The 144,179-nt window shown below is 45.3% G+C and overlaps 1 protein-coding gene and 1 pseudogene across 1 annotated transcript; both read left to right on the forward strand.

Annotated features, from left to right (window-relative positions):
- Positions 1 to 42,379: 42,379 nt before the first annotated feature.
- Positions 42,380 to 119,348, forward strand: ACVR1C (activin A receptor type 1C). Its single transcript, XM_088462002.1, has 8 exons — positions 42,380 to 42,548; positions 89,296 to 89,535; positions 95,714 to 95,944; positions 98,995 to 99,162; positions 101,073 to 101,229; positions 104,470 to 104,594; positions 106,475 to 106,605; positions 119,223 to 119,348. The coding sequence occupies exons 1-8, from the start codon at positions 42,395 to 42,397 to the stop codon at positions 119,346 to 119,348; spliced, it is 1,332 nt and encodes a 443-aa protein (XP_088318128.1). The 5' UTR covers positions 42,380 to 42,394.
- On the forward strand, positions 118,284 to 118,402 carry LOC148453510 (5S ribosomal RNA; annotated as a pseudogene).
- Positions 119,349 to 144,179: the final 24,831 nt, after the last annotated feature.

A 144,179-nucleotide genomic window follows, 5' to 3' on the forward strand; every position in this document is an offset into this window, starting at 1 on the left:
AGTGCCCCTTGTAGTTGTGCCTCTTTTAGTAGTGCCTCTTTTAGTAGTGCCGTCTGTAGTTGTGCCCCTTCTAGTAGTGCCCTCTGTAGTTGTGCCCCTTTTAGTAGTGCCCCCATAGTTGTGCCCGCTGTAGATGTGCCCGCTGTAGTTGTTGTCTCCCCAAACCTCTTTCCCTCCCCCCTCTTCACTTACCTGACTTTGCGTGCAGTCATCCAGGCAGTCTCTCCCGCTGCCACACTGACTGGATCTAAATAGATCCAGCAGATGCCGCCGCGCAGGTTCCCCAGGTTGCAGGTGACGTCATGACGTCACCCTCGCACTGCATTGCTAGGAACGCTGGCCTCTGAAGTGATCGGAGGCTTCCTTAGCCTCCGATCACTTCAGAGGCCAGCGCTCACAGTTGCAGTGGCGTAACCACTGCCCCCGTTGCCCCCAAGCTACCCGGCGCCTCCAAGCCACCGCGGGGGCTGCGGGGGCAGTAGTTACGCCACTGGAAGATGGCGCATATGCACAAGATAGCAAAATCTATAGTACAGAGCCAGTCTTTACTTTCACTGTCCGCTGCCATCTTTCCGAAGCTGTCACTGGGAATTTGGCACCATGTAGGAGGGGAGACTCATTTGTCGGCACCAGGTAAGTGTACTCTGGGTGCAGGCCCCTTAGGCCCATGTGCCAAGTGAAGCTTTTTGAGGTTTGACCCCGGTAGTTTACACCATCTTCAGATGGTGTAAACTGTTTTCATCCTGTGTCAGCTTCCACAGGAGAAGTCTTTAACAAATGTGAAAGACCTCAATAAAAACCCGGGGATATCATTTGCAGGGACAGCGGTTACAACCGCTGTTCCTGTGAGTTCCCCTAAGTACATAGCTGGGATATTTTTATTAAAAATAAAAATATCTACTGTGATATAAAACCTTAATAATCATGGCAGTTCTGGGATTATTAATACAGAGACCCCTTAGTGTAGGTACCAGATCAGGGCAGTGGGTATGATACACCGGCGGCTCAATAGCCACCTGTTCAAATACCAACGTTGGAAGCCCGGACTGTGAAGATCCCAACAGGAGAGGCAAGTACCCTAACCCTCCCCCTCTCCCTACCCTAACCCTCCCTTAGTGGTGCCTAACCATAGCCTTCTTGAGGGGGTGCCTTACCATAACCTCCCCCTTTGGTGGTGCCTAATCCTAACTTCCTCTGCCCGCACCCTAAACCTAAGTCTCCCGGGGCGGTGCCTTACCCTAACCTCCCCCCCAGTGGTGCATAACCTTAACCCCCCCTCGCCGCACCCTAACCCTCCCTGGGGTATGCCTAGCCCTAAATCCCCCAGGGGGTGCCTAATCCTAACCCCCCCATCTCCGGGTGTCTAGCATACTCACCGGCATCCGGACGTTCGGAAATCCGTCATTCGGGATGCCGACGCCGGTACACTGATCCCATTTGGGATAGCGGCGTCGGCATTTTGCCAGCGGTTGGGATTCCAGGGTCCGTATATTGGCGTCCAGAATCCCGTCCGCCGGTATTTTAACTACATGTCAGATCAAGTGTGAGTATGTCCTAAACTGTAGGGACATCGAGAATAGGACCAAATCATACCTACTCACTTCTACCGGATAAAGGGAAAGGACTATGATTGGGGAAGTCATGAAATATGACTTTCAGAATTTTAAATATGGTGCTCAATATAATGTGCATTTCATTTTTAAAGTTGTACTGTATATATTTATCTTAGGTCATTTGTGCACCAGAAGCACATCATTGGTTTTATGAATCAGGCAAAAGGCTAGAATTATAATAAAGACCTTGTTAAAAGTTAAAAATTAACATTTATGTGTAAATGGTCTTTCATGATCGCAATCCTTGACTACAGTTCAGTTACAATGTGCCTGATGATGATAAGGTGAGGTTGTAATAATACTGCTGCAACACTGAGCCTTGCAGATAGTGAGAATCAGGGATGCCTTTTGTGAATGTGCTGTGCCTAAGTAGCTGTGGAATACTATTTGTTGTGGAAGTACTAGTCTGATCAAGCCAGTAAAGACCATGCCTGCATATCTTGCATAAAATCACTCTCTGAAAACATATGCGAGAGTCGGGGGAAGGGAGGGGGTGCTCTTAACAGTACAGTAAGGCCAGATACACACTTGGGCGATATCGGCACAATTTGCCGTATCGGCACAACAAATCGTGCATATCGGTTAGTGAATACACACTATTGCGCCCTCCTGCGAGTTGTATGCAACATCTTCTGGTCAGCCGTGATGCACGGCCAACTGGAAGATAAAGCATGAGATTAGGGCCCTGATTCAGACCTGCTCGCTGCCGCAGGCAACTCGCAGGGTCTGTGAGCGGTTTTTTTTTTTTTTTTTTACTCCTGCTGCTCACAAAGCTGTGGGAGACCTCCCACAGCTTGTGCAATCGGCCTGGAGACCGTCTCGATTATCGCGACCATCGGCCTTGCGACAAGACCCTGTGGTTGGGTCTAGGCTTCCGCAAGGCCGAGTGGACTTCCTGCTCTAATAGAGCAGTAAGTCCACTACTGACATCACTAGTGATGTCAGTAGGTCCTCCCACAAACGCCAGGCGTTCCTAAGGGAATACCTACGTTTGTGCAGCCACCACCCCTTCTCGCCAACAAAACGGGGCGAGCTGTCACTCACCATCGACAGCCGCCCCGTCTTGTAGCGAGCCCAGCAGCGACTGAACTTCAGTCGCTCAACGGGGCTCACGCATGCGCACGCCGGACGCGGCGCATGCGCAGTGGCCAAACATTGAGCCGCTTGTGAGCGGCTCTGAATCAGGCCCTAGGTACCAATCGTGTAGCATGAATTGTCAACTGGACGACCAGACGATATGTCGGTCCGATTTGGCAATTTTGAAGTCATATGTTGCCAGTGATACGAGAGCAGTGATAAATCATATACAATCAAATGATACAATATTTCATTCAGCCGTATGCAATATTGACAGTGTGAATGCTCAATATCATATGTTCTGGCCTCAAGGGAAATTGGATATAAAATCAGTACAGTACAAGTCACTCAGGTGTGTACCTAAGGGTATGTTTGTGAAAACACATGCAGACTGGCAGTCATTCACACATAGGCCTGAGATAGCCATGCTCTTTGCTGGTGGTCACTGGCAGGCAATACACTGACAAGGAACAGCACAAGTGAACTGCTTGTGATAGGCTGATTACGAATGCTCAGCTGAGCTTTGCTACTTTTGCATATATCATTCTGTTGTGTACATGTCCCTGCATATCTTTATTTCTCTACACGAGACAGAGAGTTAATTTTGTTGCATTAGAGAGGTTTTTAGGCTTTATTGATTCCTAATAGTGAATGCATATTTCACAAGCAAAACAAATGGTTAAAGAGATGGGCATAAGTTGGTGATTTCTGGAACCATTCACATTTCTCTCTTCACCAGAAAAAAAAAGTACTTGTGTAAGTTGATCTGTTTGAGATGTGGACAAGAGTGTATTGATGAAAAACTTGCTGACTCCTGGACCTTAAGACATATCGGCATAGTGTAAGTTGGTCTAGGGATGGCCAATGAGGTGTCCCGTATCGGTCTTTCGGATCAATACAGGATCGACATGTGATGTCTATATTTAATACAGAAAGAGATCAGGAAAATTATATCGCTCTTTCCCAAGATAGGATTGTTTTGTTGCATGGACGGGTAGCACGGCTGGTAAAATTGTGCATGTGCAGTTAAAAAAAAAATAAAAAAAAATACAAGCCAATGTATTAGAGCAGGGGATGCCGGGGACAGGTATGTTTATCGCTGCTTCCACATCGGGAAATTTTGGATCATTTCTTCCATTATGTCATGTCTCCAGAATCCATCCAAAATTCACAAAGAATTGGGTATGCATCAGAGATATCAGAGATAGATGTCCATCCCTAGGTTGGTCTGTTAGATTATTGGTACAGGCTAGGGCTGACCCAGCGGTCATGGTGGCATACCTCACATATTTGGAGTGCAGGCAATCAGGACTGGATGGTTGCAACATCGCATTTTGTAAGTGCTAACCTGCACCTTACTCCCTCCCCTTCCCTTCACCCCCCCCCTCCCCCCAATTTGTTACTGGTGTGCTCAGCACCTGTTCATTGCTGCTCTTCATAAATAATTGTACTCGAATGTTGTTATTATTATTACAAATTCTAACTACAGCAAAGAGCATTGCCGTCCTCCTCATGGTTGGTTTTATTTTTCCAGAAATAAGTTAGGACAATGAAATATTGGTTGCAGAATAGGAAACCATTTTTTTTTTTTAAAAAAGATGACTATAATCGGAAATTGCGGAAGTAAAGCTCGGTACACACTTGTACAATCATACTTTCGATGCGATTTTTCTTTCAATTTTACTTACGTTCAGAAGTCCCGGTCACAGTGCCGATACAAGCGTACACACCTATACAATCCAACTTGCAATCTTCAACTACCATCTGTCTAAATATCGGATGAAAAGACACGACAGCAGCAGCATACGCAGAACTGTCAGCAGTGGTTACACACTTCACTTTTGGCTCTAGCGTTCCTAATAGGCTGTTTTAGCGGGGCGCCGTGCCCTGCCTGATTTCAAAAAGGCAGAATTCACCCTGCCCTTTTGACAGTCCCCACCAGTGGGCAGTAGTGTCTGGCGGGTGTGAATAATTGCAGTGCAGCGACCACCACCGGTGAATAGATGGGCATGTGCACGGCACATATTCACAGAGAGTGGAGAGCTTGGGGGCAGCCCAGCATGTCCATAAGTGCTGGGCACACATTCCCAAGAGTGATGAAAAGATAGGCGCAGTTTAAAGATACACCCCCTTTACTCATGGTCATACCCCCTTTTCAGAAGGCGCGCTCTAGAGCGCCGTTTCTGCAGTCTAGCGCCCTGCCCTGCGCCAGATCTACAATGAACACACTCGCTTTGAATCAGGGCCGGTCTTTTTTATTTTTTTTTATAACGGCCTCCTGGCTGCTCGCATAGCTGTGGGTGACCACCCACAGCTATAGCGAGCGGCCAGGAAGATGGTCGCGATGGTCAAGACCATCGCGACCATCGGGCTTGCGACGAGACCCTTGTGGTAGGGTCTCGTAGCTGCAAGCCCCAGAGAGCTTTCGGCTCAAACAGAGCCGAAAACTCTCTCACTGACATCACTTGTGACACCTTGACATCACTTGTGATGTCAGTGGGGCTGGCCCCACACGGTAGGCGTTCTCATGGGAAAGCCTCCGTCTGGGCAGCCAGCCATGGGCCCGCCCACCAATGGGGGCGTGCTGTCACTCAACATCGACTGCACGCCCCCTTTGGTACGAAACCCGGAGCGACGGTTTGCCCGGCTCCGTCGTGCACATGAGCTCTGGGCCACCATCGACCCGGTTGCGAGCACTCAGCGCTTGCGACCAGGTCTGAATCAGGCCCTAGGTCCGATATTGCCCTATCAAATCAGATGAAAATTAAACTGCACATAAAACTTGGGGCCTGATTCAGACCCACTCGCGAGCGGCACGCGCCAGACGCGACGAGCGAAGGAAAGTCCTTCGCTCGTTGTGTCCGATCAAAGGGGGCGTGCTGTCAATGTTGATTGACAGCACGCCCCCTTTGGTGGGCGTGTCGGGGGCGTGCCTCCCTGACGGGGGCGTTCCCACGGGAACGCCTCCCGTCAGAAGCCGGCCCACTGACATCACTAGTGATGTCAGTGGGAGTGATTTTGGCTCTGATAGAGCCAAAATCACTCCGGAGCTTGCGGTTGAAAACCTCAACCGCAGGCTCCGGCTCGCAAATTCGATGGTCGCGATGGTCTCGACCATCGCGACCATCACAATGCACGCTCGTATAGCCTGTGGGTGGTAACCCACAGCTATACGAGCGTCCAGGAGGACGCTCCATGAAAATGGAGCCCGGCCCTCATTCAGAGCGTGCGCTCTGCTCAGAGCGTACGGCTCTGAATGAGGGCCTTGATCTTTTGATGCTACCAGTTTTCTTCTGACAAAACATGATGGAAGGTGAGTATTCACTCTTAAGATATCATATGAACAGGTTGAGAATAAAAAAAAACGGCCCGACCATTGTGTAAATGTGTACTCAGCTTTAGGCTTAGTATTGTGCGTCTGCATGTATGGAATAGTGATAACAACTTAGTGGCTAATTCAGTAGTGCACGCAAGTGCACTGGTGAATGCAGATTCCCGATTATCGGGAATCTGCGCATGCGCAGGACCCATTCTGCAAGTGTGCAGAATGGGTCCTGCTAACACACATGCTAGCCCTTGAATGCCTCTGCCTGATTGACAGGCAGAGGCATTTCAGTGGCGGTGCGGGGGCGGGTTCTCGAAACCGGTAGAGTGGCAAGCCCAGGATCTACATTGATCAACGCAGTATCCTGGGCTCGCAAGCCAGGCTGAGGCCCTGATTCAGCAAGAAAAGCAATTGCAATGCTGCACGCAGGCAGCTTTGCAATTGCGTCCTTGCAATAATGCACATACAGCAGTGCAATCCCAGCACTGTGACGGAGGTCGCAGTGCTGGGATCACTATCACGACCATCGGTGGTCTATAGTCGCGATGGTGGACAGCACCGGGCGGGTGGCTGGCAAGCTGAGTAAGCCTCAGCTTATTCAGGCTTGCCGGCTTGCGAGCCCAGGATTCTGCGTTGATCAACGCAGATCCTAGGCAGGCCACTCCCGGAAAACGGGGCGGATATGCCCCCTTTTCCAGGAACAGCGCCCTCCCCTGCCCCAGCACCGCCCCTTAAATGCCTCTGTCTGTCAATCAGGCAAGGCATTCAAGGGCTAGCGTGTGTGTTAGCAGGACCTATTCTACACACAACCGCAGAATAGGTCCTGTGCATGCGCAGATTCCCGATAATCGGGAATCTGTGTTCAGCAGTGCACTTGCGTGCACTGCTGAATTAGCCCGAGTAAGATGAGGCTTCCTCAGCTGTCCGTCCACCCGGCGCCGTCCACCATTGCGACCATCGACCATCGATGGTGATCCCAGCACTGTGACCTCTATTGCAGTACTGGGATCGCAAATGCAGCAGGGGTTGTCATACATCTCCTGCTGCATTTGCATTATTGCAAGGACGCAATGAAAAGCTGCTGATATGCAGCTTTGTAATTGCTTTTCTTGCTGAATCAGGGCCGTAGGGGCTAAGGGCCTGATTCAGACCCGTTCGCGAGCGCATAGCGCTCGCAAGCGGGTCGATGGTGGGCCATTGCACACGCGCGAGCTCCGGAGCGAGTGAGAACTTCACTCACTCCGAGACGACTGTCCATGTTGATCGACAGCTCGCCCCGTTTTGTTGGTGGGTAGGGGGGGTGGCTGGTCAAACGGAGGCGTTGCCAAAGGAACGCCTGCCGTTTGTGGGCGGCCCTACTGATGTCAGTAGTGGACTTGGCATTGCGAGTGCTGAGACCCTACCACAAGGGTCTCCTCGCAATGCAGAGGGTCGCGATAATCGCGACCATCACCAGGCCGCTTGCACAAGCTGTGGGTGGTCACCCACAACTGTGCGAGTGGCCTGGAGGCCGGAATTTAAAAAAATAGGGGCGCCCTGATTGAGAGCGAGCGGACGCAAATAGCGTGCGTCTCTGATTCAGGCCCTAAGGGGGTCATTCAGACCCGCTCGTGAGCGCAGGACGCTCGCAAGCGGGTCGATGTTCCCCCACTGCGCATGCGCACGACGGAGGGAGCTCCGTCGTGCGCATGCGCGAGACCCGGTGAGTGACGGGCTTTCCATTGCTCCGGGTCTCGCATCAAAGCAGGCGTGCTGTCGATGTTGATTGACAGCACGCCCCCTTTGGTGGGCATGCTGGGGGCGTGCCTGCCAGACGGAGGCGTTCCCATGGGAGCGCCTACCGTCTGAAGCCGGCCCCACTGACATCACTAGTGATGTCAGTGGGAGTGATTTTGGCTCTGATAGAGCCAAAATCACTCCAGGGCTTGCGGCAGCGAGACCCTACCGCAGGGTCTCCATCGCAACCCGATGGTCGCGATGGTCAAGACCATCGTGACCATCATCATGGACGCTCGCATATGTTGTGGGTGGTCACCCACAGCTATGCGAGCGGCCAGGAGGCCACTCCATTTTCATGGAGGACGGCACTGATTCAGAGCGAGCGCTCTGGTCACAGCGTTCGGCTCTGAATCAGGCCCTAAGTCAGTAGTGCACGCAAGTGCACATGCTGAATGCTGAATCCAGATTATTGGGAATCTGCGCATGTGCAGGACCCATTCTGCAAGTGTGCAGAATGGGTCCTGCTAAGACACATGCTAGCCCTTGAATGCCTTGTTGATCAACGCAGTATCCTGGGCTCGCAAGCTGGCCAGGTTGAGTAAGCTGAGGCTTACTCAGCTGTCCGGCTGCCCAGCGCCGTCCACCATCGCGACCATCGACCTCTCCTGCTGCATTTGTATTATTGCAAGGACGCAATTGCAAAGCTGCCTGCATGCAGCTTTGCAATTGCATTACTTGCTGATTCAGGGCTTAGGGCCTGATTCAGAGTCGCTTGCTGTTTGCGAGCGCTCGCTCTGAATCAGGGTGGGGATTTTTTGTTTTTGGCCTCCAGGCCAGCCGATAAGGTGTGGGCGACCATCCACAGCTTTTCAGGCGGCCTGGCGATGGTCGCGATTAACGCGACCATCGGGCTTGCGAGGAGACCCTGTGGTAGGGTACCAGCTCTCGCAACCCCTAGTGGACTTCCTGCTCTAATAGAGCAGGAAGTCCACTACTGACATCATGAGTGATGTCAGTAGGGCCACCCACAAACGCCAAGTGTTCCTAAGGGAACTCCTGCGTTTGTGCAGCCACCTACAAAACGGGGCGAGCTGTCAATCAACATCGACAGCCGCCCCCTCTAGTAGTGAGGTGGCACATGCGCAATCGGGGACCATCGACCCGCTTGCGAGCACTGTGCTCTCGCGAGCAGGTCTGAATCAGGCCCTTAGTACTGTAACATTTGATTTGAGAAGCATTGAAGCCTTTATACAGGGAAAGTGTGCTGTTAAATAAAAGTACTGTGACCAAATGAGAAAAATATAAAAAAATATGTTAAAAATACTGAATTGTTGCAAGTTTATACATTGTAAATAGAAAGGGGGACCCTAGACTGCACACAATGAAAATATATATATAATGGGAGGTGCTACCTGTGGAGACTATTGTTGCAAACACAAGAAAAGAAAGTACAAGTGCACAACTCCAACATTACTAATTATATATATTAAATTATGCAATAGCATTTTGCAATACATAGAGGTTTTAGCATAGTCATGGCCATGGTTATGGGCCTACCCACCGCGCCAAGGTAACCTCTGAGGTAGGTCCCTAACCTACTGAGGTTGAAATCCAGAGCACAGGACACCCCCAAACAGGCCCAGCTGAGCCACCCCAGGGCATCACTATAATGAGAGAAGGTGAAGTGTAAGAAAGTGTAAGATAGATAAGAGCAGCTACTGCTGCATATATAAGAAGGTGAAAAATACATATATATTAAACAAACAATAAAGGTGCTAAAAGTGCAAAAAGGAAAATGTGTTTATAATGCGATGCCCTGAAGCAGCCCAAACAAAGCAATCCAGGGGACCCATGCCCCAAAACTCAACCCATAGCTGCACTGCAGTATAACATTTTTTAGGACTTACCTAGGATTGTGCCTTGTACTAAATATATATATATATATATATATATATATATATTCAGGGTGTGCAGTCTAGGGTCCCCCTTTCTATATACTCTATTGAGTGTGGTCCCATGCACACATGAAGGTTTGAGACACCTTCAGCCTAGATTAGCACCCCTCCACCATTGGTTTTAAGCAGGGATTCAGGCATTTTGACTGCACCTTAGTACTTTTTGCACTTTTAGCACCTTTATTGTTTGTTTAATATATATGTATTTTTCACCTTCTTATATATGCAGCAGTAGCTGCTCTTATCTATCTTACACTTCACCTTCTCTCATTAGAGTGATGCCCTGGGGTGGCTCAGCTGGGCCTGTTTGGGGTTGTCCTGTGCTCTGGATTTCAACCTCAGTAGGTTAGGGGAGCTAAAAACTGTTCTAACTCCCTCCCAGAAGCTAACGTTTTTTTGTGATTCATAGAACATATCCTTTCTTTCTCTCTGGTAGTTCTTCCAGAGAAGTAGTCAAAATTATGTTTCACTGCTGTCGCCCTTAAGGTGTGTGTACACGTAACGATTTTTTTGACCGATTTAACTATAATGACGTCGTTATCGTTAAATCGTTCAAAAAATCGTTCAGTTTCTGAGTTATAACAATGAACGAAAATCGTTCAAGCGCGCTCCTGTTTGTAGTTTGTAGTTCATTTCAGACTGTCCAACAGAACAATTTTCGTTAAGGGAAGGAACATTTTTCGTTCAACGTTGAAAAAATCATTCATTACACTTCAAAAATCGTTCACTTCTTCAAGGGAAAATCTGACAGATAATCATTGGTTACAAAATCGTTACGTGTGTATGCACCTTTACACCTGGAGTTCTTCCTTGTTCCCATACACTGCAGCCAATCACAGAGCCTATATGACAGGCATTTCTGTAAGGTTGGAGAGCATTCACTCAGAGAGGCAGATGGTCCACAGTGGAGCAATAGCTCATATCAGTCTGCTTTAAGTTAAGGCCAGTCATGTTATCCCACAGGGTCTTAGGGCCTCATTGAGACCCACTCGCAAGCGGCTGTCCGCTCGCAAGTGGGTCGATGGTGTGCACTGCGCATGCGCACGACGGAGGGTGCTCCGTCGTGCGCATGCGCCAGACGCGACGAGCGAAGGACTTTCCTTCGCTCGTTGTGTCTGATCAAAGGGGGCGTGCTGTCGATGTTGATTGACAGCACGCCCCCTTTGGTGGGCGTGCCGGGGGCGTGCCTCCCAGACGGAGGCGTTCCCAAGGGAACGCCTACCGTCTGAAGCCGGCCCCACTGACATCACTAGTGATGTCAGTGGGAGTGATTTTGGCTCTGATAGAGCCAAAATCACTCCAGGGCTTGTGGTCGAAAACCCCGACCACAGGCTTCTGGTCGCACTGGCGATGGTCGCGATGGTCAAGACCATCGCGACCATCATCCTGCACACTCGTATGAGCTTTGGTGGTGACCCACAGCTATACGAGCGTCCAGGAGGACGCTCCATTTTTATGGAGGACGGCCCTCATTCAGAACGAGCGCTCTACTCAGAGCGTCCGGCTCTGAATGAGGGCCTTATTTCCTAGTCACCTTCAGGAATTTGCAGTTCATATGTGCCTGGACAATAACTACGGCTTCTTACCTGAACAGGATGAGAGGCTCTGATTCCCTGTTACTGTGCCTGAGAATGGGCTATTGAAAGGAAGCTTGGCCTGTTTCTCTGACAGGCTAATTACAGCTGTCCTCCATTGACTTGCATTAATGTGACAGGAGAGTGGCTGAACAATGCTGGCAGTGATTCTTTAGCATTTAAACTGTTATGCATGACGCTTCTTTGTGTTGACAGCAGTGTTCATTCTGGGAGAACTAAACAAATTGGACAATTCTTCATCACCAACATCTGACTTTGGAAAATGTGACCTTAAATTAATATTTCAAACAATGGTTCAAAACGTCACGGTTTCCTAGGGGTATATTTACTAAAGTGAGAGTTTTTAGAAGTAGAGATGTTGCCCATAGCAACCAACCAGATTCTGCTTAATATTCAACTAGCACCTTCTAGAAGATATTAGCTAGAATCTGATTGGTTGCTATGGGCAACATCTCCACTTCTAAAAACTCTCACTTTAGTAAGTTTACCCCCTAGAATATATATTTTTGCAACTAATTTCTAAAAGCTCAGGTTTCAATCCTTGTGTCCAGATTGTGGAAACAGGGAGCATTCAGGAGGGATGTAATGTCTTTCCCATGGACAAACCTTATCCTCCGTTAATCTGGGACTGTCCCGCTGTGCCATCCGTGGGCAGCAGTGTCCTGCGGTGGGGGGGAAGTTGCGCACGGGATCTGTTCACCAGTGTAGGGAAAGCCTGGGGGCTGCGTGCTGGGCATGCTCCCATAGTGACAATAATGGGAGTTACCACATGGCTCCACCCCTTTTCCATGAGGCCACACCCCTGCATATGCCCTTCTATCATCTGCTCTTCCGCTGAAGATGTTGAATAAAATGAAAGCAGACCAGGTATCCCAGTTAATCCTGATTTATCTTCTCTTGTCATCAAGATCTCTATATAATTATCAAGTTGTGGAAAGAGCCCAAAATTCCTCTGGTACTCTCCAAAGACTGCTTCCAAGGAAATCCAGATCTTCTGGACAAGTTGCATGTGGATAACAACATTGTTAGTCCTTATCATTGAGGCCATGCAAGGACAAGATATTCTGCCATGATTAGAGAATTTCAGGCATGGCATAATAGTGCCAATACAGCTAAATCAGCTACTATCCTCCACCTGGCATTGGGCTTTCTGGCTGGTCCCCCACACCCACACCCACTGGGGTTAATGTGGGCCGGAATGGGAGACGGAACCAGTTCCGCACCCGCTGGCCCACCTTACTCTGGCGAGCAGGGAGGCTCTATTTACCAGCGGGCTCCCGGCTCCCTCCCCACAGTGGCACCGGAGGCTGGAGCTCACTCCTGAGCTCCGGCTTCCGGCTCCCCCAGTGCACTATGGGAGAGACGTCATGACGTGGGCCGGCGGATGCAAAACTGGTTCCCTCTCCCCCCGGTGGGTGTGGGGGCCCTTAATGTGTGAGGGCTCAGGGACGGCCGCCCCTGTGCCCCCCCCCCCGTTTATCCGGCCCCGCCTAACCTAAAACCTGCATCACAGTTCACGCACACGCACTGTGATGCATACGCATGCGCAGAACGCAACAATCGGCCGATTGAGTGTATAAGCAACTGCGTTCCTTGCTGAATCAGGCCCTGAATACCTGCCAGACACGGCACAGCCCACACCACACAGTGCACAACTAGGAAGTCCAAATGTCCAAATATAAGTGCTTGTTGGAACATTAACTTGCATTTATAAACAAGCTGTTGCCTAAAGCCTGATTCCAAGTGATGAGGATGCATTTAGAAAACAGACCATCAGTTCTATTAACTCCCATCAGACAATGAGGTAATGCGTGCTTAGCATGAGAGACTGTCTTCAACAACTATGTAAAGGTACACACCTGTATTGAGAACAGTTAAACCTGTGTTTGGTGTTAAAGATATGATGGGGGAGAGCTATTTATTAGACTTGCTGCATTAGTGGAGTTAGGGATGACATGTTTAAAGACAATAGATTTCCTTAGCTCTTTCATGGAGGGCGTGGGTGAGTATTTAGAAGTACTTCTCCAAGCTGCATCTTGGCTTGATGTGTTATTACTGACTGTCAAAAAGTCTTAATATTGTATTCATTTTATTTTAGACTACTTATATTTTGTTCCAGACACACAATAATAACATCTGCTAATATAAATGTCAAACGTCCACATGTTAACAGCACTCTTCTTCCAGTTTCTGAAGTTGATAGTCTCCAAATGATGACAGTAGTAAATGCAGAGTGAGATTATAATTGCAACAAATTAAACTAGGCACAATCAATTGTAATTATGACTATTTGTTAGAAATGAAGCAGCCAATAGATGTATCTGAAATTACAGTTTTAAATTAATCAAAATTAAATATGTCTAAATGACATCATAGGGGGTGCTTACGAATTATTGCATGAGCACACATATATTCAAAAGGTTTTATTTAAAAATTATAACCATAAAAAACAAACTAGCACTTTATTAATTCATAAAATACACAAGAGCATTACAAGCATGTATACCATTAATCCACTGTAAAGATGTAAAAAATTGGAATCACTTCATAATAACAACAAATGTCAAAATTGGCAGACAATGTCAATCCTATGTAAAGATCAATATGTATTCACCCATGTCCAAGAGGAACACATAGGAGCTTGTGATTAGAGAGGATTACAGTCCCATCAGGTCAGCTAGTCAGCAGCAGTATAGGATTATTAATGTCCCGGTATATATCCCCAGCTTTTCCCAATAAATAACCGATGTATTGCTGGTCCGCTCTTTACCTTGTTCACGCTGCGACTTGTGCTCCAAACAAATTGCCTGATGACAGGTGTACAGTCACGCTCGTTGACTGCCTTGCTCAGGCTGCGGTTGGTAATCTCCGGGCAGCGATAGTTTTAGAAACACTGTCTCCTCCGGTAATTAAGCAGCACAGCTCCTACTCACTTGGAGGGTGTAAAAAGGGTTCAAAGTTGAAAAGATCTCAGTGTTGTAAATCCAGTGGATGGTATTGCAGCAGTGGCATCAATCCTTTATGCGTTTCTCTGTCTAGATAAAGTGACCGTTTCTTCAGAAGGTAACAGCACCCTTCTTCCAGTTTCTGAAGTTGATAGAGTCTCCAAATGATGACAGTAGTAAATGCAGAGTGAGATTATAATAGTACTTTGTGTTATTTATTAAAAAATGGGTCTTTAAATGACATGTGTATGGCCCCCAATTTGATTGACTGGTACAATGCCAATGGCACTGGACGTAAATACTGGGATGAACAGGGGTTTTCTTGTCCTGGTAGTAGTGGGTGGATCCTAATGGCTGTTAGTTGGACATGATAAGTTATCTGGAGTTGCTGAGTAACAGGGAACAGTGTAGTAGTGGATACTGCGAGAGATGTAGTGCAGGCTGAGAAGTAGGAGACATTGGGAGTTGGTCAAAGGCAGCAGTGCAGAAGTTAAACATAAGCTTCAGGTGTAGCGAAGTGTTACAGTGCCTACTGCATAGGTGTAGACCAAGGGGACTGCCTCCATGAATGCTCCTTATATGAAGCATTGTCTGTTACCAAGATGGCCACTGTTTAGTCTTCTGTACAAGCGCGGCATCACTATCACTGTGTATGAGTGCAACAGTGGAACACGGATGCGTTCCACTTAGCTCCAGAGACCCTGCTATGTAATCCTGCATATGGCCTGCAATACCTCGCATATATCTACTAGATACCTGCACCGCCACCTTCATTCATCACCGGCTGGTGCTCTGTATGTTCCGCTCAAACTATGCTCCATCCAGATTACCAAGTGTATAACTGTAAGTACAGCTGTACAATCAATTCTACTACACTTCAATAAATCTCACACCTGTTTAAGTACTTGGGCTGTTTAGTGTATCTGAATTCCGCGGGTGTTGCAATTATACTCTGCATTCTACCATGAACAGCACACACATTTCAGCAGGTTCTGGGCACAGGCACACAAATGCCAGGCATATGCCAGTGTCTGAAATGCAGAGTGTCAGTACATAGTGTTTTTAAAGTTAACCAGAAAAGCCAAATCAGTGAGACTGCATTAGTGTTGGAGTTCAATAAGCTGAAAGGCTCAGATAATTACACCAAATGGAATTTTGCAGTGAAAAACCAATTGAAGCATGAAAGATTGTGGAAAATCAGTTGATCCAGGTGACAATCCAAGCCCAGACAAAATAGAGAGTGCCATGGGAACAATAGGCTTTATTGTTGAACAACACATTCTATTATGCATGGGAAAATGTCAGCTAAAGACATGTGGATACCCCAGAATTAATCTGAGGCATATACATTATAATACCAAGTTGAGTGGCACACAAATGCCAGAAGCACAGAGTTTCAGTAGAAAGTGTTATTAAAGTTAACCAGAGAAGCCAAATCAGTGAGACTGCATAACTGTTTTCAATGCACAGCATGTACACAGGAGTTGCATCCATGGTGGGGTTCAGTAAACTGAATGGTTCAGAGAATTATGCCACATGGAATTTTGAAATGTAGATCCAATTAAAACGTGAAAAATTGTAAAAAGTTACAGTTGATCCAGGTGACAATCCAAATTCAGACAATAGAGAGAGAACCATGGGAACAATAGGCTTAACTTTTGAATAACACAATTATTCTATTCTACATGGGAAAATATCAGCTACAGACATGTTGATGCCACTGCAGGCAGCGTATGAGGGTCTGATCAGAAGAATTAATCTGAGGCATATACTGTATATACCAAATTGAGTGAATGGACAAGTATGAGTGACTACATATGTCCATATCCCAGCAGGTAATGTCTGTAGGAGTCCAAGTTGATGACAAGAAGATTGCAACGGCAGTGCTACAGAGCTACTCTGAATATGATTTCCTGTTAGTAGTGTTAGAGGCCAATACAGCCAAGTTAACTACAGAAATTGTCAGTACAAAACTTCTACAATTCCAAAAATGTGTGCCAGTTGAGAATACTGCATTACATACTGTACTAAAATTGAAAAGCCCAGAAAATTTAAATATAAGTGTTATGTTGTCTTAAAATAGGACTCAAAGCATATGAATGTAAACTGAAAAATGTGAATGCTACACAAAGTTAGGAAGTGCAGAACAGAATGGTGTGAGTGTGCAAATCATACCTTAGCGGCGAGAGCTGGCCTAAACAAGTGTTTTTGGGGCGGAAACAGTATCCATGGCAGTCTATCTGAAAAATTGTTCTCCCACAGTTGCCTTCAAATATAAGACACTAGTAGAGGTGTGGTCTGGAAGAAAAGCAAGTATTAGACATATCAGAGTTTTTGGATATACTGTATATGGACATATCACCAAAGAAAGATGGCATAAGCTGGATCCAAACTCCATGAAATGCATCATGCTTGCATATTGCCTAGAGAGTAACTGCTACAGACTCTGGAATCCAAAGACTAAAAAGCTTGTAAAGTCAAGTGATGTCGTATTCAGACAACAAGAACAAGTATGGGGCTTATTCAATTGGGTGCGAGAATAGCAAAAATCCTGCACATGCGGGGTTTTGCCAGCAGGTGTGGGATTTTTGCTATTCAATCAGGAGTGGTTTATTTTTTACTTTTTGCGCGCCGGGAGGTTTTTGTTTTGCGCACCTCCAGAACACGACCAATTTTTCCTACAATCCCTAATTTTAGGAAAAAAGGTCGGTAACTGCTCTCGGACCCCGGCGGCACCCCTTCTTATGACTAATTAAGCATTTGGAAGTTTCGAATTTGCTTAATTAGTCAGTAATACTCACCTTCCAAAATGCTGTCTTCTGCATCCAGTGTCTCTACCTGGTCTCCTGCAGCAGCAGTGAGTATGTATGAGTGAGTGTGTGTGTGCATGAGTGTGTGTGACCTCCGGGATATGTGTACCCCCCCAAGTTCATTGTGCCCCCCAGAATGGGCACTGGGAGAACTGCATCCCCCCAACAGCCCCTGGAGCCTCCCAGCAGCCACCGGAACTCGCAGCAGCCCCCTATCCATTGATAAGATAGAGGGGAGGCCACCGGCAGCCGCAGAGACCCCCGGGCAGGCAAGTGCAGATTTTCTTTAAAAAAAATTTACGCTGGGTTTTCAGCTCTGAAAACCCCGTGACTAATTTTTTAAAATTGGATACCGTGGGTATCGGGAGCGTGCATACCTGCGGTAATCCAAAATTGGGTGCAAGGTTTTTTCCTCGCTAAACCTCACGCCCAATTGAGTATGTCCCTATCTGTTTTTGGATATGCCAGCAGCTGGAGACATAGCTGAAACAGTGGGGGATTGAGAACTGGGTATACCAGGATGCTATGAATGTTTATTATTTATTTATTACCAGTTATTTATATAGCGCACACATATTCTGCAGTGCTTTACAGAGAATATTTGTCCATTCACATCAGTCCCTGCCAGAGGCATAACTAGGGGGGGTCGAGCAGGGCACATGCCCTGGGCTACATCAGACTGGCGGCTGCCGCCAATGGTCCAAGACAGTGGTTTCAAGTCAATGTAGTACTATACAGTAACAAACACATCGCCACCGGGTAGTACACTAATACTACCTGATGGCGGTGTGTTTGTTTTAGCAGCCAATGAGTGTAAGACAGACTCTCATTGGCTGCTGAGCCCACTGCTGGAGCTCACTCATGAGCCCCACCTTCCTGTTCCCACAGTGGGTGATGGGAGAGATGTCATGACGTCTTTCCCATAGTGCAGAGTGGGAGGACGGAGGAGCGGACGGTGGCGAGCGCAGGAGCGGAGATTCAGGTAAGTGGGTGTCACGGCCAGGGTATTGCAGCATGGCGCTAGGCGAGTGTTACCTGTGAGGTCATTGTGGCGCGGGCTGTCTGGTGGCGGAGCTGGTGTCTGGCGGGGGGCTTTGGCTGCGCGCGTTGTTGTGCGGGCCTGTTGTCACTCTGCGCTGGTAAGGCCTGGCGGCGTCTCCATTCCGTTTGGCATGGGCGCCGCCATCTTGCCTTCTGGCCATGTGACGCGGCTGGCCAATCCTGGTGAGTCACATGTTCCCTCCGGCCAGTAACAGCACGGCATGGGGTATTTAGGAAGGGTCAGTGCCTTCCTTCTTTGCCAGTGCAACGTGTATCTCAGCCTAGCTGAGAGGGAGTTCTCTGTGCTTACCTGTTCCTGTGAATTTGCTGTCTGCCAGTCTGCCTGTCAGCTCCTAGCTCCCACTGGACTACCCCGCTTCCTCCATCACCCTTGCCCATACCTGAGTGCCTGAGCCTGCTGACATCCTGCGCTTCAGTTCACTACTTGTATACCTGGCTTGTTTATTTTCAGCTCACTACAAACCTGGCTTGATTATTTTCAGTTTCACTAACTGCACACCTGGACAGCTTTAATTGTATCTACTTGGACATTAACCCTTTTACTCCCACCACAGAACTCTTGTGCACATTATATATTCCTGGACTTTTATTTATTGCCATTATCTGTCTACTCAAGCACTTATTAAAAATTCTAGTTTTATTTTTAAATCTGCTTCTGTGATCACTCCTGCTACCACCCCGGGTCCACAAACAACCCAGAACATCACAGTTTGCACTGGCCCCATGGAGCCGGCCACGGATCAGGAGTCAGGAGTGGATTTGTTCAGGTGCATTTCTGGTCGTTTAGAAAATCTGGAAAACATGCAGCATCAGATGGCTTAATTTCTGCAAGAGATGTCCAAGCGACAGGATAGTTTGCAAACTTCCTTTTCTACCCCTGGAGTACCAGCATCTACATCCGCTTTAGCGTCTGGGAATACAGGAGGCAGATCATCTCCCCGCTTACATCTTCCTTTACCAAGTAAATTTGATGGCAACCCTAAACTCTGCCGAGGATTCCTAAATCAGTGTGACATACATTTTACTCTGCAGCCTGACAACTTTCTAACTGCAAGAATTAAAGTGGCTTATATAGTCTCTCTGTTATCCGGCCAGGCCTTGGAATGGGCTTCCCCACTCTGGGAGCGATCAGATCCGCTGCTGGATAATTACGCAGGCTTTGTGTCATCCTTCAGGAGGATTTTCGATGAACCTGGGCGTACTGTATCAGCATCATCAAACATCATGACACTGAGACAAGGGGTCCGTCCTGTCAGTCAATATGCCGTGCAATTACAAATTTTAGCATCAGAGCTCAAATGGAATGAGGAAGCCCTCACCTCGACCTTCTGGCATGGGTTGTCAGACCGACTAAAGGATGATCTAGTCACTCGAGAGCTTCCTACTAATCTGAACGACATGATTTCGTTGTGTATCAAAGTTGACCTACGCTTCAGGGAACGACAGGCTGAAAAAAACAGAACTGACCGGCAAAGGTCATTTACCCCCTCCATTTCTACCCATCCCATTCCTTCCCCTACTGAAGAGGAGCCTATGCAGGTGAATCATACACACCTCTCTAAAGAAGAACGTCAGAGAAGAATGCAAAAGAACCTCTGTCTGTACTGCGGAGAGTCCGGTCACCTGCTGATCTCCTGTCCCCGTAAACCGGGAAATGCCAAATCCTAACTGACCCTGGAGACATCAAGTTAGGAGTTATGAAGCCGTCTCCAAAAATTTAAGATTTCACGATTACCCTAGCCTTGGATCTTAAACCCAAACCTGTCTTTGCTACTGCTCTAATCGACTCAGGAGCAGCCGGAAATTTCATAACGTCTAGTTTCATTGATAAATTTCAGATACCTTGTTTGTCTCTCAACCATGCTATCTCTCTGACCTCGATAGACGGACGCCCTCTGACTAACGGGATAGTCACCAAAGAGACTCAACCTGTATTGGTCCGAATTGGGGCACTTCATTCTGAGTCCTTAAAATTCCTGGTGATATCAGAGGCCTCTCAAGAAATTGTTCTTGGTCTACCCTGGTTACGTAAACATAATCCCAGGATTGATTGGAGTTCTATGCAGATTCTGTCATGGGGTATGGACTGTCAGAAATCCTGTCTTCCAAAAATTCGACCTGTGAGAAAGACAGTTTCATTAGTTTCTTCTGCCATTCCCAAGGAATATCAGATGTTTGCCGATGTTTTCTCTGAACAACAAGCAAATATCTTACCCCCTCATAGGGAATGGGACTGTCCAATTGAATTGATACCTGATAAAATGCCACCTCGTGGTCGTACCTATCCGCTGTCCTTGCCTGAGACTCAAGCCATGACCGAGTACATCCGGGACAACCTGGCAAAGGGGTTCATCCGCCCCTCTACTTCACCTGCCGGAGCTGGGTTTTTCTTCGTTGGCAAGAAGGACGGTAGTCTAAGACCATGTATCGATTATCGAGGCCTTAATGACATTACTGTAAAAAATCGATACCCTCTTCCCCTGATTACTGAGTTGTTTGATAGGGTCAAGGGCTCTGTCATTTTTTCTAAGTTAGATCTAAGAGGGGCATACAACCTCATTCGTATCCGAGCTGGCGATGAATGGAAGACCGCTTTTAATACCAGAGATGGACATTTCGAGTATTTAGTAATGCCTTTTGGATTGTGTAACGCCCCTGCTGTCTTTCAAAGTTTCGTTAATGAGATTTTCCGGGATCTGTTATATGTTTTGGTTGTTGTCTATCTGGATGACATACTGATTTTTTCACCCTCTGTGGCTAAACATCAAGAACATGTTAAGGAAGTCCTGACCCGTTTGTGAGAAAACCACCTTTACTGCGAACTGGAGAAGTGCGTCTTTGGAGTGCCCAGTGTCCCTTTTCTCGGCTATGTAATATCTGGCTCCAGTTTAGAAATGGACCCCAAGAAGGTACAAGCAATTCTGGATTGGACCCGACCTCAGACACTGAAGGCCATCCAGGCTTCGCCAATTATTATAGATGCTTCATTAAGGGATTTTCTACACTGCTGGCTCCCATTACAGCCTTGACCCGCAAAGGTGCTAATCCTGCCCAATGGTCACCTGAGGCAGAGTCTGCCTTTCATCTTCTAAAACAGGCCTTCATCTCAGCACTAGTTCTTCGACAACCAGATCTGGACAGGCCTTTTTTGTTGGAAGTAGATGCATCATCTGAAGCTGTGGGGGCAGTCTTGTCTCAACGTTATGAGGACAACCGAGTCCATCCGTGTGGGTTCTTTTCTAAAAAATTCTCACCTGCCGAAAGGAACTACGCCATAGGTGAGCAAGAACTACTAGCTGTAAAGTTGGCGTTGAAAGAATGGAGATATTTGCTAGAAGGCGCCAAGTTTCCATTTACTGTATTTACGGACCATAGAAATCTCCTATTTCTCAAAAATCTCCAATGTGTGAGTCCTCGTTTGGCCCGCTGGGCAATATTCTTTGCCAGGTTTCAGTTCACCCTGACCTTTCGGTCTGGAGCACTTAATCAGAAGGCTGATGCCCTATCGAGATCTCTCCTCTGTGATGATCAATCTGAAAATCAAAGCAATACCCCTGTCTTGGAATCAAGAGTTTTCGCCGCATTACAACTTCAGCCTCCTACGGGAAAATCATTTGTGGCCCCGGAATTAAGGAAGCAGCTTCTCACTTGGGCACACTCCTCTCGCTTCGCAGGGCACTCAGGCACTCGGAAGACCTTGGAGTTCCTGAAGACACTGTTGGTGGCCTTCTATGAAGGCAGACATAATGGAGTTTATCTCTTCCTGCTCCTCCTGTGCCCAGCATAAATCATCACGACAAGCTCCAGCTGGGGAATTGCTTCCATTACCTACTCCATCACGTCCATGGACGCATCTCTCCATGGATTTCGTCACAGACCTGCCAGTCTCTCAAGGTTTCAACACTATCTGGGTTGTAATAGACCGATTTTCTAAGATGGTCCACTATATACCGTTGAAGAAGTTACCTTCTGCCCCTGACCTGGCACAGTTGTTTGTCCAACACATATTTAGTCTACACGGCCTTCCTGCTGAAATTGTCTCTGACCGTGGTGTGCAGTTTACTGCAAAATTCTGGAGGGCTTTGTGTTCTGTTCTTCAAGTGAAGTTTAACTTTTCCACGGCCTACCATCTGCAAAGCAACGGCTCCACCGAGAGAGTTAATCAAGATCTAGAGACTTTCTTAAGAATTTTTATGTCATTTTCCCAGGACAATTGGGCTGCCTTGCTGCCGTGGGCTGAGTTTGCACATAATGCTTCCTACCACTCGTCAACTAACCAAACGCCATTTCAGGTTGTATATGGTCTTCATCCTCGTGTTCCCGAATTCCGAAGCCTGCCTGTTTTCGATGTTCCGGCCGTGGAGGACACGGTGCGGAATTTTGCTGCCATCTGGACTCAAGTACGGTCTGATTTGTTGGAGGCATCCTCTCGCTATAAGACCCAGGCCGATAAGAAGCGTAGAATAGTTCCACGCATGCAAGTTGGAAGCCAGGTCTGGTTATCCACCCGGAATCTTCATCTGAGGGTTCCTTCTATGAAATTTGCACCACGCTTCATCGGTCCCTTCTCCATAACAGAAGTCATTAATCCAGTGGCCTATCGTCTACAGTTACCCCCATACCTGAAAATCCCTAATTCCTTCCATATTTCCTTATTGAAGCCCCTTGTCCTGAATAAATTCCATAGTGCTCTACCTGCTTCTCCTCGAGTCCAGACGGAGAGAGGAGTTGAGTTTGAGGTCGCCCAGATCTTGGACTCTCGTCTACGCAGAGGTCATCTACAGTATTTGCTGGACTGGAAAGGTTACGGCCCAGAGAAACGTTGCTGGACCGATGCTCGTGATGTCCACGCTCCCACGCTCATCAGGAGATTCCATTCTGCCCATCCGGAGAAGCCTGGTGAGTGTCCTGAGGCCACCCCAAAAGGGGGGGTACTGTCACGGCCAGGGTATTTCAGCATGGCGCTAGGCGAGTGTTACCTGTGAGGTCATTGTGGCGCGGGCTGTCTGGTGGCGGAGCTGGTGTCTGGCGGGGGGCTTTGGCTGCGCGCGTTGTTGTGCGGGCCTGTTGTCACTCTGCGCTGGTAAGGCCTGGCGGCGTCTCCATTCCATTTGGCATGGGCGCCGCCATCTTGCCTTCTGGCCATGTGATGCGGCTGGCCAATCCTGGTGAGTCACATGTTCCCTCCGGCCAGTAACAGCACGGCATGGGGTATTTAGGAAGGGTCAGTGCCTTCCTTCTTTGCCAGTGCAACGTGTATCTCAGCCTAGCTGAGAGGGAGTTCTCTGTGCTTACCTGTTCCTGTGAATTTGCTGTCTGCCAGTCTGCCTGTCAGCTCCTAGCTCCCACTGGACTACCCCGCTTCCTCCATCACCCTTGCCCATACCTGAGTGCCTGAGCCTGCTGACATCCTGCGCTTCAGTTCACTACTTGTATACCTGGCTTGTTTATTTTCAGTTCACTACCTGCAAACCTGGCTTGATTATTTTCAGTTTCACTACCAGCACACCTGGACAGCTTTAATTGTATCTACTTGGACATTAACCCTTTTACTCCCACCACAGAACTCTTGTACACATTATATATTCCTGGACTTTTATTTATTGCCATTATCTGTCTACTCAAGCACTTATTAAAAATTCTAGTTTTATTTTTAAATCTGCTTCTGTGATCACTCCTGCTACCACCCCGGGTCCACAAACAACCCAGAACATCACAGTGGTTTTTTTTTGTGTGTCTTTGTATTATATATGTAAGAAGCACTGCATAGAGTGAAACACTACTGGGGGCACTGCAAAGGGGGGACCACTACTGGGGGCAACTGCATAGGGGTGGACCACTGTGGGGGGCACTACATAGGGGGACTACTACTGGGGGCACTGCATAGGGGAACTACTACATGTGGCACTGTATAAGGGGCACTACAGGGAGGGCCACTACTGGGGGCACAGTATAAGAAGCACTGCATAAGGGTGCACTGTATAAGGGTGCACTACTGGGGGCATTGCATAAGGGGCACTGTATAAGAATGCACTACTGGGGGCACTGTATAAAGAGCACTGTATAAGGGGCACTACTGTGGGCACTGTATAAGAGTGCATTACTGAGTGCACTGTATAAGGGGCACTGTGTTAGGGTGCACTACTGGGGGCACTGTATAGGGCACTGGCACTGCATAAGGGGCACTGTATAAGGGTGCACTACTGGGGGCACTGAATAAGGGACACTACTGTGGGCACTGAATAGGGCATTACTACAGGAGGCACTGCATAAAGGGTACTGCTACTTGGGACATGGCATAAGGGGCATTACTACAGTGGGCACTGCAAGAGAGGCACTACTACTGGAGGCATTTAGGTGCATACGGAATGGCAATGAATGTTCCTGGAGTGACGAAAAACGGTGGTGTGTCATGTTGACATGCCTCCATTTTTCAGCGGCATGTACGTGGAATGTGGCATGTACGGCGCGCGCACATACTTGGGGGGGCTCCAGTTTTTAACTTCCCCTGGGCTCCAAATACCCTAGTTACGCCATTGCCCCAGTGAAGCAAACAATCTATATTCCCTACCACATGTACACGCACACACTTACACACTAGGGTTAATTTTTTTTGGGAGCCAATTAACCTACCAGTATATTTTTGTAGTGTGGGAGGAAACCAGAGCACCTGGAGGAAACCCACGCAAGCACAGGGAGAATATACAGGGAGAATCGAACCCACAACCTCAGTGCTTTGAGGCAGTAATGACCTAATGTCTGGATTTAAAAAAAAAAAGACTGTGTGGTAGGCACGCGCCATGCACATCAGGCCCAAAGTACATGCATATGAAACATTGTGATGACAATTTTTATCAGCACTTGATTTTATTATATAGATTGGTATTTTTTTTTATAATGTATTGTTTTACGTACTCTCAGTTTTTATGTCATGGTATTAGACATGTTTAAAAAGCACCACCTATCTGTGGCTGCTACAAGGTAGCATGAATGTACTGCTGGTACATCAAGGCAAACAAATCTAGTGCAAATACATTATATAAGAAGTGTTAAAAGTCAGCACTACCCACCTCAATAAAAGAAGTATTAGTGTGTAGTCTGAATATTAGCCCACAAAATAATGATTTGATAGTTCAATTAAAATCCAGAATCCAGTTGTACCATTCCATGGAAACAGATGCTAATGCCACACCATTGTGTAAGATGCAGAATGAAAGATAATGGATGGGTTCTAGGAGAAAATATCAGTTAAGACCACAATGGATCAAATGCATATAATACAAAATAATAGTAATTAGTTAATAATAATAATTTGGATTCTGTTACCTTAAAAACAATGTGTTTCGATGTAAGACTTCTTCCTCAGGTGACCAATGTTCCTCCAGATAATAAAAACAATGAGGAGGAAGGAATATAAGCTCTCACGAGCAGGGCCCTCTTCCCCGTTCTGCTTTTCCTTCCCTGACTATTACTTACAGCACCTAACCCATGACTTCTGCCACCGTACTACTTATTTCAGTGTTATGACAGCTTTTGCAGCAATGTTTATATACTATGCACTCCTGCATTGTCTTGTAGTATAAGCCACTGTTGTTTATGTACTTTGGGCTTGATTCATTACAGATCACTATTGCGATCGCAGCTGTGATTACGCACGCAGTTCTGCTGCGAAAATATGCTAATGTTTGCAACCGCTCAGCCAGCATAGAGACGCCCAGGCCTCGCAATCCTTCTTATACACCGATAACATCGAGTAACATCGGACCCTCCAGCAGAATTGCAGCAGGTCTGACCTGTCTCAGATATTGAGTACTCAAGCTGCGTATGCTGTAGCAGTGGCTAATTTATGCACGCCAATGTAATGGTGTACAAATGGACAGGCATGCCTGCATTTCTACGACCACTCCCCCGTCACTACCCCCAAACTCTGATGTGCCGTCACTCACTTTGCGATAGCTTTCTGTCTGCGTGTGATCGCAGTGCGATTGCAATCCTAACCTGCGCACGCGCACTGCATACGCATGCGAAGTACGCACCATCGGCCGATCTGCGTACGTTGTTGCAATTGTGATCTGTAATGATCAGGCCCTTTGTTAGACGCTGCAGAACCCTTGTATGGCAGTCTAATATAGGACCAGCCCAGGGAGCATCCTTCATTCTCCTGAGATACAGTATTGTAGTCAATGGTGTAAAATAAGATGGAATTGGTATAAGATGCCGGCGCTCGGGATCTCGGCTGTTTAAATCCTGATGCCGGCATGTCTAAAGGGTTAACAAATCAACACTTTTTTGGTCGGTATGCTAACCCTTTCCTTCTACCTACCCTAACCCCCCCTCTTTGGTGCCTAACCCTAATGTTTCCCCCCTAGTCGGGGCCGTAGAGAGCGCCGCCGGGCCCAGGTAAAGAGGGGGCGTGAACTAATCGCGGGAGGCTTGGCCACACCTCCTTGAAAAAAAACAGTTTTGCGCTGGGGAGGAGGCGCTGTGAGCCCCTCAGCCCAGCGCAAAGCCAGGGGGGGCGCAATCAGTGTGATCGCTCCACCCATCAGGCATAACCTCCCCCTCTCTGTTGCCTAACCCTAACACTCCCCCCTTAGTGCCCCGATACTTACCTTCTGTATCCCGGCAGTCGGGATGATGGCGCCAGGCTTCTGACCGCCGGGATGCCGAACGCATATTAATTCAGATGTAGGGCATGTAACCATTGGACAAACCCAAGAACCCCTGAATGAGTAAATCGTAAGCATAGTCATTTGAAAAAAAGGACAGATAAAAATTACAGATATAAAGTTATCTATTGTGCTTCCACGTTGTTTTTACGTCAAGCATATTGGCAGTGCGGATCCATTAACTTTAAGGGGGTATTCACTAGACGATTAAGTTGAACGATAACGATCGTTCGATCGTTCAGTCGTTTGCAAAAGTGTGCTGGCCACACACACAGCGATATTTTACCCGTTCTGGCCGATTTAGACACATTGGAACGACAGATCGTGTAAACGATCACGATGCGATGCGATGCGTGTCCCCGCTGGTTGCAAATCGCATCTTCAGATCTGCCGTGCAGTAGGGCAGATCTGACAATCTAGGAGGTGATGCACTGTGAAAGTCTGACTACAGGAGAGATCGTATGAAGATTGGATACCAAATCGTGTGCAGATCGTGAGGAGATCGTGTGCAGAGCTGCCAGAGTTTCAAGGGAAATCGTACACATCGGCTGATCGTGTGCACATCGCCATATGTGTGGCCAGCTTAAAACGACCAGCGATCGTTTAGACATCTATCATCTTTCAAACATGCATGTTTCCAGATGATTGATGACCCTGCACTGAACGTCTGCTCATTCAGTGCAGGCTCATAACACGACTGACAAACGACTGAACGATTACAATGTTGTAATCGTGCAGTCGTTTTCAGATCTTGTAGTGGATACCCGACTTTACTGAGTCACTTTGAAAAGCAACTTAAGACCTGAGTGACAATGTCAGGTACTGTTTGTATGTAATTGTAAATTCATCCACTTTGAATGCTATAAACACATTTAGGCAAAGAATTGGCAACTGCTAAATATTTGAATCTGAAAGCTTAACGCAATTATGTTGAATTTCTCAGACTAATAGGTAGCCTTTCACATGGAGAGATCGGCATATATTTTATTTCTGTATAATCTAAACACAAGACTTTACAATATAGCTTGTAAGTGAGAAAGGCAAAGCACATTTTAGTTATAATTATTATAATTTTTTTTTATGCATTATTCAGAATGTTACAATGTTTTCGATCCCCTGAGGCTCAATTTGGGCAAAATTATTCAGGTGGATTCTGATTTCATTTGAATTTTTTCATGATTTTTCTCCAGGGCATATTCTCACATTTATTCCTTGATCATAAACGTCTAAAACTTGCAGATATATTAAGGGAAAAATGTATTACCCTTTATTTAAGTAGCTATTACAGTATTTTGATTAGAATGAAAATAAAATTGTTTTAGCATTACACTTTTTTTCTCTAAATACGTGCCATCAGAGGGCTGGTAACATTATCATCTACTATGGGAAAATTAGGGAGACAGCAGTAAGGGGTAAATTTATTAAGGTGCCGTTTTCTATTCGATGTCATCCGAAATCAATCTCAGATGACATCGTCCGGATTCATGTGTTTCATTTTTCGAACAGGTTACTGAATTTACTAAGCTGCCAAGTTCCTGTCATTCGTGTTGTTCGATGGTGTAATCATTCGTTGTCATTCGTATTATTCTTTTCTATTTAGCGTTTGGTTTTCACGATCTCGAACGACCAGATGCATGCACAGATCAAGGAGTTCCGTGATACAGGCATCTGTGTGTAAATAAACACAGAAGCATGGACGGGATCAGTGAGATCAGTCTGTGCTTCTGTGTTAAAAAAATTAAAACCAGTGTAAAATTAGAAAAAAAAATGGGGTGGCCCCCTCCCTAAAAGAACAACCAGCACGGGGCTTTGGAGACCCAGTACTGGTTGTGCTAAATACAGGGGACAAACGAAGTAGGAGTCCCCTGTATTAAGCACAACTAGCACCAGGCTATTCAGAACCAGCCCTGGTTGCAAAAATACAGGGGACAAAAGATGTGGGGGTCCCCTATATTTAGCGTAACCAGCACTGGGCTCTGAGCCGGTTCTGGTTTTGGAAATACAGTGGTAAAATATGCATAGGGTCCCCCTATAAATTCCAGAACCAGCACCGGACTGTTTTTAGTGGGGGGGGGGGGGGAGTTTGGGGGCAATGCCACAGCCACGGAAACCCTTTCACCGGGTCCCCCAGCCAAAGCGTTACCCCTGACCGGGGATCCTTGGGGAGCTGGGCACCCCCCCAATAAAGGGGTCCACCTCTCCAGGGCACCCCAGGCCTAGGCTGATAGTCCAGGGCTATCCCCGGCACCTCTCGCCGGTGGGTGCCGGGTTGATAGTGCAGTGTGGTGTAAAAAAATAGATGAGATAATATTGTCTTTTTTCTGTGGAACTACAGGTCCCAGCAAGTCTCCCCCCCATGCTGGTACTTGGAGAACCACAAGTACCAACATGCAGGTCATTACGGGCCCGCTGGTACCTGTAGTTCCACAGCAAAAGAAATATTAAAAAAACCACAGAACACACACCCCTTTTTTGGGGGTTCCCCAACTCCTCAGGGATCCCCGGCCTGTGCTGACTAGTGGTCAGGGGTAATGCTCTGACTGGGGGACCCAGTGAAACTGTTTCCCTGGCTGTGGCATTACCCCCCCCAAACCCCCACCCCCGCTAGAGACAGTTCGGTGCTGGTTCAATTTTTTAACCCAGAAGCACAGACTGATCTCACTGATACACACAGATGCATGTTTCATGGATCTTTTTGATCCGTGCATGCATCTGTGTAGGTTCAGATGTGAAACTCGATTAGAAAAAGGTGTTCTATTTTACTTTTCTATTTGGTTCTTGTTTTGTATCTTTTGCGCCCGATTTGCACTATATTTCGGACGTTAAAACAAATACGAATCCTTAGTAAATTTCCAGGTCTTTGCTTTCTATGGAAAAGTGCTGCTGAGTTGTTTTACGATGGTCTATGTGTCCGAAAACATGTTACCGACCGAGTTACAGGTATTGTCGGCAGAGTTTTAGACATTGAATGGAGCATAGTCGCCAGAGTTTAGCCTTTAGTAAATTCCCAATATGCATTTAACGGACGAATTTGCCCTATGCAAATTCATTCGAACTTAGTAAATTTACTCCTTCAATGATGATGGCAGTGCTTACCTGAAACGTCATGTAGGACAGTCAGGATGTGCGATGAACGATACTACCAACTACAAACGGGAGTGCGCATTGGTAGTTATTGTTCATCGTTTTGCCCCTGAAACTGGATGATTTTTTTAAAACGACTTAACTATATCGATGTCGTTAATGACAAATCATTCAAAAAATCGTCATGTGTGTACGCACCTTAAGAGTGTCATAATACAGAATACTACTTTACTGTATATCAAAGATGGTGTATTAAAGTGGCAGCCCTCTTTTTGACAGTCCCCTTAATATTATATCCAACTCCTGCCTCTAGATGTTATTTTATCTAACACCAAAAATGGCAGATAGCACTGCAGCTCACATTGCTGGAGAACTCAATGCAACCCGAAGATTTTTGCTGAGATCGGCACTGGGCTTCTAGTAACATTGAGGAGGGAGGGTAAGGTAATATAAAAGACATGGGCATATTTAATTGCCTGCACATTTTTGGCCCCAAAAAATTATGCGGACACTATGGCAAGCACCTCTCCTCACCGCCACTTGCAGACATGCTGGACCCGTCTTCCAGCAAGGAGGATTGTGGAGGAGGAATGAAGCCGGACCAGCAGGAACAGCAGTGTCCGGTTCTCTAGCTCAAGCCTGTTCGTGGTCAGCGCTCCAGTCTGTCCGTGGTCAGCGCTGTAGCCCGTCTGTGGAAGAAGGAGGAGCTGCAGAAGGAAAAAGGGGAGAAGATGAAGCTGACCTGTCACCCATGTCGCTGTGGAAGACGCTGGAAGAGAAGAGACCTTCGGCGGCAGGGGAGGAAGACAGGGCTTTCAGAAGGTAATTATTGGACTAAGGGCCTGATTCAGAGCCGGACGCAATTAGCGTTCGCTCGTCCAGATAATAGGGGTGGCTATTCAAATGAACTGTTCGCTCTTTGCGGTCTGTTCACGCCTCTAGGTCTGAACGAGCGAACAAAACTTGCGGTCGTTTTTTGGAAAAATACGCCCCTTAGCCGCTCGCATCCTACGTCATGTCCGCTATTTATTAGATTAATCGAGTACATCGACCAGGGTATGAACTGCTCGCTATTCTTGTGGTTGGTTTTTGCTACCACAATCTTGCGAGCAGTTCTGGCTATAAAATAACCCAGTGACGTGGTCAATGACGCTGCTGTTTTAATTATGCACACCCATAAAATGCCCGTTTTGACCTTTAAGCACGCCTGCGTTCGGATCTCCACTCCCCGTTTTCAAGCACTTTTCCCTGTTACCACCCACATACGCCTCTTTCTGTCACTCAAATTTTCAGGCATTCGCTATCTTGCGAGCACTTGAATTTCGACCGCACTGACTGGTTTGCGCATGCGTATAGCGATACGTACGCATGCGCAGTTGGGCAAACATCGCTCGGAGCGAACGAGCGGCCGCTTACGAGCGGCTCTGAATCAGGCCCTAATTAAGCTAATTGAAACTTCCAATTGCCTAATTAGTCATTGGGGAGGAGGGTCGTCTAAGGGTTTCAGAAGCACGTCCTGACAGTTTTAAATGAAAATAACAGTTTTAGGAAAAATTGGGCTTGCTCTGAAGGTGCTCAAAGAAAATGGAACGTTGCGTGAAAAAATAAGAACCTCACACCCAATTTTATACCAAAAATCTTGTGCCTGCAGGAAAACCCTGCAGTACGGGATTTTTGGAAAATTCGCTCCCAGTTGAATATGCCCTGCAGTGTTGATCAAAAGTAGACAATGTAATGTAACTGAAAATTTTAAATATTTATACTTAACTAAATATGTCTGTGATGTTCTATTTAACATAATTAATATTTTTAGCATAGATTGCTGTGTTATGCGGGGGGAGCTTCTCTATCTTATATCATGCTGGATGATATAGCCATCTATGACTGGACCAATATACAATACAGTATGTGATACTTAATCTCATGTATCAAAATTCTATATTTCTATATTTTGTATGCTTGTGAGCAGCACCCTCAAACCTGTTTGTTTGTTTGTTTGTTTATTCGTTAATAACCATTACCATCAGTAAAGCTATAGAAAATTAAAGACAGCCATAGTTGAATGTCTGTGTAACAGTAAATAATGTACGTTACTTTCATGCTTGTTATAAGACATTTCAGTTTTGCAGTGCCAGATTAAGCTTCACAAGGGCCTGGAGCTGAAATTTATGAAAGACCTACTGTGTGTGGTGGCAGAGGATATGAGCAATATCGGAGTGTATGACTGGTAATATGGGGATGTGGTTTTTACAGGGAGTGTGGTGTGTGGCTAACACTGTGAAGAGCACAGCTAGCACTTATATCAATTTTTAAATGTGAGAGTCTATCAATGAACAACGGAAGCACCCCTTGTTGATGTGGCCCTAGTATAACAAATCTTGATTTTGTTGTACTAAGCCTCCTCCCTATATGTTTTGTATTGTGCTACCCCTCATTTGTGTATTCTGTACTTTGCCTTTCACCCCTTTCATCTGTATGTCTGGCATTGTGCCTACCCACCCATCTGTATGTCCTATGACTCCTACATTGTGCTGTCTGTCCCCTACGCTTCTGTATATCCTGAATTGTGCTATCAGCCTCACCCCATCTGTATGTGCTGCATTGTGCTGTCTGTCCCATCCCAATGTCCTGCATTGTGCTGTCTGTCCCATCCCAATGTCCTGCATTGTGTTGTCTGTCTCCCCATATGTGTGTCCTGCATTGTGCTGTCTGTCCCATCCCAATGTCCTGCATTGTGCTGTCTTTCTCCCCATATGTGTGTCCTGCATTGTGCTGTCTGTCCCATCCCAATGTCCTGCATTGTGCTGTCTTTCTCCCCATATGTATGCCCTGCATTGTGTTGTCTGTCTCCCCATATGTGTGTCCTGCATTGTGCTGTCTGTCTCCCCATATGTGTGTCCTGCATTGTGCTGTCTGTCCCATCCCAATGTCCTGCATTGTGCTGTCTGTCTCCCCATATGTGTGTCCTGCAATGTGCTGTCTGTCCCATCCCAATGTCCTGCATTGTGCTGTCTTTCTCCCCATATGTGTGTCCTGCATTGTGCTGTCTGTCTCCCCATATGTGTGTCCTGCATTGTGCTGTCTGTCCGACCAAATGTGTGTCCTGCATTGTGCTGTCTGTCTCCCCATATGTGTGTCCTGCATTGTGCTGTCTGTCTCCCCATATGTGTGTCCTGCATTGTGCTGTCTGTCTCCCCATATGTGTGCCCTGCATTGTGTTGTCTGTCTCCCCATATGTATGTCCTGCATTGTGCTGTCTGTCCCATCCCAATGTCCTGCATTGTGCTGTCTTTCTCCCCATTTGTGTGTCCTGCATTGTGCTATCTGTCTCCCCATATGTGTGTCCAGGGCCGGATTAAGGGCCACATGGGCCTGGAGCTGAAAATGATCAAGGGCCTATTATGAAAATCAGAGGAGGTTTGACCATTGCTGCGTGGGTGTGGCCACTGCCATGTGGGAGTGAACATACCCTACACTTTCATCACCTATGTCTCCCTAAATATGTAAAAGTTAAAAAAAGCTTCATTTTGTGAGGTAACTAGAAATATAATTTTACTACTTATGATTTATGGCTGACCATGTGGACAGCAGATGGCCAGTCAACATCATGCTGTCATGATGATGGGCCTATTTTTATGTGGAGGCCTGGAGCTGTAGCTCCATCCGCCCCATTGTTAATCTGGCCCTGTGTGTGTCCTGCATTGTGCTGTCTGTCTCCCCATATGTATGCCCTGCATTGTGCTGTCTGTCTCCCCATATGTGTGTCCTGCATTGTGCTGTCTGTCTCCCCATATGTATGCCCTGCATTGTGATGTCTGTCTCCCCATATGTGTGTCCTGCATTGTGCTGTCTGTCTCCCCATATGTGTGTCCTGCATTCTGATGTCTGTCTCCCCATATGTGTCCTGCATTGTGCTGTCTGTCTCCCCATATGTGTGTCCTGCATTGTGATGTCTGTCTCCCCATATGTGTGTCCTGCATTGTACTGTCTGCCTCCCCATATGTATGCCCTGCATTGTGATGTCTGTCTCCCCATATGTGTGTCCTGCATTGTGCTGTCTGTCTCCCCATATGTGTGTCCTGCATTGTGATGTCTGTCTCCCCATATGTGTGTCCTGCATTGTGCTGTCTGCCTCCCCATATGTATGCCCTGCATTGTGATGTCTGTCTCCCCATATGTATGCCCTGCATTGTGCTGTCTGTCTCCCCATATGTGTGTCCTGCATTGTGCTGTCTGTCTCCCCATATGTGTGTCCTGCATTGTGATGTCTGTCTCCCCATATGTGTGTCCTGCATTGTGCTGTCTGTCTCCCCATATGTATGCCCTGCATTGTGCTGTCTGTCTCCCCATATGTGTGTCCTGCATTGTGATGTCTGTCTCCCCATATGTATGCCCTGCATTGTGCTGTCTGTCTCCCCATATGTGTGTCCTGCATTGTGCTGTCTGTCTCCCCATATGTGTGTCCTGCATTGTGCTGTCTGTCTCCCCATATGTGTGTCCTGCATTGTGCTGTCTGTCTCCCCATATGTATGCCCTGCATTGTGCTGTCTGTCTCCCCATATGTGTGTCCTGCATTGTGCTGTCTGTCTCCCCATATGTGTGTCCTGCATTGTAATGTCTGTCTCCCCATATGTATGCCCTGCATTGTGCTGTCTGTCTCCCCATATGTGTGTCCTGCATTGTGATGTATGTCTCCCCATATGTATGCCCAGCATTGTGCTGTCTGTCTCCCCATATGTGTGTCCTGCATTGTGCTGTCTGTCTCCCCATATGTGTGTCCTGCATTGTGATGTCTGTCTCCCCATATGTGTGTCCTGCATTGTGCTGTCTGTCTCCCCATATGTGTGTCCTGCATTGTGCTGTCTGTCTCCCCATATGTGTGTCCTGCATTGTGCTGTCTGTCTCCCCATATGTGTGTCCTGCATTGTGCTGTCTGTCTCCCCATATGTATGCCCTGCATTGTGCTGTCTGTCTCCCCATATGTGTGTCCTGCATTGTGATGTCTGTCTCCCCATATGTGTGTCCTGCATTGTGCTGTCTGTCTCCCCATATGTATGCCCTGCATTGTGCTGTCTGTCTCCCCATATGTGTGTCCTGCATTGTGATGTCTGTCTCCCCATATGTATGCCCTGCATTGTGCTGTCTGTCTCCCCATATGTGTGTCCTGCATTGTGCTGTCTGTCTCCCCATATGTGTGTCCTGCATTGTGATATCTGTCTCCCCATATGTATGCCCTGCATTGTGCTGTCTGTCTCCCCATATGTGTGTCCTGCATTGTGCTGTCTGTCTCCCCATATGTGTGTCCTGCATTGTAATGTCTGTCTCCCCATATTAATGCCCTGCATTGTGCTGTCTGTCTCCCCATATGTGTGTCCTGCATTGTGATGTCTGTCTCCCCATATGTGTGTCCTGCATTGTAATGTCTGTCTCCCCATATGTATGCCCTGCATTGTGCTGTCTGTCTCCCCATATGTGTGTCCTGCATTGTGCTGTCTGTCTCACCATATGTGTGTCCTGCATTGTGCTGTCTGTCCGACCAAATTTGTGTCCTGCATTGTGTTGTCTGTCTCCCCATATGTGTGTCCTGCATTGTGATGTCTGTCTCCCCATATGTATGCCCTGCATTGTGCTGTCTCCCCATATGTGTGTCCTGCATTGTGCTGTCTGTCTCCCCATATGTATGTCCTGCATTGTAATGTCTGTCTCCCCATATGTATGCCCTGCATTGTGCTGTCTGTCTCCCCATATGTGTGTCCTGCATTGTGATGTATGTCTCCCCATATGTATGCCCTGCATTGTGCTGTCTGTCTCCCCATATGTGTGTCCTGCATTGTGCTGTCTGTCTCCCCATATGTGTGTCCTGCATTGTGATGTCTGTCTCCCCATATGTGTGTCCTGCATTGTGCTGTCTGTCTCCCCATATGTGTGTCCTGCATTGTGATGTCTGTCTCCCCATATGTGTGTCCTGCATTGTGCTGTCTGTCTCCCCTTATGTATGCCCTGCATTGTGCTGTCTGTCTCCCCATATGTGTGTCCTGCATTGTGATGTCTGTCTCCCCATATGTGTGTCCTGCATTGTGCTGTCTGTCTCCCCATATGTGTGTCCTGCATTGTGATGTCTGTCTCCCCATATGTGTGTCCTGCATTGTGCTGTCTGTCTCCCCATATGTATGCCCTGCATTGTGCTGTCTGTCTCCCCATATGTGTGTCCTGCATTGTGCTGTCTGTCTCCCCATATTTGTGTCCTGCATTGTGCTGTCTGTCTCCCCATATGTATGCCCTGCATTGTGATGTCTGTCTCCCCATATGTGTGTCCTGCATTGTGATGTCTGTCTCCCCATATGTATGCCCTGCATTGTGCTGTCTGTCTCCCCATATGTGTGTCCTGCATTGTGATGTCTGTCTCCCCATATGTGTGTCCTGCATTGTGCTGTCTGTCTCCCCATATGTGTGTCCTGCATTGTGCTGTCTGTCTCACCATATGTGTGTCCTGCATTGTGCTGTCTGTCCGACCAAATTTGTGTCCTGCATTGTGTTGTCTGTCTCCCCATATGTGTGTCCTGCATTGTGATGTCTGTCTCCCCATATGTATGCCCTGCATTGTGCTGTCTCCCCATATGTGTGTCCTGCATTGTGCTGTCTGTCTCCCCATATGTGTGTCCTGCATTGTAATGTCTGTCTCCCCATATGTATGCCCTGCATTGTGCTGTCTGTCTCCCCATATGTGTGTTCTGCATTGTGATGTATGTCTCCCCATATGTATGCCCTGCATTGTGCTGTCTGTCTCCCCATATGTGTGTCCTGCATTGTGCTGTCTGTCTCCCCATATGTGTGTCCTGCATTGTGATGTCTGTCTCCCCATATGTGTGTCCTGCATTGTGCTGTCTGTCTCCCCATATGTGTGTCCTGCATTGTGATGTCTGTCTCCCCATATGTGTGTCCTGCATTGTGCTGTCTGTCTCCCCATATGTATGCCCTGCATTGTGCTGTCTGTCTCCCCATATGTGTGTCCTGCATTGTGATGTTTGTCTCCCCATATGTGTGTCCTGCATTGTGCTGTCTGTCTCCCCATATGTGTGTCCTGCATTGTGATGTCTGTCTCCCCATATGTGTGTCCTGCTTTGTGCTGTCTGTCTCCCCATATGTATGCCCTGCATTGTGCTGTCTGTCTCCCCATATGTGTGTCCTGCATTGTGCTGTCTGTCTCCCCATATTTGTGTCCTGCATTGTGCTGTCTGTCTTCCCATATGTATGCCCTGCATTGTGATGTCTGTCTCCCCATATGTGTGTCCTGCATTGTGATGTCTGTCTCCCCATATGTATGCCCTGCATTGTGCTGTCTGTCTCCCCATATGTGTGTCCTGCATTGTGATGTCTGTCTCCCCATATGTGTGTCCTGCATTGTGCTGTCTGTCTCCCCATATGTATGCCCTGCATTGTGCTGTCTGTCTCCCCATATGTGTGTCCTGCATTGTGCTGTCTGTCTCCCCATATTTGTGTCCTGCATTGTGCTGTCTGTCTCCCCATATGTATGCCCTGCATTGTGATGTCTGTCTCCCCATATGTGTGTCCTGCATTGTGATGTCTGTCTCCCCATATGTATGCCCTGCATTGTGCTGTCTGTCTCCCCATATGTGTGTCCTGCATTGTGATGTCTGTCTCCCCATATGTGTGTCCTGCATTGTGCTGTCTGTCTCCCCATATGTGTGTCCTGCATTGTGCTGTCTGTCTCCCCATATGTGTGTCCTGCATTGTGCTGTCTGTCTCCCCATATGTGTGTCCTGCATTGTGCTGTCCTTCTCCCCATATGTACGCCCTGCATTGTGCTGTCTGTCTCCCCATATGTGTGTCCTGCATTGTGCTGTCCTTCTCCCCATATGTACGCCCTGCATTGTGCTGTCTGTCTCCCCATATGTGTGTCCTGCATTGTGCTGTCTGTCCGACCAAATGTGGGTCCTGCATTGTGCTGTCTGTCTCCCCATATGTGTGTCCTGCATTGTGCTGTCTTTCTTCCCATATGTGTGTCCTGCATTGTGCTGTCTGTCTCCCCATATGTGTGTCCTGCATTGTGATGTCTGTCTCCCCATATGTATGCCCTGCATTGTGCTGTCTGTCTCCCCATATGTGTGTCCTGCATTGTGATGTCTGTCTCCCCATATGTGTGTCCTGCATTGTGCTGTCTGTCTCCCCATATGTATGCCCTGCATTGTGCTGTCTGTCTCCCCATATGTGTGTCCTGCATTGTGCTGTCTGTCTCCCCATATTTGTGTCCTGCATTGTGCTGTCTGTCTCCCCATATGTATGCCCTGCATTGTGATGTCTGTCTCCCCATATGTGTGTCCTGCATTGTGATGTCTGTCTCCCCATATGTATGCCCTGCATTGTGCTGTCTGTCTCCCCATATGTGTGTCCTGCATTGTGATGTCTGTCTCCCCATATGTGTGTCCTGCATTGTGCTGTCTGTCTCCCCATATGTGTGTCCTGCATTGTGCTGTCTGTCTCCCCATATGTGTGTCCTGCATTGTGCTGTCTGTCTCACCATATGTGTGTCCTGCATTGTGCTGTCTGTCCGACCAAATTTGTGTCCTGCATTGTGTTGTCTGTCTCCCCATATGTGTGTCCTGCATTGTGATGTCTGTCTCCCCATATGTATGCCCTGCATTGTGCTGTCTCCCCATATGTGTGTCCTGCATTGTGCTGTCTGTCTCCCCATATGTGTGTCCTGCATTGTAATGTCTGTCTCCCCATATGTATGCCCTGCATTGTGCTGTCTGTCTCCCCATATGTGTGTCCTGCATTGTGATGTATGTCTCCCCATATGTATGCCCTGCATTGTGCTGTCTGTCTCCCCATATGTGTGTCCTGCATTGTGCTGTCTGTCTCCCCATATGTGTGTCCTGCATTGTGATGTCTGTCTCCCCATATGTGTGTCCTGCATTGTGCTGTCTGTCTCCCCATATGTGTGTCCTGCATTGTGATGTCTGTCTCCCCATATGTGTGTCCTGCATTGTGCTGTCTGTCTCCCCATATGTATGCCCTGCATTGTGCTGTCTGTCTCCCCATATGTGTGTCCTGCATTGTGATGTTTGTCTCCCCATATGTGTGTCCTGCATTGTGCTGTCTGTCTCCCCATATGTGTGTCCTGCATTGTGATGTCTGTCTCCCCATATGTGTGTCCTGCTTTGTGCTGTCTGTCTCCCCATATGTATGCCCTGCATTGTGCTGTCTGTCTCCCCATATGTGTGTCCTGCATTGTGCTGTCTGTCTCCCCATATTTGTGTCCTGCATTGTGCTGTCTGTCTTCCCATATGTATGCCCTGCATTGTGATGTCTGTCTCCCCATATGTGTGTCCTGCATTGTGATGTCTGTCTCCCCATATGTATGCCCTGCATTGTGCTGTCTGTCTCCCCATATGTGTGTCCTGCATTGTGATGTCTGTCTCCCCATATGTGTGTCCTGCATTGTGCTGTCTGTCTCCCCATATGTATGCCCTGCATTGTGCTGTCTGTCTCCCCATATGTGTGTCCTGCATTGTGCTGTCTGTCTCCCCATATTTGTGTCCTGCATTGTGCTGTCTGTCTCCCCATATGTATGCCCTGCATTGTGATGTCTGTCTCCCCATATGTGTGTCCTGCATTGTGATGTCTGTCTCCCCATATGTATGCCCTGCATTGTGCTGTCTGTCTCCCCATATGTGTGTCCTGCATTGTGATGTCTGTCTCCCCATATGTGTGTCCTGCATTGTGCTGTCTGTCTCCCCATATGTGTGTCCTGCATTGTGCTGTCTTTCTTCCCATATGTGTGTCCTGCATTGTGCTGTCTGTCTCACCATATGTGTGTCCTGCATTGTGCTGTCTGTCCGACCAAATGTACGCCCTGCATTGTGCTGTCTTTCTCCCCATATGTACGCCCTGCATTGTGATGTCTGTCTCCCCATATGTATGTCCTGCATTGTGCTGTCTATCCCCCCCATATGTATGTCCAGAATTGTGCTGTCTATCCCCCCCATATGTATGGCCTACATTGTGCTGGGGACACTGCGTGCTGCAGACAATGTCCCCCTCAGCAACTGACCAAAGCCCGGGCCGGGCCCCTTCAAAAACCCCAGGAGTGGTAAAAAGTCTATAAAAGAGTTTCCCAAACTCCATAACAGTCCTGGTTTTAAGGATATCCATGCTTGATTCCAGATGGTTAAATCAAATTGACTGAAAAAGTAATTAAGCCACTTGTGCTCAAGCATGGATATCCTTAAAACCTGGACTAAAATAGAGGAGTTTGGAAAACTGTGGTCTAGTGTGTACTAAATAAAAAATACACATTACCTATATAGTGGTTTCTCTGCCACGGGGGACCTCTGAAGAAATTAATCCTCCCTGAGCAGTGACTTCAGTTGGTATTCATGTAGGAGATCCTATGGTCTGGAAGATGCCTGTTTGTGTAGGAATATAGCCATTGTCATTATCATATGGCAGAGGTTCAAGAAGACTTGTTCCCCCTGTCTCCCCAGCCTCCTGCTCTCTGTCTTTCAAGCCTCTTGCCCTGTGTCTCTCTAGCCTCCTGTGTCTCTCCATCCTCTCACCTTGTGACTCTCCAGTCTCCTGCCCTTTGTGTCTCCGCAACCTCCTGCCCTGTGTCTCTCCAGCCTCCTTATCCCTGTTTCTCTCTACTGCATTCTGCCACCAGACTCCTGCCACCCCAGCCTCCAAATCCCACCTTTATGGCAGCTGGGGATCCATCCATCCTTGGGGGTAGAGTAATTCTGTGCTGCTGCTGCATGGATGCTCTGTCCTCAGCCTTTGCCTGCACACTGCTGCGGCCATGCAGCATGACTCTCTTAGTGACAGTGATGCGGCATGTAGCAATATGCATAGGTTTGCCATAATATCCCTTTAATCTGGGACACATATGAATTACACAGGTTATGTGGCTGGCTAAATTCAAGCTTGGATTTCACCTGGTATAAATCAGAATCTGTGCAAATCATAGGTGTCCCAGATTAAAGGGCTATAATGGCAAGCTTGTGTACAATACCGAATGGGTGGCAACCCTACTTCTCCCACCCTTGCCCCTCTATATCTTGTATTGTCTCCTTCCCCCAGCCCTCTGTCTTGCATTGTCCTGTCCCTTCTGTCATACATTTTCCCTCCCCCTGCCCTCTATCTGGCACTGTCCTCTCTCCTCTTTCTTTCATTGTTCCATCCCTCCTGACCTTTGTCCTGCAATGTCCTCTCCCCTCCAATCTGTCTCACATTGTAGTCCCCCCTCGGTTACCTGTCTTTATCTGCACTGTTGTGCTCCTTCGCGCTGCCGCTCCTCCAGGTACAGTACAGCCGCGCCACTGCACAGTTGTCAGATGGCATTGACAGCAGCGTCATGATGACGTCATCTGAGCCGTCCGCATCGCTGCCTGGCTGTTGCACTGGGGCCCAGCCCCAGCGACAGAGTGGGGACTGTATTGGGATTCGGGGCAGGCGATTCGCTGCGGCTCTGCTGTAGGAGCAGGAGGAGGGGATCAGTCCCACGGGCTGCCGCCTATCGTGTGTAGCAGCTAGATGAAGCGGCCTGTATTCCCTGCTGCTGACAGTCAGTGACACTCGTCCAGCAGGCACTTGAATAGGCAGTAAGTAAGGTGGTACGGCGCCGGCCAGTAACATCTTACTTGCACCACTCTCCAGCTGATCCTGCGGGCCTATTATCATGAGGAGGCCTGGAGCTGCAGCTCCACCCGCCCCATTGTTAATCCGGCCCTGCAGTTTTGGGGTTTAGACATTTCACTGTCTACCATATCATCTTTTTCTTATGTAAATTATTTTGTTGATGATGAAACTCCCCTATTTCCCTACTGGAAATCCCAGCTAACTGCCATTTACAGGCTGTGTTTGAAAAATGACAGTTAAGCTGGGTACACACTGAGCGATGTGTACCCATCTGACGGGCCGACATATCAGATCCTGGGTACTCATCAGAACAATGTAATGAACGACGGGATAATCACTCATTCCGTCCTACATTACACTGCATAGCGCCACATGCGATATCGGCAGGTTTGATGTGCAGCACAAAAGGAGAGAGAGAGAGAGAGAGAGAGAGAGAGAGAGAAAAAAATATATATATATATATATATATATATATATATATGAATTGCTCTGCTGGATGTAGTGCTCTACAGTACATTCTGTGGAAGGTGATCACAGCCTAAATTGCACTAAAAATAACAACAACCAGATTCCTGCAGAGAAACTCATTGACAAGACTTCTAACTGGAATAGACCTTGAATTCTGTTTATTCTGTTTGTCATTCATTAGGAGCTTGATAAGTGCTGTGAGTATTGTTAATCTATTATCACTATTTTTAGCTCAGCTCAAACTGGATTCACCCTGACCTTGAGTACAGTACTTAACTGTATGTCGTGGGTGATATATGTAATAAAAAAAAAAAATGTGTTTGTTTTTTAATTCCAGGTCTCAAATGTGTCTGTCTGATGTGTGAAACTACCAATTTCGTCTGCCAGACAGAAGGAGCTTGCTGGACGTCAGTGATGCTTACGAATGGTAAAGAGGAAGTGACCAAGTCTTGTATCTCTCTTGTTGATTTGAAGGCTCAAGTTTACTGTCACAGTTCAAACAACATTACTAGGACAGAATGTTGCCACTCTGATTTCTGTAACAATATAACACTCCGATTACCGCCAGGTAAGTCCATTCTAATATTATCTTATGATTTCATAAACCATGGGTTACATTATTAGCAATACCCAGAGCAGTTCATGTATTAAAAGGAATAAATTCAATATATGTGTCACCTCTGAGTTTGGCCACTTTTGGAATTGCTTAATTGCTACTTCAAGTCTGTAGAGTGTAATGCCGGCCATACACAGGGCTTTTTGAAAACGTACGACACCTCGGTACGTTTTCAAATTCAGCCCAATGCATCGCATGCTGCTGTGAATGGTAAACTATGCATCTTACAAGATGCTTCGATTACCTATTTAACAGCATGATGGATCGCAGATCTTATGGTTTTTCCATAAGATCTACGATGCTGATGTACGACGGCGGGGACGCGCATCACCGTCGTACAGCATGCCAAAACACACACGATATGCATGATTGATTGTTGTGATCGATCAAAATCGTGCATATCGTGTGTAAAATCTTACCGTGTATGGGGCCCTTGAGCCTGAGAGCAGAGCCCTCTTACCTTTGTCTGTCTGTTATTATCCAGTCTTGTTTTATACTGTTCTATTTCTGTTTTGTTACTAATTGTAAAGCACAACAGAATATGCTGGTGCTATATAAGTAAATGTTCTATAAGTAAATGTTAATAAATACGTATAGAACACTGACTTATAATTAGGGGTGAGCGGGTTCGGATTTCTGAAATCCGAACCCCCCCGAGCCCCCCCGATCCGAGTCCGATCCGAGTCAGGCTCGACTTTTCCCGCCTGACTCGGATCTGAAATCGAGGCAAAACGTCATCATCCCGCCTTCCGAGTCTCGCGGGTTTTGGATCCTATATAAGGTACCCGCGTCGGCGCCATTTTCTCACTCGGCTGTGGACAGTGAAGAGGGAGGGTGGGAGTTAGGGCTGTGTAGTGTAGTGTAGTGTAGTGTAGTGTAGTGCTGCTGTTGTCCACTACTTCAAAGTCCATAGGGGCTGGCTGTGTTGTGCTGTGCTGCTGTTGTTAATAGGGGCTGTGTCCACTACTTCAAAGTCCATAGGGGCTGGCTGGACTGTGTTGTGCAGTCAGTTCTCCATAGGGGCTGTGTCCACTCCAAAGTCCTGTGCAGTGTCCCAGTCCTAAAGGAGTGCTGTAGTGTTGTCCAGGGGGTGCTCTGTCCATCAGGGGTGCTCCCCCCAAGTGCTAAAAAAATAATATATTTTCTGTGTTTGTGAATTGTGTGCGCAGTAGCCGCACGTGCATCAACAAAGTAGTGCCAAGCGTGCGCCTGTGTCATAAGTAAAGGGCCGGCTGGCTTGACCGTTAAAGGGTGCTGTAACCCCCGAAAGTACACTCCAGTCCAAACCAAAAAAAAATTATTTTCTGTGTTTGTGAATTGTGTGCGCAGTAGCCGCACGTGCATCAACAAAGTAGTGCCAAGCGTGCGCCTGTGTCATAAGTAAAGGGCCGGCTGGCTTGACCGTTAAGGGTGCTGTAACCCCCGAAAGTACACTCCAGTCCAAACCAAAAAAAAAATTATTTTCTGTGTTTGTGAATTGTGTGCGCAGTAGCCGCACGTGCATCAACAAAGTAGTGCCAAGCGTGCGCCTGTGTCATAAGTAAAGGGCCGGCTGGCTTGACCGTTAAGGGTGCTGTAACCCCCGAAAGTACACTCCAGTCCAAACCAAAAAAAAAATTATTTTCTGTGTTTGTGAATTGTGTGCGCAGTAGCCGCACGTGCATCAACAAAGTAGTGCCAAGCGTGCACCTGTGTCATAAGTAAAGGGCCGGCTGGCTTGACCGTTAAGGGTGCTGTAACCCCCGAAAGTACACTCCAGTCCAAACCAAAAAAAAAATTATTTTCTGTGTTTGTGAATTGTGTGCGCAGTAGCCGCACGTGCATCAACAAAGTAGTGCCAAGCGTGCGCCTGTGTCATAAGTAAAGGGCCGGCTGGCTTGACCGTTAAAGGGTGCTGTAACCCCCAAAGTACACTCCAGTCCAAACCAAAAAAAAAATTATTTTCTGTGTTTGTGAATTGTGTGCGCAGTAGCCGCACGTGCATCAACAAAGTAGTGCCAAGCGTGCGCCTGTGTCATAAGTAAAGGGCCGGCTGGCTTGACCGTTAAAGGGTGCTGTAACCCCCGAAAGTACACTCCAGTCCAAACCAAAAAAAAATTATTTTCTGTGTTTGTGAATTGTGTGCGCAGTAGCCGCACGTGCATCAACAAAGTAGTGCCAAGCGTGCACCTGTGTCATAAGTAAAGGGCCGGCTGGCTTGACCGTTAAGGGTGCTGTAACCCCCGAAAGTACACTCCAGTCCAAACCAAAAAAAAAATTATTTTCTGTGTTTGTGAATTGTGTGCGCAGTAGCCGCACGTGCATCAACAAAGTAGTGCCAAGCGTGCGCCTGTGTCATAAGTAAAGGGCCGGCTGGCTTGACCGTTAAAGGGTGCTGTAACCCCCGAAAGTACACTCCAGTCCAAACCAAAAAAAAATTATTTTCTGTGTTTGTGAATTGTGTGCGCAGTAGCCGCACGTGCATCAACAAAGTAGTGCCAAGCGTGCGCCTGTGTCATAAGTAAAGGGCTGGCTGGCTTGACCGTTAAAGGGTGCTGTAACCCCCGAAAGTACACTCCAGTCCAAACCAAAAAAAAATTATTTTCTGTGTTTGTGAATTGTGTGCGCAGTAGCCGCACGTGCATCAACAAAGTAGTGCCAAGCGTGCGCCTGTGTCATAAGTAAAGGGCCGGCTGGCTTGACCGTTAAAGGGTGCTGTAACCCACAAAGTACACTCCAGTCCAAACCAAAAAAAAAATTATTTTCTGTGTTTAGCCGCACGTATATATCAAATCGATATAACATAAATGGAGGACCAAACTTTCTCCGATAAAAATAAAATAGAGAAAGATCAAGAACCACTTCCTCCTAGTGCTGAAGCTGCTGCCACTAGTCATGACATAGACGATAACATGCCATCAACGTCGTCTGCCAAGGCCGATGCCCAATGTCATAGTAGAGGGCACATACAATCCCAAATGGCAAAGTTCAGGAAAATGACCTTGAAAAAGACATTTAAATCAGCTGAAGAGAAACGTAAACTTGCCAATATGCCATTTACGACACGGAGTGGCAAGGAACGGCTAAGGTCGATCCCTAGTATGTTCATGACTAGTGGTTCAGCTTCACATGACGATGGAAGCCCTCCTCCCACTAAAAAAATCAAAAGAGTTAAGCTGGCAAAAGCACAGCGAAGAACTGTGCTTTCTAAGAAGATATCACAAATCCCCAAGGAGAGTCCAAGTGTGGTGGTGGTTGCGATGCCTGACCTTCCCAGCACTGGACGGGAAGAGGTGGCTCTTTCCACCATTTGCACGCCCCCTGCAAGTGCTGAAAGGAGCACCCACAGTCCACTTGCTGATATGCAAATTGAAGATGTCACTGTTGAAGTACAACAGGATGAGGATACTGGTGTAGCTGGCGCTGAGGAGGAAGTTGGCGAGGAGGATTCTGATGGTGATGTGGTTTGTTTAAATCAGGCTCCGGGGGAGACAGTTGTTGTCCGTGGGATGAAAAAGCCCATCACGGTCATGCCTGGGCAGAAGACCAAACATTCCACCTCTTTGGTCTGGCAATATTTCTATCCAAATCCGGACAACAACTGTCTTGCCATATGTACCATATGTAAAGGTGAAATAAGTAGGGGTAGGGACGTCAACCACCTAGGAACATCCTCCCTTATACGGCACCTGCAGCGCGTTCATAAAAAGTTACTGTCAAGTTCAGAAACTTTGGCTAAGACCGTAAGCAGTCCAGGGACACCTAAATCCCGTTGTCCTGTTGTATCCAAGCGCCTGCAAACCACACCGTCAACTCCCTCCTCGTCAATTTCCTCCTTAGTCAGGATCGGAAGTAGTCCTGCAGGCCATGTCACTGGCATGACTGACTCTCCTATCCGGGATTCCTCTGGAGGATCCTGCATTGCTACGCCTACTGCTGCCGCTGCTGCTGTTGCTGCTGCTGGGAGTCGTTCATCATCCCAGAGAGGAAGTAGGAACACCACTACTTTTACTAAACAATTGACCCTCCAACAGTCCTTAGCGAGGAGGATGAAGTACGACAGCAGTCATCCTGAAGCAAAACGTATAACTGAGGCCTTGACTGCTATGTTGGTGTTAGACGTGCGTCCGGTATCCGCCATTAGTGCAGTGGGATTTAGACAATTGATGGAGGTAGTGTGTCCCCGGTTCCAAATCCCGTCTAGATTCCACTTCACTAGGCAGGCGATACCGAGACTGTACAGAAACGTCAGAAAAAGTGTCCTCAGTGTCCTGAAAAATGCCGTTGTACACAATGTCCACTTAACCACGGACATGTGGACAAGTGGAACAGGGCAGACTAAGGACTATATGACTGTGACAGCCCACTGGGTAGATGTATCACCTTACGCAGCAACAGCAGCAGCGTCACCAGTAGCAGCATCTCAGAAATGCCAGCTCGTTACAAGGCAGGCTACGCTGTGTATCACCGGTTTCAGTAAGAGGCACACCGCCGACAACCTCTTAGAGAAACTGAGGGAAATCATCGCCCAGTGGCTTACCCCACTTAGACTCTCCTGGGGATTTGTGATATCTGACAACGCCACCAATATTGTGCGGGCATTACATCTGGGCAAATTCCAGCACGTCCCATGTTTTGCTCACACAATAAACTTGGTGGTGCAGAATTTTCTGAAAAGCGACAGGGGCGTGCAGGAGACGCTTTGGGTGGCCCGAAAAATTTCTGGCCACTTTCGCCATTCAGCGACTGCGTGCCGAAGACTGGAGCGCCAGCAAACACTCTTGAACCTGCCCCGCCATCACCTGAAGCAAGAGGTTGTGACGCGGTGGAACTCAACCCTCTATATGCTTCAGAGGATGGAGGAGCAGCAAAAGGCCATACAAGCCTATACATCCACCTATGACATAGGCAAAGGAGGGGGTATGCACCTGACTCAAGCGCAGTGGAGAATGATTTCCGTGTTGTGCAAGGTTCTCCAGCCCTTCGAACTTGCCACACGTGAAGTCAGTTCAGACACTGCCAGCTTGAGTCAGGTCATTCCCCTCATCAGGCTTTTGCAGAAGCAGCTGGAGAAAGTGAAGGAGGAGCTAAGACGGAGCGATTCCGCTCAGCATGTGGGACTTGTGGATGAAGCCCTTCATTCGCTTTGCCAGGATTCCAGGGTGGTCAATCTGTTGAAATCAGACCACTACGTTTTGGCCACCGTGCTCGATCCTAGGTTTAAAGCCTATGTGGTGTCTCTCTTTCCGGCCGACACAAGCCTGCAGAGGTGCAAAGACCTGCTGGTGAACACACTGTCAGCTGAAGCGGAACGTGACACGTCAACGGCTCCTTCTTCATTTTCTCCTGCAACTGGGGCTGCCAGGAAAAAACTTAGGTATCCTAAGCAACCCGCTGGCGGTGATGCAGGGCAGGCAGGACCAAGTTTGGACATCTGGTCCGGACTGAAGGACCTGGCAACAATTTCTGACATGTCTACTGTCACTGCATATGATACTGTCACCATTGACAGAATGGTGGAGGATTACATCGGTGACAACATCCAAGTAGGCATGGCAGACAGTCCATACCTGTACTGGCAGGAAAAAGAGGCAATTTGGAGGCCCCTGTACAAACTGGCTCTATTTTACCTGAGTTGCCCCCCCTCCAGTGTGTACTCCGAAAGAGTGTTTAGTGCAGCCGGGAACCTTGTCAGCGAAAGGCGTAGGAGGTTGCTTCCACAGAATGTGGAGAAGATGATGTTCATCAAAATGAATTATCAGCTCTTCCAGGGAGACCAGCCTCCAGAAGGTACAGAGGGACCTGTGGTGGTGGATTCAAGTGGGGACGAGTTAATACTTTGTGAGGATGAGGATGTACACACTGAAGAGGGTGAGGAATCGGTGGATGAGGATGACATCTTGCCTCCATAGAGCCAGTTTGTGCAGGGACACATTAATTGCCAGCTTGTTTTGTGGGGGCCCAAACGAACCAATCATTTCAGCCACAGTTGTGTGGCAGACCCTGGCGCTGAAATGATTGGTTTGTTAAAGTGTGCATGTCCTGTTTATACAACATAAGGGTGGGTGGGAGGGCCCAAGGACAATTCCATCTTGCACCTCTTTTTTTTCTTTGCATTATGTACAGTTTGGGGCCTAGTTTTTCAAACTGCCATCCTGTCTGCCACTGCAGTTTCACGCCTAGATGGGTCACGTGTTTGTGCCGCCCACTCGTGTCGCTTAGCATAGTCATCCAGCTACCTCGGTGCAACGTTTTGGACATAAAAACACTATTGTGAGGTGTGAGGTGTTCAGAATAGACTGGAAATGAGTGGAAATTAAGGTTATTGAGGTTAATAATAGCATAGGAGCAGAAAAACCTACAAATTCTGTGATTTTAGCTGTTTTTATGCTTTTTTAAAAAAAAATACAGATCCAAAACACAAAACCCAGAACCCAAAACACGGAAGGGTGGTTTTGGCAAAACCAATCCAGATCCAAAACACGAAGAAAGATCCAGATCCAAAACCAAAACACAAAACACGAAAAGTGGCCGGTGCACACCCCTACTTATAATATATACTTGCGTATATCTTGTGATTTTCGGTCAGAGTACAGAGCTAGAAGACTTTGGGCATGATTCAGCAGTGAACGCAAATGCACTACTGATGTCCCAAGGGTGCTGAGTGGTTTCCCAACGTTTGCACCCCAAAACCGCAATTCTGCACTTTTTTTCACCATCTTTTCATAGGCGAATCTTTTTTGCCGAAAATGGTTTATCGCCGAAAACGGTTTTTCGCGTCTAATTGAATACGGCCCCATGGCTGAGATTTATCAAAGAGTGATATTCTTGTTATCACTTGTTACTTGCTCCAACCGATCAGCTCCTAACTGTCATTTTTCAAACACATGACAGTTAGCTGATTGGTTGGAGGCTGGAGCACCATTTAAGATTAGTAAAGAGTGATAACAAGAATATCACTCATTGATAATTTTGTATTTTATGTCAGTGATCCAATCGCAGTCCCCACTGTTAAACTATTAGGTTTTGTCTGTCATTGCTGACAGTTGCAGCAGTCACCACTGGTAATGACATCCAGTGCACAGGTTGATTTGTGAAACACCTGGGCCTGGGGACCCTATTTTTCCATGTTCAGTGCCCCTCATATCAAAGCTTGTTGCAACTGGTGCCTATACCAGAGGTTCCCAAACGTGATCCTCAAGGCTCCCCAACAGTTCAGGTTTTAGAGATATCCATGGTTGAGCACAGGTGAATTAATTAGTACCTCAGTCAATTTGATTTAACCACCTGTGCTCAACCATGGATATCTCTAAAACCTGAACTGCTGGGGAGCCTTGAGGACCATGTTTGGGAATCTATGGCCTATACGATAGCCATGGAATATCCCTTTAATACAGGGGTTCCCAACCACGGTCCTCAAGGCACACTAACAGTCCAGGTTTTAAGGATAACCATAGTTGAGCACAGGTGACTTAATTAGTACCATAATTATTTTGATTTAACCATCTGTGCTTAAGCATGGATATCACTAAAACCAGGACTGTTAGTGTGCCTTGAGGACCGAGGTTGGGAATCACTGCTTTAATATTTATTGTTTTATATAATCTTGCTTATTCCTGCAATATCTGAATAGAAACAGCTTTTTTTCTAGATGTCAGCAGTCAGATAACTTTTCTTGGATTGCATGAAGTGCTGTAGGCCTTTTGCCCTACTCATTTGATGAAATGCTCGCTAATTCCCTTAGCAGTGTCATAGTTGACTTGTTGTTTGTTTTATTGCACAAACAGCAATATTTGGGTAAAAGTGAAAAGCGAGGCCATGTGAGGGTTACAGATACCCAAAGCCCCACTAAGTTGTATTTAAGCTTAACAGGAGTTGAATAAACTGCTTGACAGCAGTCCAGTTATAACAACAGTTACTATAAGCATTGGGAGTAAAATGTTATGATGAAAAAAGACCGAACTTAACCAATGACACTAATAAGGTGAAAATAGGTGTTCTAATCAATTTCTTAAATATCATAGGTGTTCTAATCAACTTTTATATTGTAGGTGTTCTAAACAATTTCTTATATTCTGTAGGTGTTCTAATCAACTGCTTATATATTGTAGGTGTTCTAATCAACTTCTTATATATCATAGGTGTTCTGATCAACTTCTTATATATCATAGGTGTTCTAATCAACTTCTTATATGTCGTGTGTGTTCTAATCAATTTTTTACATACTGTAGTTGTTCTAATCAACTTCTTATATATCGTAGGTGTTCTAATCAACCTCTTATATATCGTAGGTGTTCTAATCAACTTCTTATATATTGTAGATGTTCTAATCAACTTCTTATATATCGTAGGTGTTCTAATCAACTACTTATATATTGTAGATGTTCTAATCAACTTCTTATATATTGTAGGTGTTCTAATCAACTTAGAAATTGTAGGTGTTCTATTATTTATCTATTAACAGTTTCTTATATAGCGCAACATATTCCATTGCGCTTTACAATTGGAAACATTAATAGAACAAAACTGGGCAATAACAGACAGACATAACCCTGATTGCAAGCTTACAATCTATAGGGAAATAGGCATTGACACACAATGATAGGTGCTATATATTGCATTTTGGTCTAGCCAGATTGCAGAGTTTCTTGATGGGCTGTATGATCCAGTTACACAGGAATTTTGGCCAAAGGTAAGGAGGATGTGAAAGAAAGACAATGTGTGTGGTTATGTGTGGACTGTGAAAGGTGATGTAATTAGATATGGAAGCTTATGTGGGCAGTTCTGGAATCTGATAGGCTTGTCTGAAGAGGTGAGTTTTCAGGGAACGCCTGAGGGTTTGGAGACTAGAGAAAAGTCTTATTGGGCGTGGGAAGGCATTCCACAGTGTGGGTGCAGCCCGAAAAAAGTCCTGTAACCGTGAATGGGACTAAGTAATTCATGGAGATGAGAGATGCAGATCTTGTGCTGAGGGAGGTTGGGTTGGGAGATATTTTGAGATGAGTGAAGAGATGTATGTTGGTGTGGTTTGTTTAATAGCCTTATGTATAAGTAAAAGTAGTTTGTGTTGAATACAGTAGAAAATCGGTAACCAATGGAGGGACTGGCAGAGCAGCAGACGAAGATCAGCCTCACAGCTGCATTCATAATGGATTGTAGTGTCGAGACCCTGTTCTTGGGAAGACCAGTAAGGAGACTATTGCAATAGTCAATGAGGGAAAAAATGAGTGCATGGATTAGAGTTTTTGCAGTGTCTTGTGTACGATATGGTCGAAGTTTGGATATGTTTTTTAAATGTAAGTAACGTGATTTTGAAACAGATTGAATGTGGGGAACACAGGACAATTCGGAGTCAAGGATTACACCTAGGCAGCGAGCTTGTGGGGTAGGGTGGATTGTCGAGTTATCAACAGTGATAGAGAGATCAGGTTGGTAACTGTTATTGGCTAGTGGAAATATAATTAGTTCTGATTTAGAAATATTAAGGACATTCATTGACACGGACCAATACAGATGATGACAAATATGGGGAGGATAGGTAGATTTGAGTATCATCTGCGTACAGATGATACTGAAATCCAAAAGAGCTGATTAGTTTGCCAAGAGAGGTGGTATAGATTGAGAAAAGCAGAGGTTCTAAGAGTGAGCCTTGCAGTACTGATGGAGGTAGCAAAGAGGAGGCAGGGTCAGAATAACGAATAGTGAAAAAAGATTAAATAGGTAAGATGAGAACCAAGAAAGGGCTGTGTCCTTAATGACCTAGGGATTGTAGTGTTTGTATGAGAAGAGAGTGGTCAATAGTATCAAAAGCGGCAGAGAGATCTAGAAGAATTAGAAGTGAGTAATGCCTTTAGCCTTGGCAGTGACCAGATCATTCACTACCTTAGTCATTGCTGTCTCTGTGGAGTGTTGGGAAAGAAAACTGGGCTGAAGTGGATCCAATAAGTTGTGTGAGTTAAGAAAGTGTGTGACGCGGATGTAGACAAGTCTCTCTTAGCTTGGAGGGGCATGGGAGCTGGGAGATGGAATGGTAATTTGATAGAGTGTTAGGGTCAGCAGAATTTAGTTTTTTTCAGAATGGGAGTAATCACTGCATGCTTGAACAGTGATGGAAAGATACCAGTAGAGAGAGAGAGAGATTACAGATTTTAGTTAGGGTAGGGATGAGCACAGGAGACAGGGCTTTACTGGTTTTTGAGGGTATAGGATCATGAGTAGAGGTAGTAAAGTAGGAGGATGAGAAAAGTGTAGATACTTCATCTTCGTTTGTTGGGTCCAATGAAGAGAATGTGACAGAGGGTTCAGGTAGGGAATTGAGCAGGTCACTAGCTGAGGAAGAGCATACCATTTCATTTTTTATCTTATCAATCTTGTCCTTGAAATAAGAAGCAAGATCTTGTACACAGACAATAGCAGATGGGTTGGGTGAGGGAGGGAGGGGTAAGAAGTGATTTAAATGTATTAAAAAGTTGTTTGTATAGTCTTATATGTGAGGAAGTCACTTGGAGTACGAGATTTACGCCACTGACGTTCTACTTTACGTGAGAGTTTTTGTAGATGCCTTGTTAATTTAGAATGACACGGTTGACATCTTTTATGGATTAAACCCATTTAATCTAGCATATTCTCCGTGATTCTTATTGAATCTGCTAGCCTGTGAAGCCCATGCAATATACCTGTGTGCAATGAAGGTGATTTATTAATAATCTGTTCGGAGATCGCAGGACTTCAGAAAAACCTGCATGGTGGCAGTGGAATTGTGGATTTTGGTAATTGACCGAGGTGCACCGGTGTCATGATCAGCTAATCCAGATTGTTGTATCTGTGAGTCAGCCCGGGATCTTGACAAATTGTTCTAATCAACTTGTTATATACTGTAGGTGTTCTAATCAACTTCTTATATATCGAAGGTGTTTTAATCAACTCCTTATATACCGTAGGTGTTCTAAAAAAACTCTTATATACAATATGTGTTCTAATTAACCTCTTATATACCATAGGTGTTCCTGTCAAACTCTTATACTGTATATCAGAGGTGTTCTAATCAACCTCTTTTATACCAAGGGTGTTCTAATCAACTTCTTATATACTGTAGGTGTTCTAATCAACCTCTTATATATCGTTGGTGTTCTAATCAACCTCTTATATACCGTAGGTATTCTAATCAACCTCTTATATAGGTGTTCTAATCAACCTCTTATATACCGTAGGTATATAAGTTTGTATATAGATTTTTGTATATAGGTTTATATAGGTGTTCTAATCAACCTCTTATATAAGTGTTCTACTCAACCTCTTATATAGGTGTTCTAATCAACCTCTTATATACTGTAGGTGTTCTAATCAACCTCTTATATAGGTGTTCTAATTAGAGAGGAGCGGTTCGGATTCTGTGGAATCCGAACCGCTCCGAACATAGGGGTTCCGAGTCCACCCGCCTGACTCGGATCCCCGTTCGGGGCCGAACGGCGGCCATCTGATGTCGGATTCTCACTAGAGAATCCGACATCCGGGCTCCTCGAGTGTAGGGCAGACCGCTGTGTGTTTGTTACAGCAGCCGGCTGTGTGTTTGTTACAGCAGCCAATTAGAGTCACACAGACTCTCATTGGCTGCTGCACGGAGGGAGCCGGCTGGAGCTCACTCATGAGCTCCGTCTTCCGGCTCCCTCCTCGTCGCGTGGCACCAGAGCGGACGGCGGCTGCAGCGGGGATACAGGTAAGTTTTTTTTTGTATGTGTGTATGGGGGCCTGCTAATGGAGGGGCCTACTACTGGGGGGGGGCATACTACAGGGGGCCTACTAATGGAGGGGCCTACTACTGGGGGGGGCATACTACTGGGGGGGCATACTACAGGGGGCCTGCTACTGGGGGGCCTACTACTGGGGGGGCATACTACAGGGGCCCTGCTACTGGGGGGGCATAATACAGGGGGGGGCATACTATGGGGGGGCATACTACAGGGGGCCTGCTACTGGGGGGCCTACTATCCTGGGGGCATACTACAGGGGGCCTGCTACTGGGGGGCCTACTACTGGGGGGGCATACTACAGGGGGCCTACTACTGGGGGGGCCTGCTACTGGGGGGCCTACTACAGGGGGGGGTTTACTACAGGGGGCCTGCTACTGGGGGGGGCATACTACAGGGGGCCTGCTACTGGGGGGCCTACTCTCTGGGGGGGGCATACTAAAGGGGGCCTGCTACTGGGGGGAGGCTACTACTGGGGGGGCATACTACAGGGGGGGCATACTACATGGGGCCTACTACTGGAGGGGCATACTACAGGGGGCCTGCTACTGGGGGGCAGACTACAGGGGGCCTGCTACTGGGGGGGCATACTACTGGGGGTCTGCTAATGGGGGCGCATACTACAGGGGGCCAGCTAATGGGGGGGCATACTACTGGGGGCATACTACTGGGGGGGCATACTACTGGGGGCCTGCTTATGGGGGCATACTACTTGGGGGGGCTGCTAATGGGGGGCATACTACTGGTAGGGGCATACTACTGGGGGCCTGCTAATGGGGGGCATACTATTGGGGGGCATACTACTACTGGGGGCACTGCATAGGGGGCCCTACTACTAAGGGGACTGCATAGGGGGCACCACTACTGGGGGCTTTGTGTAAGGGACACCACTGCTGGGGGCATTGTGTAAGGGACACTATTGCTGTGGGCATTGTATAAGTGGCACTACTACTGTGGGCATTGTATAAGGGGCATTACTACTGTGCGCTTTGTGTATAAGGGTCACTACTGTGGGCATTGTGTAAAAGGGTCACTACTGTGGGCATTGTGTAAAAGGGGCACTACTGTGGGCATTGTGTAAAAGGGTCACAACTGTGGGCATTGTGTAAAAGATGCACTACTGTGTGTCGTAACATAAATAAGAGACACTACTTTATGGTGTAATGTAAATCAGGGACACTATGGGGGTCATTCAGACCCGCTCGCGAGCGCAGGACGCTCGCAAGCGGGTCAATGTTCCCCCACTGCGCTTGACCATCGCGACCATCATCATGGACGCTCGCATATGCTGTGGGTGGTCACCCACAGCTATGCGAGCGGCCAGGAGGCCGCTCCATTTTCATGGAGGAGGGCCCTGACTCAGAGCGAGCGCTCTGGTCAGAGCGTTCGGCTCTGAATCAGGCCCTATGTGTGGTGTAATGTAAATAAGATTGTGCACTGTGAGTCCTAGGGCCGTAGCCCACTTTGTAAACAAGTACTGTGATTCTGTAATGTGTTATAGATATGATTTATACTGTGGTGTCTGTGTTGTTGTGCCACTGCTTTGTCGCTTAGTAACCAGTCAGCTCAATGCAACCTTTGGCCAATAATGTTGAAAACAATATTATAAGCTGTGAGGTGTTCTAAATTGACTGGAAATTAATGTTATTGAGGTTAATAATACTCTAGGAAGAAAAAAAAGACCAATTTATGTGATTTTAGCTTTTTTTGTCAATCTTTGTAAAAAAATCCAAATCCAAATCCAAAGCCAGTCACCGCAGTTTGGCAAATCCAAATCCAAAGCCGGACGACGAATTAGAACCAAATCCAAATGCGGCAAAAATGGACCGGCGCACATCCCTAGTTCTAATCAACCTCTTATATACCGTAGGTATATAAGTTTGTATATAGGTGTTTGTATATAGGTTTATATAGGTGTTCTAATCAACCTCTTATATATCGTAGGTGTTCTAATCAACCTCTTATATAAGTGTTCTACTCAACCTCTTATATAGGTGTTCTAATCAACCTCTTATATACCATAGGTTTTGTAATCAACCTTTTATATAGGTGATCTAATCAACTTCTTGTATGTGACTGATGAAATCTCTCAAAACAGAAAGGTCACTTCCATTCCATAAGTTAAATTTGTTTGTAGTTATAATAATGTATTCATATCATTCATATTCAATGTTCACTAGCAAGAAAGGCATTTATAAATTTAATATAGTTCCTATAACATACTTTTCAAAATTTCTGGGAACAAAGGCTGGATAAAATGAACCTTCTAAGATTTGCACCAGCTATTATTATCATTGATTTGTAAGGTGCCTAGTGTAATTACTAAACAAGAATTAAATAAATTTAATGTCAGAACAGATTGGGGTTGGGGGGGCATAGGTCTATTTATTGCACGTGGATGCTATTAATTCAAAATCGGGCCTGATTTGGGGCAGGGAGGCTTAGAGTGTTCACTTACTATAAAACTTTCCATATTTCATGTGCCTATCCTTTTTTTCCAAACAGGACCACCACATTCCAGTATCCAGGCAAGCAGCAATAGAGACAGAGAGAGGGAGAGAGCGCGAGCAGGACAGTCTAACAACTGCCCTGAATCTGATGGGACAGTCAGATTTTGGGTGACTGTCCCAATCAGTAAGAAATGTATTCCCACTAGGAGATACGTTCCGCATGACATGGTTTTGCCTGTGAAGGGACACTGTTGTGCACCTAACGGTCTAAGGGAAAGAAAAATCACTCAAGTTAGATGACTGTGGCAGTGATTTGTCTTTCCATCTGCCCCCTCTAGTTGATGGCCATGCTGCTCTGGTGAGGTGGATAGATGGGTGACAGGAATGCCAGATACAGTACGAGGAATTTGCAGTAGTCAAGGCGGGTCATGATAAGAGTGTCAATAAGAGTTTTAGTAGCATCATGGATAAGAAAACAGCATATTATAATACAAGCAGTATCTCTAAGAGTAAGACAACAGTACTGGGAGAGAGACTAGTAGGATGGTGAGACTGAGGAAATTGTGATTGATGGTGAGTGAGATTTGAGAGGAGAGGTGTCTGGGAGAGGGAAAAAGATACGCTTTGTCTCTTTTTTCTCTCTTCTTTTTCTGTAGCGTGGTGTGGAAGCCGTGACCTGACAGTATCACTCCTGAGGGTTGGAGTTGGTTGGAGCAGGCGTGGGAGGCTGAAGCGGAGCCTAGGGAGGTGAGATTGAATCTGGGTGACTTGCGCCAGGACTTCCTCATGCAATAAGGGAGGATTGGAGGCAGTGGAACTGCTGAAGGTGATGAGCCCGAAGGCGAGGACAGTAGGGAACAACTTTATTAGATTGGAAACTAATTCGGAACTGTAGTGGTAGAATCGAATAGGAACCGTTGTAGTAGAATCAATGATATGCAATTGATGAAGCAAGGTCAGATTGGAACCAATGCTGTAGAATCGATGGAGTAGAATCAATTATATGGAATTGATGAAGCAGGATACAATTGGAAACAATGTTGTAGAATCGATGAAATAGAATCGATGATATGGAATTGAGGAAGCAGGATCAGATTAGAACTGATGTTTAGAGACAGGTTGGAAATGATGTTTGGAGACAGTCAGGTTGGAACTGATGTTTGGAGACAATCGGATGGAGACCTTTATGAATTAAAGAACTGGATCAGTTTGAGACTGATTTTGATTAATTGAAGAATTGGGTCTTTTTGAAACCGATGTTGATGAATGGAAGTACTGGATCGGTTTGAGACCAGTGTTTGAATATAAAGGATGGGACCAATGATTGGAGATATCAACTGAGAACGATGATTGGAGATATCGGCTAGCACCGTTGATTGGAGATATTGGCTGGGACCGATGACTTGAGATATTGGCCGAGACTGATAGTTGAAGATATTGCCAGAGACCTATGGTTTGAGAAATCGGCTGAGACCGATGATCGGAGATAAATCAGCTAGGACCAATGGTTGAAGATATTGGTTGGGACTGATGGTTGGAGATATCGGCTGAGATCGATGGTTGTAGTTAGGAACAAGTCTCTGGGGTAAAACCAGACTGGAGTACTAGATGGAATTTGAGACTCGATAACCAGACTTGGAACTGGAATGATACAGACTGGAACCATTCAGATACAGAGTACCTGGGAGCTCAGCACAGAGCGGTAACTTCAGCAGAAGCGACGCTGTACTGGCAATGTGGGCCAGTCAGGAAATGGAATTTATAGGGGTGGATCCCCAGGGATTTGATGCTGGTCTGGCGGCAGCACTCTGAGGAGGAGGTGGTGGAGGAGAGTCAGGTGACTGAATCCTACATTGGAGCGCCCATACTTAGTTTTGGAGAGAACTCTGGTGTGCAGCATGAGTGTTAGCATGCTGAGTAAATGAACTGAGAGCACAGAGCAGTTAAAGTTTGGACAGACCTCATAGCCAGCTGGATGCGATGTACAGTGCAGGCGGAACGCTGCATCTTCCGGGATTGATGTGCGGTCACAGCGTGAGCGGACCTCAGTGCTAACTGGAACAAACAATGCAGAGGTAAAACATAGGAGAATATGAGAAAAATGAGTCAGGATCGTGACAGTACCCCCTCCTTCATGGGTGGACTCCGGACACCCACATTGAGGACCTCATTCAGAGTCGGTCGAAGCGGCCGCACGGTCGTACGCGAAAAGGGGCCGTATATGCAAATGATTCCCTCGCAAGTTGCGTCCCTAAGTTCGGATCGGTAGCTGGCCGACCAAGGGGAGGAAGCGGTCGGAAGACAAAAATATACACCCCCCTTCTCGTACGCATTGCACGTCATCTCCGGGCATATAAGGATTAATCGAGACCATTGGCAACCATCGAAACTGGTCGTAGAGCTTAAGGTTGACCATACCCTCTCTTAAGCTTTACGATCATGTCAGTGTAAAAACCTCCCATATCACATGTGCCATGACGCTACTTTGTTAATTATGCACTCCCATAAACCGTATGCACTCCCACAAAACGCCATTCGCATAATTAGGCACGCCTGCGTTCGGATCTTCACTCCCCCGTTTCAAGCACCTTCCCCTGTTACCACCCACAAACGCCTCATTCTGTCACTCAAACTACCGACCTGGCTGTGTTCAAGGAGAGAGAAATTTCTGATCGTAGCGGCTAGTTTGCGCACGTGCATTGCGAACTTTACGCATGCGCAGTATAGCGAACATCGGTGGCGTACGACCGTGCGGCCGCTTTGACCGACTCTGAATGAGGTCCTCAATCTCAGAAGTACTTGAAGAAGAATTCCCATATAAAAACAATTAGAGAAGTGGAATCCAGAAGAACTCATGACATATTCAAGCTGAAGTCCTCAGAAGTCTTCCCAATATTCATCTTCAAAGGTAAGACCTTCATCGTCAGAACAAGTAGACCATTCGTCATCACTGTGTAGAGAGTTTACTTCATCTAGAAAGTCCATTGGATCAATGGCATAAAAGTCCTCTCTTGAAACTGAGGTACTTGAAACTGTAGCCCCACAATAACTTGACTAACATCCATGAGGAACCTTTTAATGGGAATATGTATTTCTCATTGTCAATTCTTGAATTTCTTCCTGGGAAAATACATGACTAGGAAGGATAGAACCCCCCATAACGTAACTTGAGTCATTTATAAACTCTCTATCAGAATCAGAGTCCATATCCAAAGTGAGTATTTGATACTTTTTCCTGGAAACAGCAGAGTCTAAGTCAGATGATGCATCCATAGGACTGGAATACCAAAAGGAATCAGAGGATGAACTGAAGGAAACATAACCCATACTTGTTGTCTTTGAACTGTTTTTGGAGTATTCCTGTTCTTGCAATTCTTGAGATTCCTGATGTATAGATCTAACAAAGCTTGATCTTGCTTAGAAAGTGATGGATTGGAAAACGGAGTATTGGATGAATATTTAGAAGAGTGAGTGGACGATGACTCCAGGAGATTAGTATTTTTAGAAGAGCTGCCAAAAGGAGACAAGGAAGTGTATGCAACTTTCAAGTCCATGGTTTGAGGGCTTTGAGACTTTGAAATGTCTCATCTCTTGACAGCTTGAAGGTTTTTAATACACTGGTGAAGTAAAACCTGATCTTGCTCAGGGAGCGATGCCATGGAGGGCTGAGCAATAGGCAGATCTTTGGCAGATTTTGTAGGATACCTAGATGGTCCCAAACAGACTGGTTTTGAAGTGAATTCTTTATGAACAGCTTTAATGTAAGTGGGGAGATCACTAAGTAACAGATCTTTGGATTCGATGAATGGATTAGCCCATTCCAAGGCTTTACCTCTAAAGGATAGGAGCAAGTATTTAATAACATTGGCAGTAGTAATTTTCATTGTTGTTCCCGACTCAATATCAGTGAGGTATTGGCGTGCTAAAGCAACATCACTGTCAAAGTAATGGGTGCTGTAGAACCAGACGAGTTCTGGCAGATTGAAACTTGTGATGCAAACTCAGGAGCAGAAATGGAATTAGTTTGCGGAACTTTAGACTTATGAGAGAATGCTATGTCTGAAATTGACTGGAGTCCTTTACTCAAAAACAGATGAGACCAAATTGGGTCCAGAGGAACTGGAATCGGTTGAAACCGAAGGAGCCTTTGAACAGACGGTTGGAACTGTATTGAGTCCAGGGACACTTGAAATAGTTGGAAATGAAGGAGGTGGAATCTAGCTGGAACCAGAACTGGTAGAACCTCAATATTCAGATGGCCTTTTTTCGACCTGAATCATACTAGAAGTCTTGATTGACTAGGCAGAATTCAAAGACAGAGTCGAAAAAGTGATAATCAGATTGTCATCCAACAGGGTGATATCCTCAGGAGAAGACTGACAGGAGTCAATATCTGAATCTGTGATACTGAAGACCCTTCCTGGAACTGAGGCTCTGGAGACCACCTTTGGAGTTAGCAGATTAGATGTTTCTCCTGGAGTTGAAGACTCAGATGCTCCTCCTGGGCTACTCGGACCAACAGATGGAACCGGATTGGGTAAGGAGACACTTGAATTGGTATTGGGCGAAGATGGAGTCAAATTGTGTCCGGAAGAACTTGAGCCAGTATGATCTGGAGGAGGCAAAACTGGATTGTAATTGGATTTTCTTGAACTGGCAGGAATAGGAGCAACCTTTGGACAAATGGATGGGACCGGATTGGGTCCGGAGGAACTTGAATCGGTAGGATCCGAATGGAACTGAACCGATTTGGAATTGGATTTTCTTGAACTGGCTAGAAGCGGAGGAGTCCTTGGATAGACGAATGGAACCAGATTGAGACTGGAGGGACAGGAATCAGTTGGAACTGAAGGAGCATTTGGACAGACTGTTGGAACCAGATTGCATCCAGAGGAATTTGAATCATTTGGAACTGAAGGAGCCTTTGGACAAACGGATGAACCCAGATGGTACAGAGGAACTTGAATCAGTTGGAACTGAAGGAGTCAAAACCGGATTGGAATCAGATTTAATTGAACAGGTTGGAACTGGAGAAGACAAAACCGGATTGGAATCAGATTTACTTGAACCGGAGGTGACCTCGGACTGACGGATGGAACTGAATGGAGTCTGGAGGAACTTGAATGGGTAAGAACCGAAGAAAGCAGAAGCCGACTAGTAACAGAACAGGCAGAATCCGGATGTTCAGATGGCTCATCTGGGACCTGAATCATGCTGGTCGACATCACGATGGCACCCTCAACAAGTAGCTGACAGAGTCCATGACTGCCTCCATGGCAATATTATCCCACCTGGGATCTTGGCACTGAGGACCCCTGCTGGGGCTGATGCACTGGAGACCCCTCCTAGGATTTTCAGATCAGATTTTCCTCCTGGAGCTAAAGGCTTGGATGCTTCTCCTGGAGCTAGAACATTGGATAACCCACCTGGGGTCAGAACATCAGATACCTCTTCTGAGGCTGGTGAATCAGATGCCCCTACTGGGGCTGCAGAATCAGATGCCTCTCCTGAGACTGAAGAATAAGATGCCTCTCCTGAGGCTGAAGAATCAGATGTCTCTCGGATTATGAGAGACTTGGACATACTCTTTTGATTCCCAAATTTGGAGTAGGACCTTCTTGTTACTGGACCCTATTCGTACAGTTGAAGCTCCTTTTGAACAGCATAACCCCCTTATCCAGGGCTGAGGAAACTGGAACTGCAGATGGCACACGGACAGAATTGGAGACACGGACATGGTGACGCTAACACTTGTCACCATTGCTAGACTTACGAAGGGAACAGTTTTTAATGAAATGATCTGAATTCCCACAGTAGAGACAGAGATTAATTCCTTGTTCAGCCATGGAGAGTTTGGGGCGCAGGTAACTCTGGTGACTCACTTTAATTTGCTTAAGAGGAGAAGCCGTAGCTCTAGGAGAGTCTGCGACAATAGTCTCTTCAGACACAGGATATGGAGCAAAATACTTAATTGTGTCAGAAGTGTCACCAAGGACTCAGGAATAATCTGAAAAATTCTGGTGAGAAGGTCTTGTAACTGTTTTAAAACTTGATGAAGAGCACCTAGATGTTCAGGTTTAAGAGCAATAGTGAACTGAGAAGTCCAAGAGTAATTGAGAGGGTGAGTCACCTTCTCAGGAGAAATTGCTTTAGAAGTGCCACTGAGTTTGCTCGGAATAAACAGTTGAAGATGGGGTGGCTGAAGTGGAGCCTAGGGAGGAGTGATTGAATCTGGGTGACTTGTTCCAGGACTTCCTCATGCAATAAGGGAGGATTGGAGGCAGTGGAACTGCTGAAGGTGATGAGCCCGAAGGCGAGGACAGTAGGGAACAACATTCGTAGATTGGAAACTGATTTGGAACTGTAGTGGTAGAAGCGAACAGGAACCGATGTAGTAGAATCGATATGAAATTGTTGAAGCAAGGTCTGATTGGAACCGGTGTTGTAGAATCGATGAAAAAGAATCGATGATATGGAATTGATGAAGCAGGATCGGATTGGAACCGATGTTTGGAGACAATTGTATTGAACCTGATGTTTGGAGACAGTCAGGTTGGAACTGATGTTTAGAGACAATTGGATTGGAACTGATGTTTGCAGACAGTCAGGTTGGAACTGCTGCTTGGAAACAATCGGATGGAGACTGATGTTAAGAATTGAAGAACTGGGGCCTGATTCAGAAAGAATCGCAATTGCAAAGCTGCACGCAGGCAGCTTTTCCATTGTGATCCTTGCAGATATGGTAACAGGAGACATCATGCCTCTTGCTGCATTACTTATCCGAGCTGCATGGTCCAACGCAGCATCGTATACCCTGCGGGAACATTGACCGGCTAAGGTGACCCATATAGGATCACACAAGCCGGCCGCCGCAGATGAGAGAAAGCTGACGGAGATCCAGGTCTCTTCCCTCCCCCCCCAACGGCAGAGACGTGCCTCCGTTTTGAGAAACGGAGGCATCGCTGTCCCCTCCCCATTCACAAATGGCAGCAAACTGACAATGACAATCTGCTGCCAGTCTGCGTGCGGGATCGAAGACCCGTTGTGCACATGTGCAGAATGGGTCAGGCATCTGCGCAGATTCCCGATCATCGGGAATCTGCGTTCAGCAGTGTTTGAGACCGATGTTGATGAATTGAAGAATTGGGACCGATGTTGATGAATTGAAGTACTGGGTTGGTTTGAGACCGATGTTTGAATTTGGAGATATCGGCTAGGACTGATTATTGGAGATATCGGCTGGGACCGATGGTTGGAGATATCAGCTGGGACCAATGATTGGAGATATCGCCTGGTTGGAATATCGCCTGGGAACGATGGTTGGAGATATCAGCTAAGACCAATGGTTCTAGTTAGGAACAAGTCTCTGTGGTAAAAATTGACTGGAGTACTAGATGGAATTGGTGACTTGATAATCAGACTTGGAACTGAAAGATATGGACTGGAACCATTCAGATACAGAGTACCTGGGAGCTCAGCACAGAGCTGTAACTTCAGCATAAGCGACGTTGTACTGGCAATGTGGCCCAGTCAGGAAATGGAATTTATAGGGGTGGATCCCAAGGGATTGAATGCTGCGATCAGCTGGTCTGGCAGCAGCACTCTGAGTAGTGATGGAGAGTCAGGTGACTGAATCCAACATCGGTGCGCCCATAATGAGTTTTGGAGGGAACTCTGGCGTGCAGCCTGAGTACTAGTATGCTGAGTAAACACACTGAGAGCACAGAGCAGGAACAGTGTGGACAGACCTCATAGCCAGCTGGATGCGATGTGCAGTGCAGGTGGACCTCTGCGTCATCTGGGATTGATGTGCAATCACAGCGTAAATGGTACAAACACTGCAGAGGTAAAGCATAGGAGAATATGGGAAAATGAGTCAGGATTGTGACAGACAGGCTGTTCCTGTGGGGTCACCAGAGAAGATATGGGGACCTTGAGCTGCATTAATAGACTGTACGGCTCCTGCCTTTACAAAAGATAAGTTAAATTAAAAACGCCCTCTTCTGGTGGTCCAATGTAGACACTGAGGCTGCCGGTGAATGTGAGCATAAAGATGGTGGTGATATGCATTGCATAGGCAGACATGTTGGTGCAACAGGAAATCCACCCTCAGTGTGCACTGGCAGTTGAAGGTGAGATGCTGAGGTACAGTTATGAGAATGATGAGGAGATGTATGCATGACACTGAGTATGACAGGGACCTTTTTTACCTTTGACATGTTTACTGAAGAAGTGCATACCGAGGATGTAGCTAGACAATTCTGGGCCCTATAGTAAGTTATTATAAGGGCCCTTATGTAGAAAGGTGAAAGAACACATACACACATGGGGCTTTGACTGGGGAGGTGCCTTCCAGCTGGGGGCCCTGTAGCATTCCTGCTACTGTGTAAGTTACTGTATGCCTTTGGTGCATTCATCATTGCTACCTTCACACCAGTGATTGGCAGCACGTGGCCCGATGAGCCTTAAAACTTTGATCTTGTATCCGATGGTTGTGTCTAAAGACGCACCAAGCTGGATTGTGGTGTCTAAAGATGCACAAAGTGGGTGTCTCAGTCCTTGCACATTCAGCTGCAAACTTATACACCAGGGAAATGGCTGATACCAGCATTAGCATAAAGACGCAGATGCGACTACTGCAAAAAGCACTAAAGCGGTCGCAGCAGCAGTGTGCGACTCAGAATCAGCCTGATAGTGAACGAGCCCATGGCTGCTGTATGTTGCCTCCAGTTACTGAGTTACTGTGTGGTTTATCTCTCGTCCCGGACTGAAGGTGATAAAAGAGTACAGGTTTTCGCGATGTTCCCTTTCAACCACACACCCTCAGTGAACAGTAGGCACCTTCCATGGAAGTCAGTGCTGTTCTCGGACAGGGGCACCTTGGCGAGGGAGTGTAACAGGAAAACCAGGAAAAACAGGATACATTGTGCAAAGAAGACATTGCTCATTGTCATGTACGGCACATGGAGGCTGCGGAAATATACACAGGTGCCCCAGCCCTGGGGACATGCTGCTGGTAAAGCTTACGAAAGCTGCAATACATAAGAAAAGAAAGAAAGTTCCTCCGCACAGAACAACAATATTTACTTGAATTTGTCTGTTGTCTATTGTGGTATGTGTGTACAAACTAGTAAGTGAGAGATGATAACTGATGGATTAATAAATATCCTGGTCATGGGCCTTTGGTGGTGTGATTTATAATATAAGTGATAAGAACTATCGCTATTTGGCGAGTTTCACAATATATGTCTGATGCATTTCATCTGCACATAGTAATTAAACTGGCAAACATATGTCCCTGGCCTATAGACACTCAGTAGTTATTAATAACATGACGATGTTATTAACTAGCAAATTACAGTAGATTTGGTATTGTGAATGACACGATAATAATTTTTATGTAATATATGTTTTGTGTTTATTAAATGATAAAATCAATAATATTTCGCTAATTTATTTTAAGGAGCTATTAAAGGTTATATTTTAGAATAATCGGTGCTAATATATTGTTGTTGGCGGAATTATGAACATTATGGTATTCAACATAATAATTATTTGTCTTGTGAGTGCCCCAATATAGGAATACTTTTCTCTTTTGTGTTTTTGAATGTTCATTTTTATTCCTGGGTGCACCTCCCCATTATCAATGTATGATTATTAATTTTGATAATTGTTTATGAGGGGAAAGGACAATAGACAAATTCAAGTAAATATTGTTTTTCTGTGCGGAGGAGCTTTCTTTCTTTTCTTATATACTGTGTTGACTGAGATCTATCCTCAGATTTCGCTCATCCAGCACGACTTCATTTACATTACAGAAATGTATTCTCCGCTAACAACAATGTCTAGCTTTAGTTTATCAGCAGAATTATCAAGTAGGAGAGAACGTTGGAATAATGAACTTGGAATGGTCTTCCCGGAGAATATCGGGGAAATTACTGAATCATCTCAAAGCTGGAATGAAGAACTTCTACAACTAAAACAGAATTTATCTAAACAAACTAGAACTTGGTGGGAGTTGACAATGTTTGAGAACTATGTTAAACAAAAAGTTAGTCAAAGGGGTTTAAGACCAAGGGTATTTCCATCCTTTGACCTTACCACCGATAACTTGAGAATGGAATGGGAAGAGGTTTTGAAAAAATGTGCACAAGATCTGATGCTAGTTCTAATAAAACATGATAATTTATTATTAGATCAATATACTAAGGAAATAGAACAATTAACAAATAAACTCAAAATATACGAGCACGAATTACAATTTCAACAGACTTTTGAGAAATATAAAAAAGAACTGGCAGAATATGAAGCACAGATAATTGAACGCCAAAAATCTAAGTTTGCACGTGATAAAAGAGATTATGCCTCAAATCAAGTCTTCAGGTGGAATACAAAAAGGGCTGATAGAAGAAGGGAGATGATGAGGAGACCTTCACAAGGGTATACCTCAACAGATCAAGAGTCATCAGGCACAGAGGAGTCGGATCATTCATTCCAGTTGAAAGACAATTTACCATCTTATACTTCCAAGGATTTTTTAGACTTGCCCCATTGGTCCCTGTTAGATCAAAGACCAGCAAGAGGATGATCAGGATGGGCAAGAAACACGTGAAACCAGGCCAAATGGGACATTCAGGACAATCCCAAATATCAAAAGAAATCTCAAAAGAGGAGGTAACACCAATGGTGGATAATGAAAACAATTTGAAGATCATCCACTTAACGGAGAGAGTTTTAGATCCAATTCAAAGGGATGTTTTGAGTAGAGGTCTTACTTTTTCCCCCAACAAAAACTTTGATCGATTTAGGTGGGAAAAGGATCTTAACCTTATTGGAAGAAAGCTCTTTCTTACTAAATTTTATACCACGGCTAATAAGAGGGATAGGGATAATGTGCAATCTATTAGTACCTGCATTGAACTATACATTAATAAAGCGAATGTCTCTCATTCTTTTGTAACACTTTCTTCAGATGAAATAGAAGCCATTAATATTCTTCAAGATCTGGCAGATGAAAACAGTGGTAGTGAAATTCTATCCAGACCCATTTGTAAAAAGAAAGGGACCTTTTACCCACAGACAAATATTTGCCCAGTGGTAGGAACATTTATAACCTTGGCATCAAGGGATCTAGATACGTTATGGCACAATAATAGGAGAGGACATCTCACCATCACAAACCTAAGTAGAGAAGAAAACATGGCTCTCATGGATATTCAGTCTTGGGATGATGTGGTGGTTAAGCCCTCTGATAAGGGGGCTAATATTGTACTGTGGGCTAAAGAACTCCACGTAGCAGAAGCCATGAGGCAATTGAAGGACACTACGTGTTATAAGAACTTATTTTTTAATTAACTTGAAGACTATAAGAGGCAATACGATAATATGGTAAAAACAGCCTTCCAAGAGGGAGTTATCACCAAGATGGAATATCAATTTTTAGATGTAGAGGATCCAGTGATCCCTACATTCTACATGTTACCTAAGATCCATAAAAATGAGATAACACCTCCTGGACGTCCGATAGTCTCAGGAATTAAAAGTTTGACAGAACAAGCGAGCAAATTTCTAGATACTCACTTGAAGAGATTTGTAATTAATTTGCCTTCATACACGCAGGATACAATGGACGTACTATGTAAAGTGGACAAGATTCATGTTGATAAAGGGGTTTTGCTCGCAACATGCAATGTAGAATCCCTATATATGAGCATTCAATATGTAAAAGGTATTACATCAGTTAAATATTTTCTTGAAAAAGATGGAATAACAGATTTTGGATCTTTCTTGGTAAAACTACTCTCTTTTGTACTAACCAGAAACTTTTTTGTCTTTAATGATAAATTCTATTTACAAATCAGGGGCACGGCGATGGGTGCAGCTTGTGCCTCCATGTATGTTAATATCTATTTAGGTTGGTGGGAGGAGTCTATAGTTTTCAACGAGATCCATGAAGAATACACAAAACACGTGCTAATATGGATGAGATATATAGATGACCTCTTAATACTATGGGATGGTCCCCGTGGCAAATTTCTTGAATTCATCAACTTGTTAAACATCAATGATTTGAACCTCAGATTAACTTATGAGATCAGTCAATCGGAAGTCACATTTTTAGATCTGAGGATATGTAAAATGGAAGATGGAAGAATCTCCACAGATCTATTCAGAAAACATATGGCTACTAACAGCGTATTGCATAGAACAAGTGCTCACTTTCCCCCAGTTCTTAAAGGTGTACCAAAGGGTGAATTCTTATGTTTGAAAAGAAACTGCTCGGACCCTATTCAATTTGTGTAGAGATCAGAAGAACTGTCTGATAGACTGATTGAGAGAGGGTATAGCAGGAGAATGATTAAGAAAGCCAGAAATGAGGCTAATTTGAATGATAGGAATTCTCTTTTATACCCCAATAAGATCAAACCTATAGAGCCAGATAAAATCAGACTGGTTAGGGATTTTTGCACTGAGTGGCAAGAGATTCAACAGATAATATGCAAACATTGGTCTGTTCTAACACTTGATCCAGATATTGCTAAGAATATTGGACCCCATGTTTCAATAAGTTGGAGACGATCAACCAATCTGAAAGATAGATTGGTTCATAGCCACTTTAAAAATAACAAGAAAAGAAAACCTGTGGCGGAGGGGTCCTTTAAATGTGGCAATTGTAAAGCTTTTAACCACATGCTACGTATGACAGAAGTGAGAGATAAATACAATAAAGTACATAAAATATATGACTTTATTAATTGTAGGACCACAGATGTGGTTTACTGTCTAATATGCCCATGTAAAAAAAGGTATATTGGAATGACCACGCAACCCTTGAAACAAAGGGTGCTAGAACATGTGGGAAATATAAGAAATTCCAAAACCGACTTGATGAAGAAACAACTGACATCTGTTGCAAGACATTTCTCTGATCAACATCATGGTGACCCTGTAGGTCTGAGAGCCTATGGTATAGAGAAAGTTAATTTAGGGATTAGAGGTGGAGACGTTACTCGAGAATTATTGAAGAGAAAAAGTTATTGGACTTTCCTATTGGGAAGTCTACACCCAGCTGGAATGAACGAACATATTAATTATGGTGTTTTCTTGAATTAGCCCGCTATTCTATATTGTTCCAGAACGTAACTTTGGACCTATGACTAATATATGAATATGGTGATAGATTGTAATTGTATGTATTTTAGTGAAAGATGGGGATAATGTAGTATTTGTACTTATAACAACACTAGAATTCAATTTATTAATGTTTTTTTGGTACTATAATGTATTTATTAATATATATTTTTTGGTATTATGGATTCAGTTATTTAAGTATGATAGGTGACTGTATATATTATCAACATGACTAATATATTAATATGGTGATAGATTGTAATTGTATGTATTTTAGTGAAGGATGGGGAAAATGTAGTATTTGTACTTATAACAACACTAGAATGCAATTTATTAATGTTTTTTTTGGTAATATAATGTATTTATTGATATATATTTTTTGGTATTATGGATTTAGTTATTTAAGTATGATAGGTGACTGTATATATTATGCATATAAATTATCTATTGTGATCTATAGACACATTTTCAATCACTTCTTACACGATTTCATATTTGCACACCGTATATATTTTTATAATTTTTATATCTTATTAATTTTTTGGTTATTCACAGTATTAGGTTATTTATGCACTATTATATATATTTATTTTTCATTCACTAAATCAATTAGAGGTATTAATGCACTACTGCGTATATTCAATTTTTTATGTGTTCAGATGAATACATAATTCACTTATCACTTTGTCACAGCACAAATGTTATATTCCAATATTAAATTTTAGGGTTTAGAGTATATATATATATATATATATTTTGTTTTTTTTCAAACACATAGGATAGTAAGTGATCTTTATAGTATTAAAATTAATATATTTAGAACTTATTAATATATATGAAATATGATAATGTTATATAATGATGATAATATATATGTTGTAGATAGGGATACTATGTTAGTAGTTCATGTTAATGGATGGGATTTAATATAAGTCACTGTTTATAGTACCACTGTGTTATTTAAATATTGTTGTCACTATTATTTATATTAGGAGACCAATATGGATTAATAAGATATTTATTACATTTATATTACAAGTCTATCTACCCAATTATTAAGGGGTTTACAACAAACTATTTATATGTATGGCCAATATCTTCTGGCACTACACTATTAATTAAAATACAGGGATAGAAGAGGTTAAATAATGAATGTACCTGACGATCTATACTTACCTTTATTACACTATGCTATACCAAACGCGATTCTAACCAATGATAACATAGAGAGTTACAGCCGATTGGCTGGAAACTCTTTCAAACATTCCTGCATAGTTGAATTTCAGTAATAGCAATCCTACCCAATAGGAGCGCTGATGGATACAGCCAATTGGTGGAGAGTCCTGCCAATATACTTAGGATAACGCTGATTGGATAGTGAAGAGGATATAGTTTTCTTACAACCTGATGGACGGGTTGTTCCTATGATTAAGCATACTAGCGAAATGCTTGTCAGGAGACACGCGGTGCACGCTGCATAGTGTGCACTATGTGTGTGTTTGTTTTTATATGTGTCATACCAGTGTAAAACCGAAATATTTATGAAGGGTGTCTGTTGGATGTTGGGGCTCAGAGATCAGATGTCTGGGCTCTAACAGAGGCTATGCACATGAATGTTGACAATTGTTACAGTGTGCCAATAAATTTAGCAGCATAATTACAATGTGGCTGGTGCACCAGTCTTTGCCTGCATATCCATCTAGAGATAGGCTCAATATTGATACTGATATGTTTGATTTTCCTGATAATTGAATATCTTATGAGAAGAATATTTATTCAGTGCCTATAATTATATTTAAGCAGGAGGCACACTAGATAATTGAGTCTATACAGCGAATGATGCTAGTCTTCCCAGACTATTATTTATTTAATGGACATGGATGAATAACATAATTAGTATCCATTTTACCATTAATAGTGCCTTTCTGTTCTAGATTTAGCCACAATGAGAGATTAGCAATAATTGCCTAGTTTAACACATGATTTAATCTATTTGTGCGGTTATACCGATTAACATATTTATACACGATAGAGGATTATTATTATTGATAGTTTTATAGGGGTACTCAGCTTCAATTATCAGTCTATTTCTGTACCCAGAAACTCTGTATTGCTGAGACATCTATTATATCCAATCCACTAGTATTTTACAATCTCTATCAGCAATCGGTTATTTTAGGATTTCTGTACATCTACCACCTGTTAGAAGTGTATTTGATATGTGTCACAGTGCTTTGTGTATTATAAACACAAATATTGTTGCTGGTCTATATAGCAATAAACACTGTGTTTAATATTAATAATTAATTGAGGACTCAACTAGTAATCACACATACTAGAATCTAATTTAGTTGACATATGAATGGATCTGAAGTGATTTAGATCTATAGTACACTTATGGGGTATAGAGCTATTCCCCATCATTGTTCATATTAATACTATATGTGGTATGTGTGTACAAACTAGTAAGTGAGAGATGATAACTGATGGATTAATAAATATCCTGGTTATGGGCCTTTGGTGGTGTGATTTGTAATATAAGCATACTTGCATACCCTCCCGATTTGGTCGGGAGCCTCCCGAAAATCGGGTGCTGCTCCCGACCTCCCGGGAAGGCAGGCAATTCTCCCGGCTGCCGCCCAACCCTCTTGTCCCCCCCGCAATGACCCCTGCAACCCCCGCAGCGTAGGGGGCCGGTGACGCGATTCGCGTCATTTTGGCCCCGCCCCCTGCTACACAATGCCTATTTTATCGGCATTGCATAGCGGGGACGGGGCCAAACTGACGCGATCGTGTGACCCCGCCCCCACCACGCCTTCAAGTGATGTCATCCGCCCGGCAACTCCCCCTTGTACCGGCCACGCCCCCCCCCCTGTCCTGCCGATCTGGCTGCTCCCTCCCGGAAGGAGCAGCCAGAAAGTCGGCAGGTATGAATATAAGTGATAAGAACTATCACTATTTGGCGAGTCTCACAATATATGTCTGATGCATTTCATCTGCACATAGTAATTAAACTGGCAAACATATGTCCCTGGTCTATAGACACCCAGTAGTTATTAATAACATGACGATGTTATTAACTAGCAAATTACAGTAGATTTGGTATTGTAAATGTTTTGTGTTTATTAAATGATAAAATCAATAATATTTCGCTAATTTATTTTAAGGAGATATTAAAGGTTATATTTTAGAATAATCGGTGCTAATATATTGTTGTTGGCGGAATTATGAACATTATGGTATTCAACATAATAATTATTTGCCTTGTGAGTGCCCCAATATAGGAACACTTTTCTCTTTTGTGTTTTTGAAAGCTGCAATACACAAATCTCTCATCCATGATCCTCCTGCCCTTCCCAGCACATCCCAGTGGCCAGGCCCCAGCCAGCTGCAGGACAGCAGCAGTGGGGGTTGTGGTGACACTGGTGAGATGCATGAGGCAGGAGTAAGAAGCAGGGTTTGTGGTGAAATTCAGAGGCCTGTGGTGTGATGCAGGTGACTGTGGTAAGAAGCAGGAGTGAGAAGCAAGGGCCTGTGGTGTGATGCAAGGGGCTGTGGTGAAATATAGGAGGCTGTTGTGAGATGCAGGGGTTAGTAGTGAGAAGCAGGAGGCTGTTGTGAAATGCAGGAGGCAGGAGTTAGAAGCAGGAGGCTGTTGTGAGATGCAGGGGGCTGTGGTGAGATTAAGGGGACTGTGGTGACATGGCATAGGTTGTATGAGATGCAGTGGGTTGTGGTGAGATGCAGGGGACTGTGGTGACATGACGTAGGTTGTATGAGATGAAGGGGGGCTGTGGTGAGATGCAGGGGACTGTGGTGACATGGCGTAGGTTGTATGAGATGCAGGGGGGACTGTGGTGAGATGCAGGGGACTGTGGTGACATGGCGTAGGTTGTATGAGATGCAGGGGGGACTGTGGTGAGATGCAGGGGACTGTGGTGACATGGAGTAGGTTGTATGAGATGCAGGGGGCTGTGGTGACATGGCGTAGGTTGTATGAGATGCAGGGGGGACTGTGGTGAGATGCAGGGGACTGTGGTGACATGGCGTAGGTTGTATGAGATGCAGGGGGGACTGTGGTGACATGGCGTAGGTTGTATGAGATGCAGGGGACTGTGGTGAGAAGCAGAGGACTGTGGTGAGATGCAGGGGGCTGTGGTGAGATGCAGGGGGGCTGTGGTGACATGGCATAGGTTGTATGAGATGCAGGGGGGCTGTGGTGAGATGCAGGGGAGTGTGGTGACATGGCGTAGGTTGTATGAGATGCAGGGGGGACTGTGGTGACATGGCGTAGGTTGTATGAGATGCAGGGGGGACTGTGGTGACATGGCGTAGGTTGTATGAGATGCAGGGGACTGTGGTGACATGGCGTAGGTTGTATGAGATGCAGGGGACTGTGGTGACATGGCGTAGCTTGTATGAGATGCAGGGGACTGTGGTGACATGGTGTAGGTTGTTATGAGATGCAGGGGGGACTGTGGTGAGATGAAGGGGACTGTGGTGACATGGCGTAGGTTGTATGAGATGCAGGGGACTGTGGTGACATGGTGTAGGTTGTATGAGATGCAGTGGACTGTGGTGAGAAGCAGAGGACTGTGGTGAGATGCAGGGGGCTGTGGTGAGATGCAGGGGGGCTGTGGTGACATGGCATAGGTTGTATGAGATGCAGGGGGGACTGTGGTGACATGGCATAGGTTGTATGAGATGCAGGGGGGACTGTGGTGACATGGCGTAGGTTGTATGAGATGCAGGGGGGACTGTGGTGACATGGCGTAGGTTGTATGAGATGCAGGGGACTGTGGTGACATGGCGTAGGTTGTATGAGATGCAGGGGACTGTGGTGACATGGCGTAGCTTGTATGAGATGCAGGGGACTGTGGTGATATGGCGTAGATTGTATGAGATGCAGGGGGGCTGTGGTGACATGGCGTAGATCGTATGAGATGCAGGGGGGCTGTGGTGACATGCTATAGGTTGTATGAGATGCAGGGGACTGTGGTGACATGGCGTAGGTTGTATGAGATGCAGGGGACTGTGGTGACATGGCGTAGGTTGTATGAGATGCAGGGGACTGTGGTGACATGGCATAGGTTGTATGAGATGCAGGGGACTGTGGTGACATGGTGTAGGTTGTATGAGATGCAGGGGACTGTGGTGACATGGCAAAGGTTGTATGAGATGCAGGGCACTGTGGTGAGATGCAGGGGACTGTGGTGCCATGGCGTAGGTTGTAAGAGATGCAGGGGGCTGTGGTGAGATGCAGGGGGCTGTGGTGACATGTCGTAGGTTGTTAGAGCTGCAGGGGGCTGTGGTGAGATGCAGGGGACTGTGGTGACATGGCGTAGGTTGTAAGAGATGCAGGGGGCTGTGGTGAGATGCAGGGGGCTGTGGTGACATGGCATAGATTGTAAGAGATGCAGGGGGCTGTGGTGAGATGCAGGGGACTGTGGTGACATGACGTAGATTGTATGAGATGCAGGGGTCTGTGGTGAGATGCAGGGGGCTGTGGTGAAATGGCGTAGGTTGTATGAGATGCAGGGGGCTGTGGTGACATGGCGTAGGTTGTATGAGATGCAGGGGTCTGTGGTGAGATGCAGGGGGCTGTGGTGAGATGCAGGGGGCTGTGGTGACATGGCGTATGTTGTAAGCGATGCAGGGGACTGTGGTGACATGGCGTAGGTGGTATGAGATGCAGAGGGCTGTAGCAAGAAGAAATTGCTCCCATGCGAAGCTGGGGCAGGTCACTAGTATATACGAGGGCTGATTGAAAAGTAATGTACACAATGGAAGTCTTACCGCATGCTCAGACACATCGATGTAAGAGCTTCAGAATAACTAGCATCGCTTTGCCACATCTGCTTATGGGACAGAAAAACAGAAACAGGGTCATTACTTATCAATTAGCCCTCTAAATCAGTGGCGTAACTAGGGTATTTGGAGCCCAGGGCAAATTTGAAAAGGGAGCGCCCCCCCCCCCCCTCATCACCCCGATATGTGGGTGTGGCCACTTAAAAATGGGGCGTGTCAACATGACACACCCCTTTGTTTTCACGCTGAACATTCCTATCCATATGCACCTTAACTCCAGTAGTACCCCTTATACAATACCCCCAGTATGCAGTTGTGGTCCCTCTTATGCAGGCCCATAGTAGTGCCCCTTATACAGTATCCCCAGTAGTGGTCCCCCTTATACAGCCCCCAATTAGTTCCCCTTACTCAGTGCCCCCAGTAGCAGTCCCCACAATGCAGTGCGCCCAGTAGTGGTATCCCCTTATGCAGCGCCCTTTATATAGTGCCCCCAGTAGTAGTCCCCCCCCCTATGCAGTGACCTTTATATAGTGCTCCCAGCAGTAGTCCCCCCCCATGCAGTTTTCCCAGTAGTGGTCCCTCTTATGCAGGCACCCAGTAGTGATCCCCCCTATCTAGTGCCCCCTGTAGTGGTCCCCCCAGTGCAGTGCCCTTAGCAGTAAGCCCCTTATATAGTGCCCCCAGCAGTAGTACCCCCCTCCCATGCAGTGCCCCCAGTAGTGGTCCCCCTGATGCAGGCCCCCAGTAGTGACCCCCCCTATCCAGTGGTCCCTGTAGTGGTCCTTCCTGTTATTTCCCCCAGTAGTGGTCCCCCCAATGCAGTGCCCCTAGTAGTAGGCCCCTTTTATAATGCCCCCAGTAGTAGTTCCCCCCCACCCATGCAGTGCCCCCAGTAGTGGTCCCCCTGATGCAGGCCCCCAGTAGTGATCCACCCTATCCAGTGCCCCCTGTAGTGGTCCTTCCTATTATTGCCCCCAGTTGTGGTCCCCCCAGTGCAGTGCCCCTAGTAGTAGGCCCCTTTTATAATGTCCCCAGTAGTAGTCCCCCCCCCAAGTAATGGTCCCCAGTTGAGGTTCCCCCTCCCGATTAAGTGCCCCCAGTAATAGCCCCCCCCGTTGTGCCCCCAGTAGTGCAGGCAGGTTTTAAAAAAATATATATAAAAATATACTTACCTGAATCCACGCTGCTGCTGCTGCTCCGGTCCGCGTCACCGCTCCCGCCGCCGCCCTCCAGTCCTCCCGGGCTGGCGCGCTCAGCATTATGGGACAGACATCATGATGTCATGACGTCTGTCCCATTACCCACTGCAGGAGCCTGACGGAAGCCCGGCTCTTGCAGTGGTGGCTGCAGCAGTCAATGAGAGTCTAGCTGACTCTCATTGGCTGCTGTTTAACACACGCATCGCTGGCGGCAATGCGTGTGTTATGCACAGCCTGAGCCCGCCTCCTGGCGCTATTGGGCAAGCGCTCAGGGGGAGGGAACGGGCTCAGGTGTGCAGCACAGGACCTGCGCTGGAAGCCTAGCGCTGGTCCTGTGTAAATGTGTAGCGCTGACCGCACTCACTGCGGTCGGCGCTACACTGATGCTTGCTAACTAGGCGGGCCGGACCGTGGCCGGCGGCGCCCCCCCGTGCCGCCGGTCCCACGGCGCCCAGGGCACGCACCCTGCCCGACACCCCCTAGTTACGCCACTGCTCTAAATATATATATATATATATATATTATATGTGTGCTATCTTGTAGCTGCAGAGGTATTGTGTTTCATAGAGATCACACTTTGGGACATATTCAGTTGGGGGCGAGAATAGCAAATATCCCGCAGCTGCATGGAAAAACCTTGCAGGTGCGAGATTTTTGCTATCCAGTCAGTTGTGAGGTATTTCGGGTTTTGAGCACTGGGAGTTTTTTCTCCTCGCACCTCCGGAGCAAGTCTGATTTCTCCTAAAATTGTACATTTTACAAAAAAATCAGTGGGACTTGCCCTGGGACCCTGGCAGCTAATTAAGCAATTGGAAGTTACCAATTAGCTTACTTAGGCCCTCATTCAGAGCCGTACGCTCTGAGCAGAGCGCACGCTCTGAATGAGGGCCGGGCTCCATTTTCATGGAGCGTCCTCCTGGACGCTCGTATAGCTGTGGGTCACCACCCACAGGCTATACGAGCGTGCATTTTGATGGCCGCGATGGTCGTGACCATCGCGACCATCGAAATTGCGAGCCGGAGCCTGCGGTTGAGGTTTTCAACCGCAAGCTCCGGAGTGATTTTGGCTCTATCAGAGCCAAAATCACTCCCACTGACATCACTAGTGATGTCAGTGGGCCGGCTTCTGACGGGAGGCGTTCCCGTGGGAACGCCCCCGGCACGCCCACCAAAGGGGGCGTGCTGTCAATCAACATTGACAGCACGCCCCCTTTGATCGGACACAACGAGCGAAGGAAAGTCCTTCGCTCGTCGTGTCTGGCGCATGCGCACGACGGAGCTCCCTCCGTCGTGCGCATGCTCAGTGCAGACCATCGACCCACTTGCGAGCGGACAGCCGCTCGCGAGTGGGTCTGAATCAGGCCCTTAGTCCTTAATTACTCACCTTCCGAAGCGGTGTCTTCTGCATCCATCCTCGGGTCTGCAGTAGCGGTGGGTGAGTATGTAGTGTGTGTGTAGCACCTGGTGTGTGCCCCCAAGTGTCAATGTATGCCCCCCGTAATGGGTGCTGTGAGAACTACATCTCCCAGCAGCCCTTGCACTTCCCACCAGCCCCTGGAGCCTTCCAGCAACCCCCTCCCTAGTGACAAGATGGAGGGGAGGCCACCTGGAGCTGCAGAGACTACCAGAGACCCCCTGAGTAGGTAAGTGTATTCTTTTTTTTATGCGGCGCTGGATTTTCAGAGCAGATACCGTGGGTACGGGGAGCGTGCATACCTGCGATAATCCAAAATTGTGCGCAAGGTTGTCTACCTCTCTAAAGCTCACGCCCACTTGAATATGCCCCTTTATGTGAGTCTATCCTTGCAGCGGGGCCAAGCCATTTAGTGATGTTTTTACAGAGATGAGCTGACATTTCTTCCAGTTTAAACTTGCCGGAGATGTTTCTTACTGATAACAGAAAGATCTAGCCAAAACAAATTGGATAATATCTAGAGAATCATTGTGAAATACCAAGTGAGGATAACTGATTCATATTTATACCTATGTACACGGAAATGGATCCAAGTGATTGTACAATATGTTTAATAACCGCCACATATATAATATGAAACAAGTAATTAGATGTCCCTGCGCATTCCCTGTATTACTGGGTGAATGGCAGCTCTTAATAAACATTCATTTCTCTAGCAGTACACCTGATTAGGGAACGCTGGTTCGCTGAATAAATGCCAAGCATTTATTAAAATGATATTAATACAATAAAAAAAAACAGTCAGCAATAGGTTTGATAGTATTTGCACCTTCAAGATATAAAACTAATGTGATATTTCTGCCATATTTAACATTTATTTGCATTAGGTCTGCTGATTATTTTTATCACTCATTTCCAATGGCCTTTTTGTTTAGAATAACTTCTCTAACCACTTACATACCACAAAAGAGGAACTTCTCAATTTACTCAGTATGATCATTTTAAACCATTGGTACAGTATCTCTTAATACATAATATTACATACAGAAATTTTGATAAATAAATTGAAATCATAAAAACAGCTGAGATTGAGAGCAATAATCTAAATCATACATATAAAAAAATCAGCTGACATCTTTCAAAGTCACAGCTATTAGATAAAAACAGAATACGTTAAGTCATTATTAAGGCAAAATTGTTAATTATCACCCACTAGAAACTAGTCGATTACTAACAAGCACTTTCGCAATTCCCTCCAGTTTTAAGAGGCTATTTACATGCCTTCCATTTTTCTGGAACTGTCCCGTTGTCCCACCCGCGGGCCGCAGTGTCCTGCGGTGGGGGGAGGGTTGCATAGCACAGCAGCGGGTAAGCAGAGGTAGAACAGATGCCGATGCACACATATGTCTCCCATACAGTCCCATGCCAGCGAGGCATCACATGTCTACCTCCAGGCGGGATGTAGTTATGAGACCAGCAGCCACGATGCCACCGGTCTAAATCCCGACGTGGGAAGCCTGACAAGGGGTTTAAGATAGGTGTCGAAATACCACTGGGGGAGGAGGGGGGGTTAGGGTTAGGCACTAAGGGGGGAGGGTTAGGTTTAGGCACTAATGTGGAGGGTAATACCTCTTTTCCACCAAAAACCCAGGTCCGACCTGGGTTTTTGGACATGGTTCCAACCCTGGTCAGACCCAGGTCAGACCCATTTACACTGCACCTTTGATCTGGGTTACTCCCAGGTCAGCCCTGTTCACACTGAACTCAGGTCTGCCCTGCTAAACCTGTGAGGTCATAAAAAGTGGGAGGTGAATGCTCCACAACCACCAATCCGCTCATTTTAGGCATGATCCAGGTCAGATAACCCGGGTTGCACCGTTTACACTGCACCATTACATGGGTCCATCCTGGGTCCAACCCTGGTAGCTACCTGGGTTGGATTGCAGGGTCACTTGACCCAGGTTATTTTTCAGGGACCCTTTTACACTGAGCTGCGACCCGGGTAGACCCAGCAAAAACCCAGGTTTTTGCTCTGGTGTAAAAGGGGTATTAGGGTGCGGGGTGGGGAGGGTTAGTGTTAGGCTACAAGAAGGGAGGGTTAGAGGGAGAAGGGGAGAGGGTAAGTATACTTACCTCAGTGGCAAATGCAGGATTTCCAGAGGGGGGTTTCCAAATGCTTAATTTTAGAGCGAGTGTGGCCTGTCAATGAAGAAGGCAGAATTAGTACTTAACCAGCTTTAATAAGCATCATACTAAGTGTATTGTGTGTAATAATTCCAGCATACATAGGACCAGTGACCACAGTAAGCCATTAGATGCGTCAGTAGGCCATCCTGCCTGAGCTGAATGTATTTATTTTAGATGTGGGCAAGATTTAAAACTATTGGAGCAAGTCCGGGAACCTGGAGGAGCAGCAGAAGAACCTAGCACTGCCCTGGACATACTGTATATGTACATATTGGGCTCTATAGCAGTGCATCTCCAACAGTGCATGTTTTCCAGATCTTCTAGTTGGTGCACAGGTTATTACTGGCTGATACATGTTAAAAGATCCACAGGTGGTGCTAATTATTTCATTTGTGATACTGAGAAGAACATGCAGCACTAGTAACAATCTATTATATTACTATTTCTATTGTGGTCATGGTGTGGGCTGGGGAGGGGGGTTTCCAGGCAGACGGAACCCCCCCCCCTGCGTTTGCCTATGTACCTGACCCCTGTCGGAATCCCACCATCGAGATGCCGCTGTCAGTATTTTGACAAGAGGCATCCTGACAGCCGGCATTACATACCGATTCCCTCCCGGCCTGTTTCAGCTTAAGGTGTATGGCCAGCTTTGCTTCTAGTTTTCAAATGCAATAAAAATAATAATAATTGTGTTAATGTAGACTGTCCCAGGAAAACTGTGATACATGGCAACTTAGCAATTAATCTATGAGGTCCCTGAGGAATATATACTGTACATACTTTGCAACATAAAAGTTTACCTCTTTGGCTTCCAAAACCTAGGAAATCCATAGCTTTAGCACTGTGCCGTCCATATGATAGAACAGAGACACCTACTGTTACATTGTATCATTGCAGCTACACTACTTTCCAGAACTAGTTAAAGCTGAACACTTCCCTATAGCCTAACAGTAAAGGAAGAATATATTCTGGAACTCACTTATAGGAAACATTATAGGAAGATGATGTCACCAAATGCACAACCAATTAATAGATTTTAATTCTCAGTTTTGTGGCACTGTTTGGAAAATGAAAGCAAATGTCTCTTCTGTGGAAGGCAAAACCAGGTTGATTTTGCCTATTAAAAGACTGGTACTTTAAAAATCGGGCAGTCTCGCACAGGACTCATCTATGTCTCCAAGCCACAACCTATTACATTTACCCCTTGATATTTTTCACATTTTATCTAGTTTAGATTTTCAGTAGAATCCTTATCACAGATTTCCACAAAATAATGTGATATGTCTAATAGTAAAACATAATTGATTGGAGTCCTTCTGTGTACATTAATTTAAATTTTAAAAATAAATATGGCTGCCTATGAGCAGCGGCATTACTTGGGTTGGTGTCATCAAGTGTTCTACTGTGGACTCTTTGCGCGTGCAGAAGGGGGTGTGGCCTCATGTCCATGATGTCACTCCCCATGGTATATAACATTTTGTGGGCATGCCTGGGCATCACACCCCTATTCTCATCACACTAGGATCTTGCCCATTACTACAAGAGCTTCTGGGCAGCCTCCAGCCTCTCCCGGCTCCCGGAACAGTTTGCATGCGCCCGTCATCTATCGCCACTGCTTGGTGACACTATCCGGGGGGGTGACACCAAAATAGCGGCGCAGCTGTACTATTTTGGTGTCACCCCCTTGGATGGAGTCACCCGGTGCGTTCCGTACCCCCAAGCAGGCTGTCGGAACGATTTTATGTTGGGGGGGCAACAAAATTGTTCTGGCACCCACCCCCCTCCCCTCCCTCCCTCTCGTCCTCTTACCTGCATGCAAGATGCATAGCCAGCCCAGGGAATCACCACTATAGTGACGGCTGCTAATGGACAAGGGCCGCACTGCACGGCGAAGGAGTAGGTGTAATGTGCGGTGTTGTACCTTAAAGACATCACATCACACCTCCTCCTCCGTACGGTGCAGGGACCGTGCAGCCTATTGCACAGCTCCTGACCGTCCATGGCCACTGCGCTTTTTAAATCTTTTGGGGGGGCGTGAACCGCCCCCTTGCCCCCCCGCCCATCCCGACTCACATGCCCCCTAGTGTCGCCACTGTCTGTGAGAGGTCCTGCAGTTGGTTAGTGTAATTCAAACAATAGATTCATCATAAAGATCAAAGAAATGTCTCTGCAAATCTGGGATAAGACTATTGAAAAGCACCAATCAGGGGAAAGATATAAGATTTTCCAGGACTTTTAATATTCCCATGATGCACCATAATAAAGGAAAGGAGACAATATAAAACTAATTTGAATTGGGTGACGCAATGCCAACAGCCGGCTTCCCGACTACTGAATCCCGGCGAGGGTTAAATGACAGGCATCGAAATCCTGATCAAAGTGATGCCAGGTGCGGACAGCCGTGGGGGAGAGGGTTAAGTTAGGGGCTACCAGGGGGGGTACCTAGGGTTAGGCACCCCCCGGGAGGGTTAGGGTCAGGCTAGGGGGAGGGAGGGTTAGGGTTAGGCACTCCTGGGGGGAGGTTAAGGTTAAGCACCCCCCAGGGGGACTTAGGTTTAGGCGGCGGGGAAGGGGGGGTTAGGTTTAGGTACTTAGAGGGGGGATTAGGGTTAGGCACGGGGGGGGGAGGTTAGGGTTAGGCACCCTAAAGGAGGGTTAGGGTTAGGGGGTAAAATTAGATTAGTTTATACTTACCTTTAGAACAATCTGGATTTCCTCCTCTGTCGGGCTAGCATTGCCGGGATTTGAACCGCCAGCCATGCGGCCAGCGGTAAATCATACCGAATGCCCTCAAACATGCAAGTAGGGCACTAGTTAAGAAGGTCACCAAGAAGCCTATGGTAACTATGTCCTACATCAGTAGTTCTCAAACTCGGTCCTCAGGACCGCACACAGTTCACGTTTTGCAGGTCACCCAGCAGGTGCACAGGTGTAATTATTACTCACTGACACATTATAAAAGGTCCACAGGTGGAGCTAATTATTTCACTTGATTCAGTGTGGAGACATGGAAAACATGCAGTGTTTGGGATCCTGAGAACCTGTGTCCTACATGATAGGGAAGGAAGAAACGACCCATGGAGAATTGCAATCTTCACAAATCGGAGCTGTATGAGAATGGCGGCAAAATATAAACATTGTAGAATAATAATTATATAAAATGCTACCCAAAAGTTTGTCAGAAAGCATGTGGGAGACTGACATACCAATTGTAGGAAGATTCTATGTTCTGATGAGACCAAGCTTTTTGTCTATAACACTTGGCACCTTATTCAGCAGAAACCTAACCCTATTCATCATCCCAAGAAGAATAGTGGCTGAAATGCTCCTTTGCTCCAGGGACTGCACAGCTTGTCAGCACAGGGGGCAAAATGGATTGAGCAAGAAATGGATAAATCTTGGAAGAAATCCAGCTGCACACTGGGATAAGACTTATGTTCTAGCAGGACAATGACCTAGAGCATACTACAAAATCACGCACACACACACACACACACACTTACAGTCAGGTCCATAAATATTGGGACATTGACAGAATTTTCATATTTTGTCCTCTATTCACCACCACAATGGCTTTGAAATGAAACAAACAAGATGTGATTTAACTGCAGACTTTCAGATTTAATTTGAGGGTAATTACATCCAAATCAGGTGAACGGTGTAGGAATTACAACGGTTTCTATATGTGCCTCCCACTTTTTAAAGGGCCAAAAGTAATGGGACAAACTAAACAATCCTAAATCTAACTTTCACTTTTTAATACTTTGTTGCAAATCCTTTGCAGGCAATTACAGCCTGAAGTCTGGAACGCATAGACATCACCAGACGCTGGGTATCATCCCTCTTGATGCTCTGCCAGGCCTCTACTGCAAATGTCTTCAGTTCCTGCTTGTTCTTGGGGCATTTTCCCTTCAGTTTTGTCTTCATCAAGTGAAATGCCTGCTCAATCGGATTCAGGTCAGGGGATTGACTTGGCCATTGCATAACATTCCACTTTTTAGCCTTACAAAACTCTTTGGTTGCTTTTGCAGTATGCTTCGGGTCATTGTCCATCTGCACTGTGAAGCGCTGTCCAATGAGTTCTGAAGCATTTGACTGAATATGAGCATATAATATTGCCCGAAACACTTCAGAATTCATTCTGCTGCTTTTGTCAGCAGTCACATCATCAATAAATACAAGGGAACCAGTTCCATTGGCAGCCATACATGCCCACGCCATGACACTACCACCACCATGCTTCACTGATGAGGTGGTATGTTTTGGATCATGAGCAGTTCCTTTCCTTCTCTTCTCTTCCCATCACTCTGGTACAAGTTGATCTTTGTCTCATCTGTCAATAGGATGTTGTTCCAGAACTGTAATGGCTTTTTTAGATGTTGTTTGGCAAACTCTAATCTGGTCTTCCTGTTTTTGTGGCTCACCAATGGTTTGCATCTTGTGGTGAACACTGTATATTCACTCTTGTGAAGTCTTCTCTTGATTGTTGACTTTGACACATATACATCTACCTCCTGGAGAGTGTTCTTGATTTGGCCAACTGTTGTGAAGGGGTTTTTCTTCACCAGGGAAATAATTATTTTGTCATCCACCACAGTTGTTTTCCGTAGTCTTCCGGGTCTTTTGGTGTTGCTGAGCTCTCTCCGGTGCGTTCTTTCTTTTTAAGAATGTTCCAAACAGTTGATTTGGCCACACCTAATGTTTTTGCAATCTCTTTGATGGGTTTGTGTTGATTTTTCAGCCTAATGATGGCTTGCTTCACTGATAGTGACAGCTCTTTGGATCTTATATTGAGTTGACATCAACTGATTCCAAATGCAAATGTCGCACCTAGAATCAACTCCAGACCTTTTACCTGCTTAATTGATAATGAAATAACGAGGGAATAGCCCACACCTGTCCATGAAATAGCTTTTGAGTTGATAGTCCCATTACTTTTGGCCCCTTAAAAAGTGGGAGGCACATATTGAAACTGTTGTAATTCCTACACCATTCACCCGATTTGGATGTACTTACCCTCAAATTAAATCTGAAAGTCTGCAGTTAAAGCACATCTTGTTTGTTTCATTTCAAAACCATTGTGGTGGTGAATAGAGGCCAAAATCTGAAAATTCTGTCAATGTCCCAATATTTATGGACCTGACTGTATATACAGTATGTAGTTACTGGTGCTTCTACCACATATTATTACAAGGGGCCGGCTACTTATGTAATTAATTATTGTCTGCTTTTTATTTGCTATTATAATTTCAAATGCGTCAATTATTATAGAACATAGTGGTGGTAACAGTACCATTGACTCTTATTTGTCCTAGTTTCATACACTCTTAATTTTGTTTTTAAATAGAAGATAGGTGTGAACAAGCCCTTAGGGTTGTTTTTTTTATTTGACATTGTGCAATGTTTTGTGTTACTAAAGGTGCATACACACGTAACGATTTTTTGAACGATTTAACTATAACGACATCATTATCATTCAATTGTTGAAAAAATCGTTCAGTTTCTGAGTTATAATGATGAACGATTATCGTTCATGCGCGTTCCCGTTTGTAGTTTGTAGTTCATTCTGACTGACCAACTGAACGATTTTCATTAAGGGAAGTTACAAAAATCGTTTGTAATTCAAAAAATCGTTCATTACACTTTAAAAAATCTGACAGATAATCTGACAGAAAATCGTTCAGAAAATTGTTGGTAACAAAATCGTGTGTGTATGCAGCTCTAGCGTTAATAATTCCTTAATAATCCATTTTCATAATATAAAATATCAAAAGTGTAAAAGGGATTTATTTATGTAGAAAAATACTTTTCATAGCCACTAAGACATACACTATCTTTATGTATGAGCTTAACGAGAACAGCTGCAGAATTTGACTAAACCTGTTACTATCACTAGACTATTGAACCATAAGCACTAACCTTTCATGTCCTGTAGAGGGTGCTCTTGTTATAGGATGAGAGCATAGGATATTGCTACATTCTTTATATTATGTTTCAGGATGTTATGTTGTGTTATGGTTCATGTTACTGAATAAATTACAATACACAACTGTTGTTAATATATGTGTAAACACTGCACAGCATAAATATTATCTGTATAAACAGTGAGTACTGATGGTGTTGTTTATAATCAGTGAGTTAAGTCATTATGAAACCTTGTTTATTATACAGAATAATTTACCTCCTACAGTAAATTATTTCTGGATTTTAGAAATCGCCTCGAAGTTTTGTGATCTATATAAAAGCACTCGAGTACCATTATATGATCACATAATTCCTTGGTGATTTCTTAAGTGCATATAATTTACAATAAACATTGTAGGCTGGGTACTTAATTTGAATCTACTTGGTTTACTGCATTTTCTCCAAGAATTTTTCGACACAGGAAAGACATACTGAGGGGTGTTTTGTTAAAACATAGAAAGCATCACTGTTTTCGATATTAACAAAATACTTTATAGGATCAAAACGTTGATCTTTTAATAAAGTACACTTGGTTTATTCATCAGCTGTTAATTTCTAACAGTGCTGCTTATTTATACAATCACCAATGTAATAACTGCACTTAATATATAATGTGATGTATTAGTTATGTAATAAACCATCCTTACTAAAATATTACCCTCATCACCAACAGCAGGTTTGAACTAAGGGCCCGATTCAGACCCTCTCGCAAGATGTGTTCGCTCGCCCGATGCATATGCAAATCTGGCAAAGGTAGGCGATCGCACGGAAAGGCATTAGCACGCCCAATATGTCTTAGCGTGCGATCACTCTGTGTATGCAGACGCCCACTTTCCTACGTCATGTCCAGGAAGTGTATGCAACCATTGGTACCATCGTAAGCAATCGCAGCAGTTGTGGCAGACCATACCCTACCGCAAGCACTGCGAGTGCTTCAGTGTAAAATTCAGCCAGGTGATGTGTACAATGACGCCGCGTCTTAATTATGCATGCCTCGAAACGGCCTTGAGACTCTCAGACACACCTGTGTTCGCACCACCACTCCCCTGTTTTCATGGACCATCCCGTCACCACCCACAAACGGCTTCTCCTGTCCTTCTAGCTAGCGAGCTGTCTGCGCAGCGAGCGAACGCTTCCCGATCACATGGACCAGTTCGTACACTCGCACTGCGATGCATACGCAGATTGAAAAAAACAGCTGGCTGTGTGCGAATCGGGCCCTGAGGTTTAAACTGGTATAATAGAGGGTATATTTATTATGTATCGGGTCCTAGACTCGATAATTATAATTTCTTCTTGCAGCTATTTACACCAATAAAAAACTATAGATCACTGGGATGTATGAAGAAACACCCACAGGGAAACGGGCTCCAAAAGGATCCCATCCATTCAGTGTTTTAGAAGAGAAGAATGTGATCACTTCTCCTTCGGAAGCCTGGCACACTACTGCGCATGCAAGCTGGAGTGGACCCAGTAACTCTTGTGATCTGTATTCCTTAGGCTACAGAGACTAACACCATCTAGAGGTCGCGTTAGCTACCATGACCAAGCTCTGGGTTGCGATGAATTGGTAAATTCAGCCAGAGCCGTAACTAGACTTTTTGGTGCCCTGTGCCAGAAAGAGCATTGGCGGCCCCCTCTATTTTCAAAGGGACATAATGCACCCAAAAAAGGGGAATGGTCTCATGGGGAAGGGCCAGGGAAGAGATAGGGGAGGCCAGGGGATGCTGGGGATTAAATTAGAGGAAGCTACAAGTGAGAATGATAATAAACAGAAATTTGACAGGCGAAAACAGCGCCCCCTGTCCTGTGGTGCCCTGTGCGATGGCACCGGCCACACTACGCTATCTACGGCCCTGAATTCAGCAAAAAAAACAGCTGCCGCGTAAAAACCTATGGGGCTGCTTTTGGGGATCACAACAGTTATCTTTGATATCTGGTCTGCTGCGTTCCCCTGTGCATAAATGCTGGGAATACTTCATATTTGTGGGTAGCCTCAAAAATGTGTGTTTTCAGGGGATTTCCTGCTAATATTTATTGATAAATAGGCCCTTAAGTGCTTTTGCTCCCATTCTGTGCCTAGCTCTCTATATGCCTATTTTCTCTCTAGTTTGCACTTTCTCTGTCTGACTTTCTTTTCTTTTTCTGAGTCTATGGGCCAAATGTAATAGGGTGAGATCTTAGAAAATGTGAGATATTAGCAGTAAACTCTCACACTAATCTTGGTCTGAGAACATGCATCTAATGTTTTTAGACTCAATAAACTTTCACGATTTAAACTCTCATCCAGATGTTTTCCCATTTTGAAGATAAAACTCAACCAATGTATTAGTGTGAGAGTTTACTGCTAAACATTTTCTAAACTCTCATCCTATTACTGTACATTTGGCCCTCTCTCTATATTTCTGTCTCTTTTCCCTGTATCTTTCTCTCTCTCACTCTCATATATATGTACACCATAGGTAAGGCAATAGCTGTGTATTTTATGAGAGGGGAATTGTGGTTATTCCTTTTGGCACGGGCCTCCTCACCATCTTTTAGGGTACCTTTAGCTTATCCATTATGGGATCTTGGGCCTATTCTCTAAATTAGTGCACCAACAACTGCTGAGCTACCTCCATAAAGGTCGTTTTTATATCTACATACATTTCTTTCTTTGACTGTGGTTCACTTACAAACCTTTGAGTGTAAACTGCTGTACATGTTGCTACTTTGTGTATTTTTAGTTAGTTTTCATTAAATACATTTCTCCACAGCAATGCCCCTGATATATTTGCTAATTTAGTAATCATTTTGTGTATCTTCTTTTTTAAATTATAGCATCTCCAAGCGCATCCCATTTTGGTCACGTGGAACTGGCGGTAATGGTAACCATTCCAATATGTGTCCTATGTATAGCTATAATGCTCACAGTCTACACCTGCCAGCGACGGTACTGTGCATACATGAGAACAAGGCGGCAGTGTATTGAGGAGCCGCTCACTGACTGTAACTTGGACCCTGATGGCAAATGCTTGAAAGATCTTATCTATGACATGACCACATCGGGATCTGGGTCTGGTGAGTACAGTCCTGTGTCAGCACTAGATAGGCGCTATACCTACACTCGCACAATATGTATGTTCATCTTTTTCCTTCCTGTTATAAATTGCAGCAGACGGTATCTAATATATATTTCAGATCGGATGTAGCGGCCGCCGGTTGCAATCCGGACAGCAGAATGCCGGCTAGGGATTTATGATAGGCGTTGAAATACCAACGTCTATCATAATACCTGACACGGGTTTTAGGGTTAGGGCAGTTAGCGGGGTTAGCGTTAGGTTTTGGGGAGTGGTGGTTAGGGTTAGGCACCCCTAGGGGGGAGGGTTAGGGTTAGGCACCCCTAGGGAGAGGTTAGGGTTAGGCACACCCCCCGGGACGGTTAGGTTTAGGGAGCGGTAAGGTGTAAGGGGGGGTTAGGGTTAGGCTCCCCCGGGGGGGAGGTTGGGGTTAGGCACTAGGGGGGAAGTTAAGGTTATCCTGTCGGGCAGCCGATGTCGGGATTTGAAACAGCCGCAAGCATTTCATTCCCATTCCATTTCAGATGTGTATGTGTGGCATACTATATGAATCATTTGTTATTAAATTATATAAAGTTACTTACATTGTATAGTTAAGTTATACCTATGCGATGTAAATATAAAATAAATAAAATACCTTTGTCAGCAAGGAACTCACAATAAACAACATTAACAATCATATTTGTTCATCTGCAAAGTTTTGGTAGAATGCAATTGTCCAATGTCGCAGGATTGGAACAATATAAAAAGGCTCTATGTCTTCTCTATATCCATTGTAAGTTTCATAAATGACATTTTGAGATCCCTGCCATCTGTCCAGAATGCTATAAAGCAAAGGCTCTATATGATTCATTGTAAGTTTCATAAATGACATTTTGAGATCCCTGCCATCTGTCCGAACGCTATAAAGCAAAGGCTCTATATCCATTGTAAGTTTCATAAATGACATTTTGAGATCCCTGCCATCTTGTAAATAAGTCCTTACTGGGCCTCAACAGATTAGACAGATTTTACGGAACTCCTGAGTTAACAATTCTGGGGCTCAGTTAGACTTGGATGCATGTGTACTCGGATGAGTGTATAAACACACATGTACAGTATTCAGTTGGATACATCTCAGGATTCATATAGCTAACAAATGTTAGTAATTTCCCCTCCATAATTTCGGCATAGCTAGCCTACACATAGAGTAAAGATGTGGCTTGACAGTGTTAGTTGCACAAACCTATATGTACAAAACATGATAGCCTAATGAAGTGTCATATACTCAAGACTAGTGGTAACTTTTCTGACACCTCCTGCTTAAAACCCAAAAAGTCAGAAGGATCGTGAGGCCCTGCTTTCACGGTCTGTGGGCCTGATTCAGAGCCGGACGCTATTTGCGCTCGCTCGGTCAGAAAAAGGGTCCGGCTATTTAAATTGAGCGCTCTCTCTTTGCGGTCTGTTGACGCCTCTATGTCTGAGCGAGCAAACGAAACATGCGCTCGCTATTTTGTAAAGACGACCCTGGCCGCTCGCATCATACGTCATCTCTGCTATTTATTTGATTAATCGAGTACATCGAAAGGCGTCTGAACTGCTCGCAGTGTTTGTGGTAGGTTTATTCTACCGCAATCATGCGAACAGTTCAGGCTAAGAGACAACCAAGTGACGTGGTCGATGACGCTGCTTTGTTAATTATGCACACCCTTAAAACGCCCGTTTTGACCGTTTGGCACGCCTGCGTTTGGATCACCACTCCCCGTTTTCAAGCACCTTCCCCTGTTATCACCCACAAACGCCTCATCCTGTCACTCAAATTAGCAGGCACTCGCTATTTGGCGAGCGCTCGATTTCCGATCGCACTGACTGGTTGGCGCATGCGCATTACGACCCATACGCATGCGCAGTTGTACAAACATCGCTCGGAGCGAACGAGCGGCCGCTTACGAGCAGCTCTGAATCAGGCCCAGTATTCATACTGTAAATCAAGATCAAGCGAGCTTTTGTCCTTCTGCTCAAAGGGAGGTTTCTGTCCTCCCTGAGCTCGCCTTAGGACACCTGCGTTACGGTTTGACAGGTGTACGCCCCAGTCAAACTCCCCACCTTCACACACAAACACATTTTTAAGACAAAATCAAATGAAATACATTTAAAAGTAAATACAAACATCTGTTGTTTTCCACTTCAAAAATGTAATGACAACATTCTCTCCAGCCATTGTCCATATGGATATGTCAATAGGTAATGCTGGAGGGCTCAATACACAATCAACCAATGAAGAGTGTCTAGATAGTCATCATCATTATTGCACCAGCCCTCCAACTTTTCCAAGTAATACACCTCCAAACAGACATATCTGTGTATGTTTCCACGTAGTAGCGACTCTAGGCCCGGGCAAGCCGGGCCGTCGTCCAGAGCGCCATGGTATCTGGCGAGCACTGGAAACGCCCACCCTCCCTCCCGGCGCTATAGAGAATATATAGCTTCAGGGGAGGGAGCGGAGGAGGGATGGGACGGCAACACAGGAAAGCGCTGGGTGCAGCAAAGCCTAGCGCTGGCCCTGGTTCCACGTCACAATTATATGATTACAGTATTACGGTAATGTAACACATTACCCCGCTCATCCCTATATAACACTTTCCCCTCCCTCGCACCATAGTAACACATTTGCCATGCCCCTACCTCACCTGTGTAGTAACACATTCCCCTCCATCACTTTTCTAGTAACACATAACCATCCCTCACCTGTGTAGTAACACATTACCCTCCCATACCTGTGTAGTAACACATTCCCCTCTCTCATCTGTGTAGTAACACATTCCCCTCTCTCACCTCTATATTAACACATTTTCCTCACTCCCATCTGTAATAACACATTCCTTCCTTCACACCTGTACTAACACATTCCCTTCCCATACCTGTGCAGTAACACATTCCCTTCCCTCACTATTCAAATAGGGGAGCCACACCAACTGCCAGTGATGTTTGGCAGCAATTGGGGTGACAGTTGGTGTATGAATTCTGAACTGTGCTGCAGCCACGATGAGACAGTCAGGCAGGACATTTCACAGGGGGAGGAAACATTTTAGCTCTTTTAACACCCTTAGGAGTCGAATTCAAAAAATCCCTTCTTAGTCATGGAAGGAATATACTGCCCGATTTTCATGTTGTTAGGTCCAGAGGTTTGAGCTGGGCGTTGATGAGTCAGTCAGTCAGGACATTTGATTTTTCTATATATAGTTTAACAATTTATTTTCCTAATCAAAGTAATAAAATGGTCTAATCCGCCACCACCTGGTTACCTTCTAAACCCACTGAATTCCCATAGGGTCCGCTAGGTGCTGTACTTCTTGACGTTTAACATTTCTTTATCATGATATGTTACAAAAGAAAAAAATTAATATGACTTTTTTTCAGTTGTGAAATAGATTATGTTGTCTTTTTATTGGATTATGTATGTATGGCCTACAATCTGTAAACCGACCTTAAGTGAATCTGACTTTTTTTTCAGTTGTGAGAAAGACTAAGGGCCCGATTCAGACCCGCTCACTAGGATGCATTCACACGCAGTCTGTTGATGTTTGCCATGTGTGCAGGCGTACGCGTCATAGTGCGCGTGCACGAACCAGCCCATGTGATCGCCCCTTGTGCATAGATGCCTCGCTAGCTTGAGTGACAGGATGAGGCATTTGTGGGTGGTGACAGGGGTTGGTCGATGGAAACGGGGGAGTGGTGGTGCGAACGCAGGCGTGTCTGAGTATCTTAATGCTGTTTCAGAGGCGTGCATAATTAAGACGCAGCATCATAGTACACGTCACATGGCAGAATTTTACACTGAAGTGCTTGCGGTAGATTATGGTCTGCCACAAGTGCTGCGTACGCTTCCGTTGGTACTCGATGTTACCGATTGTTGCATACACATCCTGGAGATGACATGCATAAGTGGGTGTCTTAAGAAAGGCTAGTGGGCGTCTAAATACACACCGTGATCGCACGCCAAGACATAGTGGGTGTGCTACTGCCTTGCCGTGCGATCGCGGTATTTGTATACTTTGGCAGCTGAGGGCGAACGCATCTAGCGAACGGATCCAAATCGAGCCCTAAGTGCGGTATCCAATTAGCCCCGAACATTGGACCTCATTCAGACCCGGTCGCTAGCGCTGAGCACTCGCAGCCGGGTCGATGTTTTGGTCCTGCGCACGCACAGTGGCCGCACTGTGCGTGTGCAAGCCCCGAAGCGAGAGAGAAACTCTCTCTCTCTGGAGCTCACTACAAAAGGGCCGGCTGTCGATGTTGATCGACAGCTTGGTCCGTTTTGTAGGGCGGGGTGGGGGGTGGTTTCACAAACGGAGGCATTCCCAAGCAAACACCTGCCATTTTGTGGGCGGCCGCACTGACATCACCAGTGATGTCAGTGGGAAGCTTCCTGCTCGATCAGAGCAGGAAGCTCTCTGGGGCTTGCGGTTGCCGACACCCAACCTTAGGGTCTCGTCGCAAGCCCCGATGGTCGCGATGGTCTTGACCATCGTGACCATTAACCTGGTCGGTTGCTAAGCTGTGGGTGGTAACCCACAGCTTAGCTAGCGACCAGGAGGCTGCAATAAAAAAAAGAAGCGTCCGTCCTCATTCAGAGCGAGCGCTTGCTTCTTGCGAGTACCTGTGAATGAGGGCCATTGTTTGGGCACTAATGGCTCCCCCGGCGCTATCCAGTCAGCCCCAAAGTCCGTCTGACACCGGGATTTATCATGGCTTTTTTTCTGGGACATGACATTTCCCGAGAAAAAATCCACGAAAAGTGCATTTTTTTCACCCCTGAAATGGCGAAAACACATAGGTCCATGAACTTATCACGGATCCTATGTGTTTACGGGAGAAATATCCTATTATGTAGTCCGAAATAATAGGATAGGAGGAAAAAACATTGGTGAAAAATGGGAATAATCGTCGACAAATCCCCATTTTTCACTAATCACAGCTATGTTGTCTATTTATTGGATTATGTATGTACGGCCTACAATCTGTAAACCGACTTTAAGTACAGTAAGTGTGTAAAAGCTGTTTTAAACTTGTAATTAAAAAGTTATTATACCACACAGTGAATGGCCTTTGGCCTTGTTTGTCGGGTGCCTTAGTATAAGGGGTAAATTTACTAAAGTGGGAGTTTTTAGAAGTGAGTTTTAAAAGTGATGTTGCCCATAGCAACCAATCAGATTCTATCTATTATCTTCTAGGAGGTGCTAGTTAAATGTTAAGTAGAATTTGATTGGTTGCTATGGGCAACATCACTTCTAAAACTCACTTCTAAAAACTCTCACTTTAGTAAATTTACCCCTAAGGGTTTAGTTACAGGAGTCAAAATAATGTATATCACAGAGGAGAGGAGTTTGCACACTTGCTGTGGATCATACAAATACATACAAGTCTATGTACTAAAGCCTTGGAGAGAGAGAAAGTGGATGGAGATAAAGTACCAACCAATCAGCTCCTAGCTGTAAATTGACAGTTAGGAGCTGATTGGTTGCTACTTATCTCCCTCCAAGGCTTAGTGCATAGACCCCACAGTTACAATGTAGCAGTGGCTTGTTTTATGGTTATAGCTGGATAAGAGCTTTTTACACTAAAAGGTGCAGCATGACTAAGGGTTAAATGGAGACACTACTATTTTGTGAAACATAATTGATTGCTGTAGCTTAGCTGTGATAAACTCAGAATATTTTAATTATTTTCAGTTATCTGTGGCATGGGTCATATGCACTGTAATAAATTCTGCTCAATCTGTACATCCAGACAGCTGGAGAATTAGATAGAGAAAGGAAGTTTTTGCTGTATTCTTGTGCCATATATACTTATTAATACACTGGGTTTTTTAAAAAAAAGGAAGTTTTAGTCTTAGATTAAAAATTTCTATAAACATCATAATAAGTTAATGTAAAGAGCCTCGAAGTTACATGCATGTATAGAAACGTTTGTGAGTAAAATGCCATTGTGTCAGTGGAAGGTTTCATGCTAGCTTCTTTTGGACATTTAGGTGTATATTTACTAAAGTGCGGGTTTTTAGAAGTGGATGTTGTAGAAGGTGCTAGATAAATGATAAGTAGAAGCTGATTGGTTGCTATGGGCAACATCTCCACTTCTATAAACCCGCACTTTAATATATATACCCCTTACGCTCTAGGACATCTCCCTTCTCTTGGCAGGTTTACCTTTGCTTGTCCAGAGAACCATTGCAAGGACAGTTATCATTCAGGAAGTAGTCGGCAAAGGGCGTTTTGGAGAAGTTTGGAGAGGGAAGTGGTGCGGAGAAGATGTCGCTGTAAAAATCTTCTCCTCTCGAGACGAGAGGTCATGGTTCCGCGAAGCAGAAATTTATCAGACTGTAATGCTGAGACATGAAAATATCCTTGGCTTTATCGCTGCTGACAATAAAGGTACAGTGAGTGGACCATATCTCATAACACAAGATAGCGACAAGAGGCGTGTTTGTATTAGGAAAACGGTAATGGGGAAAATTACCATACCCCAAGTAGATTGAAATATTATAAACATTAGTAAATAATAACATGGTTCTTGTTATCAATCTACTTGGTGTAGCACAGGGGTGGCCAGACTTTTGGACTCGGTGATCTACTTTTAAAACTTAAAACCTTTTGCGATCTAACGAGCCAAAAATGGGGGCGTGGTATGCAAAAAAAAATAGGACATGACCTCATAGCAAGGAATGTGGGGGCCTGTCCTGGCAAAATCACACATAGTATCCCCAATTCAAATTACTCCACACAACAGCACAATTTTATTCACATTACACCACATAATAGTGTTCCTTATTCACATTACGACAGACAATAGTGCCCCTTATACACAATGCCCACAGTAGTGCCCCTTATGCAATGCCCACTGTAGTAGTGCCCCTTATTCAATGCCCCCAGTAGTAGTGCCCCTTAAGCAATGCCCCTGTAGTTGTGAACATTATGCAATGCCCCCTGTATTAGAGCCCCTTATGCAGTGCCCCAGTAGTGCCCTTTATGCAGTACCCCAGTTGTGCGCTTATGCAGTGCCCCTTGTACAGTGCCGCCATTAGTGCCCTTTATGCAGTGCATTCCGTTGAGCCCTTTATGCAGTGCCCCCGTTGTGCCCGTTATGCAGTGCCCCCAGTAGTGCCCTTTATGCAGTGCCCCCAGTAATGCCCCTTATGCTGTTCCCCCACTAATGCCCTTATTAGTGCCCCTTATGCTGTGCCCCCAGTACTGGTGCCCCCTCCCCTGTGCAGTAATGCCATTACTTACCTGGCCAGCGCTCCCGTGTAGTCATCCTCTGCCTGCCGCTGGCTGAATCTAATTAGATCCAGCAGGTGTGCAGGCTCTTCACATCGCGCTAGACGTGGGTGACGTCATGATGTCACCCACTCTCCCGCGCACTGCATCACTGGGAACGCTATATATAGAACAAAAAAACAAACATTGAATGAATAAAATATATAGACATCACGGGTGTGGTATAACAGATAGACAGTAACTAGCTAAACAGTGCCTAGGTAGACACCAGATGTTAGACATTCAATAGTTAGACAGGGAAAAAAGTTAGACACAAACAAAAGTCAGACACATTAAAGTTAGACATGTAAAAAGTTCGACAGGTACAAAAGGTCGACATGAAAATGGTAGACACAAAAATGGTCGACAATTATTTTATTTTGTTTTTTAGCCCTAATCTTCAGCCTAACCCTAACCCTCCCTTTGGTGCCTAACCCTAACCATCTGGGTAAGTGCCTAACCCTAACCATGGGGGTAAATGCCTAACCCTAACCCTCCAGTAAGTGCCTAACTCTAACCATAATCCTAAATTTTTTTTAAATGTGTCGACCATTTTTGTGTCGATCTTTTTCATGTCGAACTTTTGACCCTGTCGATCTTTTGTAACTGTCGAACTTTTACTGTCTAACTTTAGTGTGTCTGACTTTTGTCTGTGTCGAACTTTTATCCTTGTCTAACTATTAACTGTGTAACATATGGTGTCTATCTAGACATTGTCTAACTAATTACTGTCTGTATATAGTCCGGAACCCAGACATCACACAAGACATCAGGAAGCTCAGATACCCGTTTCTTCCTACAGAGGGAATGACTGGACGGCATGCCCAGGGTGGCACCTGATTGGGCATAGTGCACTGGAAGCCCTTATATACTCATGTTCTTTGTATCTTACGGCTTCATATAGTAAGAGTGTGTGCTCTCCGGAGCCCATACTGTTAGTACAGAAGATGTACATACTCTCAGGCAATGCTGGGTGTGGGGACTTCATTTCACATCAGTAACAATTTATAAAATATCTCCCTTTTCCTTTAAAAACCCCAAAATGTGACACTCTTTTATTCTCACATTGTGGCTGCATAGCTGATAGGAGGAGGAGGAGGAGGCAGAACGCAAGAGTGATACATAGCATATAGGAGATGATGGGAGCATGGGGTAGCATGTAAGAGATATGATTTTAGAAACAAATATACAGAAGGATAGAAGAGATGTGAGGAAACACACAAGACAAATAGAGCCAACATTGGGGAAGCAAGATTTGAGTGCAGGCATATGAAGCAGACATGTGCAGAGACACAAGATACATGAGCAGCAGACATGGCGACCCACATCCCTATGACTGCGTGGAATCAGTATGAATCACCGCCGACTACAGCCCTGCGGTTCAAATCCCGACGCCAACAGCCCGATGGTTCAAAATCCCAACAGCGCAGATAAGTATACTATCCCTACCCCTCTCTCCCCCCTAACCCTCCCTTAGGGGTGCCTAACCCTAACCTCCCCCATTAGTGCCTAAACCTAACCCCCCCTTCCCGCACCCTAAACCTAATCCTCCTGGGGGGGTGCCTAGCCCTAACCTCCCCCCCTAGTGCCTAACCCTATCCCCCCCTTCCCCTAGCCTAACCCTAAATCCCTCTGGGGGTCCCTAAACCTAACCCTCCATCCCTGGCTATGTGTATACCCCTGGCTGGCGTCCTCTCTGCGTTCCGGCGTCGGGATTAACATAGGCGTCGGTATTTCGACACCTATGTTAAATCCCTTGCCAGGATTGCCATGTGGCCGCCGGTCTCAAAACTACATCCCGTCTGGGCAACTAGTATCTAGTAGGTGTGCGCAACTAGTATCTATTATTTATATTTTTTAATATAGTATTTTTGTATTATAATGTAAGATATATGAAGAAAAATGTGCTTCCTGAATGTAGCGAGACGGCTGTTATGTTTCTGTACTGTACCAGAAGGCCTCACTACACACATTCGCCTAGGGCAGCATAAAGTACAAATACAGCCCTGGGCACATGTCTTGTTCTGTCTCTGGTTATACTCCTGAGAAGTCCTCTTCAGTATTAATCATGTTGAGAAAAGTTACAACTGCATTTTATTTTCAAATAATTCTGGTTGATGCATGTTCACCAATAATGTGCTTAAAATACCTCCATTACCTTCTTCTAGATAATGGCACTTGGACCCAGCTCTGGCTTGTATCTGAATACCATGAACAGGGCTCCTTGTACGATTACCTGAACCGCAACACAGTAACTATTGGGGGAATGATGAAATTAGCGTTATCCGTTGTCAGCGGGCTGGCACATCTTCACATGGAAATAGTTGGCACTCGAGGTATGTTGTCATTACATCAACACAAAATCTAAATTGAAGCTAATGAAAAATATGTTCTTTAGCAATTTAGAGAGACAAGTCACAAAACAACTACTAGACCCTTCAGCATCATAGACCAGATCAATTTCCAAACTGGCTAAAAGTCCCAATAACCAGCCTATTGGAAATATTCAGATGGCAGAAATTGTGGTTCCGTTCTGACCACCCTCATCCCCAAACTCTGAATAATTGGATCTGTCCTATATGATAACATACATGTGTGGCCAAAGTAGACCTACAGTCATCAGCTTGGCACTTTGAGCTCCTTAACAGTGGGAAAGGCGGCAGAAGTAACACATGAAAAAGGATATGTTTATGGAACATGTGTCTGTTCATATTAATATACTAACTGAGATACACAGCATTACCTGGGTTGAAGACTGGACCCTGAAGTACACCTGCAGCCTTTATTTGTTTACATTTTCCTCTTCTATAACCCCATTCCATTGTGCCTGAAAAGGACCCCACTGTTTGCTAACATGCATGCAAATAGTGGCGTAACTACTGTGGGTACAAGAGGTGTAGCTGCTATCATGCCCAAGCTACCTCTGTGGCCCACCGCTCCCCCTGCACACAGTCATGCACACAAGGTGGACCGGTCCAGTCAAGGCCACTGAGGGGGGCCAGCAGCGTTGATTTGGTGCCAGCCCACCAGCTGATTACAGCTGGCGCACCAGCAGGCAGACGTGGAGAGACATTGCCACCAATCGCGAGGCAATTAGAGCTCGCAGACCGGCAGCCAATCATCAGTGGCGTCTCCTGATTGGCTGTTGGTCCGCGAGCTCCGATTGGCTCGCGACCGGTGCCAGACTCAAATTGCGCTGATGCTGTCTATCCATATCTGACGCTGCCTGCCGGTGCGCTAGCTGTAATTAGCTGGCAGACTGGCCCCAAATCCACACCTGCTGGCTGCTGATGGCACACAGGGGAAGGCAAGAGGCTGCTGGAGGGAGATGGGGAGTTGAGTTTCTGGGGGGGGGGCATAATGTGTAAGGAGCATTACTGTGCGACATAATGTTATAAGGGGCATTACTGTGTGGCATAATGTGTAAGGGACACTACTATTGTGTGGAATAATGTATTATATGGGGCACGACTATTATGTAGCATAATCTGTAAAGGGCATTACTATGTGGTATAATGTGTAAGGGGCATTACTGTGTATTGTAAGGGGTATTATTGTGTGACATAATGTATAAGGGGCACTACTGCTGTGTGGCATAATGTGTATAAGGGATAATACTGTGTGGCATAACCTGAATGGGCTCTGTGTGGCATAACAGGAATGGGCTCTGTGTGGCATAACAGGAATGGGCTCGGTGTGGAGGCAAATTTATGTTTTTTTTTTAATTACCTCTGTTGGGGGGGGGGGGGGCCCTTTTAAGATCTTGCTATGTGGCCCCCACAGATCTAGTTATGCCCTTGCATGCAAACACAGGGGCTATCTAATATATATAGTCACTTTAAAAAGGACTAACTCTGGATTTAATAGGAACAGCATGAGTCATACATTTTCACATTTGCCCAAACTGTGAGTTTATTAGAATACTTTTGTAGCTTTCACATAGGTTTTTCTCAGACAGTCAAATTCCACCTGAACCCAGCCCTGGAACTTGTGTAATTTAAAAGTATCCCCATTTTAAAGGATTGTGTGACAGTGTGTGGCCCTGACAAAGTTCAAACCTAGGCAATAACCTAATCCTGGTCAAACTACACCACACCACCATGCCAAATTTGGTGGAGCTAGGTCCAAAACTCTGGCCATGCATTAAGGACAGACAGACACGCTTTCTCGCTTATTAGATAGATTTAAATGGAAAGTATGATGTTGAATGCTGTGATTCTAATTCACTTTCATTGTTCATCCACAGGTAAGCCAGCTATAGCACACAGAGATCTGAAATCCAAAAATATTCTAGTGAAGAAAAATGAGACATGCGCCATTGCTGACTTGGGTCTAGCAGTGAAACACGATTCAATAACAAACACTATAGACATACCGCAGAATCCAAGAGTGGGAACCAAACGGTAAGAAGACATATATGTACTTTTTGTGTCCTTTAATGAGTGCACATCTCCACACAGTAGGAGCAGCCATTTTAGGTCTCGATTACGGCGATCTGTAGATGGAGGACTATTAGCAGTACGTAGAATCTCCCTGAATTCATCTGGGGGACAAGCTTTTAGCTTTACAGCTCTAACTGAATGTAATTTGCTTCCCCCACACAGTTGGAGAGGCCTCCACTCTAGAATCTTTTAAAAACAGACTCAAGACTCCCCTATATACTCACACATTTCACTAATGTCCCTTCACTAATGTCTATCTTTTTTGTGAGACATTTATCTTGTATTTTAAATGCAAATGTAAAGCACCTTGAGCCCAGTTGGACGAAAAGTGCTATATAAATATTACTAATGTACAAGGGAATGAGGAAGTCAGTTTGCTGGGAACTAATGACATCACTGAGGCATAGCCAGGGTTGTGGTTTTCACTGTGCAGAATATGTATCTTTTACTTTCCTTTTTAACTGTAATGTAGTAGTACATAAATTAATTTCCCAAATTCTATCCTCAAGGTACTCCAACAGTCCAGGTTTTAAGGATATCCGTGCTTGACCACAGGTGACTTAGTTAATACTCAGTCAATTTGATCTAACCACCTGTGCTCAAACAAGGATATCTCTACAACCTGAACTGTTGGGGTATCTTGAGGACAGTGTTTGGGAACCTCTGGGCCATGAGGTCGTCTTCCTCATGTTGAATCTTGAATAAAATTAATATAAAAATAATTGTTATACACACCCCAAAAAATGTCTTGCTCGGACTGGCACTAGCAGTGGTAAAATCTGGGGGACAAACAGTATGGGATCTCCCTGAAAACATGAAGGCTGAATTCCATAGCGGAAATGGTCCTGAAGTCAAAATGCAGACATCCCCTATATCAGAGGTTCCCAAACTACGCCATTACAGCCTGAGTTTTAAGGATATCCATGCATGAGCACAGGTGACTTAATTAGTTCCTGACAATTTGATTTAAACATCTATGGGTAAATTTAATAAGAATCGAGTTTCAGAGAATTTGCAATCTCTGGAGAGTTTGGGAATTTTTTTCCACTCGCAAATTTACTAATGAGAGTTAGCAAACTCTCTTCAATTCACTCGAGAACCTTTTCACTAGTGAAAATAGGAATTTACTAAGCAGAGAGTTTCTAAACTCTCATAAGAAGGGACAACTCTCCTGTAAAAACTCAGGAAAAAAAATTCACCTGCCTGTGATCTGCGAGTTTGGCAGAAACATACACAGATCACTGTGATCCATGTGTGTTCTGGCTGTAAATAGAAAAAAAGGGTTCATTTTTATAAAAAAAATGACGTGAGGTCCCCCCCGCAAAACCTTAAATAGCCCCGGATTTGCCAGCCAGTCCTGGTTTCTAAAGTTACGGGGAACAAAATGAGTAGGGTTCCGCCGTAATTTAGAAACCAACACCAGGCTGCAGGGCCAGTCCTGGTTTTAATTATAGTGGGGAAAAATTGTGTAGGGGTCCCCCTATAATTAAAACCAGCACTGGACCCAAAACGGCCGGGCTGTTATGTCACAGCCCGGAGACCCTATTACCGGGGCTCTGTGGCCAAAGCATTATCAGCCCAAGCCGCTCAGGCCAAGCCAGGGATCTGTGAAGGTGGGGACCCCCCGAACCCCAGGTTTGGTCTGAAGCCCGGGGCTCTTCCCCACACTCCTGGGCTGTGGGTATGGGGGTAATAAAGTGATAAATATAAGTAAACTATTGTATTTTACAGTGGCACTACAGGTGCCAGCATGCCTGCCCTTTGGCACTTCCTGCTTCCAGATGTTTCTGTCCCCTTCTCCAATGTAAAATCCACGACAGGAACTGAATAAAATAGTCTATACTCACCTAGATACTGGCTCTGCTCTCCGTAGCATCCAGGGTCTTGTTAAAATAGTAAAACGACTTACCCGAACTAGGACGGAAATGTGTAAGTGTATGCTGTTGCATATACTTAAACGTCGCAAAATGACAGATAACCAAAGTCAGCTATAATTTCTCATGGGGCACGAGCCAATCAGCGGCTGCTTTACATGTAGCGGCCGCTCATTGGCTGGGACCCACGTGGAACCAGCCAATGAGCGGCCGCTACATGTAAAGCAGGTGCTAATTGGCTCGCGCCCCGTGAGAAATTACAGCTGACATCGGTCATCTGTCATTTCGCGACATGCAACAGCTTATACTTACACATGTCCGCCCTGATTCGAGTAAGTCATTTTATTGTTTTAACAAGACCCTGGATGCTACGGAGAGCAGCGCCAGGATCTAGGTGAGTATAGACTCTTTTTTACATGGATTCTACATTGGAGAAGAGGACAGAAACATCTGGAAGCAGGTAAGTATGTGTGAGTGGGTAGGTGTATGGAATAAAGTTTTACTAGGCAAGGTGTGTGTGTGGTGTCTTTATTTAACTATTTATTTCACAGTGGGGGTACGAGTGCTGGCCGCCTGCTGGCACTTGTAGTTCGACAAGTGCCAAAGGGCAGATAGTTTACTTATATTTATCACTTTATTACCCCCGTACCCACAGCCCATAGGTGCGGGGAAGAGCCCCGGGCTTCAGACCAAGCCTGGTGTTCGGGGGGGGGGGGGGGGGACTCCTTCTTGGAGTGGTCCCCACCTCCCCTGAGATCCCCGGCTTGGCCTGAGCGGCTTGGACTGATAATGCATTGGCCACGGAGCCCCGGTAATAGGGACTCTGGGCTGTGGCATTACACATGTCTCCCTCTCCTCATTGATACACAGGCCAGCTAGCAGATCACTCACACACCGGGTATGATGATTATGTCTCCCTCTCCTCAGCAATACACAGGGCATCTACCAGAGTACTCACAATGGATTCTAATTCAGCTATAGAGCAGGCTTGCGTGACCGGGGCTTCTGCAACTGTTCGACTTCAAATCCCACCTTACCCTGCCAACCAAGCTGGGTCTTGTAGTGTTACAACAGCCCCACAGCTGCATGTTACAATCTCATTATAAAGAACAACAACGTTTCCTAAATTGTAATTCCTAAATATAATATAATATAATGTTTTTTGTTGCTAGGGTAGAAGAGAAATAGCCACAACACTAGCAAACCTAACCTCTTGACTGGTTAAAGGCATGACTGGCCTTTTGAATTAACAATGTTCCTAAAACACTAAGCAGATTTGTTCTTTCCCCTGATCTCTGTAAATATGTTGTTTTTCTTTCATCACTAGCTACATGGCTCCGGAATTACTGGATGATTCTATAAAAATAAATCACTTTGAGTCATTCAAATGCGCAGACATCTACTCACTGGGTTTAGTATACTGGGAAATTGCACGGAGATGTTCTGTGGGCGGTAAGTATCTTCATCTCCTATATTTTATTAATTCACTTTTATTATATTTACTATCTTGTTCCTGTTATTTATTTGTCATTCATAAAAGCTATTGAGATATTTGCCATTTTATTCTGAACAACATAAAAAAGCCTTTGTCTCGTAACCTAATAAGAACACAGAATTATAGCATATTATAAGTGAACATAAGACATGCAGATGTTCCTGCCATCTCACATACATAAACGAGCAGGGGTGAGGGGAGGGGGCAGCATAAATAGGTCCTTAATTAAAGAGACCCTAATAATGCGTTCTGTATTATCTGCTTTCTTAAGAAGTCAAGAGGCTCCCACTAAATATTATAGTGTTAATCCTAATTCTAATATCACCATAATAACATTAACTCAGGACCTATATCTGTATTTATCTAACCTGTAAAATTCCACCTTTCACATGTATTTATTGCATGGCATCACTGCACTTTGGTAGCCGTTTTAGTGTCTTCCCTCCCTGTGCCTACCTTCCTCTAAGCTGAGCTAAAGTTAAGTATTTTTGTGTAGGGTAGAAGGCAGTGCGCTATTGCTCAGTGCAAGGCACACCCCAAAAATGAACCATTTTCACTCCTTTCTCTGTTTTTCAATAATATTTCTAGGAAAATCTCAGTATTGCACTGTTCACTTAACTAGGCGCCAGGAAAGGAAGTTTTACACTGTGCGCCTGACGCTTTGCAGTTCGGAAACGAGGTCTATCGCAGCACAAGATCTGCGTCTCTCATCCCCGCGCATTACTTGCTCCCATTTACGGTTACAGGACTTTCTTCGGGCTGCACCCACTCTATGGAATGCCTTACCACGCACAATAAGACTTACCCCTAGTCTTCAATCCTTCAAGCGTTCCCTGAAAACTCACCTCTTCAGACAAGCTTATCAGATTCCAGCACTGACCACATAACCTTCATAGCTTCCATGTCTTATTATATCCCCTCTCACAGTCCACACATAACCTCACACATTGTCTTTCCTTCACATACTCCTGACATTTGGCCGATATTCCTGTGTGATTGGATCATGCAGCCCACCAAGAAACTCTGCATTCTGGCTGGACCAAATTGTAATATATAGCACCTATCCTTGTGTATCAATGCCTATTTCCCTATAGATTGTAAGCTTGCAAGTAGGGAATATGCTGCGCTATATAAGAAACTGTTAATAAATAAATAAATATCATATTTTGGCTTGTCATATCTTGCAGCTCAATCAGTTTCATTTCTCGTTATGCTGCATTCTAATCACACCATGGCTTCACCAATACTAAATAACCCAATAATAACTTATTCTAGGATATAACAAATAGATAAACTGTGGTTTCAAAACGAATTATCCGCTTATATATTGGTGCAAATGCCAACACTGAGGAGCCTATGTATTAATAATCGTGGCACCATCGCAATTATTAACACTCTCTATCGCGGCGGATATTTGAATTTTGAATGAAATTATCGACACTATGTACTAAACAGAACACACAGGGTCCCCTGAGTTAATAAAGGAGGAGCCTTTCACATTTTTGAAAGAATCTGACACTGCGCATGCAACAGTATCAGTTTCCGGAGCCATCTGGAGGCTGCAGGAGTGGGATCGGAAGATCTCTCTCATGTGAGTAAAGCCTCCATAGGCTTAAAGCGGTTTATACCATCTGAATATGGTGTAAACTAACAGGTCAGATGGTACATAGGGGTCAGATTGTAGTCCCAATTCATAATAAGTGGAGACTGGGATCGGCAGTACTAATAAACATTCTGCAGGTGATTTATGAAAAACGCTATATATATATATATATATATATATTCATTAATTTATTTCTTTATTTGATTATACCACTCTTTGTTTATTCTGTGTCAGGTGTTGTAGATGAATACCAGTTGCCTTACTATGACATTGTGCCTTCTGATCCTTCATTGGAAGATATGAGAAAGGCCGTTTGTGAGCAGAAGCTTCGACCCAACATACCAAACCAGTGGCAAAGTTTTGAGGTATTTGATGTACATGCCATTTGATCTAAACTGCATGTAAAGCCACTATTTAACATTAATATATTAAATGTCGATTGTACAACCGATGTTGCGTCGATGTTGGACTGTTTTCAATCTCCATCACAAATGCACAGACCATAGAGCCTGAAAATGGGCATCTCACCGCTCAAGCTCATCTCAAGGTCATGCAGGTCAAAGTGTGCAAACAAGGGTCCTCACACATCCGGTTCTGATACAGATGAACAAGGGCAGGGCCGAAACTAGGATATCTGTCACCCGGTGCAAGGCAGCAATTTTGCGCACCCTCCCTTACTGTACCTGGAGTTTGTTCTTGCTCCTCCATAAAGGCAGTGCACTACTCAGACTTCCCTGGTATAGTGACTTACATTATTCCACACACCATAATGCCCATTACACATTGTGCCACACACTGTAATGCCTATTACCAAAGTGCCACTTACATATTTGCCCGATACCATTTTATACCCCACAGTAAGGCTTCTACTTACTTTAAAATTACCTGCTCGTTGTCAGGGGTTACATGCTCCATGCCATAGGGTTACATGCTCGTTGCCATGGGGTTTCATGCTTGTTGCCAGGGGGTTTCATGCTTGTTGCCAGGGGGTTTATGCTCGTTGCCAGGGGTTACATGCTCATTGCCAGGGGGTTTATGCTCGTTGCCAGGGGGTTTATGCTCGTTGCCATGGTGTTTCATGCTCGTTGCCAGCGAGGGCTCAGGCTCATTGCTAGGGGGATTTATGCTCATTTACAGGGGATTTCACGGGAGAAGATGCAGCTTTCAGCATCTTCTCCCGGCAGCGCCAGCGTTCCCAGTGCCGGGAACGCTGTGTGCATTGCGCTGGCCTAACAGACACTAGAGGTCCAGTAGGACCTCTAGCATAGTCTCCTCCTAGGTGGCGGCCATTTTTGGATGGCTGTTTTCAGCAGAGTCCATGCGGACGGCTAGTCCGCATGCAATCTGCTGAAAACGCCGCCTAGGAGGAGACAGACACTAGAGGGCCAGTAAGGACTTGGTGAAGTGATAAAGTACCAACCAATCAGCTTCCAACTGTCATGTTCTAGGTTGTGCTAGAAAAATGACAGGCTGATTGATTGGTGCTTGATCTCTCTCTTCACTTTATCTCTCTCCAAGATATTCTCTTTCCCCAAGCATGAATAGATGACGCAGGTGAAGTAGGTGATGTAGAGCACAAGCAGCTACTTGCAGTCTCTGAATATCGTCGCTGGAACATTTTTACTTTCACATAATAAACTCTTATTATTATCATCCCACCAAGAGTGTGATGACGGGGAAAGTGGCGTGTTGAAGACTGGGAGCCTGCGGCATTACTTTTCTAGGACATCTCTGACGTACCCAATTGAGACTCCATATGTTTACGGCCAATTGTATGGCTTAATATTAATACATCCATCACTGTAGTGGACTGGTGATCCCTTCCACTAGGACTGTTCCCATCTCTAAAACACACAGTGCACCCAATTTGTCAGACTTCAGCTCTCACATAAATCAGATTGAGCTGCATCCTAAAGTCTTCTATGGGCTTATTTATTATGCACTTTTTGCAGACAATGCTATGTAAACAGTTTTTGGAGGTATTCAAGCTTAATTACAGTAAGTTACCCTACAATGTATTACGTATGTACTGCAATACATATCTCTATGGGCACTGCGGTCTGACCAAATTCATCACGTTCTGAAAAGCTTAACTCTTCGGGGCTTGCCTCCTGATAGCTAATGCAATCTTTTTATGGCATCAGCCATTGTAAGCTATATACAGCTGTGTCCACACACATCTTACTTCATTACACGTTAAACAGCTCTTCTAGTCACTTCATGCCGTGTCGTGACTCTGTAGCACTGAGCAGTGGCATAACATGGGGGGGCAGAGCAGGGCATGTGCCCTGGGCGCCGTCGGACCCGGCAGCGCTGAGGGCGCCTCTAGGGCACGTGTGGTCCGCGGCACTACACATTAAAACAAACACGGCGGCGGGGGCGGTGTGTTTATTTTAGCACTGCAGCCAATAAGAGTCAGCCAGACTCTTATTGACTGCTGCATCCAGAGCCAAAGCGTGGTTGGAACTCACTCATGAGCTCTGCCTTCCGGCTCCCGCACTGGGCGAAGGGAGAGACATCATGATGTCTCTCCCGCAGTTCCAAGCGGGACTGGATCAGCGGACATAGGCGGCAGGAGCGGGGATTCCGATAAGTAAAGTGGTGTGTGTCTGTGGGTGTCTTATGTGTAAAAGGCACTACTGCTGGGGGCACTACATAAGGGGCATTATATATTGGGCACTACGGGGGGCACTGTATAAGGGGCACTATATATTGGGCACTACTGGGGCCCCTGCATAATGGGTACTACTGGGGCACTATATATTGGGCACTATATAAGAGGTACTAATAGGGCACTATATATTGGGCACTACTAGGGGCACTGTATATTGGGCACTACTTGGGCACTTCATAAGGGGCAATTTATATTGGGCACTACTGGGGCACTGCATAAGGAGTACTACTGGGGCACTGTATAAGGGGTACTACTGGGGGCACTATATATTTGGCACTGCATAAGGGGAACTACTTGGGGCACTGTATATTGGGGCACTACTGGGGGCACGGTATAAGGGGAATTATTGGGGGAACTATATAAGGGGCTCTACTTGGGGCACTGTATAAGGGGCACTACTGGGGGCACTATATATTGTGCACTACTGGGCACTGTATATTGGGGCACTATATAAGGGGCACTACTGGGGGCACTATATATTGGGCACTACTGGGGGCACTGCATAAGGAGCAATACTGGGGGCACTATATATTGGGCACTGCTTAATGGGCATTAATGGGGCTCTGCATAAGGAGTACTACATAATGTGCACTACAACAGGGGGCATTGCATAAGGGGCACTGCTACTGGGGTACTGCATAAGGGTTTGTACTACTGGGGCATTGCATAGGGGCACTACTACAGGGGGCATTGCCTAAGGGGCAATGCTACTGGGGACATTGCATAAGGGACACTACTACAGTGGGCATTGCATGCGGGGCACTACTACTGGGGGCATTGAATAAGGGGCACTACTACTGGGGCATTAAGTTGCATATGGAATGGAAAGGAATGTTCCCAGAGTGACGAGAAACAGTGGTGTGTCATGGTGACACCCCCATTTTTCATTGGCCACGCAGGCCCGTCAAGAGCCGCGCCGGTCCCGAGGAAAAATGGGGCGTGGCCTAACCGTGGGTGTCATGGCCACGCCCCCTTAGGTATAAAAAATGAAAAAGTTTTGCTGCGCACTGGCGAGGGGGGCACTGTGAGCATCTTCAGCCCTGTGCATAACCAGTGGGGGGTGCGATCAGTGTAATCGTTTACCCCACAGGCATAGGAGACTGCTGTGGCTGCTACTTAGCATATTCGCTGACACTGTAATGTAGCACTGTAGATGTATCTGTATGCAAAATGCTACATTACAGTGTCAACGGCTGTAACACTGTAACGTACTATTTTGCATGCAGATACACCGGCAGTCGCACACATTGGCGACTGCATATCATTGGCATGCTGCATATCATTTCAATCAGCAGAAGCGGCTTGTGTGTCCTATTCGCATTGCTTTTGGAATAAGATGCATTTGAAGGTAAAAAGTTGCACGAAAAAAAGCTTGCCGCTACCAAGTCACACAGTGCTCACTTGTTATGTTTAACGTGACGGTAAGATGTATGTGGACTAGGGGTGTGCACCGGCCACTTTTCGTGTTTTGTGTTTTGGTTTTGGATCTGGATCTTTCTTCGTGTTTTGGATCTGGATTGGTTTTGCCAAAACCACCCTTCCGTGTTTTGGGTTCTGGGTTTTGTGTTTTGGATCTGTATTTTTTTTTAAAAAAGCATAAAAACAGCTAAAATCACAGAATTTGTAGGTTTTTCTGCTCCTATGCTATTATTAACCTCAATAACCTTAATTTCCACTCATTTCCAGTCTATTCTGAACACCTCACTCCTCACAATAGTGTTTTCATGTCCAAAAGGTTGCACCGAGGTAGCTGGATGACTATGCTAAGCGACACGAGTGGGCGGCACAAACACGTGACCCATCTAGGCGTGAAACTGCAGTGGCAGACAGGATGGCAGTTTGAAAAACTAGGCCCCAAACTGTACATAATGCAAAGAAAAAAAAGAGGTGCAAGATGGAATTGTCCTTGGGCCCTCCCACCCACCCTTATGTTGTATAAACAGGACATGCACACTTTAACAAACCAATCATTTCAGCGCCAGGGTCTGCCACACAACTGTGGCTGAAATGATTGGTTCGTTTGGGCCCCCACAAAACAAGCTGGCAATTAATGTGTCCCTGCACAAACTGGCTCTATGGAGGCAAGATGTCATCCTCATCCTCCTCATCCACCGATTCCTCACCCTCTTCAGTGTGTACATCCTCATCCTCACAAAGTATTAACTCGTCCCCACTTGAATCCACCACCACAGGTCCCTCTGTACCTTCTGGAGGCTGGTCTCCCTGGAAGAGCTGATAATTCATTTTGATGAACATCATCTTCTCCACATTCTGTGGAAGCAACCTCCTACGCCTTTCGCTGACAAGGTTCCCGGCTGCACTAAACACTCTTTCGGAGTACACACTGGAGGGGGGGCAACTCAGGTAAAATAGAGCCAGTTTGTACAGGGGCCTCCAAATTGCCTCTTTTTCCTGCCAGTACAGGTATGGACTGTCTGCCATGCCTACTTGGATGCTGTCACCGATGTAATCCTCCACCATTCTGTCAATGGTGACAGTATCATATGCAGTGACAGTAGACATGTCAGAAATTGTTGCCAGGTCCTTCAGTCCGGACCAGATGTCCAAACTTGGTCCTGCCTGCCCTGCATCACCGCCAGCGGGTTGCTTAGGATACCTAAGTTTTTTCCTGGCAGCCCCAGTTGCAGGAGAAAATGAAGAAGGAGCCGTTGACGTGTCACGTTCCGCTTCAGCTGACAGTGTGTTCACCAACAGGTCTTTGCACCTCTGCAGGCTTGTGTCGGCCGGAAAGAGAGACACCACATAGGCTTTAAACCTAGGATCGAGCACGGTGGCCAAAACGTAGTGGTCTGATTTCAACAGATTGACCACCCTGGAATCCTGGCAAAGCGAATGAAGGGCTTCATCCACAAGTCCCACATGCCGAGCGGAATCGCTCCGTCTTAGCTCCTCCTTCACTTTCTCCAGCTGCTTCTGCAAAAGCCTGATGAGGGGAATGACCTGACTCAAGCTGGCAGTGTCTGAACTGACTTCACGTGTGGCAAGTTCGAAGGGCTGGAGAACCTTGCACAACACGGAAATCATTCTCCACTGCGCTTGAGTCAGGTGCATACCCCCTCCTTTGCCTATGTCATAGGTGGATGTATAGGCTTGTATGGCCTTTTGCTGCTCCTCCATCCTCTGAAGCATATAGAGGGTTGAGTTCCACCGCGTCACAACCTCTTGCTTCAGGTGATGGCGGGGCAGGTTCAAGAGTGTTTGCTGGCGCTCCAGTCTTCGGCACGCAGTCGCTGAATGGCGAAAGTGGCCAGAAATTTTTCGGGCCACCCAAAGCGTCTCCTGCACGCCCCTGTCGCTTTTCAGAAAATTCTGCACCACCAAGTTTATTGTGTGAGCAAAACATGGGACGTGCTGGAATTTGCCCAGATGTAATGCCCGCACAATATTGGTGGCGTTGTCAGATATCACAAATCCCCAGGAGAGTCTAAGTGGGGTAAGCCACTGGGCGATGATTTCCCTCAGTTTCTCTAAGAGGTTGTCGGCGGTGTGCCTCTTACTGAAACCGGTGATACACAGCGTAGCCTGCCTTGTAACGAGCTGGCATTTCTGAGATGCTGCTACTGGTGACGCTGCTGCTGTTGCTGCGTAAGGTGATACATCTACCCAGTGGGCTGTCACAGTCATATAGTCCTTAGTCTGCCCTGTTCCACTTGTCCACATGTCCGTGGTTAAGTGGACATTGTGTACAACGGCATTTTTCAGGACACTGAGGACACTTTTTCTGACGTTTCTGTACAGTCTCGGTATCGCCTGCCTAGTGAAGTGGAATCTAGACGGGATTTGGAACCTGGGGACACACTACCTCCATCAATTGTCTAAATCCCACTGCACTAATGGCGGATACCGGACGCACGTCTAACACCAACATAGCAGTCAAGGCCTCAGTTATACGTTTTGCTTCAGGATGACTGCTGTCGTACTTCATCCTCCTCGCTAAGGACTGTTGGAGGGTCAATTGTTTAGTAAAAGTAGTGGTGTTCCTACTTCCTCTCTGGGATGATGAACGACTCCCAGCAGCAGCAACAGCAGCAGCGGCAGCAGTAGGCGTAGCAATGCAGGATCCTCCAGAGGAATCCCGGATAGGAGAGTCAGTCATGCCAGTGACATGGCCTGCAGGACTACTTCCGATCCTGACTAAGGAGGAAATTGACGAGGAGGGAGTTGACGGTGTGGTTTGCAGGCGCTTGGATACAACAGGACAACGGGATTTAGGTGTCCCTGGACTGCTTACGGTCTTAGCCAAAGTTTCTGAACTTGACAGTAACTTTTTATGAACGCGCTGCAGGTGCCGTATAAGGGAGGATGTTCCTAGGTGGTTGACGTCCCTACCCCTACTTATTTCACCTTTACATATGGTACATATGGCAAGACAGTTGTTGTCCGGATTTGGATAGAAATATTGCCAGACCAAAGAGGTGGAATGTTTGGTCTTCTGCCCAGGCATGACCGTGATGGGCTTTTTCATCCCACGGACAACAACTGTCTCCCCCGGAGCCTGATTTAAACAAACCACATCACCATCAGAATCCTCCTCGCCAACTTCCTCCTCAGCGCCAGCTACACCAGTATCCTCATCCTGTTGTACTTCAACAGTGACATCTTCAATTTGCATATCAGCAAGTGGACTGTGGGTGCTCCTTTCAGCACTTGCAGGGGGCGTGCAAATGGTGGAAAGAGCCACCTCTTCCCATCCAGTGCTGGGAAGGTCAGGCATCACAACCACCACCACACTTGGACTCTCCTTGGGGATTTGTGATATCTTCTTAGAAAGCACAGTTCTTCGCTGTGCTTTTGCCAGCTTAACTCTTTTGATTTTTTTAGTGGGAGGAGGGCTTCCATCGTCATGTGAAGCTGAACCACTAGTCATGAACATACTAGGGATCGACCTTAGCCGTTCCTTGCCACTCCGTGTCGTAAATGGCATATTGGCAAGTTTACGTTTCTCTTCAGCTGATTTAAATGTCTTTTTCAAGGTCATTTTCCTGAACTTTGCCATTTGGGATTGTATGTGCCCTCTACTATGACATTGGGCATCGGCCTTGGCAGACGACGTTGATGGCATGTTATCGTCTATGTCATGACTAGTGGCAGCAGCTTCAGCACTAGGAGGAAGTGGTTCTTGATCTTTCTCTATTTTATTTTTATCGGAGAAAGTTTGGTCCTCCATTTATGTTATATCGATTTGATATATACGTGCGGCTAAACACAGAAAATATTTTTTTTTTTGGTTTGGACTGGAGTGTACTTTGTGGGTTACAGCACCCTTTAACGGTCAAGCCAGCCGGCCCTTTACTTATGACACAGGCGCACGCTTGGCACTACTTTGTTGATGCACGTGCGGCTACTGCGCACACAATTCACAAACACAGAAAATAATTTTTTTTTGGTTTGGACTGGAGTGTACTTTCGGGGGTTACAGCACCCTTTAACGGTCAAGCCAGCCAGCCCTTTACTTATGACACAGGCGCACGCTTGGCACTACTTTGTTGATGCACGTGCGGCTACTGCGCACACAATTCACAAACACAGAAAATAATTTTTTTTTGGTTTGGACTGTAGTGTACTTTCGGGGGTTACAGCACCCTTTAACGGTCAAGCCAGCCGGCCCTTTACTTATGACACAGGCGCACGCTTGGCACTACTTTGTTGATGCACGTGCGGCTACTGCGCACACAATTCACAAACACAGAAAATAATTTTTTTTTTGGTTTGGACTGGAGTGTACTTTCGGGGGTTACAGCACCCTTAACGGTCAAGCCAGCCGGCCCTTTACTTATGACACAGGCGCACGCTTGGCACTACTTTGTTGATGCACGTGCGGCTACTGCGCACACAATTCACAAACACAGAAAATAATTTTTTTTTGGTTTGGACTGGAGTGTACTTTCGGGGGTTACAGCACCCTTTAACGGTCAAGCCAGCCGGCCCTTTACTTATGACACAGGCGCACGCTTGGCACTACTTTGTTGATGCACGTGCGGCTACTGCGCACACAATTCACAAACACAGAAAATAATTTTTTTTTGGTTTGGACTGGGGTGTACTTTCGGGGGTTACAGCACCCTTTAACGGTCAAGCCAGCCGGCCCTTTACTTATGACACAGGCGCACGCTTGGCACTACTTTGTTGATGCACGTGCGGCTACTGCGCACACAATTCACAAACACAGAAAATAATTTTTTTTTGGTTTGGACTGGAGTGTACTTTCGGGGGTTACAGCACCCTTAACGGTCAAGCCAGCCGGCCCTTTACTTATGACACAGGCGCACGCTTGGCACTACTTTGTTGATGCACGTGCGGCTACTGCGCACACAATTCACAAACACAGAAAATAATTTTTTTTTGGTTTGGACTGGAGTGTACTTTCGGGGGTTACAGCACCCTTTAACGGTCAAGCCAGCCGGCCCTTTACTTATGACACAGGCGCACGCTTGGCACTACTTTGTTGATGCACGTGCGGCTACTGCGCACACAATTCACAAACACAGAAAATAATTTTTTTTTGGTTTGGACTGGAGTGTACTTTCGGGGGTTACAGCACCCTTTAACGGTCAAGCCAGCCGGCCCTTTACTTATGACACAGGCGCACGCTTGGCACTACTTTGTTGATGCACGTGCGGCTACTGCGCACACAATTCACAAACACAGAAAATAATTTTTTTTTGGTTTGGACTGGAGTGTACTTTCGGGGGTTACAGCACCCTTTAACGGTCAAGCCAGCCGGCCCTTTACTTATGACACAGGCGCACGCTTGGCACTACTTTGTTGATGCACGTGCGGCTACTGCGCACACAATTCACAAACACAGAAAATAATTTTTTTTTTGGTTTGGACTGGAGTGTACTTTGGGGGTTACAGCACCCTTTAACGGTCAAGCCAGCCGGCCCTTTACTTATGACACAGGCGCACGCTTGGCACTACTTTGTTGATGCACGTGCGGCTACTGCGCACACAATTCACAAACACAGAAAATAATTTTTTTTTTGGTTTGGACTGGAGTGTACTTTCGGGGGTTACAGCACCCTTAACGGTCAAGCCAGCCGGCCCTTTACTTATGACACAGGTGCACGCTTGGCACTACTTTGTTGATGCACGTGCGGCTACTGCGCACACAATTCACAAACACAGAAAATAATTTTTTTTTTGGTTTGGACTGGAGTGTACTTTGTGGGTTACAGCACCCTTTAACGGTCAAGCCAGCCGGCCCTTTACTTATGACACAGGCGCACGCTTGGCACTACTTTGTTGATGCACGTGCGGCTACTGCGCACACAATTCACAAACACAGAAAATAATTTTTTTTTTGGTTTGGACTGGAGTGTAGTTTCGGGGGTTACAGCACCCTTAACGGTCAAGCCAGCCGGCCCTTTACTTATGACACAGGTGCACGCTTGGCACTACTTTGTTGATGCACGTGCGGCTACTGCGCACACAATTCACAAACACAGAAAATAATTTTTTTTTTGGTTTGGACTGGAGTGTACTTTCGGGGGTTACAGCACCCTTAACGGTCAAGCCAGCCGGCCCTTTACTTATGACACAGGCGCACGCTTGGCACTACTTTGTTGATGCATGTGCGGCTACTGCGCACACAATTCACAAACACAGAAAATAATTTTTTTTTTGGTTTGGACTGGAGTGTACTTTCGGGGGTTACAGCACCCTTAACGGTCAAGCCAGCCGGCCCTTTACTTATGACACAGGCGCACGCTTGGCACTACTTTGTTGATGCACGTGCGGCTACTGCGCACACAATTCACAAACACAGAAAATAATTTTTTTTTGGTTTGGACTGGAGTGTACTTTCGGGGGTTACAGCACCCTTTAACGGTCAAGCCAGCCGGCCCTTTACTTATGACACAGGCGCACGCTTGGCACTACTTTGTTGATGCACGTGCGGCTACTGCGCACACAATTCACAAACACAGAAAATATATTATTTTTTTAGCACTTGGGGGGAGCACCCCTGATGGACAGAGCACCCCCTGGACAACACTACAGCACTCCTTTAGGACTGGGACACTGCACAGGACTTTGGAGTGGACACAGCCCCTATGGAGAACTGACTGCACAACACAGTCCAGCCAGCCCCTATGGACTTTGAAGTAGTGGACACAGCCCCTATTAACAACAGCAGCACAGCACAACACAGCCAGCCCCTATGGACTTTGAAGTAGTGGACAACAGCAGCACTACACTACACTACACTACACTACACAGCCCTAACTCCCACCCTCCCTCTTCACTGTCCACAGCCGAGTGAGAAAATGGCGCCGACGCGGGTACCTTATATAGGATCCAAAACCCGCGAGACTCGGAAGGCGGGATGATGACGTTTTGCCTCGATTTCAGATCCGAGTCAGGCGGGAAAAGTCGAGCCTGACTCGGATCGGACTCGGATCGGGGGGGCTCGGGGGGGTTCGGATTTCAGAAATCCGAACCCGCTCACCCCTAATGTGGACACATCTGTATCACAATGGCATATCATGTGCAAAAGCTCTGCTGAGTTTGAACCTGAAAGTAAAGTGATTGCGAAAGTCTGTTTAAACACCCCACCACACCTCAATGAGGCAGCAGCAGCACCTGGGGGAGGGGCCTGAGAGAGTGGGGGGTTCTTGGTACTCGCCTCCTGTGCTCCCCCCTTAATCCAGCTCTGCACTTTATTCAAAAAAATTTTTATTATCTATATACTGTATATATATATATATATATATATATATATATGTGTGCAAATGAAGATTACAGCGCCAATCCAATATAGAGACTTCTTGTTATGGGTCCCCTCTGTGTATATCTTATTTTACTATTTATATAAAACTGTAATATATCAAGCACTCCATAATGATATGGGTGTCAGCTCAACCAGTAAAACATGTACCAGTGGTGATCTGATACACAAAACCAAATGCAATTAATGGAACAGGAATCTGAGTGCCAAACGTGCTTATATAACCTTGTATAAAATTGGACAAATAATGTGCTAAATAGAAAGTGCCAAGTGAATAAATATAATAATAAGCTCTGCAAAATGACTAAATAATTATCATATTTCAAGAAGTAATAACACAATGCATGAATATGTGAAATCTTAACATGCAAATAAATTGACATATATCTGTATATAATAAATATGTGCAATTGATGAACTCACATTTAAGGCAATTGAACTTGTAGAACTGGGAGACAGAGGAGGAGATCTAGCAAACAAATTATCTAGACGTGAAATGTACTGGATCAAATTGGACACCATGACTCCACCGGGATTCAATGATGACTATGAAATTGCTCCCTTCTTATAACAAGAAAATGATTGATATGATTGGGGAGTTTGTTATGCACCCTATTGTCACCTACAGTCATACCTAGGTGTGAGCGACCAATTTTGTCTGATCTTGGAAGCTAAGCACTTTAGGGCCTGGTTAGTACTGGGATGGGAGACCTCCTGGGAAGACTAGGTATTGTAGTTTTTAGGGGATACTTGTACAACTCTCCAATAATATGTCACACATCAAATGACCCTGGAGCTATATCTGAAAAATTGTTGAAAAATGTTTACCCAAAATGATTCTGACTAACGCTTCAAGACTAAAATGGACTACATAATCCAAGAAAGAAGAACAATTCCATGAAGTGATGATATGATCATTGATTTTAACAAGAAAGTGATTGACAGGATGGGGTAACATCTCTCTGTGTCCTATTGTTATCTACAGTCATACCTTGGTGTGAGCGCCCAATCTCGTCTGATCTTGGAAGCTAGGCACGTTCGGGCCCAGCTAGTACTTATTTACTTGGCACTTTCTATTTAGCACCTTATTTGTATACTTTTATACAAGGTTATATAAGCACGTTTGGCCCTCAGATTCCTGTTCCATAAATTGCATATATATATATATATATATATATATATATATATATATAATCAAATGTGCCAATAGTTTGCTTGTTTTTCATTTTTATTATTATATTTTTTTATTGACATTATGGGCCAAATGTAATAGGGTGAGAGTTTAGAAGATATGAGAGAAAACTGTCACATTTTTAAACTCAGCCAATGTAATAAAGTCACAGAACAGCAAACGTGAATGTTTTTCAGACTCAAAAAACTCTCAAGATTAAAACTCTCATCCAGTGTTTCCTGTATTGAAAATACAACTCGATCAATGTATTAGTGTGAGTTTTACTGCTAAACTCTCACATTTTCTAAACTCTCACCCTATTACATTTGGCCCTATATGTTAAAGTGCCAGAAGAATGTTGTCAATTATATTTATATATATTTTTTAGGCTCTTCGAGTTATTGGAAGGATAATGCGAGAGTGCTGGTATGCCAATGGCAAAGCCCGTCTCACAGCTCTTCGTATAAAGAAGACCATCGCGCAGCTTTGTGTGGATGAAGATTTCAAGCTGTAATTACTAATTACCCATTTGTAAGGCTACAGCGGTCACAATATGTACGTGAGACTGCTACGTAGCTATGTTTTTTCTACCTCAGAAGTAACAAGTGCCAGGCTGGAAGATTGAGAACAAAAAGCTTCTTGGTGTCAGCAGTTTGCTACTAACTGGCCCTTTTTTTTTCGAGGTCTAATATGTATATATTACAGTTAGTAAGAAAAAGGAAAGGCTGTACATTTTTGAAACGTTAGCTCAAGTTTGCTAAGAAATTCTATATTTACAATGACAGAAGTACACTATTTGAACAACATGATACGCTGCACATAGAGAAATCGTTAATTACTACATTTATTTTCTTTTGCAAGAATTTTTAACCAGATCATCTGGGTATTTACATGAAAAAATAATGGAGTTATTGGAGTTCTATTGTCAGTTATTCATCACAGACATGATTATGTTTTGTTCTAAGGCAGAGGTTCCTAAACATTACTTTATAGCCCACGTTTTGAGGATATCCATGATTGAGCACAGGTGACTTCATCAGTACTACGGTCAATTTTATTTCACCATCTGGACTCAAGTTTGGATCTCCTTAAAACCTGGACTGTTATGGATGAGTTGGGAACCTCTGTTCTAAGGGATTAGACTTGGCAATTACGTAAAGGCAGCACACTAACCTTATTTTGTTTAAGCTTTCTTGTGATTTATTTAATTGAGCTATAAAGAAATATCTTTATATAAGCCTTTGTACAGAAAGGCTTTTAGTACATTCCATGGGGTATAATTACTAAAGTGTTGTTTCTAGAAGTGGAGATGTTGCCCATAGCAACCGATCAGGTTCTAACTATTATCTTCTAGAAGGTGCTAGATAAATGTTAATTAGAATCTGATTGGTTGCTATGGGCAACATCTTCACTGCTAAAAAAATGTACTTTAATAAATATACCCCCATAACAGTGACTGCTACAAACATCCCATTGGAAGCACCACTGTTGTGCTTGCTATTCCAGATTATGTCTTTTCCCAGTGACTTATCTATAATGGGAGCATTGTGTGCCATGCACACATGCCGTGATTTCTTTGGAAATATTACTCTGGCGACATTTTTCGGATGATATAGCTGAAAATATGGCGTCGGCACCCTATTTCCGCAGATATCGCTGGAAATATAGAGCATACGCAGGAGGCTCTGTCAAAGTGTGCTGCGTCATTTCTCAAGGGTACAGAAATTTGCACGCGGGCCCCAACCTGTCTTAAAATGCTCTGCCTTATCCCGTGTGTGTGTTAAAAATGACCAGTCGCCCTGAACTTTATTTGTCCACTGCAATCCCCAACTGTAGGTGTAATTAAATTAGGGCCTGATTCAGAGCCGGACGCTCTTTAAGAGCGCATGCTCTGAATCAGTGCGTTTTTGTTTTTTTTTTTTTTTCTTTAGTTGCGGCCTCCTGGCCGCTCGCTAAGCTGTGGGTGACCACCCACAGCTTTTGCGGGCAGCCAGGTGATGGTCGCGATGATCACGACCTTTGGGGCTTGCGACGAGACCCTTGTGGTAGGGTCTCGTCCGTCACAAGCCCCAGAGAGATTCCTGCGCTAACAGAGCAGGAAGCTCTCCACTGACATCACTGGTGATGTCAGTGGTGCCTCCCACAAACAGCAGGCGTTCCTTCGGGAACGTCTCCATTTGTGTAGCCACCCCCCGCCCCGCCTACAAAACGGGGCGAGCTGTCGATCAACATCGACAGCCGCCCCTTTTGTAGTGAGTCCCGGAGCGAGAGAATTTCTCGCTCCGGGGCTTGCCCATGTGCGCAGCGCGCGACGCGCGTGCACAGTACCCCATCATCGTTCCCGCTTCCGAGCGCTATGCGCTCGCGAACGGGTCTGAATCAGGCCCTTAGTGTCTTGTCAGGCATTTGTTAAGAGAGAGCAGAAATTGTAGTTGGAAGGGCCGAGAACTGCTAAAGGTTGTTGGAAGGGCTGAAGCATATACACTGTCTCCCACTGAAATATTGTTACTCAAGGACAGGACCTAAAACAGACAATAGTTTCACATATACTTTATTTATTATAACAGAAAAGTAAAAAAATGCTGAAGTCAGTGTTCGTTCAAACATCTCTCACAGCGGTTTTGTTTTTTCCTTTGCGGTGCTGGCAGCAAGGGGAGTTTGCTATTTGTCAATTACACTATAATTGGAATTTAACAGACTCGATTTTATACAGTAAATAAGTGAGGAAAGACTGTACCTCCAGGCACTTGTATAGTGTCTAATTTAGAAGGTGTAACAGAAAGTGAAAGCACTCACACCATTCATAAGAAGTTGCCGTGAGTCTTATATTTAAGCAAAATCTGTGTTAGTTATTTGGTAGTTAAAAAGTTTCAAGAAAAAGATTGGCTAACAGGGTCCATGTCTCTAATACCCCTTTCAGACATACTGAGATTCCCGGGATTTTGGCCTGCCTCGGCCAAAATTCCCAGGTCTCATGTCTGTGTGAAAGGTACCTACACGTTCCCGGGTAGCCGCCCCTGCAATCGACCAGGGTTTTTCCCGGGACTTAAGTCCCAGGAAATTACCCTGCTTCTGTCTGAATGGTGCTACCTGGGAATTTACTACTCCTGGGCAGCACCAAGCAGCTTTGACATGTAGCTGACAGCACTGAGCGTCCTATAGGACGCTCATCGTTGCTGCTTTGAGCTGACAGCGCAGAGCGTCCTGTAGGACACTCAGCGCTGCTGCTTTGTTTGAGCTGACAGCGCAGAGCGTCTTATAGGACGCTCAGCGCTGCTGCTCACCACCCCCAGCAACGGCTGGCTGTGCCACAGCGGGCCGCCCGCACTCCTGCTGGACCACCAGGGAATTAAAATAAATGTTAAAAAAATTATAATAAAAAAAAAACTGCATTACGATTGGCCGGCCTTTGGCTGGGAGGAGCAGATGGCAGAGAAGATGCAGGTAAGCAGAAAAACCCTGCTCTTGTCTGAAAGGGGTCTACCCAGGAATTTCCCGGGTAGACACTGTAGTGTGAAAGGGAGGTCTCGACCAAATACCTGGGAATTTGCACAGGAGAAATTCCCGGGTCTGAGCAGGAAATTTCCCGGGTTGTATGTCTGAAAGGGGTATAAGGAAGTGACATTTCAGGCCAAAACTAGCTGACCCGATAACTTGTGTTATTCCGGATACTATTTTGCTATCAGTAACACAGATACTGTTTCAACTTAAGAAAACTATTATCGCCTTTCTTTGAGTGGCGCAGATATGGTGATTTCCTTTCCATTTTCCATTGCTTGTGGGCAGCTAGAGATGCCACAACACCATTATGTGCCACCTGCACTCAAGGGCGGAGATTTATTAAATATTGGATAGAGATAGTGTGGAGAGAGATAAAGAACCAACCAATCAGATTCTGCATTTTACAGTATGTGTTTGAAAAATGATAGAAGCTGATTGGATCGTACTTTGGGCACCATTTAACAAAGAGACATAACCCCTTTAGCACTCGTTTTTTTTTGCCCCCCCCATTGCCCCTCCCACGCTCCGACGCCCATGCTTGCAATGTTGTGATTGGTCTGCTATAAACTGTCAGCTATTGCTGTATGCTTGACTAACAGTGTCCCCACAGTATTCACATAAACAGGGACCAGTGGTGTATCTAGGGATCCAAGTGCCCCTGGCAATGTAATGGATCAGTGCCCCCAGTAGTAATCCCCCCTATGCTGCATTGCCCCCAGTAGTAGTTCCCCCTATACAATGCCCCCAGTAGTAGTCCCCCCTATGCTACATTACCCCCAGTAGTAGTCCTCCTATACAGTGCCCCCAGTAGTAGTCCTCCTATACAGTGCCCCCAGTAGTAGTCCTCCCTATGCTGCATTGCCCCCGTAGTAGTCCCCCCAATGCTGCATTGCCCCCAGTAGTAGTCCCCCCTATACAGTGCCTCCAGTAGTAGTCCCCCCTATACAATGCCCCTAGTAGTACTCCCCCCTATACAGTGCCACCAGTAGTACTCCCCCCTATACAGTGCCCCCAGTAGCAGCCACCCCCTATACAGTGCCCCCCCCCCCTGCTGTGCCAGGCTTACACACACACTGAAGAAAAAAAAATACAACTTACCTGATCCTGACGCGATCACTGCTGTCTGCTCAGAGTCCCGGCTCCACTCTTGCACTATGGGAGAGATGTCATGATGTCTCTCCCATCACCCACTGCGGGGGGAGCTGGAAGACAGAGCTCATGAGTGAGCTCCAGCCGCCTCCCTCCGTGGACGATGCAGCAGCCAATGAGAGTCTGTCTGACTGTCATTGGCTGGCTGCTATAACAAACACACAGCCGCCGCTGGCGGCTGTGTGTTTGTAAACTGTGTAGGGCAGACCGTTCTCACTGCGGTCTACCCTACACTTGTAGGGCCGGGGGACTAGCGGGGGTAGTCCAACCCTCGGCTGCTGGTGACACTGCTGGACGGCGCCCCCGCTTTGGTCGGCTCCCCTAGCAAGTGCCATCCTGGCCAATGGTTAGTTATGCCCCTGACAGGGACTATACCAATGGACCCAGAACCATGCCATTGCTCTGACCAGTGCAGTCCTTGCTTCATATCAAAATGTGATATCTGCGGTAGTGTTTTAAACCTAAACTTCTAGGAGTGCTATTGTCAGGGTGAGAACACAAGCACTGCTTTCTCCATTAAAGCTCATAACATTCAATCAGTAGAACACATGGTTAGTAAAGGTTTAATGAATGGTTACAAAGGGAACACGGTTCCCTGTTTCAAACAAAATCTATGTATACTCTATACTCTACAGATTACAAAAGGTGTACACAAGAAACAGTAATTTACATCTCTGGTCTTCTACCCATATGTTAAAAAAATGGTGCGCAACTATTTTGAAATAATGGCCTATAATCTTTTTGTCAATGTGCCAGATTCAGAGTTGTATGAAAACCCGATGGTTTTTGCGTACAACTCTGATGTTTGAAGATGTGCGCAATTGCCGGATATGTACTGCGCATGCGCAGATCTCCTTCTGCGAGCTCACTCGCAGTGCTCGGACGCAGCAGCCTGATTGACAGGCTGATCCTGTTTTTGGGGGGGGGGGGGCGGAGTGGTGGGCGGCATTCCAGGAAACGGGGCCGCGCCTGCCCTGTTTTCTGGGTGTGCTGTAGCCAGTGGCTGTATCCTTATATGCAGCTTCACTGGCTTCAGCTGTGTGGAAACGCCTGCATCCTAAGTAACCCGAAGATTACTCATATGACCGATGGTCACACAGAGTGATTCAATACTTTGGGGTCTATTTACTAAGCTATGTTAGGAGGTAAAGTGTACGGTGATAAAGTACCTGCCAATCAGCTCCTAACTGCCATGTCACAGGCTGTGTTTGAAGAATGACAGTTAGGAGCTGATTGGCTGGTACCTTATCACCGTTCACTTTATCTCCTAACACAGCTTAGTAAATAGACCCCTATATCTTCTGGGATCAGGTTTTACTTACACTCACAACAAAATGTCCAGTTTTGGGTGTAATTATCCTTTAAGCCAGTGGTTTCCGAACTTTCTTGGATCACTGCACTGTAGAGTGGCAGCACCCCTAGGCCAAATGTTTCTTATTGTGCAATTCAATTTTTAATTATTAAGTTAAGTAAATTGTGTTTACTTGTCATGCTTAGGTTCAGTTACAGCATGTGGTGGTGGTCAGGGTTGTGCTTCTGTTTCTCCACATATTTTATGATTGGCAGCCACCAGTTTTACCTGTCACATTGACCATAAATAATTTGATTTGGTCCTGGACCACCAACCCGTGGCACCCCTGCAAGTGACCCGCGGCACCCCTGCAAGTGACCCGCAGCACCCCTGCAAGTGACCCCCGGCACCCCTGCAAGTAACCCAAGGCACCCCTGCAAGTAACCCACGGCACCCCTGCAAGTGACCCACGGCACCCCTCAAAGTGACCCACGGCACCCCTGCAAGTGACCCGCGGCACCCCTGCAAGTGACCCTCGGCACCCCTGCAGGTGACCCACGGCACCCCTGCAGGTGACCCACGGCACCCCTGCAGGTGAGCCACAGCACCCCTCAAAGTGACCCACGGCACCCCTGCAAGTGACCCACGGCACCCCTGCAGGTGACCCACGGCACCCCTGCAGGTGACCCACGGCATCCCTGCAAGTAACCCACGGCACCACTGCAAGTGACCTACGGCACCCCGTTCGGGAACCACTGGTTTAAGCTTTACTTCTGAGGCATATCATATACATTCCGCACTTTGGTTTCAAACCTACATTTATTTTGTCTCCTTTTTATGTCCCAATTTTATGCATGACCTGTTTTCCCCAATGGAAAACTGATCAATGATAATAATACAGAATCCTGCCTGTGACATAGTTTTGGAAAACAGAACATAAGTAGTACAGACTAAGGGCCTGAGTCAGTGACGGTCGCAAATGCCCACTAGCAGCATGGCAGATCCGCCATAAGAATGCAACCATTGGACGCACCTCAGTCGATCATCGGACCTCTGAGTAACCCTATGGTCGCGTAGAATGGCAGACGGAACTAAGACGCCATAGCCTTAACAACTACGTATGGGATCACAGTTGCAGGCTGTGACATGCCTCCGAAATGGTCACCACACATCTGCATTTGAGTCACCTCCCCCTGTTACCGCCCATAAACAGTCTCTGACTGTCAGTTTGCAAAAAATCCAGTCTGTGACTGACCGTCGCGGCACATGCGCAGTTCAACTCCGACGCATGCGCGGGAGAAGAGCATTCGCCATTTGCGACAAACATCAGCATTGCATCCATCTCTGGATCAGGCCCTAAGCACAATGTAACATCGGCGATGCCATCTGTACACCTGAACCCATCCCTCTCCATCCAGTACTTGCTGCTCGTTTTCCCTCATGATTTTCAGTGTTAACCTAAATATTGTAATGAGCTCTTTTGTGACATTTACTGGTATATAAAAACGACTTTCATTTTCGCTTTGGTGTTACTTGAAATAAGCCAAATAATCCTTACTGTGCTAGATATACCAATGCGGGATCACTCATGTATTGAAAAAATATTTTTGTGTACCTAGAAGTACAAAGAAAGTCAATGAAAAATTCTGTTAGAAATTGTTTTAAGCGCATCAAAATGATTAAATAACTTTCTGACTTTATTGTGCTTTGGTAACATATTATATGTATATTTTTTTTAACAGAAATATATTTAAAGTAGACACCGTCACCAGCTGTCTAGAATTATGTATTGCACTATATAGTAAGCTAAAAACAATGGTGTTCCCCACAACCCTTGCTGCGAATGCCTGAGAAAGCGCATATAGGGGCTGATCCCCGATTGTGCTTCCTCTGCTCAGACACATGACCCTTACTATGTATGTGCAGTACGGCTCTGCGATACCGCGCGCAGTCCGGCAGCAGACTTTCACTGATTGATAGTCTGGTGCTGTTTCTGGGCGGGGAGGGCATGGTGACGGCCTCCATTTCTCCAAACGGAGGTGTGTCACTGCCATGGGGGGGGGGGAGATGCCAGGATCTCCATCGGCTGATGGAAATTTCCTGGCCTCTTTTGTGTATCTGCGGCGGTCAGCTATAGAGTGACCACATGGTCACTCAGCCGGCAGAGGATCCCGCAGATAATCCAATGCTGCGACCATGGACGCAGTTCGAATCAGTAATGCATGCAGGAGTGAGATGCCTCCTTCTGCAATACCATAATAGTGCTATCGTTGCTGCTGCCATGTTAGCAGCAGTGATAGCATCTCCGTCTGAGGCTGAATCACCCCCATAGAGCTGCCTTTCGAGGCGCTATTGTACTACAGCGGAGAAATATCACAAGAACCGGTGACAGGTCCACTTTAAGCAACAGTTTATAGTTTCATATATTTTTAATGTGTCCTTGGTATTGGCAGTTGAATATTCATGTGTTCAACTCCAATATATATTTTTCATAACCTAAAAGTATTTTCTTTCTTCTCTTATGTTTACAGTAGATCTGCAGTTAATAATCATGGATTTAATTATCTTTGTTATGTCCGCACAATGAACCATATCAGGTGCACTAATTAACTGGGATCACAATCAGTTTAGCGAGTGCATCAGGTGTTGGATTCATTTGAGACAACAGAAATAATCTCCTGCTGAGCAGTCAAACTCATCATGCAAAGATAGAATTAGAAAACACATTAATTACAATAGTATAATTTCACGTTAAACTAATTCACTGCTAAATTCAATTTGCCCTTTTTAAAATTACAATAGCAACTCAGCAGTGTGTAAAATATTAATAACCTTCATTGAACAAAACATTGTCTCTTCCAATTATTAGTTGGCTGTGCAACGCAATCCACACATTACAGTCCTATCATTTATACCACTCCTGGCCGCACATCCCAATCTGGTTCATACATCCCAGTCCTTGCCACACCTCCCATTCCTGGCCACACCTCCCATTCCTGGCCACACCTCCCAGTCCTTGCCACACCTCCCATTCCTTACCACACCTCCCAATCCTGGCCACACATCCCAGTCCTAACCACACATCCCAATCATGGCCGAACATCCCAGTTCTTGCCACACATCCCAGTCCTAACGACACATCCCAGTCCTAGCAACACACCCCAGACCAGCAACACTGTTTACAAGTTAGCCTTATGCATAGATAACCAGATTTGGCAGACTCTGCTTTCCTACGCCGGGTCACACTGGGTCTTGCCTGAAAATGGTCAAATTGACTTCGACTGGATCATTCTTGGGCATGCTAATCGTTCTGGGGTCCCAATATTGGTCCCTAAAGCAAATAATAATAATACATGTGCCAATATCAGGTAATTTGCTGAATTAGGTGGTTAGTTTTAAGCTGTACACACAGTTACTGATTTGATCATTTGTGACCAAATTGTCGAGTAATCGCACCTCTTGTAGCCCCATACTGATAGATTAAATATGATCCAGCTTGATCACAATTCATCAGTAAAGATGGAAAATCTAGACAGACTTAAGTCATGTATATGAGTTATAGCTGACCGAAGTGAAGGACAGCACAAATTGTGTAGATTTATTGTGCAATCTGATCAATCCATACACCTGAAAGGTCAGATCGGTGCGACTTTGCCAAATTGTCTATAGATCTTGACATTCAGTGATTAGGCCCAAAAGACCACCCTACACTATGGGCCTGATTCAGACCCGCTCGCAAGCGGGTCGATGTTGGCCCAGTGCGCAAACGTACGACGGAGCTGGCTCCGTCGTGCGCACGCAAGAGACCCGGATAGCGACGGGCAAACCGTCGCTCTGGGTCTTGCACCAAAGGGGTCGTGCTGTCGATGTTGAGTGACAGCACGCCCCCTTTGGCGGGTGTGCCAGGGGGACGCCTACCGTCTGGGGCCGGCCCCACTGACATCACAAGTGATGTCAGTGGGAGTGCTTTCGGCTCTGTTTGAGCCAAAAGCACTCTAGGGCTTGCGGCAACGAGACCCCACCACAAGGGTCTCGTCGCAAGCCCGATGGTCGCGATGGTCTTGACCATCGCGACCATCTTCCTGGCCGCTCGCTATAGCTGTGGGTGGTCACCCACAGCTATACGAGCGGCCACAAGGCCACTCTAAAAATCAAGAAGGACGGCCCTGATTCAGAGCGAGCGCTCTGTCAGAGCGTCCGGCTCTGAATCAGGGCCTATGTGTGGACAACTGTACATCTTCAGTAAGGGGGAGATCTATTAAGCCTTGGCGAGAAGCAAATTAGAGATAAAGTACCAACCAATCAGCTCATAACTGTCAGGTTACAGGCTGTGTTTGAAAAGTGACAGGAGCTGATTGGTTGGATCTTTATCTCCATTCACTTTATCTCTCATCAAGGCTTAGTGCATCTCCTCCTTAGACTATAATAGTGGTAGGGGGAGTGTCGGTGAAAGCTTGCCTTGCCCATAATAACTGCTAATATGTGAATGCCTGGCTTACCTGTGAACTTAACAACTTAAAGTAAAATTACACTTTTTTATTACACATTTTGAAAGCTAACCCACCAAAACCCCTGCTCTCTCTTACCTGCATTATAAAGGTCCATCCCCAGGGTAATATCACTATGACAAATGAAAAGTTCTACCAGCTTTGTATTACAATTGATTTAACTGTGATTCTAAAGAATGCTAACTATACTGTACTATGTATCTTTGTGATGTCATGTATAATGTATGTGTACTCTATATACCAACATACGTTGTAGGCAATGCACAGCATAACCAAAACTATTACATGCATATACTTGTTTTACAAGGTATACAGTGTTTTTTTTGTAGATGTAACTGGACAGGTTTTATTTCATGCATTATTTTTATGACAATGTATTGTTTTGTAAAGTGGTATCTATAGGCAAATCTTATCAGTGTTTAAGTGAAATAAAAATATATATTTTAAATAAAAAAAATGTAAAAATGTCATTCGTAGTGCATGTGCTGTTTTTATAAAATGATGCATAATTATATGTGATACCTTTAATTCAACTAGAGGTGGAGCATGCTGAAGGGCAAGAGGATGCCAGCAGGAACTTCTTTAAATCCGCATTGCCAACAACTGAATACATTTTTCAATGTGCTTCTCCCCCTAGCCAGAAGCATAGGGTGCTTTGCACGCTGATATCCCTTCCAGAGGCATAGGGTGCTTTCCACGCTGATATCCCTTCCAGAGGCATAGGTGCTTTGCACGCTGATATCCCTTCCAGAGGCATAGGGTGCTTTGCATGGATATATCCCTTCCAGAGGCATAGGGTGCTTTGCATGGAGATATACCTTTCACATCAAAATCCCAGGTCCGACCCAGGATTTTGAACACGGGTCAGTCCCGTATGACACCCAGGTCAGACCCTGTGTAAACTGCACCTTTCACACCGAACCCAGATCTGCCTTGCTAAACTTATGATGTCATAAAAAGTGGGTGGTGACTGCTCCACGGCTGCCAATCAGCTCCGGGTCACTCAATTTTTCAGGGATCCTTTCACACTGAGCCATGACCCAGGTCGACCTGGCAATAACCCGGGTTGTTTCAGCAGTGTGAAAGTGGTATAAGGAATATAGAAGTAGCAAATCATTGCCATTTGCCCAATCTAAAATGTCTGCATGTAATATGGGGCTGGGACTAATAAAATATGGTATGTAATTATGTAATAGTGCAGCTATAATGGGATCAAGTTCCCCAGCATAGGTAAACTTATCAAGCCTACACAATTAATTTGAAAATTAGCTAGGGCTGCAACAGGCTATATTGAGCGCCATTAGATGCAATGCCAGAACTCATTTACAGTTTATTGTGCTAAATTTAACCTAGACTTTTAATTGCTGGCAGTCACTGAACTAGCTAGTCAATACTTGTAGCTAAAGCTCCTGTAATTCTGAGCCACTCCTGTAAAATGAAGTTTGTGCCAGTCCTTGCATCTTTTGGATGCCATAATATATCCATTCTTGAGCGCTATTCGCATCTAACCAGTTAGACTAGAAGGAAGAATGAACTTAAAGTTACATTTGATAGCATCATTTTTCCACTTCAGCTTGACAGGACCCTCTCATCCGTATTCCGTGCTGTAGTGGGATACTTCCACTACTTATCCCTTCGGTTTCCCATTGACCCCCATCCTCCTAATCACATCATGACTTTGTCCCTGTTACATGCGGTCCTGGACCCATTTACATAACTACAAGGCAGACAGAGATCAGTCTTCATCTCCTGAAAACCAGTGCTGTTGTACACTTTTAAGATTTCATTGGCATCTACTTGTTTTGTCCACCTCTTCATTATAAGGTACATATGGGCAAAAGAGAGGTGAAGTATGAAGGCAAACCCTGACCCCAATTTTTCCTAAATGCCTGTTCCTCCGCTAGACTATCCTGTTTATCTCTGCCACCGGTGTCCAAAAATAACAAAGTGTATTTCAAGTTATTTGGCTAACTACGGTGATCCTAAAATCCCCAAGGTTAAATTAAAATAATAAAATAAATGTAGTAACCTAATAGTCCTATGGCCTACTGTTACAAAGCTCTGCCATTTGCATAAAACCTAAATACATCAAGCTTTAAGCATAGACCTATCAATAAATCCTAACAGAGCCTTTATACCGACTTTCGTATTTGCAAATTCATCATTATATCTCAGGAAATTGCTTGAATGTGACCACTGTTCCTAGCACAACTTCGTTTCCTCTATCTTTATGTACAAGGAGGGAGAGCTCTGACACAGTGATCAGGAAACCCTCTCCTTAAGGTTTTTAGGTAAAGTCCCAAACATTTCTCAAGCTCCTAAATCTAAGCGCCTACCCGGGGTACATGGTCATCATGTCTACAGTCAATGTCAACAGCATGTTTATTTAGAGTTATAAGACCTGCACGCTTTAAGTAGCATTAGAACAGTGTCGGGATTGTGGTGCCGCCATTGTCATGCCGACTGTCAACATAATAACTATGGACAAAATGTCCCCACAGCCCAAACCTCCTGCTAGCAGCCAAACCCTAGCCCTAACATCCCTAATTGCACATCCCAACTTTACTGGCAGTAGAGTGACTCTGTCACCTACCTGCCAACTGTACTTACCTATCTACCTACCTAAAGTGCTTTGGGAATAAGATGCTAGATGTTCCAGGACAAGAGACAGAAAGGTGTTATGTATGAGGAAGATGTCATGACTACTAGAGTGGTCAGTAACACATCTGATTTCCCTGGACCTCCGGCTCACCACAGTTTTATAATCAGACCCCTAAATCTGTAAACCTATGAAGACACTTATGTGTGGGTTTTTTTTGTAACATAAATGAGTCACTGTTTGAAGTGAGATGGTACATAGTGTTATTTTTTTCCTTAACTTTTTGCTTCAAGCTGTTATGAACAGGCAGGGCTAGCAACAGAAATCTTGGAGCCAGGTACACTCACCTTTTTGGAGCACCCATTCCCTCCCCGGAAGGTACAGGCCTGTCGTCCATTAGCTTATCTACCATGTTTCTCCAGACCCATCCCAGTGTCTTCAGGACCATCCCCATGTGACTCTCCAGCCTCATCCCACTTTATCTCTCCAGCCTCATTCTCCTGTCTGTCTTACCATCACACCAACCTCATCCCTATCTCTATCTTTCCATCCACAGCCTCTTCCCACTCTTTGTGCAGCAGTGCACCAGCCCCCCCCCCTCTCCCCATCACCACTGTGTCCCTTCTTCACCAGCAATGCTCCCTTGTCACTGTGGCTCTCTGGAACCAACACCCATCCCCATCCCTCTGCCCTCGTAACTGTGGTTTTCTGGCACCGGCACACACACCCATTTCTCTCCGACACATCAACCCTCCCACATCAGCCACCAACACAAGCCTCCCCCCCAACCTTGTGTTTCTCTCCAGGCCAGGCTCCACACTCAGTTTGTGTGTCTTTGGCTGCTCCTGCCTCAGCTTTACTGATCCTATTTTAATTAGCGGTGCGACATGACATAATGATGTCACACGTGTAGCTCCATAAAACAAACAAATCTTTACACTGACCACTGGGCTAGACTGAGGACTCTCCCTTCATTCCTGTGCCCTGTAGTAATCACTACAGCAGCTCAAGCAGCAGAGCTGGATTAAGGCTTTGGAGGGCCCTGGGCACTTAAGACTGCGCCCTATCTTTCCTCCCCGCATGACGATGGAGCCCAAAGAGGGGGGGCACAGTACTTGAAAAGCAGGGCTGTGCCACCAAAATTGGGATAATTGAGTATGCAAACATACATAGTCATACACATAGTCACGCACATTTATACATATATACAGTCAAATGCATGCAGACATACAGTCATACACATATACATAAACATACAGCCACACATACAGTACATGAATTCACACATAAATACACATACTTGCTGTCATACACATATATAGTCACACACATATACACATACATAGTCACAACAATACACATTCATATATACACATACATAGTCATAACTGTACGCATACATTGTCTTACACATGCACATATACATAGTCACACACATACATACAGTACATACATACATAGAGTGCCCCTTCCCTGAGCTATCTTGCCATTAAAAGCTGGCTGCTGGATAGTCTCCTTCCCCCCACTCCCTCATGTTGCTTGCAGCCTGGCACTGATTGTACTGTGCCGTGTAGCCCCGCTCCCTGCTCAGACTCCACCTGCCTGTTCTACAGCTGCCAGTGCAGTCCTATGCCGCACTGCAGCTGATTAAAGGATTGGGAAGAGGGGGGCCCGGGTAACTTACCCCTTCACACCCCCCTTAATCCAGCTCTGACAAGCAGGCAAGGCAGACGACAGTGGTCAGGTACAATCCAACTGCAGCCCAGCACACAGCAAGTAAGATGGAAAGGGTGGCAGACCTGGGCCCCCGCCAGACCAATCCAACAAACTCGGGCCTGGGCAGCGGCTTAACCATCGCAGGTCGGCCCTGGGCTCGTGCACTGGGCGCCGTCGGACCAGCGATGCGGGGGGGGGGGGTGCCACTGGCCATGGTCAAGGTCTGGTAAAGTCAGTGTAGTATGGACTGCAGTGAGTGCGGTCCACACTACACAGTAACACGCACACCACCCGTGGTGCTCGTACTACCCGGCGGCGGTGTGTGTTTGAGCAGCCAATGAGAGTCAGACAGACTGGCTGCTGTGGCCACTGCCGGAGCCGGGCTGGAGCTCACTCATGAGCTCCGCCTTCCGGCTCAAGCAGTAGGTTATGGGAGAGACATCATGACGTCTCTCCCATAGTACTGAGTGGGAGGACGGAGGAGTGGACAGCGGCGGGTGCGGCCGGTAAGTGGTTTGTGTGTATGTTTGTTGTGTTATACAGTATATGTAAGGGGCACTACTGGCCAGGGGCACTGTATATCGGCACTTTATTACTACTGGGGGCACTGCATAGGAGGGACCACTATTGGGGTAATGTATAAGGGGCAATGCATAGAGGGGAGCACTTCTGGGGGCACTGTATAAGGGGCACTACTGGAGGCCTGCATAAGAGGGACCATTTCTGGGGGGCACTGCATAGGGGGGCACCACTACTGGAGGTAATGTATCAGGGGCACTATGGGGGGCACTGCATAGGGGAGAAATCTACTGAGGGCACTGTATAGGTTGAACTGTATAAGGGGCACAGCATAGGGGGACCACTACTGGGGGCACTGTATAAGGGGCACTACTGGGGGCACTGTATAAGGGGCACTGCATAGGGGGAACACTACTGAGGGCACTATATAAGGGGCACTGCATAGGGGGTACACTACTGGGGGCCTGCATAAGAGGGACCACTGCTTGGGACACTGCATAGGGGGGCACTGTATCAGGGGCACTGCATAGGGGTGGACTGTATAAGGGGAACTACTGGGGGCACTGCATAGGGAGACACTGTATAAGAGGCACTACTGGTGCCACGGTATAAGGGTCACCACTTGGGGCACTGCATAAGAGGGACCACTACTGGGGGCACTGTATAATGGGCAGTACTGAAGGCACTGTATAAAGGGCACTACTGAGGGTACTGTATAAGACTGCACTACTGGGGCCACTATATAAGGGGTACTACTGGGGTACAACTACATGGGGCAATGCTACTGGGGACATTGTATAAGGGGCACTACTAAAGTGGGCATTGCAAGAGGGGCACTACTACTTTGTGTATCTTTAAGGTGCATATGGAATGGAAAAGAATGTTCCCAGAGTGACAAGAAATGAGGGGGGTCATGTTGACACCCCTCCATTTTCAGTGGCCATGCCCCTTGTGGCATGTGGCCATGCCCACTTTTCAGCACAAGCACTTTCAGCATGGGCAGATGGGGGGGGCTCCATTTTTCATCTTGCCCTGGGATCCAAATACCCTAGTTATGCCACTGGGCCTGGGTAATTAGTACCCGCCCCCCCTCCCAGTGCACCTGGTTAGGAATGATTTACAGATTGCTAAGGGGTCAATCAAAGTGTTTGCAAAGGATGTAAAAATGCCAGCAACGGCACCGCATCTTGTACCCCTTGCAGCCCGCTCCAAGACCGAATTTGCACAAGTGCGGCTGTTGTCTCGATGACTCGCACCCATGAGATCATCGCAGACAATTGGACTGAGCCCTAAAAGGGCCTATCCATTCCGCGACCTGAAAAACTGAACATCTAGTGTTCAGTCCTTCAGGTCACCGGGTGCGGTGCCCGCACTGAACGGTGTTCACTGAATGTCATTCAGTGCAGGAGACCGACCTCCTATCTGCTAACGTGGAATCTGACGAGCGTCATCAGGTGGACCAGCATGTTCGGCAGATAGATGGGGTCGGCAAGGACCCAGCGTGCACTCGCAACGCTGTTCCTTGCCGGCTATCCATTACACGACTTTGTGAACAATGCGACCAAAACCTCCTGGTTTTGGTCGCATCGTTCAAAAAGTCGTGCAATGGATAGGCCTCTTAAGTGTCATGGTACTGCCATGGCGGTCAATCACATGTATTGTAGTAAGGATAGCAGTTTTACAATGGGATATTACCCTCTTCCACTGCTATCATGTACATGGAGGGAGGGCTCTGACTCAGAGATCAGGTACATTAATCCTCTCCTCAGACTTGAGTGATAAAATACAAATGATTTCAACCTGACTCGTGGTGGCAGATCTATCAGGCTTCCCCACAGAGCGATTTTGCAGACTGAAGTCTAAGTTATATGAGAACATACTAAAACATTTGCTCTACAAAACCTGATGTTCAAAAAAATGGGTATGTGGGATTGGAGCTTTTCTGTAAACGAATAAAACACCTTATGCTGTGATATGAATGTGGTTTTACCCACAATTAAGTTACAGAGACATCTTCTTGCAAACTGCTTCAACAATTTTGCACCTACTCTGAGGACGAGGGTGCGGCCAGAACAAAAGGTTTCCTGTGTTCACATAGAAAAAGAAAGATATTCATGATCTATCAGCTTCTGTAGTTTATCTTATACAGACACACATAGATATATAAGTGTGTGTGTATGTGTGTACACACACAAAATATATATAGGCACACACAATACAGTATATATCAAGGAAGCCGTAGACAAAACTCATTATACACATAGAAATCAACTTTTGAACAGGGACATGCAGTCATAAAATGATTAGAATAATACAAAGAAAATATTCATAACTTATAAACATCTTCTTTGTTTATTGTGATAAGTTTTATAATTAACACTCGCCAGCTTTGTGGAGCTGTGTTTAGAATAGTGGTTACCTCGTGCTCCCTTATGGATTTTGTGTTTGGGCAGCACATTTGTAGATAAGGTTACCCAATCTCTATAAAACAGCATATACAAAATTAATAGGTGACAAATTGCGCCTGTCAGGAAAAAGACATACTGTAATGCGCTTTCTTCAAATAAAGTGATGGGAACAAAAAATTCTTTGAAATGTTTGTCTAATTTTACTAAAGAAAATTTCTAACACACAATGGGCTCTATTTACTACAATCCGCATATTGAATGCGGATTGTAGTGTGATATTACCGAGTGAATTCGCATCGCGAATTCCGGCAATATCACAGGGATTTACTATAAATCCCTTGCAGGGACAGAGCTTGCGATAAAACTCTGTCCCTGTGGATCCCATCCGCACTCTAGTCGCGGTATTTTCTGAAAAAATACCGCGACTAAGAGCCCGCGCATGCGCCGACCCACCGTCGCTACTACCCCCCCACCGACGCTAAGCCCCTCCCCCCGCGACCCCCCCCCCCTTCATTACACTTACCTGCACCTCCTGGCCTCCGGTGATCTTCTCCGGGCTTCCCGATCAGGTGATCTCCCATACTGCACTGGGACCCGATCACCTGATGACCGGGCTCCAGTGCACTGTGGGAGACCAGCTGACCGGAGAGGAGCCATCACCGGAGGCCCGATCACCGGTCCCTGGATTCAGGTAAGGAAAAAAAAAAATGTTTCTTTTTTTTTCTTTTTTTTTACAGTAATCAGCTTGCGGTCTACTTAGACCACATAGCTGATTACTGGTACCGGCTCCCGCCTCTGCTCTCCCCGTTAGAGCAGAGTGGGAGCCCGGTAACCGGGGGAGACCCTGGATAACGCCACCTCCAGGTGGCGTTATTATCACAGGGCTTCCCCCGGTATTTTTTTACAATTTATTTTTAGTAACTTGCACACAGATCACATTTCCCATTACAATTATGGGAAATGCGATCTGCTTTACTAAAAATAAGTGATACTGGGGGTTGGAGTAGAATTTTACTAATTCTACTCCAATTGCCCTGTAATAACTACAGGTGAAACTAAAATAATGTGAAAAGGGTGTGAAAACACCCTTTTTCACTTTATTTTAGTAAAAATAATGTTAATAAATAGAGCCCAATATATCATGTATATACACAGTAATTCTCTTCTACATAAGAAGAAGGGAAAAAGATGTGTAAAAAAAATGGGTGGGGGAGGGGGAGAGAGGGCTGGGAGAAAAGGAAGGACAAATACAAGAAGACTTACAAAAATTATATAAAAGTCCTTAACTTATATGTACATATAATCTCCTTGTAATAACAAGGTAAAATTAGTGGGTGATCTCCTGCACAGTTTAAGGGTGGCGTCCCACACCTCTAAACTACAGCAAAAAGACTTTGGATAATGAAGCTCTCATGGTATGAGATCCTGCATCCAGATGGTAATAAGTTGTTTAGATGAGTCCAAGAAAAATAACCAATGTTCGTATACCAAAAAAATAGGTAGTGACAGTAGGGTACCCCTGCGATCGAGGTCAGGGGGGGACAATGGAATGAGCCACAAAAGGGACTCTAGATTGTGCTGCCCACCTAAAGACAGATAGACGGGCAGGTCACTTATCTCTAGGTCCCCGCCACCGTTCACTAAAGGATGTAGCTGTAGCCTGGGGAGGGGGTATTCCTAACTTGAAAAATCACTAAAGGGAAATCTCCGCTAGGTACCTCCTTCTCTTACAGAGTCTTCCATTACGTCTCTACTCCGTGCAGCCGGCTCTCGATTCACTCCGCATGGCTGTCTCTCTATGCGGCTGTCACTCGGCTCTCGGTTAACCCTGTGCGACTGACTCTCCGTGCGGCTGTCACTGTGCTTTCGGGTCCCATGATGGTGGTCATATGACTCTATCTCTTGGTAAGCAGTCCAGTCATTCTACTATCTTCCGAGGATCCCTGCAAGGTTGAACAGGTGTCAGTGGGATTACTGAGTGTGTGCAACACACACTCAGTGTCCCTCTCAGACACTATATAATATAGCGCACCTCACTCACTATGAGGTAAATGTGGGTAAACGTGATTAGGCTTTGGAAAATCAGCTCGAGATATTGAAGGAGGAGATGAAACAAAGCGATTCCACTAAGTATGTAAGATTTGAAGATCAAGTCCTTTGTTCGCTTTGCCAGGATCCAAGGGTTGCCAATATCTTGAAATCGGATCACTACATTTTGGTAACCATGCTTGATCCTAGGTTTAAGTCGTCATCATGTCTTTCTTTCCAACTGACGCCAGATCGTAAGAGATGCAAAGAGCTCCTGGTGAGCAAATTGGCAGCTCAAGTGGTACATACCACAATGACATCTCCTCCTTCAGTTTCTCTGACTGCTGCCAGGGAAAAACTCAGCTTTCCCAAAAGACCCAGTGGTGATGCATAACATTGTGACATCTGGTCGGGTCTAAAACAATTGCCAAAAATTAGTGACACCTCTACTGCAACTCCATCTGATAGGGTCACCACCCAAAGAATGTTGGATGATTATTTTCATGACACAATACAAATAGGCATATCACAGAGTCCCTTTGACTACTAGCAAGAAAAAAAGGCAATTTTTGAGGCCCTTGTACAGACTGGCTTTGCATTACTTGAACTGCCCACCCTCCAGTGTATACTCAGAAAGAGTTTTCAACACAGCAGGAAACTTTATCTGTGATATGCACAGGAGGCTAATTCCTTAAAATGTTTAATAGATGATGTTCATCAAAATTAACTGGAAATTCCACTAGGAAGAGCTATACCTCCAAATACATAAAAAAAATACAGAGGTACGTGTAATGGTGGATTCCGGCGGAGATTAATTATTTTGTGTATGTATGATGTACACACGGATGATTGGGGTATTGCTGACTGTCTTTTTGCGTAGCCGACAAACATTTTTATAGTTTATTAAACTGCTATCCTGTCTGCCACTGTAGTGCCACTCTTGATTCCTAGATGTGCCATGTTGGAAGTTGGCCTGCCACAGCCTATGAAATCTTCTACATGCGGTTGGATGAATGCCAAAAATGACAAAAAAATTTATGGCCACAGACAACATCTCCTGCATGCCCCTTTTATTTTTTTAAAAATTCTGAAAAACATAGGACATGTTCACCCAGTTGTAATTATTAATCAATTTCTGCCCTCGCAATCTAGTGTGAGCTCTTCTTCTGGCGGATCTGTGTGAAATAGTGCCCAAATCAAGCAAGAGGGACTTCTTTCGAATACAAAACCCATAAAATCCAACGCCAGGATGATGACTTTTGCCTCGATTTTGAATCCAAGCCTGGCCGGAAAACCCCAGCCAGGGCTCAGATGCCATTGGATTCCCCTCCTCCCTCATAAATTATCTTCGAAATGTTACATCTTATTATATTTACAAACAAATCAATGCTTCCTTCCTTTGTGTGTGAGTGTGTGTGTCATTTGAAAAGAAATGTTGTGTGCACTACATAATTTATTACCATGACAAGAATATTTTTTCTCAGTGGTATAAACATTAAGGGATCAATTCAATTAGGTTCTAGTGATATTACACTTACAGTAGCTCCGAGCTCACAGATTTTTTTGTCACAGTCACAGTAGGGCTGCGTACTAAAATGTATGAGTCCTGGGTGAGATCAGGGTGAGATGAAGTGCTGATGCTGGTGGTTCAATGCCATTGCAACATCAATTTGCTCCTTCACAATTAATTGGCTCAACCCCAATGACTTGTACCAGTAGGGACCACACTTTTCATACTTTGTATTACAGAATCTAGAAAGTTAGAAGTATGAATTGTATTTCCTACAAAGGTGTGATTGAACCAATGTCATATCTATAATGGGTGCAGGGTGTGCAGGGCCTGTTTGTACAGGGGGCCAATACCGAACACCCTGTACCCATGATTAATACTTACCTCTCTGGAGTACCATGTCCGCGCTGCAGTAGCAGTGCAAATCACCTGAAAAAGAGTTTAGCTATATTGATTGAAATGCACTCAATGGAAATATGTGTTGTAGAGCTACTAAGTTATAAAGAAGTCATATAGTTTAAAAGAAATGAGCACTAATTTTAGAGGTTAAATTAGAAAAGGGTGTGAGGAAAAACTGAAAAAGTGTCTGCAATGAAGAAACTAATGAAAAAAAATTAAATTAATATAAAGTAATAAAATAAAAAGGTAAGACCAGAAAAAATAATAAACTAAAAAAGAAAAAAAGATATCTAAAATCACATAAGCGACACTAAATATTTAAGCTGAAAAAAAAAACATGTAAGGCAGGTCTGGGTACTCAGATGATAATGTTGTTAGTCCAGAGCAAAATGCCCTAACTCTCCCTACCTTAGTCTTCAGTTCCAAGTGCTGGCAGTGTGTCCACCCTCTGCTTGTTCAGCACGGGGACTTTCACAGAGTATTGGAAGGGTAACAGTGACTGTGCATGGTGGCTGGGAATGTCGTCAGAGGTCCGCATAGATTGAGGAGGCAGGTCCGCAGGTAGTTCGCTTCCTCCTCCACTTGGTTATGTATATGTCCAACGCATTTCGTACCTGCCTAGGTACTTTTTCAAGGATAGTCTAAGTTTCTAAAAATCTTTCCTTATATAAGGAAAACTGTTGAAAAAATGGCTAAAAAAGTGGAAGTGCTCAAAAAGGAAGTGGCTTAAAAGAGTGGTAAGCTCATGTGCCAATATTGGGCAATATGGTTCAGTTTCTGCTATGTGAAACAAAAATAAAAATAAATAAAAACATAATAAATAATAAAAAATAATAAAATTATAAAAAATAAAATAAAATATAAATAATAATAATAAAATTAAATTAAAATAAATAGAAGTAAAAAAATAATAAAATTGGAAATAATAACAGAGCAAGAGATGTAACAAAAAAGGAGAGAGATAAGTCATATTTCATATAAGAATGTGCTCTAAAATGCGTGTTTTATAAAAAAATACATTAAGTTCTATGTCTACAGTTAGACCTGATGGTTGCAAGGTTTTTAAAGAGTAGATCCATCTAGTTTCATTTCTTTTTAACAAATCTACTATATTTCCTCCTCTCCAATATGGCATAATTTTCTGTATGCCTATGAATTTTAGGCCTGCCGGGTCTTTGTTGTGAGTGTCCAGAAAATGTCAGGATATGCTATGTGTCTTTAAACCTCTCTTTATATTATATATATGCTCCGCAACTCTGATTTTCTAAACAATGGTGGGAAATAACCACATTAACAAAATACTTGGAAGAGAAATTAATTCCAAAAGGACTACGTCTCCAAAAAAACCCAACATTTGATCCAATCCAAGTCCATTAAAAAAAAGATCACTTCACTTTTTCCACATTTTCTTATGTTACAGCCTTATTCCTAAAAAAGGAAAAAATTCATTTTTGTCCTCAAAATTCTACACATAATAGCCTATAATAAAGACTTGTAAAAAGGTTTTTTTTGAGATTTTTGCAAATTAAATAAAAAAGCACACTAAGAAATCACATGTACATATGTATTCATGGCCTTTGCCATGAAGCTCAAAATTGAGCTCAGGTGCATCCTGTTTCTACTGATCATCCTTGAGATGTTCCTGCAGCTTAATTGGAGACCACTTGTGGTAAAATCAGTTGATTGGACATGATTTTGAAAGGCATACACCTGTCTATGTAAGGTCCCACACTTGACAGTGCATGTCAGAGCACAAACCAAGCATGGAGTCCAAGGAATTGTCTGTAGACCTCTGAGACAGGATTGTCTTGAGGCACAAATCTGGGGAAGGGTACAAAAACATATCTGCTGCTTTGAAGGTCCCAATGAGCACAGTGGCCTCCATCATCTGTAAATGGAAGTTTGGAACCACCAGGACTCTTCCTAGAGTTGGCTGGCCAGCAAAACTGAGCAATCGTGGGAGAAGGGCCCTAGTCAGGGATGTGACCAAGAACCCAATGGTCACTCTGTAAGAGCTACAGCATTCCTCTGTGGAGAGAGGAGAACCTTCCAGAAGGACAACCATCTCTGCAGCAATCCACCAATCAGGCCTGTATGGTAGAGTGCCAGGTGCACAACTCCAAATTATTAATAATATATAAATGCAATAAAATTTTGCAATCAATAGAGGTTTTTAGCATAATCATGGCTACGGTTATGGGCCTACCCACCATATCCAGGTAACCTCTTTAGGGTAGGTCCCTAACATACTAAGGTTCAAATCCAGAGTGCAGGACCCCCCAAAACTGGCCCAGCCAAGCTGCCCCAGGGCACCACCATAGTAAGAAAAGTGCAGTGTAAAGAGATAGTTAAGAGCAGCTACAGCTGCATATAAAGAATGAAAACAAAAAAGTGAAGTACATATATATTAAACACACAGTGAAGGGTTAAAATGTGTTATAATGGAAAATGTGCATTATAACATATATATAAACCTGACATGTAGAGGTCTAGTTGTGCAGCCCACGTATTGTAGGCCACATCCACATTCTACTACATAGATTACAAAGATGATCTACAGTTCAGAAAGTCCCTAATCATAAAGTTCTCATTTGACACAGATGACCTGAAGTTAGGAAACCTCCTTTCAGTGTGTTTACATGTAGTACAGTTATTTGTGCCACATCTAAAAAACTTTGTGGCTTTGTAGGGAGCCAATTCAAGTTATCTATTTGTTTGTTTTCTGGCCTCCTAAAGTGGCTTGGAGCTAGCTTTGATTTTAGATTATCAAATTTTCTGAAAATCACAGATTTCTCGGTTATTATGGAGGGACCTATGTGGGCATCTAATTTAAGTAAAGGAAGATTTTTCTTGATAAACCTTTTTATATCTTTCATATACAGTAGGATTTACAGGTGGTAACAAATACCTTTGTTCTATCTGTGGCACCCTCTCTTCCTGTATTTCCATGTAAAATGGTGTCCCTATCTGATGTATTTACTTGTTCATACTGTAAGCTTTATCAAGTATATTTTCTGGATAGCCTTGTTGCAAAAAAGACATATAGAGGGCCTTTTTAACACAAGGGAATTGTCCCTTTGGGATATTCCCCTTCCATGTAGTCAAATGGTTACCTTTATAATTGAGATATCTACTTTGATCCACCTCTTTAATATATGTTTGAGTAATTATATAATTATCTGCCTCTATAGCTAGTGTGATATCCAAATAGTTGACAGAATTAGAACTCATAGTGCTAGTAAACTTCAAACCATATAAGTTTTGGTTAAGACCATCCAAATTTTTTTTAGTGACACCTCATCACCATCCCACACAAAAAATGTCATCTATATATCTGCCATAAAGAACCAGGTTTGCCCCAATTCCCTGATTCCAAATATGGTCTTCCTCAAACCTGCCCATATAGAGATTGGCAAAACTCAGGGCAAACCTGGTTCCCATGGCAGTCCCCAGTGTTTGCAAAAAGAAATGTGAATCAAATGTGAAATAATTATGTTTTAATATAAAGTGAATAGATGATAAAATAAAATTACAAAGTGCTACTGTGATATTTTGATCATGCCTCAGGTATTGCTCAACTGCTTTAATTCCACCCTCATGGGGGATATTGGAATATAATGATTTGACATCACAAGTGGCGAACAAATAGCCACTTTTTCATTTGACATCCTTAATAAGGTTCAAAAAATTTTAAGTATCTGTAATATATGACCTTAG

This window comes from Taudactylus pleione, unplaced genomic scaffold (genome assembly GCF_031769625.1).
Source record: "Taudactylus pleione unplaced genomic scaffold, aTauple2 ptg001137l, whole genome shotgun sequence".
NCBI lineage: Eukaryota > Metazoa > Chordata > Amphibia > Anura > Myobatrachidae > Taudactylus > Taudactylus pleione.

What these genes read in the sequence shown, in the direction of transcription:
- ACVR1C (XM_088462002.1), top strand. Translation starts at nt 42,395, where the DNA reads ATGCTTACGAATGGTAAAGAGGAAGTGACCAAGTCTTGTATCTCTCTT. An exon ending in CACATCGGGATCTGGGTCTG is followed by an intron (nt 89,536 to 95,713) that starts GTGAGTACAGTC and finishes TTCTCTTGGCAG; the next exon opens with GTTTACCTTTGCTTGTCCAG. An exon ending in GGAAATAGTTGGCACTCGAG is followed by an intron (nt 99,163 to 101,072) that starts GTATGTTGTCAT and finishes GTTCATCCACAG; the next exon opens with GTAAGCCAGCTATAGCACAC.